Here is a 138,135-nt window from a genome sequence, read left to right as displayed (position 1 = left end):
CAAATACATACATGTTTATAGTTGATATTTTGCATGCGTTTACCATAATTTATCTACCAAAATGTACGGGGCTTCTTGACTAATTTGAATCCTTGTGTTGGTGGGTTGGGCTGCCAAACAAACTGGTGTTTCGTTTCGTTTCGTTTCGTTTATTAGGAAAAAGATAAAATCTGACTAAACTTTTGTAAATGATTGTATTTAGGCTATCCGTTGTCTTATACTTAGGATTGTCTGTTTGCTTTTTATATAATTTATTCAATTTTAAAAACTTGACATATCATAAAACTAGGTGTTTCTCAAGATCATGATTAAACAAAATTAAAGAGGACCATAAATAAATAAAAAAAAGTTTTCTAATTAACCCGAAATTAAATTCCTAATTAAACCGAAATTAATGATCAACTCTGTATCATTTTTAAAGTTTATAATTATAATGAGAGGAAATGTCAACTGCAATATGAATCACACATTGTCAGCGTCTTTCCTGTCCAATACGGTTGACCTCAATTCTTGAGCTTTGTGTGAGTCTTGAGACACACTCCACCTTTTTCTATTGTCACCAGTCAACGCGTTCCTATATAACGTGTTATTACATTTACTGCAAGATATAATATATATACATTTTTATATATTGTAAATTAGTTAATTTAGAGTGTAAATTAATCTAAAACATGACAAAAATTGAAAAACACGCAAATTATATGATTAAAAATATAATTTTGTTTTTAGTAAATATATTTCTAGCTTTACATTTTTTTGAAAAAATATTTTTGCTGTATTTGTAAGGTGGTATTTGGCAAAGACAAAAGCTTATTTGAGACGGTCTCACAGGTCGTATTTTGTGAGACATATATCTTACTTGGGCAATCAATGAAAAACTATTACTTTTCATGATAAGAGTATTACTTTTTATTGTGAATATCGGTAAGATTGATCCGTCTCACAAATAAAGATTCGTGAGACCGTCTCACAAGATGCCTATTTATTTGTAAATGCTTAAAAATGATTACATGAACATATATTTTGGTTTCGGTAATCACATCAACATATAAGTAAGGTGGTATTTGTAAATGCTTAAAAAGGATTATGTATTGTATTTTCCTTCACAAAGTTTTGGAAATTTGTAAAACAAAAGTTCATAATTATTTTTTTAACCAGTTGAAAACGCTACCTAAACGCTCAAAATTCCTCATCGACTAACATGGTTTGCTGGTTATGTTTAAACCGTAGTTTACTCAGTGTATATCGTAGAGTGATGGTTGAAAGTTCTCAGGTCAACAAAAAATTAAGCCTTCGTTCCAAATTCTTATCATATATTATTATTTTCGTGGATTTGTATTTTATTAATTAGTAATTTTTTTGGGAAAGAATTTTCCTACACCAAAGACAAATAAACTTGAAATATAATATGTGATAATCTAAAAAAATGTAAATTGTTACTTTGAGCATATATTATCTATAGATTGTTAAAATTTGAAACATAAATTTGTTTTTCCATGATAAATTTAAGTCTCATTTGGCTAATACAGATATGTTATTTATTTTTTCAAAAATATTTTGAAATTGAAATTTTTATTGGATATATACATAAATTTATTCAAATTATAATTTTAATAAATTTGACTTCTAATTAATAATTCTAAAAATACTTTCAAATTTTGAAATTATTAAATAAATTCAGATTCTTATATTATGTACTTCAATTTCAAACTATTTGATAACATTTCAATACAAATAGTCCCCGGTCAATTTCTGAACACGTAATCCCATAGGTTGCAAAAACACATAAGATACGGGTCAATTAAGTTTATATATATATATACATGTTTTCCTGTTAATTTTTATTTTGAATATAATATTTATAGGAAATTTGATAAAATATTGTTTTATGTGTCACATTTTCAAACTTTAGTATTTGATGTATAATTTAAATTTTCAACTCCAATAAAAAAATTATTGTTCAAATATTTGCCAATTCCATAGATATTTCACCCTTCAATTACGTGTGTAATATGCTTGAAAATTTGGCGTTTACCATATATTATATGTTGTTCAAAAATAATTATTTAATATTTATTGTGATAAAACACGTTTAAGTTTGATCAATTAATATTTTTCGAAATTTTATATAAATAACAGTCAAAGATAAATGATGATGCCTAACAATTTGTAAACAAATTACAACCAAAAGACAATTTATATTTTCTAAATCATTTTTTTTCTTGTGCTTAAAAATAAAAAATTCGTCTTGGCATTAATTGGATTTTAATAATATAATTACTCGAGAATAGTTCTCATGATTGCAGCAACTTGGTTTCTTTCGTATTCTAGTTTTTTTTTACCTAGTGCAATGGTCCGCACGATATTGTCGGCGTTCCTTAAAAAACAAAAATAAAAACAAAAACAAAGACGACATAAACAAGTTATTGCATTACTTCAAATTTGATAAGTTATATAATCAAAATCTTATTTACGGACTGTTTACAAGAGCTTTTACTTATCTTCGAGTGCTTTTTAAAAAAGTGATAAAAAAATTGGTGAGAAGTATCAATCACAGAAGTCGAAGTAAGAACAATTCTTCACAAACATCGTAAAACACTTCCACCCAACTAAATATCCCCACACTCCCATAAGCCGAATCACATAAAAACTATGCAACTTTATTTTTATCCACTTTTCTTGTGTTTGAAATTAGTCATTCAAAAATCCGCAGTCATCCTCAGCTTAAACGAGACCCTTTCAAGTTTCTGTGTGTATTTCCCATTCAACGGTCAAACAAACATGCTTTCCATCAAATATTATAATAACGTCGTAGATTAAAATTTCAAAGTTACAACACTATATATACACAACCACCATACGCCATAAAATTAACACTAATTTATATATATATTATATCATCTCAGAGTATCAGCCCGGCTTTATTTATTTGTACTTTCAAAAGATTAAGATGAGGCTTTCTGCAAAAATTATCTTATTTATGATGGGATTAATCTTCGTACTCAGCGTGAAATCACACGAAGCTGCCCGAATTCTTGGCGAGGAACAGGAGAAATGGATCATTAAGGGACAAAATCTTTTACCACAATCCTTGGAGCGCCGCCATCTAGCTCGAACACCGTCGCCTAATGGCTGCACATGGATACCCGGAGGTAACGGCCCACCATGCAAGGCGTCGATCAGTGGTCAAAACTTTGCCGGCAGAGTAGCTGCTGCTCCACCTCCGCCACTGGCAAACGATGCTTATCCTGGGCAAAATATGATGCAGTTTGGTGTGGCTAAGTAGAGTAAATGAGCCCGAAATTTTCGACAACAGAAGGAATAAACTGAGATCATGAACATATATTTGGCAATTAATATTTCACACTGACTTTCGAGAATATTGTATTTTTACTATATTTTTTGTTTGGTGCAAGAACCAAATTTTTTTAACCCTTTTTTCATTCTTTTGTTTTATGTTAAAGGAAAGGGAAATGACATTTGTTTAAGTTTTTTAGCATATTTAGAACCTTGAATTTGTTGGCATTTTTTTTCAATGTCCCATTTTGTAGATGTGGCGAAAAGTGGAAAAAAATTCTCGAGCAACGTTCCTTGTTATTTAAAATTAACTGATTGTCACGTACAGCAAATTGTAATTATTTTTCTAACATGGTCTTATTTATAAATTTGTACGTTATACCCATAAGAATCATACATGTGACAATCATTTGTCAATCGACAAAAAAAAAAAAAAAAACTCAATCGCATGCCAAACAATTCAGAATCTTGAATATATAGAAAAGACGTTATGAAAGGCCAAATCTATCATGTATTCGGTAAAAATATAAAACATATCTCATGCAACATAATCATTCATTATACATATCATATTAAATAGGACCACTATATATTATATTATATAATGAATTAAATAAAATTCATCAAATAATGCATGTAGCATAATTAAATTTAACAAAAACTTGTAATACACAGGGTAGAATATTTGTATTTATTATTATATTTAAAAAAAAATTAATTAAAGAGGATTGTTGTTGGAGGCTTTGAAGACAGTTTGAAATGTTCAAAATTCAATTCAGGCTGAGATTTTTCTGAAGAAAGACAGATTTTCTATTAACAGTCAATAAAAGAAAAATTTTGGTCCATATTATTTAGTTTCCTTACTTGGTTAGCGGAGCAAGTTTACTGCATTTGTATCAAATCTCACGCGTCTGATTGGTTTGAATCCATGCAAGAAAACCAATATAAAACAAAATTAAATAGTAATTAGCGGTCATTAAATATCTCATAGGACATTTCATGAAATTCATTCCTAGCTCCTTACTTGGAAAAGTTCACGCTTGTTACTTAGACCCATTCAAATTTTTATAATTCCCGTTCAACATTTGATAAAATTAAACTTGGTTCCATAAACTATTACGGTAATGAGGAAAATAATAAGATTCAAAAGTCACCGGCCACTACTATATATACACGACAAGCACACCATAATATGAACATCAATTTACATTGTATTCATTTATCTTGTTTGTAGAAAAATTAAGATGAGGGTTACTGCAAAAAGAATCTTATTTATAATGGGATTGATCTTCCTACTCTGCGTGACATCGTACGAAGCTGCTCGAATTCTTGTTGAAGAAGATCTGAATGGACAAAATCTTACATTGCAATCCTTGAACAGCCGGCGTCTAACTCGAACACCGTCGCCTAACGGCTGCACATGGATACCCAGGGGCCCACCATGCAGACTCAAACGGTGAACAGAAGTCCTGGGAGACTAGCTAGTCGCTGCTCTGTATCCGCCGTGGGTAATAAATGATGTTTGTCCGGGTCAGAACATGACTATATATGTGACAAATAGTTTACATTGAATTCCAAGAGTATTGTCATTTTCCTTATCTTGTTTGGTTCAGGAACAGTTTTTTACCCTTCTTTAGTTTATCTAGGAGCGAATTACGTATTTCTTGCTAGCTATAAGTTAGCTTATTTCCTCTTTTGATATTGTAAATCATCATAGCTCGATCTTAGTCGTTTTCGTTTTCACTCATAATATAAATGTAACCAAAACTTATACAGAGTCCGAAGATAAAGTGCGAGAGGGTTTGGCCAAGAGGTCAGATCCAACAGAGGCCGTTCATGTTAATACGAGGGTAAACCGACTTTTATCCTCATGAGTCATGAAGAATACATCTTGTTAAAAATATGGTTGTCTGTACAAAGAAAAATTTCAAGTATTTTGAGCTAAAACTCCAGTTGATTCTTACACCTTTGTATAAAATAAAAAGCATATCAGAACTACTATCTGCACTATAACCAACAAGACATACTCATCTATGCACATGGAAGGGATTGCTAAATTGAAAAGAACTAAAAATCAACTCCCGATCTATGCTCATTTCAAATTCTAAAGAACCAAAAAAATCAATCAAGAAAATGGAATCAAAGATACAGAAAATTTGATTCTGTATGTTTCATCCCTTCAAGCGCTCTTTCTTCCTCTTCTGGAAAAACTACACATGGCGCAAACCCGAATATCGTAAATCACAGTCACATTAGGAAGACACCTAAGATTCATCTTCACCACCGTCTCCCTGTTTGGATTATGCGGATTGCTCCCCTCCCCTCCGTTACTCTGTTTTCATCCCATGTATTCAAGATTTTGAAAACTGGAATGTACAAAAAGATCCGTGTAATTTATATCTCAATATCCCTGTCATTTACAGCTACGCCATTTTGCAGTGTTTCACACTTCACAGAATATGCAGAACGATTTTGAGTAGAATGCAGCTCATTCAAGAACACATTTTTCATGGAGTAACAATAATTTTCCAAATAATGGGATTGAAATATATAAGATCCAAAAAACAGTCATGGTTAGGAAGATGTTACTCTGCAAATGAGAGAGATGCAGGCTCAGAGTATTAAAAGTCATCTTTTAGTATTGTATTCAACTTTTCTCAACTCTTATAGCTGGTGAGATATTTCCTGAATTAGATTCAATCCATCCTTTCCATTATGAAGCAAGTCAGACACGTGCTTGAGGAAATTTTGGTCAGTCTCAAGTGCATCCAACCTCTGGTGAAGTTCTGCAATTTCCTTCTCAAAAGCGGAAGGACCATTTTCTAACAGTGTCTCTCTTTTCCCTGAAACAAAATTATTTTCCCTGTCATGATCTGGGTTCCCATTTGAAGGATACACATTCTTTTGCTCAAATGAACCATTATCTTCATTTTCTTGACTTATTGACATCTCTCCGGTACGATGAATATTCTCAACCTTGTTTTTCATCTTTTCGTCATTCTGAGCTTGATGGATCTTCTTCTCCAACTTCTTCAAACATTGCAAGATGTAGAGTTTTTCATCCACAAATTTCGAGGCTGGACCATCCATGGCTGGGTTACAGGTTCCATTGGTTTTTTTAATATTATAAGATCTCGAAACACTAGAAGTGCCGGGATTATTTTCTTTATCGTCTCCTAATGATTCATCACCAAAGTTGTTTCTGTAGAACTCTAACTCCGCTTCCAAGTCCTGCAATTCCTTCTCCTTTTCAGCAATAACATCATTGGCTCTTTCCAGTGCCTCCACATCATACTCTGCTTGTTCCTCCATCATTCTTAAGTATTGCAATGCCTCCATGTGAAGCGACGCTTTCTCCTCCTGTAGTCTCGTAATCATGGCCATGGTTTCATTTGCTGCAACTGCAGCAGCGTTTCTTTCTTCCTCTAACTCCTTGTATAAAGAATCCATGTAGACTTTATCCTGCTCAACCTGTTCTTTTAGTCGATCAAGCATGCTTTTACCTTCAATATCGGCATGACCAGTTCCCTCCATATATTCGTATAGGCTGGTCTCATTTGCCTGATAAGAGTAATCCTCGGGTTTTCTAAATTCAATGTGTTCATTATGAGCTCTAGGACTGTTATCTTTCGGAGACAAGCCTGCATCAGATGTAGAATCTTGTGGCAGGGAATTTGTATCTTCTTCTTCGTTTTTAGCAGAGTCACAAGCTTTGATTGGCTCAACTGGTAGTAAGCTTGACAATTCTCTGTTTTCCATTATCTGCGTAGAAGCATCTGTCATATTCTTTTTATTTGACTCTGATGAATGAGCATCTTCTGAAGAAATTCCAGCAACGGCTTCTATATGATTCACCGTAGATGTATTTCCTTTTTCCCTTCTTCCCTTGTCATTTAGTTCTGCAAATTCAAATTCAGCTTGTTAAATCAATCACAAATGCTATAACGATCATGTTTGTTATCTCTCGACTCCTTTCTTGCACAGATAGATGATATGTATGCTTGTAAAATACGTTAAGATTGAGAGCTTACGCTTCTTGAGAAATGACGAGGTATTATAAGTCTCTTCAGGCAAATCTAAAGAACCTTTCCCAACACCAAGTGGTTGGGAACTGTGGTCTAATGAAGCTAGCTCCGGTGTCACAAATGTGCTTGGTTTATTATAAGCTTCTGCCCAGTTGAGCTCTCTAAGACCGTGCTCTATGAACGTATCTACTGATAAAGAAATGAAAATCTTATCATCACTCAAATCAAGCAGATTTGGTAGATCAAGAACCGAAGGTTTCACTTTCTCATCCTGTGTTATAGGTGGACCTTTTAAGCTAGACTGAACATTATAGTCTGGTTTACTTTCAATTTTACAGCGACAGCTCGCATTTCCTTCTTCATCATTCTCCGAGCATAGGACCTCGGACTCGGAATCAGAGGAGATTTTCAGCTTCGTATAACCCACATGAGACAGTGTATCAACACTATTTCCTAAAGCAGAACGGTGTGCCATCGGCCCTGAGAATCTCTCTCTCAACCTCTTCAAGCTATCCCTACGACTAAAACGACTCCGGCCTGCCACACGAGGCAAAGGAGGCTTCAGATTGGCTTTAGAAGCCCCAAGACTAACTGGAGAAAGCCCGAGTAATCTTTCAGCATTAGATTTAGCTCTCCATATCTTGTTGCAGCAAGAACACGTCCTACGCCCCAAAGAACCAAATCGTATATTCTTATTCAGCATTAAGTTTTGGAGAATGGATCGTTCTACATCAACCCACAGCTTACCAACTAACAACCTATATGATCCAGAATTCGATTTATGCTGCATAATAATTGGCATAAAACATTCTTCACACATCCCATTAACATCGGCAAGATTATTGTGTATAGAACAAGGCACTAGAGATGACATCTCTTCTCTGTGGCTTCTGCATAATAAACTCCAATAGTTTTCTGGTTTCTTTTTCCCGGAAACAAGATCGAGCCTCGAGCATAATGGGCAAGGAGTTTTGATCTCACAGTATTGAGCAAATTTTGTGAGCAAATACGAAAACGCCGCGTCCACAAATAGCAAAAATATCAAAAACCATTCACAAGCTGCGGATGACAATAGAGTCATGAATCCAGGGGATTTCCCCTTTTTCACAGATAGAAACTCAGCAGCCATTAATTGCAAGAGTATGATCCCCAACATTCACATAAATCAAATCCCAAATTACTTCTCACTCTTCCTTAACTTAGAAAATATTAGAGACCCTTCCACAGGAAACCATCAAACATTGACAGCAATCTGTGGCATTAAAAACAAAGCAGCAATCAGAAAGCAAAAAAATCAATTAGATGCAAACCATAAAAACTTTTGGTATCAGGCCAAATCAAGAAAATTGCAACCCATTCGTCCAAAAGGCATAAGAATCAAAGAACACTCAAACCCATGATTCATACATTCACAAAAAGATTCACGATCCCGATTTCAATCAAAAAGAAAAAGAACCCTCAATTTTGATCGACCCATCATGTAAAAACCCATTTATTGAATCAAACAAACATCAACAAAAACGCACATTGCAAACGTGAATAATAACGATAATCTGAATCACGAGATGCGTAGATACCAGTGTTTGTTGATGCAAGAGTGATGAAGGGAAAAGAGAGAAGCATGAAAAGGAGATGAAAATGGGTATGATTACTAATTTTAATAATCTTCCATGAAAATGATTATGCAATCATTAATTATGCAAGAAAATGATTTTTTTAAAAGGGAAAATCGTAATCCCGGAAATAACTGACCGGTGAAACCAACCGAATTTCAGATTTCGCAGGCTCTGACCTTGTACAGCAAATAATCCTTGTATACGTCATCCCATGCTTCCACAGTGTTCATTTCAGTTAAAATTTTATTCACTTATAAAATATAAAAATTAAGATATTATCTCTGCAAATCATGTATAAAATATAATTACATTATATTTATAAAAATAATAATAAAAAACTGTAACAAACATTTCGATCTATTATGTAGATCCTTAGCTAGTAAAATGTGGACCATGCACATTATTTAATACCCATTAATTGGTCATATTTTTGATAAATTCTAAAACTTTATAATAACAATTAATAGTGACATCCAAGTGATTGTCATCATAAGCATACGACTATCAGTTTACCAAAATAATAATAATAAATGGATTTTGGTTAATATATATTGTTAAAAGCTAAATTTAATCCGTGAAGAGTAAGTCTTTTAACAGCCTCACGAATATTTATTTATGAGATGATTTAACTATATTCATATTTTGCAATAAAAACTAATATTTTTGTATAAAATTTAATATTTTTTCATTTGTGACTCTAACAAAATCGACCCATAAACTATCTCACATGAATTTTTATATTGAAATATTATACTACATATTATTTAATTAATTTGGTATTAATAAAATCATGAACACGTTGATTAGATGTGGGAGTACATGTGATCATGATTTGGAAAGGGTCGATGTCCCCCATAAGTGTAATTATTGCTTCACATATTTGATTTTATATATATATATATATATATATATATATATTTTGCTAAGCAAGTTTTTAGTCTCATGATGTATCCTACTCGAGTTTTGAATTTTAAAAAAAATATTATATTCTTGTAACTCGAAATCATTCAAGTCTAAGCTCGAAGTTTTTTTCAAGCATCAATCAAGTATGTAGCTAGATATTTATTAAATTGTACTGAATTTTAAAATATAAAGAAACATTGATCGAATTCGAATTAGTTAAGTACTAGAATTCGAATAAAAATATGATATTTAGACTTGGTGAATTTTTTTAATTTTGAAAAATAATCTTACCTAATGTATTTCAAATTTTCAATGTTCGTAAAAGTTGATCAAATCTAAATAACTAAATATAAGTATTAAAAAAAACACTAGCTTGATTGGATAAAGCAATCAATTATTTGGGCTCAAAAAGGTGGCCCATTAGTATTATCAAAGGCAATTTTGTCAACGGTTGGGCTGATATGGTAACAATATCTTATGGAGCTTTTCTCATCTTCAAACAGAGCTTTGCGATCAATAGCCCAACAACATTTGAACCATTTCTTGCACTACCGACGAGCTTAGCCCACCACTTCTAAAGATAGGGGCATGGTTGCTGATTCTGCTGGGCGTCTCGTGATTTTATTACAGGAAATTTATCAAAACCCATGAGCCGATCACCAAGAAACTTTACTGTGCGTGATGTTCACTGTTTGAATCCCATTTCTTGTATTCAAAACTGATTTGCATTCGGTGTTGTCTTAATTTTCAAGCTCGTGGGGCACCAGGGGTTTTGCTGTTCTTGGTGCGAAAGGATCCCATTTACGAAGTCCGAAGATTGAAGGGATTAAATACGTTATTAAAGGGATGCCCACCCAATTTGACTCTGTCCAAATCTTGTTTCCAAAACGAGCGTGTGCTTTATATAATGAATTTATTGGGAAACGATAATATTTGTACTTGTTTTTGTTTCTTGTTCCTCTTAATTTAGAGTTAATTTTGTTTTTGTTAGAAATAGTAAAAAAATACTAACATTTTTTCAATAACAAAATATATGATCCATGTTATGTTATTATTATTGTTAAAGGAAATTAAAACAAATAGTGGATAAACCAACACATTTTGTTGGGGATGGAATTGATTAGCCATTATTGTGTGGAGGGGGCGGCTGATATTGGGTTTTTTTAAAAAATTAATTTAAAAATACAAAAAATATTTCAAAAATAATTCAGAATAAAATAATTTTATAAAATTACTCTAATCCGTGTTTCGTAACTACGGATTAGAGTGAGGTGGAGTATTAAGCACGGATACTCCACGTGGACGAGCATCCGTGCTTACAAAGCACAGATTCTCCACGTGGATGAGCATCATTGCTTACAAAGCGTGGATGTTCCACCTCACACAGTATATTATTATTATTATTATTATTATTATTATTATTATTATTATAATTTTTAATAATTAATTTAATTTATATGAAAAATATAAATATTTATAATATATTATTAAATATTTTGTATTATTTGGTAGAGTGATTGAAAAATTAGAGATATGAGAGTGATACTCACGGGAAATTTAGGGTCCGATCCACGCAAGCGTCACTAATCCAGACACGGGCTCCAAAATTACCCTGGGCCTGAAATCACAAATAAGACCGTTAGGAGGGGGCCAGGAGGGTATCCTGGCGTAGCCCCTCCGACGCTCAAGTCAGAGACTGAGGATATATGGGGGAGCAGCTAAGGGCGATGCTGAAAATAATATAGTGAATGACATATCGTACGCTCAAACCTGGTATTTATAGGAGAATACCTGGGCTTGTCATGGGCCCTTCACCTGTGGGCTACCTGTGGGCCTTAGATATGGGCCGGGGGTTTGGGCCAGATCTTGATGGGCTCATCCATGGGGTATCACCAGTCTCCCCCTCCCGAGTCGAACTGAATCGTAGGTTCAAAGTTCGATTAATGGTGTTGTCCTTGGTTCATCTGCGATGAGGATGTATCGTACCAGAAAAAATTAATTTCGTTTGCCGTTAACGAACGATGTTCACCGCTGCAAAAATTACGGGGATCGACCTGCCCGGTCAGGTCGCGGGGATCGACCTGCCCGGTCAGGTCGTGGGGGTGTGGGGGCAACGCCCCCATAATTTTTTCAGAAATAAGCACTCGCAAGGGTGAGGCCTTGCGTTTTTCCTGCCGTTCTCCAGTCTCCCAAGATTAGGAAACAAATCAAATCGCAATCTTAATCTGGAGGGAAATATATCAAATCAAAACACAATCTCCTCCTAAATGGTAAGGTATGGGCTGAGCTCCCCTATAAATAGAGGCCACCTTCTCATTTCATTCTTACTTCTCTCACAAAAATTTCCGCTGAAATTCATTCACCAACTCCTCCCTGCCCACGCTTTACCTGCGCGTTAACCCTAGCGCCGCCCCACCACCACTCCACCGTCACTTTAGTCCGCCGCCCCGGCCACCACTGTGCGCCGTCCCACTCTCGCTCGAGCCATCGCACGCCTCGTCTTAGCCAGCGCGCGCCTCGCCCGAGCCCTGCAGCGCGCCTCGCCCGAGCCCAAGCCTCCCCTCGTCGAGCCTGCCGAGCGCCCCTGCACGAGCGCACGCCCTCACCCCTACACGCTCCACGCTCGCCGCTCGCCCCTGCCAGCTCCAAGCTCGCCCTAGCCCGAGCATCCAGCTCGCCCTCGCCCGAACGCACAAGTGCACGCTCCCCACATCGTAAGCTCGCCGCCGAGACGCTCTCCCAGGGCGCACACTCGCTCGCCGAGCCGCTCGCCTCTGCGCGCATACTCGCCCAGCAACACGCTCGCCCGGTGCGCTCCTCGCCCCGCACGAGTGCACGCTCGCCCCCTGCCGCTGCGTGCTAGCCCAGCGCGCACACTCGCCCGTCGAGCCGCACGCCCCCGCGCGCCTACTCGTCCAGCAGCACGCTCGCCCGGTGCGCTCGCCGCCCCGCACGAGTGCACGCTCGCCCGAGCGCCTCGCCCCTTCCGCGCACATACCCTGCTACGAGCTCGCCCGGCCACACGCTCGCCCCTGCCACGAGCTCGTCCCGCCGTGCCACACTCGCTCGAGCGCCAAGCGTCCCACGCTCGCCCAGTATCCGAGCACCAGCTCGCCCCTCGCCCTTGCACGCCAGCCCTCACGTGCCTTAACGCACCTTACTCGGCCATTCTTGGGATTTTATTGCTTTGAGTATTTTCCCCTGCCTCATCCGGGTCAGTTCTCTCCTCTTCCTGTTTGATTATCCTTAGCACTTATGTCTTCTTCCGATTCCGATTCCGAGTCTAGTTCTTTGGGTGGTACTGAGGGGTTTAGCGAGTCTAGCGAGTCCAGCAGGTCTAGCAGGTCCAGCGAGTCTAGCCAGAGTAAGATTTCCCTATCCGATCCTGATTTTACCGTTGATCCTCCTGAGGAGGAAGTCACCACTCATAGTCGTCCGGGTAAGGAAGTTCGTCACGTGACCCAACAAATGAACATATCTAACGCAGACAACTTGTGGTATGGTCATTTGTCATCCCACATCCCTTCCGGTAGCGAGCCAAAACTTAGAACTTTATGGCACATTCCTTCCTCCCACCAGATTATCATTCCTAGCCCAGAGGACCGGCCCTATCTAGCCCCTAAGGGCTATTATACCTTCTTTCAGCATCACTTTGATGCAGGTCTCCGTTTCCCTTTGTGCGATTTCTTCCAAGAATTAAGCAAGTACTACCAGGTGCATTTAGGTTTACTCACGCCCAATGCTTTCCGTTTGATAAGCTGTTTCGCTGTGTTATTCAGAGCTTTAGGCCTCCCTTTGAATTGCACCACTTTTTCCTACTTCTTAGTTTTGTCCAGGTCAAAAGATGGACCTTTCTACGTAACCTCCCGGTCTGGCCACAAACTGTTCGATGGGGCCCCCAGTCATGTGAAGGACTGGAAAAAATACTTCTTCTTTGTACAGCCACCCAAAGAATTGACTTGCTTTACCGATTGGTACCCTGTCTTCACTAAACCCAAACTTTCCAAGAGTTATAAGAAAGATGAGGAGTACCTACAGATAATGAGTGTACTAGGAGATCGATGCTTTAACATTCCCAAACTTCTATCTGAGGATCTCCTATGTCATGCCGGGTTAAGTCCCGTTAAAATTAAGCTGAAGGAGAATGCTGGTAGATATTCTCATCTGTCCATACTTCTTGTTTTTCTTTTATTTATTATGTTACTTGATAACATTCTCATTTGGTTCCTTGTCTCTGCTTGCAGGTACTAGAGTCATGAACGCCCTATTTCTCCGTGAACTTTCCAAGACAAAGGCCGGGGGTTCTTCATCAGTTTCCCAGAAATTCATTACCCCGGTAGTCACGATGGGCCCAAAGGGAGATTGTTCTGCTGCTGAGAAAAAGAAAACAGGTTCCTGTTCTACCACCGCGAAGAAGCCTGCTAGCTCCCCTAGCTCCCCTACTGCTGCGAAGAAGAAGAAGGCAGGCTCCTCCTCCTCCGCCTCAGAGCGAGCCTCCTCGCCACCTCCTCGCGCCAAGTCCCCTCCTCTGTCTGGTAAGCAAAATGCATCCACTGATCTTAGCCCGTCAGCCCCTCAGCATGGCAAACGCAAGATTTCTGAGATTTCTGTCGTATCGGTCTCTTCTCCAGAGGGGTCCGAGCCCGATGAGGAGCCTCCCCTCGCATCGGCGGTGCATCCTCTATACACTTCGGATTCGGCCATCGTGGGGCGGGGTCCTACTCCTCTAGCTCAGAAGATAATGTATCAGCTTCCTTCCGACGCCGATGCAGCGTTCATGGGTTCACTGGGGTGGTCAGACCTCCTCCGCCGGACATGCAGCAGTGTCACCGAGGTATACTTCTCCTTATAACCTTTAGATTGATGTTTAATATACATTTGATCTTCTTATCGTCTTTTCACCCTTATCTACTTATGCAGGGCATGATGTACGTTGGGGAGTTGGCCGAGCGTGCTCACGCCGCTCGATCTGACTCTTGTCAAGAATTACGCGAGGTTCAGGCTCTCCGCGAACAGCTCCAGGCTACTATTGATGAGATGAAAGTGTCGCATGCCATGGAGCTTTCGGAGTCCCAAGCTCAATTGTCGGAGTCCCAGATCCAGTGCGGCGAGCTCTCAAAACAGAAGCAGGAGTCTCAGCGGCTGATAGAGGATCAAGCTAAAGAGATCAAGAAGCTGAAGAAAGAATTAAAGAACTCACAGGCTGAGCTTAAAGACGCCAAGGCACGACATGTTGCAGAAGCCTCCTCTTTCAAAGAGGAATTTCTCAAATCCGAAGAATTTGTCGAGATCTGTGGCCCGAAAGCTTTTCACTACCTGGGGGTGGGTTTCGAGGGTGCAGTCGGCCTTTTCCACGCTCAGGGCTATCCTCCGCCAGGCGCCCCTACTGACTTTATCGACTTCGAGGGCTTCATATCGAGTCTCCTCCCTGATTCCTAGATTGAGCCCCTTTATTTATGTTATTTTCTGCATTGTTTTATTTTCCATAGGATTATGCGACTTTTGGGACGTTTACATTTGGTTCTTTCCTTTGCGCACTTTTGACATGTACGAACTCGTTTTATTTATGCAACCTTGAGTATTTTGCATTTGAATTTACTGCTTCTCACGAGTTTGTCTCTGATACTATTAACCTGTTAGGGCAAATAAAATCATCACCCTCTAACTCCTCTGCTAGGTGATACCTTAGCAGGAAAATAAAAATCAATCATCTCCACCCTCTAACTCCTCTGCTAGGTGACACCTTAGCAGGAAAATAGAAATTCACCATCTCCACCCTCTAACTCCTCTGCTAGGTGACACCTTAGCAGGAAAATAGAAATCAACACCATCACCCTCTAACTCCTCTGCCGGGTCATACCTTAGCAGGAAAATAGAAATTCACCATCTCCACCCTCTAACTCCTCTGCTAGGTGACACCTTAGCAGGAAAATAGAAATCAACACCATCTCCACCCTCTAACTCCTCTGCCAGGTGACACCTTAGCAGAAAAATAGAAATTCATCATCTCCACCCTCTAACTCCTCTGCTAAGCCGGGCCTTAGCAGGAAAATAGAAATTCACCATCTCCACCCTCTAACTCCTCTGCTAAGCCGGGCCTTAGCAGGAAAATAAAAATCAACCATCTCCACCCTCTAACTCCTCTGCTAGATGACACCTTAGCAGGAAAATAGAAATTCACCATCTCCACCCTCTAACTCCTCTGCTAGGTGACACCTTAGCAGGAAAATAGAAATCAACACCATCACCCTCTAACTCCTCTGCCGGGTCATACCTTAGCAGGAAAATAGAAATTCACCATCTCCACCCTCTAACTCCTCTGCTAAGCCGGGCCCTAGCAGGAAAATAGAAATTCACCATCTCCACCCTCTAACTCCTCTGCTAAGCCGGGCCTTAGCAGGAAAATAAAAATCAACCATCTCCATCCTCTAACTCCTCTGCCAGGTGACACCTTAGCAGGAAAATAGAAATTCACCATCTCCACCCTCTAACTCCTCTGCTAAGCCGGGCCTTAGCAGGAAAATAAAAATCAACCATCTCCACCCTCTAACTCCTCTGCTAGGTGACACCTTAGCAGGAAAATAGAAATTCACCATCTCCACCCTCTAACTCCTCTGCTAAGCCGGGCCTTAGCAGGAAAATAAAATCAACCATCTCCACCCTCTAACTCCTCTGCTAGGTGACACCTTAGCAGGAAAATAGAAATTCACCATCTCCACCCTCTAACTCCTCTGCTAGGTGACACCTTAGCAGGAAAATAGAAATCAACACCATCACCCTCTAACTCCTCTGCCGGGTCATACCTTAGCAGGAAAATAGAAATTCACCATCTCCACCCTCTAACTCCTCTGCTAAGCCGGGCCCTAGCAGGAAAATAGAAATTCACCATCTCCACCCTCTAACTCCTCTGCTAAGCCGGGCCTTAGCAGGAAAATAAAAATCAACCATCTCCATCCTCTAACTCCTCTGCCAGGTGACACCTTAGCAGGAAAATAGAAATTCACCATCTCCACCCTCTAACTCCTCTGCTAAGCCGGGCCTTAGCAGGAAAATAAAAATCAACCATCTCCACCCTCTAACTCCTCTGCTAGGTGACACCTTAGCAGGAAAATAGAAATTCACCATCTCCACCCTCTAACTCCTCTGCTAAGCCGGGCCTTAGCAGGAAAATAAAAATCAACCATCTCCACCCTCTAACTCCGCTCCTCTGCTAGGCGATGCCTTAGCAGGAAAATTTAATTTTTCTCACTTTCATAATACACCACCATTCATGAACTGAAAAGAAGAACTTGATTTTATTGAATTCCAATGGATTACAAAAGAAAGTTTAGAAAGTAAAATACATCGACGACAGAATCAAGAATAATACTTCCTAAGGTGATAAGCATTCCAAGGCCTCTTCAAAGCTTTGTCTTGCGCATTCTCTAAGTAATAGGCTCCAGAGCTCAACCTCTCGACCACCTTGAAGGGACCCTCCCACTTTGGGTCCAATTTTCCCCTCTGCTCTTCTGGCACCTTCCTCAGGACCAAATCACCCACCTGAAAGTTTTTTTGCACGACTCTCCGATTATAAGACTGTGCAATGCGATTCTTATAAGCTTCCAATTGAATGCTGGCAGCCTCCCTCTTTCCTTCCAAAAGATCAAGGTCAGTAGCGCGTCTTGCCCCATTGTCCTCGTCATAAAACATCACCCTTGCCGATTCCAACCCGATCTCAGCCGGGAGCACTGCTTCATTACCGTAGACCAAACTGAAAGGAGTTTCTTTGGTTCCCTCTTTCGGAGTGGTTCGGTATGCCCATAAGACACTTGGTAGCTCATCCACCCAATTGCCTTTGGCCTTGCACAGTCGAACTTTCAGACCCTGTACCAGCGTCCGATTAGTCACCTCCACCTGGCCATTACTCTGCGGGTAAGCTACAGAGGTAAAGACTTGTTGGATCTTCATCTCTTTACACCAAGCTTCGATTTTGGCCCCTTGGAACTGTCTCCCATTATCGGATATCAGCCTCCTAGGTACCCCGTACCTGCATACTATACTCTTCCACAAGAATTTCAGGACGTCGTTCTCAGTGATTCTGGCCAAAGGCTCTGCTTCCACCCACTTTGAAAAATAATCAACTGCTACCAGTAGGAATTTTTTCTGAGCAGGAGCCATAGGAAAAGGTCCCACGATATCCATTCCCCACTGGTCAAAGGGACAGGCAGCCGTGACAGCCTTCATCATCGCGGCCGGCCGGTGATTCAACCGCGCATGACGTTGACAACTATCACAAGACATTACCAACTCTTGAGCATCATGCAGCACTGAGGGCCAAGAATAACCGGCGAGCAGTACTTTTCTTGCTAATGCATAAGCCCCTAAATGATTTCCACAACACCCCTCGTGAACTTCTCGGAGCACATAATCAGCCTCTTTGTAACTTAAGCACCGAAGAAGTGGCCCTGCAAAGGACGTTCTAAACAACACGTCCCCAACCATTACATAGCATGAACATTTTATCTTCAATTTATGAGCTTCGCGAGGGTTATCAGGAAGCTTTCCCTCTTTCAGGTAATCAATTATGTCAGCCCTCCAATCCTCTTCTTCTTGCTCAGCTGCAGGTGAACTCGTGTGAGGTGTGAGTTCGATTTGAAATACCACATCTCTATTCTTCCAACTTCCCATCGTTCCAGCCATTTTGGCTAGAGTGTCTGCCTTTTCATTTTCTTTCCTGGGAATCTGTTCAAATGTAATCTCTGTGAATTTCTCTCTGATTCTGTTCACTTCTCGAGCATACTCAATAAGCTTCTCATCTTTCACATCATACATCCCCTTCATCTGTTGCGCTACCAACTGTGAGTCAGAAAAAATAAGTACCCGGGTAGCTCCCACATTTATGGCTGCTCGAAGTCCTGCCAACACAGCCTCATACTCTGCCTCATTATTGGATGCTCGAAAGTCCAACCTTACAGCCAACTTCACTTCTTCCCCAGCTGGTGAAATCAGTACTACTCCCACCCCACTTCCGTCCTTCGACGAGGAACCATCCACATACACCTTCCAAGGGTCCTCATTCTCCTGATGTACAGTCTCAGCCAGAAAATCGGCTAACGCTTGTGCTTTAATAGCTGTTCTCGGCTCATACTGGATGTCGTATTCTCCCAACTCCGTAGTCCACTTAACCAGGCGGCCGGACATATCAGAATGAGTGAGAATCCTGCCTAATGGACTGTTAGTGAGCACCACAATCGGATGAGATAAGAAGTAAGGCCTCAAGCGTCTGGCTGTCATTACCAACGCCAAAGCCAATTTTTCCAAACCCGAGTATCGGATCTCTGCCCCCTTGAGTGCATGCGAAACATAGTACACCGGCTGTTGAACTGATCCATCAAGCTTGACAAGGACCGAACTCACGGCCCCTTCAGTGGCAGATAAATATACCCACAAAGGCTCCCCCGCTGTCGGTTTGGCTAGAACAGGAAGCTCGGCAAGGTACTCCTTCAGTTCTGTGAAAGCCTTTTCGCAATCCGGCCCCCACTCAAATTTTTTCGCCTTTCGCAGGGTCCGGAAAAAGGGTAAACTTCTATGGGCGGATCTCGAGATAAAACGTGCCAGCGCAGCAATCCTCCCTGCCAACTGCTGAACATCTTTGGGCCCCTGAGGAGAGACCATATTTTGGATAGCTTGAACTTTCTCAGGGTTAGCCTCAATTCCCCTCTCCGTCACCATATAACCCAGAAATTTCCCACTCTTCACCCCAAATATACACTTCTGAGGGTTCAACTTCAGCCCATAGGACCTGAGGGTGGAAAAGGTCTCCACTAAGTCAGGTATGAGCAGGGCTGAATCCTTAGACTTTACCATGATGTCATCCACATATACTTCCACATTCCTCCCCACCTGCTTAGAAAAGACTTTATCCATCAACCGCTGATACGTGGCTCCGGCATTTTTTAGTCCGAAGGGCATGACCACGTAACAGAAAGTTCCTTCAGAGGTGATGAAACTTACTTTATCTTGATCCTCCACGGCCAAGGGGATTTGATGGTACCCCTGATAAGCGTCCAACATGCACAAATACTGGTGTCCGGCTGTGGAGTCCACCAACTGATCTATCCGCGGCAAGGGATAACAATCTTTAGGACATGCCTTGTTGAGATCTCTGAAGTCCACACACATCCTCCATTTTCCCGAACTTTTCGGAACAAGAACGACATTCGAGAGCCAAGTAGGAAATTGTACCTCTCGAATGTGCCCGGCACTGAGCAACTCTCCCACCTCCTTTTTTATAACTATATCTTTCTCGGGCCCGAAGTGTCTTTTCTTCTGCTTCACGGGACGAGAATTCGGCAAGATGTTTAACCGATGTTCTGCTACATCTGGACTCGTCCATGTGAGCTCTTGGGCTGACCAAGCGAACCTGTTGAGATTAGCTTGTAAACAAGTAATAAGTTTTTCCCTTACCTCTGGGTCAAGGTCAGGGGCTATTCTTAGAGTTTTCTTGTCAGGCCCCAATGTCACGATCTCCGGCCTCTCATCCATCACCTCATGAACCTCTCTCCTTACCACGGGCAACCCGCTTCGCCCCCTTCTAATCATATTGACCTCCACACGTGCCCTCTTCCCCTCTTCTTTCACTATCCCCTCATAACACCGACGAGCGACTTTCTGGTCCCCACATAAGACTCCAACCTCCCTCCCCACAGGAAACTTCAACTTCTGATGATACGTGGACGCTACAGCTCTGAAATCTTTTAGGGCTGGTCGCCCCAGAATTCCATTGTAAGCGGATGGGGTGTCCACCACAGTAAATGTCGTCATCTTGGTCACCCGCCGAGGCTCATGTCCCAAAGATAAAGGAAGGACAATTTGACCCAGCGGCGGGATGGCATGTCCTGCGAACCCATATAGAGGAGTGGAGATTGGTTCAAACTCAAATCCTTCCACCTTCATCTGATCCAGAGTACTCTTGAACAGGATATTAACAGAGCTTCCATTATCAATAAAGATTCGTGCCACATCGTAATTGGCAACGGTGGTCGTCACCACCAAGGCATCGTTATGAGGAGCCACAATGCCTCGGAGATCCTCTGGCCCAAAACTGATGACAGGATCATGGGGTAAGTTCGCACTCCTCGATATTTCAAAATTCTCCAACCTCCTCCCATGCGCCTTCCGCGCTCGCCCGGAATCCCCATCAGTAGCACCCCCCGAGATCATATGAATCATTCCTCTCGTCGGGTGATTATCCTCATTCGTCTCCTCCTCGGTTCAGCGGGCTCCCGAGGGACATCCTGACCTCGACCCTCTCTCCTCAGCTCTTCGATCCTCGGATGTATCCATGGAGGGCCTCGACCCCGCCTAGAAGACGGGCGAGATCTCAGCTCACTCCCAGACGAGGACCCTTCTTGTCTACCCCGTGGCGGAGGTCGAGCACTGCTCTCGACCCTCTGCGACTTCTCCCCCCTCTCCCCCGACTCCCTCACCTCCATCACCTTATCCCGACTCCTATTCAGCGGAACATGTGATGAGAATTGTCTTCTATCTTTGGTTCTGTCCTCATCTCTTTCCCCTGCACCCCTCTTCTTTCCACCTCTCTCGGCTCCCTCCACCCTACTTCCTCCGGGCCGGTTTTCCATCCTCCTATATCGTTGAGCATCCTCCAGGTTGACATATTTCTCAGCTCGAGCCAACAAATCATCATAGCTCGACGGAGGCTTCTTGACCAACGACTTAAAAAACTCTCCTCCCCTTAGTCCTTGTGTAAAGGCACTTATCATGATGTCAGGGGTAGCCGATGGTATTTCTAGTGCTGCAGTGTTGAAGCGCTGGACAAACTCCCGCAACGTTTCAGCCTCTTGCTGTTTCATCACAAACAAACTCAAATAGTTCTTTTGATGCCTCTTGCTGCTGGCAAATCGGTGCAAGAAGGCTGCAGAGAAATCCTCGAACGATTGTATGGAGTTGGGCTGCAGGGTATTAAACCATTGCTGGGCTGACCTCACCAACGTGCCTAGAAACACCCTGCACCTGACTCCGTCCGAATATTGGTGCAACAGAGCCGCATTCTCAAATCTCCCCAAGTGTTCCTCAGGGTCTGTATGTCCGTCATACTCTCCAACGTTTGATTGTCGGAAATTCGGAGGAAGCCCTTCCTCCAAGATGGCTAGTGAAAAAGGGCTTCCTCTCTTGGGTACCGGCGCCCTGCTTCCCACCTGCTCCCTCAACCTCCTTATCTCTTTCCACATCTCTCCCATCTCACTAATCTCCCCACTCTGGAGGGGTTGCGTCTCTTCAACCCTGCTATGATGGACCTCAACATTTTCCTCCCGCTCCTGATGGGCGGCTTGTTCCTCTACAAACATAGACTCTTGATTCCTCTTCATGGCCTCATCCACTGTTCGGGTGATAAATTGGCCCAGCTGTTCCAGGGTCAAGTTTCCCACATTCTCATTGGGACGGGTTTGCTCGGCCCTCGTCTCGTGGATGAGCTGCTCAGTTCTGGCCTCTTGACGAGGTTGTTCTTGTCTCGTCTCAAGATGCGGTTGTTCCTGTCCCGCCTCAGCGCGAGATGGTTCGGGTCCCCTCCGAGGACGCGATGATGCTGAGGTGGCTCTTCCACTCCCTCTCCTCCCTACCATCTCTACGTCTTAACTCAAAAGTTCCCACAGACGGCGCCAAGTGATACTCACGGGAAATTTAGGGTCCGATCCACGCAAGCGTCACTAATCCAGACACGGGCTCCAAAATTACCCTGGGCCTGAAATCACAAATAAGACCGTTAGGAGGGGGCCAGGAGGGTATCCTGGCGTAGCCCCTCCGACGCTCAAGTCAGAGACTGAGGATATATGGGGGAGCAGCTAAGGGCGATGCTGAAAATAATATAGTGAATGTCATATCGTACGCTCAAACCTGGTATTTATAGGAGAATACCTGGGCTTGTCATGGGCCCTTCACCTGTGGGCTACCTGTGGGCCTTAGATATGGGCCGGGGGTTTGGGCCAGATCTTGATGGGCTCATCCATGGGGTATCAGAAAGGATTGAATGGAGAAAATTGAGGAGATATGAGAGAATTGAAGGGATAAAATTAAGGAGGATAAAAATATTAGTCTTCCACCAATAGCATGTAGTATTGATAAAAATTACGCTAAATTATAATATTTTCATCATATTCTTAAATTTACATTGTTTATTTTCTATCTAGAGTAGGTCTCTTGTGATACGGTCTCATGAATATTTATCTGTGAGACGGGTCAACCCTACCGATATTCATAATAAAAAGTAATATTTTTAACATAAAAAGTAATACTTTTTCATGGATGACTCAAATAAGAGATCTGTCTCACAAAATACGACCCGTGAGATCGTCTCACACAAGTTTTTGCCTTCTATTTAAGCTAGTATTATTAATTGAATTTCAGTCACAACATAAAAACTCACATGGCGTGAAAGTATATTTATAAATATTATTATTTATAATTTTTAATTAATTTAATTCGAATGAAAAATATTTATAATATATGGTAATTATTAAATATTTTGTATTATTTGGTTGGGCGATTGTAAAATTAGAGATATGGGAAGATTGGAGAGAGAAAATTAAGGAGAATAAAAATAGTAGTCTTTCGTCAATACACCAATAAGAGTTTTTACTTTAACATATAGTATCGATAAGACTTACACTAAATTATAATATTTTCATTTTATCCCATCTCACACACTTGAGCTTGCAGGGTCTGAGGACAAGGCCAGGGCCTTACAGTTTCAAAAAATACGACCTGTGAGATCATCTCACACGAAATACGACTGTGAGTAAGTGGGAGACTTACTCTCCGAAATGGATTTGAATCGTATTCAATAGAATTGAGTGGTGTCCTTATTTTTATAGTTAAGAAGTGACAATTAATGCTAATGATTGACAATTTGGGCAGAGGATGTGTGTAAACACTTAGTGAGACGAGTAAGCCAGTGAAGGCACGAGGAATCGGAGACTTGAGATAGTCATACTCAAACTTATTATTCTTATTATTATTAGAGTAGGACGATCTCTCAAATCTTTATCTGTGAGACAAGTCAACCGTACCGATATTCACAATAAAAAGTAATATTTTTTCATGGATGACTCAAATAAGAGATCCGTCTTATAAAATACGACATGTTAAACTGTCTCACACAAGTTTTTGCTTTATTAATATAGTTGAATATGAACACACTCTATTTGATTACAATTGGTTGGTCCCTTTTGATTCACATGTTATGACACGTGAATCTGAATTTTTTTAAATAAAAAAAATATCTAATGAAAGATTAGTTGAACATTTTATGTTAAAATCAACATATATGCGAGTGTTACTCGAGATATAGCATAAATTCAACTGTATGTTACATAAACATAGAGAATAGCTCACATGTTAATTAGGGAAAAAAAGTATGCTTCGTAATTTAATAATTCAAACTATTTTTATAGTCCGAACCTAAAATAAAAATATATAATATCTATTGAAAGAGTAATTGAACATAAAATCCAAAGGATGAACATAACGTGTCTATTCTATTTTAATGATAATTCATATCATGTAGTATAAATCCAAAGGTTTAAATTTGATTACGTGAGAAATTACTCTGATCCAGATATTGTATTAAAAAAATGTCCAAATAAATAATACTTTGATTAAACTAGTTTTAGGTAGCATGAGGTATTAATTACAAAATTTTAATTTTATTTTAAAGAAACAAATGTTTAATTTTATAATTAAGTTAATTAGCAAAAGTATGGCCAATAACTTAAAAAAAAACTGAGAAAAGATTGGGATTAAACTCATTCTAAACTTGAAAGCTAACGATGACAATGGATACATGTACTAAAAAAATGGTTATTAGATAGTGAAAATTCATGTGACGCGTTATATGTGAAAAAAATGTATAAAATTTTTTGTGAAAGTGTCTCGCGGTTAATTTTATAAGGTAAATATGAGTTGAATTGACTTATTTCAAATATGGTAAAAATTTATGTGAGACGGTATCACGAGTTGTATTTTGTGAGATAGATATCTTATTTGAGTTATCCATGAAAAAATATTACTTTTTATGCTAAGAGTATTATTTTTATTGTGAATATTGATAGGATAAATCTGTCTCACAGATAAAAATTCATGAGATCGTCTTTTGCTTTTCAAAGATATAGTTTAGAAAATTATTTTAAAAAAATATTACTCAAAAATTATGTGACACGCTTGCATTTAACGCGTCTCTCCCATTTCGCATTTAAAATAATATTTTACTATTATTAACAATTCATTGTTACACACACAAACATGGAACGTGTCGGCCACGCAGAAGTAGCTATAAAATCCCAACTTCGAAGCCAAAGCACTCAGTGAAGTCAATAAAAATGGTCGCGGAGAGCATTGAGAACGTCGCCATACCGCCGCGATTCTATGTAAAGAAGGGGCCTCAGTTCCGCGGCGTAAGGAAGCGTCCATGGGGAAAGTACGCCGCCGAGATTCGGGACCCGTGGAAGAAGACGAGGAAGTGGCTAGGCACCTTCGATACCGCCGAGGAGGCGGCGCTGGCCTACGATGAGGCGGCGAGAAGGCTTCGCGGTGTGAAGGCGAAGACGAACTTCACGTACAGTGGAGTTTCCTCGGCAACGCCGCCGCTAAGAGCCAGCGGCGAGGCTGCGGCATACACCGGGTACAAGATAGAGGAGGTAGGCGCGGTGGTGATGAATGAGCGGGTGAAGAGAATGAAGAGCGAGAAGAAACCGTTTCTGTTCGACCTGAATCTTCCGGCGCCGCTATTTTGACTTAGCCGGCTGGGCGGCGGCGGCGGGTGAAGTATTTTTAATCCGTTTTCCACTTTTGCCACTATTCTGATAATTATGAAAATATGACGATGCCATTTTTGTCTATAAATATTTGCAATTCCTTCCACGAGAAGCGTACTGGATATTGACTTATTTGTCATGATTAGTCTGTATTTATATGAATTTGGTGGCCAAATATTGGATTGTGATGTATCGAAAATTTATAAATTTTTTCGACGTCCTAATTTGAAACAAAATTGTCATATTTGTTAGTGGGTCGATTTAATTTTTCTTTTAAAGCTATGTTATATAGAAAGAATAGGTCTTTTGTTAGACTGCGATATTCACACTAACAAATAATACTCTTAGCACTCTTAGCATAAAAAGTAATATTTTTTCATGGATGACTCAAATAAGAAATTCGATCTACGAAATTGATCTGTGAGATCGTCTCATAAGAATTTTTGTGATATATTAACGGGGATATAATAAAGTGTGATACGTCACCAAAAATCGGCATGAGTCACGCAAATGTAATGTTGATAATTAATGAATTTACTGTCAAGATTCATAGAATCAGATTTTATATAACTTTTCCTACTTGGAAATTTCTATATTCAATTAATCATATCTTATAGTCAAGAAATATGCAAATGAGAAAACAAAGGAAACTTCAACATATCTATCTATACGAGATGTTATTGGCACAGATATTTTGTAAGTTTTTACGCAATTATTATAACTAATAACAAGATAAATTACTTTTCCACTCTCCATAGCAGGCATTCAACATTGCTAGTTTTAATTTTAAATTTTAGAAGTGACTCATCTCTTATGCTTGTTTATCTCATTTATTTTCTGTAAAATTATTTACTAAATGAAGAAACAAAAAAAAAAAGAAAAAATAGAAATTCAAAAGCAAATGCTATAAATAAAGAGCAATATCAGAATGTTCTGCATTCTTTAAAAACAAAAAGTTAGTTCGGATTCAGATTCTTTCTTGCTAGCACATCTTCCTAGTTTTGATGTCCTCTAAGCAACGTTTGTCACCAGAAAGCCCCTCACAAACCAAAGATATCAACACAAAACAACATCTGGGATACACCTCCAGTTCCTCCCTGAAAAGTATGTACACGAACCATGTCACAATGCATCATTCATGAGTTAGCCGATTGTGAAGGCAATATCGGGTGGTTATGTTCCCCTTCGTACGTCACAATGAGCATAGTAGGATCCTCCAAGCTTCTTTCCACATGTTTACGGGCTGGACAGCCTCTCATGCTACTACATTTGTAATATCCCCTACAACGATTCATAACAAGATTAAAACACCAATAAATGCAAATCCTCAACCTGTATTTGAGGCAACTTCAAGTTTCTCATAATGCAAAACAATTATTTTTATAGAACCCAAAAGAATTTAAAATTCTCCTGGGCGACAATAAGTCAGAGCAAAATTACTCCTCAGTGGACAAAATGAGATACACAGGTCTGCAGATATACCAAGAAATAAACACATGAACAGTAAGAATTTACTTGATTTTTGTGGATAAATAAAATTCCCTCACAGACGAACATATCTCTACTTTCTTAGCTTTCGACATGCCAAAGAGAAGAATGAAAACACTACCTTTCATGTAAATCAAATTCACTTTCTGAGTATGAAACGAGTATCAAACAGAGTTTCAGACAACACTAGCTATGAAACTAAGCATGAGTGCATGATAACAAATCGAATTAATCAAGATATTCCAATCTCAAATAGCAGCAGCAGTTTACAACTCCAGTAAGACAATATTAAGATATTTACACAAGACAACATATGGCGAAACTATAGTATTGCGTGCAATCAGTTTAGCCATACCGGGGGTAAGGAGAGCCTTTGATTGGTTTCTGACCATATTTCCTCCAAGAGTACTCATCAGGGGGAATATCAGCCAACTTGTTACTAATAGCAGGTACTTTGATTGACCTCTTTACCCTATGCTTCCTACTCAACATACATAAAAAAATTTAAAAAACAGAACTATTCCAGGAAATAAATGGCGATTACAAGGGATAATCAATCATTTCAGTCGCAGATAAGTTCATTTCTCAAGCCTAAAAATCCCGAGCTCGAGTGACAGTTCTGATTCTAAACATGCCATATAAAGGAAAAAGATAAGTAAAAGTCAAGAAACCAAAACAGCTACCTCTTCTTAGAACAATGGCATCTACCACTACCACCACATTTCGAGCTTCCGCCTTCTCCCCTTCCAGAGCACCTTTTCTTGTGATGGAAGAAGCTCTGATCCGCAGACCGAGAAGCACCAATCAAACCGAAGGAGCTTCCATTCGCATTAGCTACACTCCCATCCATACTCAGTGAAGAGATAAATGACCTGGTTGATGACATGGAGGGAGTGCATGTAGAGCTATCAAAATTCAAGCTGACACCACTATTGCTAAGCTTATACATCATTTCAGCCTGATGTTTCAATTGCTGCTGCTGCTGAAGTTGAAACCTTTGCTGCTGCTGCTGCTGCTGTTGCTGTTGCTGGAGAAAATGGTAGCTCGGTAATTTTGTTTGTTGGACTAATGTAAGTGAACTTTTGCCATTTGAACTCAGTTCAAGAGAAGGGATTCCTAGAGCGAGGGCATTTTTCACGTCGGGCAGGATTTCTTGAACAGAATTGTTGATTTGAAGAGGCCTGGTCTGCTTCTCATCTGATCTACAGATGGGATTTTCCAAGAAAATATTGAGGGGTAAAGGAGCTTGAATATTCTTGAGTTTCCTCACTCTAGCATGACCACAAGTAGAATCAAGAAGAGAGCAACTTTCTTGAATTTACACACAGCATCTCCAGTTTGTTCAACTAAATTTCTAGTATATATTATGATCTTGCGGCTGAGATGACAGATTAATCACTCTATGGCTACTTTCAACTGCTGCACTATTTGCCCTCTCTATCTCCATCTCTCTCTCCTCAAATCAACCGCAGAAACAAATAAGTTAATAAAAAAAAAACCCTAATTCCCAAGGCAGACACACCAGATTCTAGTCAACAAAAGAAGAGAAAAGATTGGAATTTCAATGGGGGAAGAAGGTCCAAATCTAGTGATTCAACAGATCTTCAACCACCCCATATGAGACAATCAAAACCTAACCCATTTTTGGCAAGCACTAAATACGTCCTTTTCTAATAGCAATCGCGAGATTATCAAATACATACACACAAAAAGATTCGTTTTGGATCACACAAGCCTAAAATAAATCAATAACAACAGAACCCAGATAAAACTCAAATGCCAAAACAAGAAAGCAGAAGGGTCAAAGATAAGGGATCAAAAGCAATTAAAAAATGGCACTTTGATTGGAATTTTGAAGAAAATGCAGACAAGCATAGGTTCTTTCAATGCCATAAAGAAAGTTTATGCTTATATGCCCAAGGAGGAAAGAGCAAACGAATTGAAAGGTGTGAGAGAAGACTGCGCTTTACTCAGCCTGAAAATTGACAGGACCAATAAAAAATAGTACAAAATGCAAACTTTTCTTTAAGAACATAGAATTATTTATTAGATAATCATAAGAAACATAGGTAGAATTCTAGATAGAGAAAGTGGTGTAGTGGTACTACGAGGAGGCGCATTATAAATGATCCTGCGCACCAGTGGGCAGGCAGGAGCTAAATTGCCGTGTGTTACAAAAGTGGGGCCCACTTGGGAGATATACTATATTTATATAAGTACTTTGTCAAACAAATATTTTTCAGGAATTATTTAAAATATTTATAATTAAATATTTATTGGTTTATTTAAAAACCCTTTTTGGTATATATTTGTAATTTGTTGTCAAATTTGCTACTTCCACAATGCAACAATTTGTCCTTTTTCTTGGTCTTTCTGGCCCAGCTGCCTAATAAATGTTAATTTTGCTTGCTTTTTTCTTCAATCAAATTAACTCCTTTAGACCTTAAACAAATAAATCATTTTTTTAAGAAAGAAACGTAATCTACTTACTTTGTGTATAATAATCCTGTCAATCTCACTTGTTTTGTAGAGAATGGGCGGAATTAAGAATATGATTTGAAAGTAAAACTTTCAATTACTCATTTTTTTCATTTTCCGACATATAATAAATGTTTCACTTAAAATGTTCTAAATATCACAAATTTACTCTAAATACGTGGAATATGCATTACTAGTATTAGTTTTAAATAAACCAAAGAGCACGACAACTTTATATAATTCTGCATATAACAAATCAAATCAAGCCGAGAATATAATAAAAAATTAAGGCTTTAATTTAGCTTGAACTAAAATTAAATCAATAAATTATTTTAACAAATATTACCCCAAAAAAATGTAGCTGAAAAAAACGAAAATCAACCAAATATCTTTTACATCCTCCACGTTCGCGATTTTAGCTAGCAGGCCTTATTATCAAACAGCACAAGAATCACAACACAACACATGGAAAAATAAATAGTACAAAATGGCAAAATCCACAAGAGTTTCTTACCATCCCACATTAGGTTCTTTCCTTACCAACCAATTTCTCCCTCTCAGGCTCAAATAAATATCTACATTCTCGGCTCCACAACGCTTACCTACCGATGAAGCTGCATTTCATAGAGAACATATTGGAATATCCAGAGATGTTATCGAACTAGAGTTATTGACAATATAAGTCAAGTGTTCTGACCTTCCAGCGAAACAAGCTTTGCCTCAGGTTATAAACAACGTTAGTTTACACTGAACGAAAGGTCAAACCATTTTCTAGTTTCACATGGATGTATCCAACCTTATGTCGCTCAGTTTCTGGATTACAAGTTTGGCACATGCCAAAGACTTGTCAATGTATAGATAATTTACATTGAATGCGATTCAAATTAAAATCATTTTAAGTTTTTTGCATTATTAGTCCCCATATTACGAATTTTCCTTCCAAAATTACATCAAGTCGGCCCCCATAAAAGTCATGGTCCTCCCATGCAGAAGAATGCCCCAAATACGCAAACCATGCATACAAGACAAATAACAATCGCAAACAATGATTTCAGCAGTGATACCGAGGATATGAAATAATTCCTATGAGGATGATTGTAACACATCAAGTTACACACACGTTATGAGTTCCAAATCAAGTGGTTGGTTACCTATACTGTTCAAAGACCATTCTGAAGTGGCTGACAAGCAACAAATTCCTTTCCCAGATGAGGCACATATCATTTGCTTCTTTTGTTCTTCGGATCTTTAGAGCATAAAAGATTTAAACATAAAAATAACCAAAGATTAAGATAGGTTTTCAAAATAAGCAAGAAACACTATCATTTTGTATTCTTTAATGACTGAATCAGAAAACAGGGCACCGCATCTTTTACACAGTTTAAAGTCAACAGTTACTGATATCAATGCATGCATAATGGAAATCATGGGTTTGCATGGGTAGGGAAAAAGAATTTATAGATCGATCCTAACTAGTAAAAATAATCATACGGATTCCAATATTTAATACCAGGGAGTAGCCAAAAATTGATGCATCTGTTTGGAAGCATATGACATATCATCCAATAGGATATGCCAAGAGAACACTGGCAAATCCAGGTATGATCTTTAAACCTTTTGAAGTAAATGATCATGCCTCCAACAGTGGCCCTGGAGAATGCAGGGGATTGAAGATTGATCAATTACATCCTTAAACAGAAATTTACATGCTGCCAAAGGTGCATGGAGAAAACTCTTACATAGTTACATCACTCCAACAGATGACCAATAAAGAGTGCTAAACAGCAGTATACCAGTCAAACTCAACATAAATTGATATGTCAAAACAGTTGGCTTCCCATTGTCAAGATTTGGTAAATTCAATGAACAATCAAGACGCAGATGCCAAGATGACTGGAACTAGAGAATTTTTAGTATGCTCAGTGCACTTCGTAATTGTTTATGGAATATGAATTTACATGATGGAGTTCATAAGAATGCACAATGCAGATACGAAAAGGGGTTTATAAGACATCTTGAATCCAAATAAAAGGTTACATTTATCACTCAGACAACTATTTCATGGAACACATAACCAATTTTTGGGTGGCGGCAAGAAATTTAGACTATGTGTTACCTATTCTCAGAGAACTGAAATGAATAAACAATGAATCACGACTGAAACATAACAAAAGAAATACACTTATTTCATTGGAAGAGTATATACATCGAATAGAGGAATAAAAGTTTGATATATATCCATTAATTAATTACAATGAGCCCACTGCCTAAGCTGAAAAATATATAATAACCAAGACTGTAAAATGCAGAAGGTAGCATTCTTATGACTTACAATTTTAAAATAGAGAAGGAAAGGCGTAAATTCATCTGTGAAAGAAAGATATGAAAACAGCATTTTCTGAAATATCATCTGACATGGACATCAGTTTTAGCGGAAATTAAGTGTTTCAGCTCCATCAAATGTTCATCATTCGAAATTTTAAGCATGGAGCGGAGATTTGTCAATAATGCTTCTCGTTCCCAACTTAAGGGACCAGAAGCATATAAAGCTTCCAGAGTGTTTCTATAAGCTTGCAACTCAAACCTATGGATACTGACTTCTAGTTCCTCTTTTGTAGGAAGTGGACAACTTTCTCTCACAGAATCTGAGCCACAACGTGATTCTGCATCACTACAAAGGGTATCTGTCACTTGGCAAGACAGTGGTATAAAATGACTAAACATGTTGTTTGCCTTCTGATTAGTCACATTACAACCACCTACAGAAGAGGCGACACTCTGAGAACTATCTGACTTGGAGATCCTGACCCCAGAACATCCAAGATCATGATTTTGTTTTGCTCTCTCGGCTTGATTAGATCTATACGATATATTTTTAACGGAAGCATGCATGTTTTTTTTACCCAAAATCTCTCTTGGGTAAGCAGCAGCATCTACCTTTCCGAGTATCAGGGCAGCAGTTGTTCTCTGCACTCGTCCATCCTTCTCAACTGCTCTGAATTTACAGAATGGTCCATTATACGCTTCAGACATCAAGTCATCGTTGGGGGATATCCTCTTCAAAGACCTTGCAGAGAATGCAGGAGACTTCCTAACGTCAACATCATTGCGAACAAAATCCTTTTGGGTTGTAGGACATGCATTGGATAATGGCACCTGAAAGTTCATCTTCTGATAACAATTTGAAGTCGATGGCTTGCTAGCTCTTGTGTCCTCACACCTTTGGGAATTCTGAAGCAGAAAAAAACAGAGATTAGGTATTACAAATCTGAAAACCGATCAGATATATCAATGCACTATCAGAAAAGAATGATCAAAGTATAAAATTATTCAAATTGGAATTCATTGCTAGACACAATTTCAGACTAAATACTTCTACAAAACTTAAATAATGTGGACTTTGGTGTGAAATATAAGTTATCCACAATTTCAGTAGTTGCATTCCAAATTTCATTCAAATGGGTAGCACTTACTCCTTGGGACGCCAAAGCAGAAATCTTGAAAGCCCAGGAAGATAGAAAGATCAAGTTTTAGCATTCAGCAACAAGACAATTTAAAAAGGAACCATACATATGCATAAAAATTAATAGTCAAAAAAATCAGTAACAAAAAGAATTTTATGTCGTAGCATGAGCCCATCCACCGAATCAAGATTGATACTCAGAAGAAAAAATAATAATAGCACCAATCGCGTTAAATTAAAATGAGAAAAAAGGTATATACCATTCCAATTAAAACCCATTTGCCATGATGCCATGTTTGTCTCAACCTTATTTTTGATTGGTCAATAATTAACTCCTTTGAAGACCCAATTATCCTAACTAAATATTTATTTTGAAATGAGGCAGCCGGGCGGTAGATCTTGTTGCTCATATTTTCTCGTTTGGAACCCATATACTTCACGATAGCAGCGATATTCCAGGAAAGCTGATAGAACACCTCCACAATGTCACCAGATATGCAGTTCTCTAAACCTTGGACCAGAGGAGGGTCTGGTCTCACAAACTCCCTTGAAACAGTCTCCACCATCAGTTCCTTTTCCCCACCAGGAAATGGATCATATCGAAGGCATAAAGAGTGGCCTTTGCATGATAACACCTCAGCCAAACGCCATGAAACTGGTCCCTCTTTTTTACTCATAACCTCTACTTTATCTCCTTTTCTGAATCTCATTATAACTGATGTAAGATATATATGAATGTCCTGTATTAAGAAAAGAAATAATTTTATGCCTACTTATCAAACTGAATAAATATTAACATCTATTGGAAATAGATTAAAAACAAACTGGCATCTAAAAACATGGAATAATTACACATCAAGGACAACCATAACAGCTAGATTTTATAAGCAAGTTTAAATAACCTCACAGCTATATACTGATATAGATTTTTAAAGTTAAAAAGGTTTTTTTTTATGATCTGCCACTATAGGTTCTTAAAAAAATTCTTAAGTCACCAAGTATATCAACCATAGTTTTTTTAAAGCATTTCAAATCAGTTTGAAAAGTATTAATTGACTGAAAAAATTTCAACAAAAGAGAACAAAATCACATAAAAATAGTAGATATTCATCAGGTCATCGATAGACAGATAGATATAATAACGCAAAAATTACTATTAATTTAATATCTTAAAACTCAATTCAATTTAAAAAAAAACAATTTAAATGGCTGCAAAAATTATCGATATCTTCTCCCAAAAAAAATCGATAAAACTACACTTCTTCTACAGAGGAAAAAAAACGTAAAATAAAATAGAAACTACGGAAAACACAGACTTTTATCAAAATGCCCAAATCAAAACAAATAAATTTCGATCAACTTACTGGATTGAGATAATCGAAACTGAAACCCTAAAACTGAAAATTACTCGCCTATTCTTCAAATTAAACCCGAATTCTGATCCGGTGATCGTATTACGATAGCTTTGATTCCTCTAATACTCTTAGAAACACAATTGCAGAATTTCACCAATCATATTCTAGGGTTTTTATTTTCTTGTAGAATTGTAATTGGGGCCAAAGTAAAAATAAATTAAATTGGGAAATGGATTGAGGGTATTATGGGAATATGGGAAGATATTGTATTGTATCACGGTTTGTTGGATACGTAGGTGCTCTCCTTTGTTTTTTCGTTTTTTTGTTTTTTTTTTTTTAACTGAACAAGTGCTCCGATTTTTAATTTCTTATTTTGCAAATAATAAAGCATTACAAATTATATATTATCGATAAATTACATTACTATTTAGAGGGAAAGTTATTTTAGGAAATTAAAAATCAAAATATAAATGATAGTAACATGATTCTTCCTAAATAATAATAATTTTTTTTATTGAACGAGGCTTTTTTTATAATACATGCTTATCATTTCTTAATAAAATTAAAAGTATTATTTAAATGCAACTTATTCTAAACTAGCCAATGAAACTATAATATTTAAATAGTATGAATTTTGTGAGTTTAGTTAACCTGATCCAGACATGCAGTTAAAAAATATTATTTATGACATATAACTTAATATTTTTCATAGATTGAGTTTGATCAATCTCACAAATTTATCCGTAAGACAATATCATAATTTTTTTTTTGTGTATTTAAAAATGATGTATTTTGCTACAAAATTATACAACAATTTATTTAAAATAAATATGGTAAAGTAAAACAGTGTTATTTTAAAAATTGGATGGAACTACACACTGCAGAATCTAGATTATACACGTAAAACTGAGTATACAACGAACAATTGGAAAAAAGTGTACATATTGGACATATTTACTTGATTTCTGAACTTGCTTGTACAAATATTTCCAATCGTTAAACCCCATATAAGAAACGTATAATGGAGCAAAACACCATTGATATTCTGAAGTATCAATTTGTGCCCTCAGTTTTGGAAGGAAGTCTTCAACATTCCATACATTGGTTCCTAAAAGGACCAAGGGCCACTCAGACTAATAGTGCAGAGTGGGTCGTTGTTCAAAGGGGACTCGAGCCTTACGACGTGACTCCAGCTTACGTAAAACTGAGTATACAACGAACAATTGGAAAAAAAGTGTACATATTGGACATATTTACTTGATTTCTGAACTTGCTTGTACAAATATTTCCAACTGTTAAACCACATATAAGAAACGTATAATGAAGCAAAACACCATTGATATTCTGAAGTATCAATTTGTGCCCTCAGTTTTGGAAGGAAGTCTTCAACATTCCATACATTGGTTCCCAAAAGGACCAAGGGCCACTCAGACTAATAGTGCAGAGTGGGTCGTTGTTCAAAGGGGACTCGAGCCTTACGACGTGACTCCAGCTTCTGGTGCTTGTAGATGCTCGTTAGTCGTGAGTATATTCTAAATTCAGAAGAGTACAACTTCTTGTAATTTTTGAAGATGGGAAAGTGTTGGTCCCACGTGCGAAATTTGAGATAATAAAACCCGAAAATAAAGAATAAATTGGACACCGAGATTTACGTGGAAAACCCCTAAAAATTATTAGGGTAAAAACCACGGGCAAGATGAAAAGAATTCCACTATAATATTTTGTGGTTTACAACTCACTCACTGTGTTTCCAAAGAGAACACACACACTCTTAATACAGGAGAACAAAACACCTCACAAATATTATAGAAATAAGCACTCAAATGCTTATAAGATGAGAGAAAACTCGAAGAAGGGATGATTTCAGAATGAAGGGGGGAGCTCTATTTATAGAGCCTCTTGACCGTGTGAACACGCGTTAAAAACGCGTTATCTGAAATTCCACGAAATTTCCTTGCCAACCCACGTTTTGCTTCATCTTCACATTATTCTGTCAATAATGCACCTATGGCCCCATTTGACTATTCTGCAGACATTTCTCCCACTTGGAGATTTGATTGAGAATCAAACACATCTCCACACATCCTTTCAATCTTGTCATTCCCTGCTGCTTACGTTTCTGCTAGGCCACTTGAGAATCTACATCACTCAAACTTTTCAATGTTTACTGGCTTTGTCAGAAAATCAGCTATGTTATCCTTTGTATGGATCTTCTGCATATCCACACTTCCTTCTTCTACTACTTCCCGCACAAAATAAAATTGGACTCCAATGTGTTTAGTCCTGGAATGAAAGACTGGATGCCTTGCGATGTGCAAGGCACTCTGACTGTCACAAAACAAATGAACACTCTCTTGTTTGTGCCCGATCTCCTCCAATAACCTTTTAGTCCATATTGCCTCCTTGCAAATGTATTCTGCCTCTGTTGTAGATAACGCCACAACTGTCTGCAGTTTTGAAACCCAGCTTACTGCTCTCCCTGCAAGTGTAAACACATAACCAGTAGTATATTTTCTCTTATCAGGATCACCTGCATAATTTGAATCGACAAAACCCCTGAGTGTAAAATCCGATCCTCCATAACATAATGCAGCATTCGAGGTACCCTTAATGTATCTAAGGATCCTCTTAACAGTGCTCCAATGCTCTCGTCCAGGATTCGCCATATACCGACTAACTGCTCCCACTGCTTGAGTAATGTCCGGTCTTGTACAGATCATAGCGAACATCAAACTTCCCACTGCTGATGCATACGGTACTCGAGACATCTCCATCCTCTCTGCTTCACTGCTAGGACTCATCTCGGAGGATAACTTGAAGTTAACAGGAAGAGGGGTCGAGATTGGCTTACTATCTTGCATGTTGAAGCGTTGCAAGACTTTCTTCAAATAATTTCTCTGTGAAAGCCAAATCTTTCTGTTACTTCTATCTCGGTGAACTTGCATCCCTAGAATCTTGTTTGCTGGTCCCAAGTCCTTCATATCAAATTCCCTAGCCAACTGTGCCTTCAATCTTTGGACCTGATCTTTGTTGGGGCCTGCTACCAACATGTCGTCCGCATACAACAACAAAATAATATAATCATCACCAGACCTCTTGAAATACGTACAAGGATCTGCACTCAGTCTGTTGTATCCAAGGCTCATGATATAGGAATCAAATCTCTTGTACCAACACCTCGGCGCCTGTTTGAGATCGTACAGAGATTTCTTCAACCTGTAAACCAAGTTCTCTTTGCCTATTTCCGCAAAACCTTCTGGCTGGAGCATATAGATTTCTTCTTCAAGATCTCCATGAAAAAATGTCGTTTTCACATACACTGCACACAATGCCAACACTATTCTGACTGTTGTCAGTCGAACCACAGGAGAAAATATCTCATTGAAGTCAATGCCTTCTTTCTGAGCATACCCTTTTACCACCAATCTAGCACGATACCGCTCCACTTGATTATTGCCATCACGCTTGATCTTATAGATCCATCTGTTTCCAATGGCTTTCCTTCCTCGTGGTAGTGTAACAAGATCCCAAGTTTTATTTCTGTCTAATGCCTCCAACTCTTCTTGCATTGCTATCATCCATAAGGATACATCCGAGCTTTGAGTAGCCTCGTGGAAACTCGATGGCTCACCATCATCTGATAATAGACAATATGCAATATTGTTTTCAGTGACATAATCTGAAAGCCAACCTGGTGGTCTTCTGTCTCGAGTTGACTGTCTCACATTGGAAACCTCAGACTCAACATGTTCTTGTTCTTCGTGCTCTGGTACTGCTTCACAAGAAACTTGACTTTCGTCCGTCTTATTTTCCACCTGAAAAATAATAGTTTCTGAATTCAGTGTGCTTTTATCTCCCTTTACTTTATCTTCCTCGAAGATAACATCTCTGCTGATGACAAGCTTGTGAACAGTAGGATCCCACAAGCGAAACCCCTTTACTCCATCAGCATAACCCAAGAAGATACATTTTCTGGATTTCGAATCCAACTTCGATCTTTCTTGCTCATTGTACAGAACGTACACATGACTTCCAAATGTATGCAAATGAGAATAATCTGTCGGCTTCCCGGTCCACATCTCCATCGGAGTCTTCAGATCAATCGCCACTGAAGGAGAACGATTGATAATATAACAAGCGGTTTTGACTGCTTCTGCCCAAAATGACTTTTCTAGACCTGCAGTCCTCAACATAGCTCTTGTTCTGTCCAACAAGGTCCTGTTCATCCGCTCCGCCACTCCATTCTGTTGATGTGTGTAAGCCGTCGTGAACTGTCTCTTGATGCCCTCATGTTGACAATATGCATCAAATTCGTCACTAGTATATTCTCCTCCATTGTCAGTCCTCAGACACTTGATTTTCTTTTCTGAATCAAGTTCAACCCGCGCTTTGAAATCTTTGAAGACTTGGAAAACATCTGATTTCTTCTTGATTGGATACACGCAACATCTCCTAGAGAAATCATCAATGCTCCTCCTAGGGATACAACCGGTGCTTGCCAAACATCCGAATGAATCAGCTCCAATATGCTTTTGCTCCTGGCAGTAGAAGTGCCAAACTTTAATCTGTGTTGTTTACTGGTAACACAGTGCTCACAAAAAGGTAGTGACACTTTTGTAAGTCCCGGCAGCAGCTTCCGTTCTGACAAAATTTTCAACCCTCGTTCTGACATATGCCCGAGCTTTCTATGCCATAACACCGTTAATTCTTATCCTGAACCAATTGATGCAACAGCTAGTTCTGCCTCTTTGTGTGTTTTTCCCAAAAGTACATACAGATTTGCAGCAACTTTTTCCGCCTTCATAACCACAAGCGCTCCCTTCACAATTTTCATGATCCCGTTCTCGATCCGAGTTTTGCACCCGATATCATCCAATTGCCCCAAGGACAAAAGATTTTTCGTCAGTCCTTTCACATGTCGTACCTCCTGTATGGTGCGAATGGTGCCATCAAACATTTTAATTTTGATAGTACCGACCCCAGCGATTTCCAAGGCATGATCATTTCCCATGAATACAGATCCTCCTGAGACTGGTTCATAATGATCAAACCATTCTCTCCGAGACGTCATGTGCCACGTCGCTCCTGAATCCATAATCCATGTGTCACAAAATTTGTGTCTGTCTTGCGCAACAGTTGCCGCTTCGCTGAATAATATTTCACCACTGCCTGAAGTACTGGCCACATTTCCTTGCGAGCTTTTATCGATACTCGTACACTCTTTCTTGAAGTGCCCTTTACCGCCACATTTAAAGCAGTAAATATTTTTCTTCTTACTTCTCGACTTTGATCTACCTCGCCTTTGGCTCCCACTGGAGTCACGGTCCATAAATCTTCCTCTTATCATCGGCAAAGCCTCTGCCTACTTCGAGGTTACCAACCTATCTTCCTTATACTTGCGCCGGCTTTCTTCTCTGAGAACCGCAGTTAAGACATCGTCGAATCTTAGAAAGCCCATAAGAATATTGTTGGTAATGTTGATGATAAGTTGATCATATGAATCTGGTAGACTTTGAAGTAAAAGCTCCGCACGTTCATTTTCCCCTATTTTATGCCCCATGGAAGTGAGTTGGGCAAATAGAGTATTTAGTGTATTGATATGGTCGGTCATCGATGAAGATTCCGCCATCCGAAGAGTATAAAGCTTTCTCTTTAGGAAAATCATGTTGTGTAGCGACTTGACCTCGTACATCTTTGTTAGAGTATCCCAGATAACTTTGAGTGTTTTTATCTCAGAGATACTTGACAAAACTTCGTCAGCTATAGCCAAGTGTAAATTGGCAACAGCATTATCATTCATCTTGTTCCACTTTCCATCATCTGTAATCTCCAATAGCCGCCAAATAATTTTTTTTTCTTAAAACTGCTTGTATCTTTATTTTTCACAGCATAAAATTGCTTCCATTGAACTTTGCTATCTCGGATTGATCTTCGCTCATGTGATTTTCACCTTTATTTGAACATCAGGGGAACTATAGGAGAAAAATGCAGTTTTTCTCTCTTCCTTCAGGCCTGCAAGGAAAAGCATTCCACAACAAAGTTTACTTGTATGTTTCCTAATACCAATAAACAGGATATTGACGTAAATCACAGGCATATCGAGCAAAATCTAAGGAACAATCATCAAGCCAAAAAAAAAATGTAATACCAACAATTTTTAACTAAAAATTTAGGAGCCTAATGCCTTAAATCAAAACCTTTCTAGCTAAATAACAAGGTCTAAAAGAAACAAAATAATTCCAGGGACATTGTACATGAAGGTTTCACAGGGACATTGTTCTGTTCCAACTTTCCACCCACAGGAAGATCATAAGTTGCATCATCATGAGTAAGACCCCTATCAAGCATTTCATCATGCAATGTAAAGCCCTCCATCAAATTCACATCCCTAAAATATCCAGCAATTAATGTGCTGTAATTAAGTACGCTGTGGTGACTGGTGTGACATTATTTTTTTTCATCTCCTGGAGCATCTTGGCAGAATTTTCCAATCGTCCTTTGTTACAAAGGCCTTGTACTAGAACTGAGAATATGACAACATCCAGCACTATATATTTGGCAAGCATTGCTCGATACAAATCTGTGGTGAGAACTATATTTCTCTCCTTACGAAGGTTTTTGAAGCCACTGATCATCGTGTTGTAAATAACACCATATGGAGATAATCCCACTTGTAGGATTTCATAGAAAAGTTCGGATGCACTATTCATATCATTTCTTTTGCGAAATGTGTCAATAAGGGCACCAATGCGGTTATATCCATCTTGACACCTTTTGCAGGCATCTCATTAAGCATTTTCAAAGAACTGTCCACTTTTTAATTTTTGCAAAACACATCAATCAAAGTGGTATGTACAAGTGACAACATCGGAACTGTTCCAGTTTCCGACATCTCCTGATAAACATCAAATTCAGAATTTATGTGACCTTACTTTACAAACCCATCGATGATGATATTGTAAGTCATGCATATGGGATTAAAACCGACTCCACAAACTTCTGCATTTTAGCTTTTGCTTCCGGCCAGCTTTGCATAAGCCACTAGCAAATGTGTCGCAAGTGAAATTGTTGGGTGTGATTCCCAAGCTCCTCATGCGGTCAAGCGTTCCAAGAGCCTTTTCAGTTTCGCCATTCTTGAAATACCCGTCGACCAATATGCTGTATGTGACAACATTTGTTTTCAAATTCATTTCCCCCATTTCGGAGAGTAAGTCTACCGCTCCCATCGTGTTCCCCCTTTCGCAATTTCCAAGAATCATATTGTTATATGAAAAGACGGTTCGACTCCCTGATCAATCATCTTGTCCCATATTTTCCGAGCTTCATCTACCCTCGCTCCTTTCCAAAAGCAGGATAGTAGAATATTGTAAGTGAAGCATTGGCAATTCGAGCCTCTATAGCTTCATCAAATAGCTCGAGTGCTTCCCCAAGTAACTGAGCTCTCACATATCCTTTAATCAAAGAATTTACAATGTAACGGTGGGTAAAATGCCTTTCAAATTCATTTGGGAATATAGATCTCGTGCTTTTCCTATATTCCCATTTATACAGCATCCTTCTTTACTTAAAGGCCTCTATCAAATTTTTTTTGCTTCACGCATGTACAAATTACGTTCATAAATATGCCCACGGAAGGAACCCGACCCTTTTCCTTCTTCTCATTCAACAAGCCACGTGCTACGGAAGAATCTAATTTCATACAAGCAGCTTTAATTGCAGCAGAATAGACACGTTTGTTATGTTTAATACCTCTATCCTTTGCCTCCAAAAAGTATTTATCAGCCTCGTCTGCTTTAACCTCTTTCGGACACCCACATATCACCACATTCACAGTGCCACAATCATAACTAACATTCTTCACCCCCATGTCATCAAACATTTCCCGTGCTGAATCAATCATACTTTCCATGACCAGTGCACTCAAAAAGTTATTCAAAACAAAGACATCGGGCGTCATACCATTAGAAATCAATACATTGTAACAACCCATCACATCTTTCAGGGGAGTCGCTCGGCTCCAACATATCCATCCAACAAGTAATTAAAAACACACGGGTTCAGTTCAAAACTAAACCTCTTGGCACAATTAATCAATCAATCCACAAGCGCATCGGATGAGGTGGGAGAATCGTCAGATAAATAACGATTCAGCGAAGTCCTGGCTACAACATAACGTCCCCGGGAACTCACAAGTATATGAAGCAAGATACAGAAAGGGTCGGGTATCCCACGCATGAAACCCCGCTGCTTCTCGGCCCATTTGAAATAACTGAGAGCATAAACGGGCTCTTTTTCTGAAATGGGGGCTTGAAAAGTTGGGATTTTGATCATGTTCTGGGACGTTAATGGTACCATACTTCCATTAAGAGGTGAACTTAAATTATGTGTGGTAGAATATTTTAATCAGGGCTTGATAATCTATGTACCTTTGACAGATTCATCAAAATATTTGACAAGAAATGTAAGATTTGATCTTGACAAATATAACCATCCCAGTAATTGTTTGGATTGAATTTTTCATCTAAATCTTCAAATAAAATAAATAATTGACTCGAGAAAATTGATCGAAACTATAATTTACTAAAAACCAATCCAAATCATATTGGTCGATTTGTGAAAGAGGCGGAGATTAAATTCCCACGGCCACAATCATCTAATACGCACAACACGCGTATCTATATTTTTTACACACGACTTCCAACTACACATCGCTAAATCGTGTCCCTTAAGTCTTTATTTTTCTAGATTCCCTACGTATATTTATTTATAGAAAGCTGAAGTTTAAACCCTCCGGCCCCGTTTCCTACTCCGCCTTCATCAGGTGTCGACCGCCGCGTCATCGACGCTCAATTCTCCTCGAAACGACTGCGTATAAACACTCAACGAGCCTCATTTCTCATTATTAGCATTTCCATTCTCTTCTAGGGTTCATCCACTAATTCCAATAAACAAAGAAATGTCGGCCTACGTTGGCGGGGAATCCGGGGCCTTCTCCCGGTACAAGTCCCGCACCCAATCTCTCTTCGCCACGCGCCGCCCATGGCGCGAGCTCCTCGCTCACCCGGCCTCCTACTCCATACCCTTCAGCTTCGGGGAATTCTCCTCCCGCCTAAAGCGCAACCTCAATCACTTCCGCGTCAATTACTCCATGATTGTGCTTTTCATTCTCTTCCTTAGCTTATTGTACCACCCCGTTTCGATGATTGTCTTTATAGTGATCTTCGCATTCTGGTTCCTCCTTTATTTCTTTCGCGACGAGCCGATCGTGGTGTTCGGTCGGATGGTGGGTGACCGCGTGGTGTTGATTGCGCTCGGAATCGTGACGATTGTGGGTTTGGTTCTCACGCACGTTTGGTTGAATGTTTTGGTGTCGGGTTTGATCGGAGCAGCTGTCATAGTCTTGCACGGGACTTTCCGTGTTACAGAGGATTTGTTTTTGGATGAAGATGAAGCTGCTGACGGTGGATTGCACTCCGTAGTAGGAGCAAGCTACGCTAGGTTTTGATTTTTTTTCAGAACTACTTTGGGAATAGCTTTCTAGATTGAAAGCGAACAGTTTTGCTCAAAAAAATCATATCAAAAGTTTAATATCATCCCATATCAATTTTAATAATTTTTTTGTGTTTTCCACATTTGATGAGTTTTTGTTACGTCTCAGATTTGGGAGTCGACTCTTTTTAGGTGAGAATGGTTGTATGGTTGTCATATCATTGTGCAGAATGTAATTGGCAATTTAGAAAAAAAGACGAGATTTGCGTGTTTCACTTTTCATTGGCATTGAAGTACGAACTTCTTCTGAGTGGTTTCTTTAATTTTTTTTCAAGTTTTTGGGTCAAGAAATAATGGTGATTGCCGATATATTGAGCAAGAGTATCCATGAAAAATTACTCCAAAGGATATGGCTTACGATACCAATCTTGACGTAATGACTGCAAATTGTAATAAAAACTCGATCTTGATGTAATAATAGGAAGAAGTCCGAAGGCAAGGCGATAAGAACTTTAAGCTGAAAATCAATCCTCCAAGGAGTTACATCGCCGAGTACAATTAACTGTAAATTCTTCAAATATAATGACTACAGCGCAAATAACTAACGAAGTTGCCATAGCAGCAGGTGTAAAGAAAACACAGGCTAACGAGAAACGGGCGAAGGAACTCAATAACATGAAGATTATCGGGAAAATGGGGCATTCAAGGATCAGGAATTTTGCGAGCGTAGCCCAATACCATCACGAAATCCTTTGCAGACGAACCAATAGTGGCTGATACTCTCTCTGTGGAAGTAGCTTGAAGCCATAGATCAACAAGATTGTTCAGTGTCAATGTGGGGATGATTGCGTGCCCCATGAATTTGATTTCAACCTACAATAATGATGCAATATCATTGCTGCAAAGATAACTATGGCACCTTAAAGACTCCATCTTCTTCACACTAAATGTGCAATGAATATGATTTATCATTACACGTGAACTTTAAAAATTGTTCATCGATTCTTTGCAACCATACGCACTTAAAATATGAATTTTCACCTCTCTCTCTCTCTCTCTCTCTCTCTCTCTACACACACAAAAAACTCTTCTCTCTCTCTCTCTACACACACAAACACACACATGTATATATGAATTTTCACTGAATTGAGAGTTCTTTGACTGAGACATGCTCACAGACTAGGTAAACCTTATATAAGCTAGATTTGTATCAAGATTAATTAACAGTGAATGAAGTTACCTCGTCTTCTCCAGCAAGATCTAACTTCCTCGTTAGATACTTCTGAATAAAAGAAACGGGAATATTCCCATCCCTGCACAAATTGGAAATAGGTAAAAGACAGTCACTTGCACAATAAATAGATCTTTTTTTTAACATCAGCATGAGTGCTCTACTAGAGTAATCCAGCTGAAACAGGAAAACTATACGAGATGTGAAATTATCGAAGTATACATCATGGAAATTTTATAAATTTTATGTATTTGTTTGTCAAGAAAAACAAATGAACCTCTAAAGGCAGCAAATGAACCTCTAAGGGCAGTGAATTTTACTCGGACAAATCCCAGAAGGCATCAATATAATAAATCTTAAACCAAGAGTCAAAATTCACGGGATTGCCCGAGTAATCTACAGACGTCCAACAAACACTAAAATCCTAAGACCTCAGACTTGTTCCAACATTTTTAAAAAGCGATGGTTTTTACCTTCTCAGATTCGTGAATACAACCATTTACAATTATTTATGCAAAGACTTTAAAAAAAATGGCCACTGACTCAGAGGATAATAAAGACCAAAAGGTAGTTGACAGAAAAGCAAGAAGAAAACAAATGGTTTACATCATTCACCCATAACGAGCACATAATAACACAAGCGACAGATATACAATAGGATGGATGGGTGTATGCAAGTTGATTGCTGTCGCCCATTATACTGTGTCATATTTGAGACATTATTGGGTGAATCGATTGAAAGCACAAGCTTGGTACACTACAGAGGAGAAATTTATTGATTCAGCTCTACGGTTCATCCTATTGTCACTAATCAGAGTTATTCAACACACGCAACACCAAATTGTCCAGCAGTAACTTCGAACCAGTCATTGTCAATTGCCGCTAATTTTATATAACAAGAGAGTTGCTGAAACTGACAGTTTGTATCAATGTAACCTATAAATGATGATGTGTGAGCTGTAGAGAGGTTGGATGTAAAACATGTAAAACAATATTTCCTGAGAACAATACAAGAAACTATCGTACTATAGGTACTTATGGATAATGGATGCAAGTATGGATGCAAAGAGACCCATATCTGATACCAGTAACAAAGTCAAATGCATAAAACAGATGCCCAGTTACTTTGTTACCAAGTAATTATATGAACTCCAACAAAACCTGCAGGTGATGACATGCTGGATTTCAAGAGAAGAATTAAATTGTGGACACTCTATTTTTGTAAAACAGAGTGCCAGATTGCTCCAAATCCATCACCCAAATCAGAACTCTATAAACCATCCGCACAAAATTTTGCATATTTAGTTTATCAAACAACATTTGAGGCCAAAGAACCTTTGAATCAAGAAGCATATCGGATATAATACCTCTAGTATTATAGCCCCTTCAAATTATTTTTTTTGTTGACCTTTCATTTTGCATCAACTGAGTAAGTAATGTCCTAAGTAACTAACGCATGCCTCTGGCAGATGCAAGAAGACAGCAATAGAAAAGAGTCAAAAGACACTGTTAAATTCAAAGTTCAATTATTTTATAAAGGTGTAACAAATGAAGCTTTTGAGAACTCACTTAATTCTCAAATAACCTGCAGAAATCTGAGGCAAGGGTGTTGCATCTCCTTCCCTAAACATATATATCACAAATAATTAGAGAAATATAGAATTAATCAATGTTAATAATTTTAGCATGATCATTCAGAAGATTACACAAAAACTGCTTACTGTTCATCAGCTGCCACTAATGAGAACCAAATCGGGTGATTTTTTCTCTCAAATCTAGAGCTTATAGCGTCGATCAGAGCCTGGGGAGGAATCCTACATTCTCCAAAATTTGGTGCCTTTTTCTGCCGAATTCTGCGCAGCTTTTTAGGCTTTTCTGACTCTGGAGGGATATAGTCATTCTCATCTCGATCTTTTGATTTCTGCCTGTGTTCCTTGTTCTTGACTTTATTAAGAAGTCCATCACTGTCATGGGATTGCAAAGCTGATGATTTGGCAACTGAACCTTGGGTTCCATACTTTGAAGATTTACTCCTGTTTGCTGCCTCCACCAAACAAGTTAAAGGCTTCCAAATATCAGATTTCCCTTCCCAAGGCGACGAACCATTTTCTCTTCCCTTATCAGAAATATGGTTAGTTGATGACTCCACAGCAGCATTGTTCTGCAACAATAATATCAGTAAGCATGAAGAGCAACATCTGTCAATAAAAAACAGGGGATTTGAGGCCCCCAATGCGGGAAAGATGTACTGATGTTCATAAGCTTCAGAACTTTATCCCATACCTGCCTCGTATTTTGAGTAAGTTTGTTCAATGTCTCTGGTGAGCCAGAGCTTTCATGATGGTCCTCGGTGGAGTCATCATCTTTCTTAATTGGTTTCTCAATACTAAAACTAGAACCTCGTGATGCTTTTCTTACCGTGGATTTTGACCTTCTTCCAGTCATTCCACTCTGTGCTGATACTCTGGGAGTGCTAACCACCAGAGATGAGAGAGACCTTTCCTTTCTCTTTGCAGGTAATGCAATAGGAGTTGCAATTTCAGGGGACTTCAATTTTATCCTCTTGTAAGGAAATATTTTTGCCCTTACATCTTGCAAATTATGATCCGGCCTGTCAGTGTTAAAAGAAAATATTGAGATGCTTGAGGAAAAACGAAGTTCCTTGTACAAAACATGCAAAATCCTGTTAATGTTAAAAAAAATTATACAGTAACAACACATCCACATATTCAAAATAAGCACAGAAATGAGGCCGTTATCGAAGTGTACAAACAATACCATTCACACTCAATGATGTGAAGTTCTCACGATATGTGCAAACATGCAAACATTCCTCAACATAGAACTTATCATGTTTTGGTTTCTTTGTTCCTATTTCATTTGACACAGACTCTCTATTATTTCACCACAAATAAGTGCACAACAATGAACATTCAATTCCTCTGTGCTTTTGGCAGGGACTGCCGTTGAGCAGCTAATCATTCCAGGTCAATAAAATTTATGATCATCAGAAGCACATCGTACACAAGAAAACAAGAAGCACAACATTTTTTTCCAAATACCAGATTTCAATGACTTCCACGCAGAAAACAAAGCCCATGTGTCCCTAAAATTACAACTGCCAATGAATTCTAAACTGTCAAGACATTGAGGTGGGAACAAAGTGAAATAAAATGTAGGAGTTGAACTTGTGAAGGAATGCAATTGTGAAGGAATGCAATGTTCTGCATAATTCTTCACTAAAATGGTTAGGGAAAAATGAGAAATTAAAGCAATGACTGCTTTCACTTTACATAAAATTCTGTGTTACTAGTCGAGAAAGGATTATAATAAACCAACTGACTTCTTGTGAGTGTTGTGGGTGCTTAAGCATGTTTATGTTTGCACCAATGTGTAGTTGAGAGAGAGAGAGAGAGAGATGGCAATAATGCACAACTGGACAAAGAAATGATGAATTTGAAGACCTCACCTCAACTTTTCCAAGGGAACACAACCCAAATCTATGTTGCATACGGGGCAGCATTCCATTTCTTCGTCAGACAGCTTCTTGTATATACATTTCTGGCAAACTATGTGGTATTCATGAAAAAGAACATCAAGTTCACATCAAAAGAAAAAGAATAAAACTACACCATGAAAACTTATAAAACATTTATTCAAGCTCAAAAGGTCCAAATGAGCAAAGATTAAAAGATGTCTTTCAGAGTCTGAGACACAAAAAACGAATTACATTAAATGCAATTTTTTAATCTTTCCCCAAACACAGCAAACTGCTTGCCACAGAAAAAAGAATTACATTAATTGCTTGATAACCAATAGTAAATATCACCCAAATTTTTATCAAGATCTCGAGTCCCAATGATTCAAGACTTCAATCAAATTAAGTGGGGTAGACAAAGGACCGTTGAAAGCCATGTGCCCCCAATCAGATACTATGTTGGTTCGCTAATACATCAAAACCAAAGCAGATAAACGTCCCCATTTAGTAGATTAAAAATATTCCTATATCCAAGAGTATCACCGTTAAAATGTTTTACGACACATGAATCAAACCATTATAACAGGAAACCCGTCAAGAAATTCAGCTCACGTGAAAGCTCGACAAGCATATGAATTTCCCCACTGACATAAAATCAATCAAACGTTAACATAACGCGACAATTCAGACAAGAGAGAAACTCGCAAGGAACCACTAAACCATAAAAACAAGCTCAATTTACCCACGAAAAAATCTAAATAACGTAATAATTAACACGCAATCTGAACGACAAACCGAGGTGCTAGCGAAACCCAGATCACCAAGAAACTCGAAAACGCTAAAAAGCAAGGCAAAATTGGAATACTCTCCCACGAATACAAGAAAAATCATGATTCAAAAAAGACCATCGAGCAGCACTCACACGTGTGGAGACATTCTACAATGGTTGTGGCGTCGCGGAAGAGCTTGTGGCAGAGGGGGCATGTCATGCATGGCACCACCGCCTCCCGTCTCACCTTCACGACCTGATGCGACATCGTATAACCCAATTCAGCTAAATAAACGATCTAAAACCACAGCTCTCGAACCCAAGTATCTTATGCGGTGCATGCTGGCGCCATCTCATGAAATGATGAGATTTACGTCCACTACATGTTGCTACACCTGCATCTCCATTAAACCCACATACCAAACGCACAATTAACACCACGAACGCTTTAAACCGCGACCAGCCGGATGATAAAACACACATAAAAGTGAGGAGGAACACACGGTCACTCACAGATGTGAAAGGGATTATAGTGAAATGGACCTATAAATCTGAGGAAAGGGGAATTGGTGAGATGAGATTTGGGGATAAATAGAACGTGGGCTAGGGCCGATGGCGTGTCGTCGACGATCTCTCCCTCTGCGTGTATGAGTTGTGTCCGTGTGTGGGGGTTTGGAGTCAAAATCGAGAGAGAGAGGTGGGAGCTGGGACAAGGCTTCATATATCTTCAATTTAGCTGGAACCAAATTTTCTTTATTAGTTTCCAAGTAATATTAATTAATTGATTATCACTAATTTACTAACAATTCTTTTGTCTATGAAATAAGTTTTTTAAACAATTTATTATTTACAAAATATAATAAAATTGTACATAATTATAATAAAATAAAATTATACGTAATTAAAACATAAAATTTATGTGTCATTTTAAACAAAATTCGGACGAGATTTGCAATGGTCGATTAACTGAAACGCATGCTTTATCAAACATGCTCTTAGATGACCCAATTGAGCCATTGTTATTTGGTGGAGTCGTTTTCATATTTCCTTGCGCCTCCGTTTTCTATCCTCCCCCAACCATTAACGGTGTCCACCAAATCATCTTTCATTATTTTTCTATATTTCATCAATCAACCGCAACAAAATATTCTAGCAAATCCAATTCTTCTCGTCTGAATTCAAAATTAAAAAAAAAAATGAACGTGTCGATTACGTAACCCAAATCAATATTTTAGAGCAAATTATACAACGTGATTTCGTGTATGTTTATAAAATGAATATGATTTAAGGTTGAGCATACCAAGATATCAACTAAGGTGTTGTTGTTTTATATAATAATAGTATATCGATGCACGTAATATTTTTTTATAATTCATTTGATTTATATTTAAAGAGAATCAAAATGTATTTATAAGAACAGTATGTCTCTTGTGAGACGGTCTCACAAATATTTATCTGTGAGACGGGTCAATCCTACCGATATTCACAATAAAAATTAGTACTCTTAGCTAAAAAAATAATATTTTTTCATGGATGATTCAAATAAAATATCTGTCTCATAAAATACAACACGTGAGACCGTCTCACGCGAGTTTTTGCCTTATAAAAACAGTGAATGATTACGCTGCAATTTTGATAGAAAACAGTTTTTGTTAATCTGTCCATAATGGAGGGGGCAAAAATGGATATACATGTTTTGATGTCCTTTACAGTTTCTACCATGTCTTCAACTTTAATAAAATAAAATAGATAGATAGATAGATATTAACTTTCATTCTTTAGCATTTTTTTTTATTTTAAACCGTCAATTAGTTTCGGGCAACGACATAATTATGTACTTGAAATTTAAGATTTATGTAATAATAATAAGTCATAATATATATATCTAAACAAATTTAACCTCACGAGTAAATAGTTTTATGAAAAATCATGGCAAGGTTATACATGAACACCGTTATTTTCTATCTTCCTACACACGTGGAATATTTATATTTCAATAAATAATTGTTTTTACATATATAACTTCTCAAAAATAATGTTCAAATTTCGAATAACAAAATTGAATTATATTTCACTATATTTAGTGTTCAAATATAAAATAAAAAAAAGTGATAGCTCAAAGAAAATTAAATAACAGTACTACGTACATTATGGCCCCTTAAGATTGGTGGTCCAGCTTCAGATCATAATAATAAAATAACATTTGACAACATTTCTAATGTTAAAGAAAATAAAATAAAAGCCACATATGTACAAATACATGTTTGCTATTGTTACCATATTATGTGTGTGTCTAATTGCACAGTAAATATGAACAAATTAACCAAACTATCGTTCAATTTGTATTATTACCCAATTCACACACTAACAAATCATTTGTCATCACGCGTTTCATTATTCATGTCAACACATTTTCAAACGAATATGTCACACATGACTTGCTTAATACAATATATTTGACTAACATAATGTATAGACTATTGTGTTAGTCTGAAATTTTATCAAATATGCAACAAAAGATAGCGGATGAAGCTCATCAATAAAATAAAATTATTATTCAACTTATACGCTGCATGATTTATACCACTAATAAATAATTTAAAACAAGGGATCCTCGCACACGGTTCACATGTTCACGGGATTTAATCAATAGAAATATATATATATATATATATTTTTTTTTGAAGGAAAAAAAAAAACTTACAGGGGAGACTGGAGACAAAGACAGTGCGAGCATCGAAAGAAACTGAAGAAATAGAAAAAAATCTTTTGTGAGACGGTCTCGCGAATCTTTATCTGTGAGACGAGTCAATCCTACCGATATTCACAATAAAAAGTAACACTCCAAGCATAAAAAGTAATATTTTTTTATAGATGACCCAAATAAGAGATTCGTCTCACAAAATACTACCCGTGAGATCTACTCTTTAAAGTCGTTTTGAGAATAAATATATAATTGAACAACTATTTTATAAAAAACGTTTTTAGATTCGAAAATATATTTGGACCATTATCTTATAAGAACATTTTAATTATCGTTCAACTCACGTTTTTATATTCTAAAAACATTGCAAGTTGTCCTAAATTAAAAAATTAAGTATCTAAATTATATTAGAAATATAAAATTTAGAAAATTTTATACCTTTTATCATCCAAATATTATTTGTCTAATGATTGCGACACCTCTTGACTCGTGGTCTTTAAAGAAGAAAAATTATATATGAACGGAAGGTAGACAGATAATAACCAATCATAAGTACATTAAATAGGGATGAAAATAACATTTCACAAGGTATGTGGTCCAAACCCAAGACGATCCAATGGCATGACTGCAGTCGTTATTGATTTCGGGCCCTTACCTAACTAGACAAAATTGAACCTATATATTTCCATATATAATTATATATTTAGTAAGATATAAATTATGTTTTATTAAATAGTGTTTATAGAAAAAATGGTCCGTCTATACACATATCAATTAATTCTTTTCTAGCAATGGCTTGGTTGCCCGATATTAATTATAGGTATATATAATTTAAGAGGAGATCTCTTGTGAGACGGTCTCACGAATCTTTATCTGTGAGACGAGTCAACTATATCGATATTCACAATAAAAAGTAACACTCTTAGCATAAAAGGTAATATTTTTTCATTGATGACCCAAATAAGAGATCCATCTCACAAAATACGAGTGTGAGACCGTCTCACACAAGTTTTTGCCATAATTTTATATATATTTTGTTTATTTTAACAACAAAAATACTTTTGCATAATGTTAAAAAAATCATAGTTTTTATATCACTCATATTTTATTTTAGAGAAAAATGATTGAGCTGTGGGCCAAATGCCACCCATACCTTTTTATATTGAAATTAAATATTTAATTCCACGAGATATAATTAAAAAAAACATAGTTCAACATATATTAATTCATTCCTTCTCTTGATATGAACGTGACACCTCCAAGTTCCAACCCTACCCGCCTTGGTCGCTCAACGCAATATTTATCTCCGATTCCCATTTGATTTGAATTGACAGTACACACAAGTGCTCTCCGTAGACGACCTTGTTTTTTTCTCAAATAAACGAGGAAAACCCCTAATTTCGTCGGATTGTTTTTCAGCTTCGGTGATTGTTGTTTTTGGAAATCTGATAAATAAATGTGCAGAACGAATTTTTCCGGTTTCTGATGAGCCCGATTGTGTGGATGAAATTGATGAGGGAATTTCGTAGATGTACGAGGATTTTGATCCTCTCCTTGCTTGGTCTTTCTGTTGTTGTTCCCGTTTTTTTACTGTCTCATAGGCTCAAGCATATTAATTACGAAGGTAAGAATTTTTTGGCACTTGAGTTGTGTGTTTTTTATAATTTTTTTCTGTGGTGGGTTTATTCTGATTTGTGTTTTTCCCTGTTGTTCTTCTCTTGTCGCAGTGTCCAAAGAATTCGTGGAAGATTTGTCAATCATTGTATGAATCTCTCTTCTTTGGAGCTTGATTGATTGATTATATTACTTGTTTAGCTGATATCTCTGTGGTGCTTTAGTATTTTTCGTGTAGTTGGTGAACTGATATTGCATTTATTTGCTTTGCTATTGATTGTGTTATTTGATTCCATCTGTAGAACGCATAGTTCCTAGTCTTTGAGTTTGTGCTCTCTCTTTCTTCCAGCAGCTGACGAAGGTTGTGCAAGTATTAAGAATTACGAATCAAGATATCACTTTTTTCAAATGCCTTGGTGTTTGGATTTGGTTGACTTTCATTTTCCTCATCAATCAAATGCAGTGTCAATTGATACACTAGTCTCAAACTTCGAAGATTTTAGCATCCGAATGTGAGAATTTTTTTATAGAAAATGAAGTAACATATGCTGCATAATTATCTTGTGCAGAAACGCCGAGCTGAGGCCCAAACTCTTAACGTAATAGAGCAGGTAATCAACTAGATGCATCATTTGTTTGACAGATGTCATGTATTGGTTTATTCTGGTTTTTGTATTCCTGAATGTGATTATGTTGTTCAGGAGGATGGCGAAGGATTGAAGGAACCACTCCTAGTGGTGTACAAAGATAATACCTCAAATTCTGAAGTTAGTTTTAGTTCTGATGAGGATAAAAGATCTGATGAATCTAGAGTTTCTGCTGATGGTGCTGTCTTGTCAGTAAATAATGGTTGGTCTTGTTCACATATCCTTTTTCAAGATTTAATGTTGGTTTTTTTCATAGAATTTTGAATGACATTTAACTCTGTTCTTATTGCAACTTCAGCTGCTGGATCTGATACAAAGGACGGTACACAGAAAAGGCAGCAGGAGGATTTGCAGGGGACAAAGGTACAGTAATCTGGTTGATATAAATGACTTATTATTCAGAGTATTTATTTCATCATTCTACTTAACCTTATTGATGGTGAAAATTTTCATATACCCTCGACGCATATATGATCAATCGTTACAGTTCACATGGTATATGCATTAAGTTTCTGGATTTTTGTTTTTAAGTTGGATGCATAACATAACTTAACTGGCTGTATTTTCAGTTTATTTGAATGACACTGGCGAATCATCACTTGTAAGACAGCCAATATTTTGTAGTTCGCCTCTGGGAAACACCTTCACATGTTTTGTTCAGACGAAATAGATACAATTGAAGTTACGGTTTACACAAGACCATCAATCTCACAACTCATGATTGCATTAATTGGTCCCTTGAAACTCCCCTACGGTTTTTAAGTGATAATTTATTCAGGGAGCTGGCATATTTGTTCATGAGATGCTAGAGATCATGCTCCATTTATTTTTCCCTTTTCGTCCTTCCTGTGATCTGACCATTTCCACTTATTTTGACTATCTAATATATGGTATCATGAGAGGTCAGCGAATCATCATACCACTAGGATATAAGAAGCACCAATTATCTGCCCAAGGTGCCATGAGTTCAAGGATGATATTAGGCTGTTTTATTTGTTTTTGTTCTTCGATACTTTCATCACAATGCATATTTCTGTTTGTTGGAGGGTTCTAGTTTACAGAACGTCTTTTCATTACTCTGTGAAATGATGAATAACTTTTCATTGCATTTTTTTGGGGGGGTGTCTCTTTTCCTTCTCTCTCTTTACGTTTTAGCTTCATTGTGTTTCCCAAATAATGCTTTGTTCTTTTGTTTAATAAAGGAAGTGTCCCATGTAGATACAGTTCTGAACAACGCGGATGTACCTAACATGCCAAGGAGGACACTAGATGATAAGTTAAAGGAGATGAAAGACCAGGTGATTAGGGCCAAAGCATACTTAAATTTTTTACCGGCAAATAGCAGTTCTCATTTTGTGAAAGGATTGAAACTTCGAATTAAAGATATTCAGCGAGCCATGAGTCAATCCATTAAAGATTCTCGTGTATCTCGAGGGTATGCCATTTTCCTCAGTTCTTTACATTTCATCTATGCTAAATTTGAACTTATTGGAGAACCAAAAGAGCTTTTCACAGTTGGGTGAAATCGTTTTGATTTGCGATACTACTGAGTAACATTCTTTTTTATATATGATAGCCACTGTACTATTGTTTACAAAAACTTCTAAATGATGTTTGATGGCTTGGTAACCATCTTGTAGTTGTAATATACCAAGCAAAATATTGCCTTTCTTATTCCAAGAATTGGATGTTTGTTGTAGTTGTAGAATGGTTGTTTTCTGGCAATCCATTTGTAGTCAGTTGGTCATGTATGAAACTAGTTTCAAGATCTTAAACCTCATATTAAAGGTTAGTACTATTTTTCCCTTCTCTCTCCAGATCTCCATGGAATTGACTCTTGGTGATTTGATCTCCCTTATTTCTCCTGGAATTTTTTTTAAACTTCTAGTCGATTATTATTAACATTTGGTGTGTTAGTACTTTCTTTCGAGGCTCTCCCGTAAAAGCTGTGTGATACCTATCCCACATGGATAAAAATGGAATGTTTAAACAGATTAATGATATATGATGAACTCTTATAACAACTTGGGTTAACAATTTTTGTAAAGTGATGATGAATACGAAATAGTTGGTATAAGAGTGCAGTCATGCTTGTGCTGCCCAGACCGGGGGCGTGACCAACTAAACAACAACTTCAATAGTGATAAATAAACCAATTAATATGTTAGTTTTATTATGATTTTTCACTCAACGGAAGTATGTACATGTCAGGTTTTATCTTGATGGAAGCTACTGTTCTATGAAAATTCATTATGGTTGTTTAAAAAAAATCATTAAGGTCAAAGATAAATCAACACTGCTTCTTCAGTGCTTTACAGAAAATGAAAGCCATGGATTCTACTTTGTTGAAAGCCAGTCGTATATACCCTGATTGCACTGCTATGGTGAAAAAACTTCGTGCTATGACCTATAATGCTGAAGAGCAGGTCAGGACACACCGGACTCAAGAAACTTTTCTTAAAGAGCTTGGTGGAAGAACCATCCCTAAAGGTCTTCACTGCCTTTCTATGAGATTGACTGCTGAATATTATGCTTTGGAGCCTGAGGAGCGGGAGTTCCCTAACAAACCTAAACGACAGGATCCTGATCTTTATCACTTCGCTGTTTTCTCTGACAATATATTGGCTTGTTCAGTTGTTGTAAACTCAACTGTTTCGACAGCTAGGGTAAGCGGTCTACTTTGCTTCCCTTCTTCCTGGTGATATCTTTTTGCATTTTCTCTCCTATTATTCATTCAAAACTTCAAGCAATATTAAATTGGAAAACTTTGAGAATGTTCTGGTTTTGAAGAAAATTTCGAATTAAGGGACGTGTTTCATTGGACGATCTAATAGTTTTGGGCATGCTTCTCAGTTTTGATTTTTAATTTTTTTGCTACATTACTTGAATCTTTATTGGAATGTATATAACTTTCAATCTATGAATTGAAGGATATATTTTTTCTATTTTTTCAATGTCCTTATATTTTCTTTATTTATTTTAAAAAGATAACTACTAACCATATTTATATTATGCCTTTGCCTAACTACGGAAAATTTTGTGAAATAAATTTGGTCAAATTTTGTTTTTGAGAAATAACCATATTCAAGTGTATATGACTGTATTCAAATACACACACTTGGGTGAGTTGTTTTCCAAAAAATAAAAAAATTAATCAATGTTATTTTGTTAACTATTCCGCCTAATTACTTCATTGGTGAAGGATTCCTAAGTTGAAGCTGAGATATGTGGCTAGCATGATGATAGTTTTGATCGTTCTCTTTTTTTCTCGAGAAAATTGGAGGTTTTGATGCTATTTTGATTAAAAATATATTGTTGAAAAAAAACTACATATAAAGTATTTATCTTTTGTTTATGCACTATACTTTAAAGACAATTTGGGTGTTCTGCAAAACCTTATTGTCACAAAAACAACTGATGGTGACAGCATATTAGTTCAATGATTATTGGTGACTGGGTTATTGGTAATGGCTTGATGTTGCTTCTCAGTCATGCATGTGAATCTAATACTATGATGTAACCACATTTTCTTTACTCGACAGGAACCCGGACGAATAGTATTTCATATAGTGACAGATTCGCTCAACTTTCCATCTATGTCAAAGTGGTTCTTATCAAAACCTCCTGGCAAAGCTACAATTCATGTTTCGACCACAGACAGTTATGGATGGTTATCAACCAAATACAATGTGACCATGAAGAAGGAAGCTTCTGTTGATCCACGATACACTTCTGAGCTGAACCACCTTCGATTTTATTTGCCAGATTTATTTCCTCATTTGAATAAGATAATCCTTCTTGATCACGACGTGGTGGTGAGAAAAGATTTAACAAGACTCTGGAGCATGAAAATGCGAGGCAGGGTAAATGGTGCTGTTCAGACATGTGATGAAGGGGAGCCTTCATTCCGCCGTATGGATATGTTCATCAATTTCACAGATCCGATACTTGCAAACAGATTTGATGACAACATGTGCACGTGGGCCTTTGGGATGAACTTGTTCGATCTACAACAATGGAGACGACGAAGTTTAACCCAAGTTTATCACAAGTACCTTCAATTGGTGAGTAAATAATACTTATTACCAGAGGCATATATCACAGAAAGTCGACCGAACAGAAAATTTGAAATTTTGTGTGCACTTTTTCTAAAACTGCTAGTGTCACCCCTCCAAAATCTATTCACCTACCGCATTCATCCCATCTTATGGAAATTTGGTTTCGCACCTGGAAGCTTGCTTCCCTTCTATATCCTTAATACAATGGTGTTGACAAATTTTAACAAATTAACATCGTCTCACAGGGCAATAACCGGTCATTGTGGAAAGCAGGAAGCTTGCCCATTGGATGGATCACGTTTCATGGACATACAGTTCCTTTAAATAAGAAATGGCACTTGCTCGGCCTGGGTTACGACTCCAATGTGAGGCAGGAGGACATAGAGCAAGCTGCTGTCATACACTACGATGGACACTTGAAGCCATGGTTAGATATTGGGATTGAGAAGTACAAGCTGTTCTGGAAAAAACATGTAGACTATGAGCATCCTTTCCTTCAAAGTTGCAATATCCATGGATAACTAGGTCCCAAATAAGAAGTTTCATATATGAATCACATTTGTAAGCGTCACATTTTTTTTTATAATCTATTCTTTCTCAATTTTCCAAGCAATTTTTAATGTAAATTTCCACTCTTTGTTTGACCATATATTTACTCGGCTGTAACATATTTTCTTTAACGTTGAGTGTATTTTATAGCCATAACATGCCAAAATTTGGTGAGAATTTTCTCCCCCGAGATTGTGTACGTACATGCTACGACTAGTGAAAAATTACTGATGTCCAATCGGTGTGGCATATACAACAATAATCACAAGCCACGGTTTCTATTATTTGTACGTTTGCGTTGATTGAGGGGAGGGACCACATTAAAAATTAAAATATCGCGTGACTTACAAATTGATGCGTCGAGGTTGAATTTATAACTTCTAAAAAAATATTAGTTACAATTATTAATTTCATGAACTTCGATACGAACAAATTAAAGATAATGTTATATTTATCATTTTTTTTTCTATTTATTAAAAAAATCCATTAAACTTTGTAAAATTATAGAGAGCTTTTAAAAGTTATTATAATACCCTGAAACTATTTTTAGATATAAAAAGATATCAGAAAATAATTATTTGTATAGCTTTCATGATTTCATGTTCTTTTTAATAATTATCATAATTAAAACTTTTTATATCTTATAATGCCAAACATATCATTTCAGCTCAATCTTACTTCATCCAAGCATCTAAACAACTGATTTTTTAAAATAAGATGCACTGTTTATGTCTAAAACAACTAATCATGCATATATAAAGAATTTGGCCTATTTCCAAAATAAAAAAATAATAAAAATAAAAAAAAAAGAATTTGGCCATTCGGGCCAAGCTTCCTACCCTCGCTATCGAGAATCTGGAGGTCAAGACTTCTCTTCTGATTCTTTTTAACGTCCAAATCAAGTTCTTGACCACATTCAACCCTTTCTTCCTCTGTTTCAGCAAGCGTAACCACCTCATTTTTATTCCTCTTCTCCTTTTTCTTGGTTGACTCCTTGGGAATAGTGTTTGAGAAATCAAACTCGTCATAAAAAATGTGACTACAGATCCAAGCCAACTAAGCCAAATAAAAACATCAAACGTTAAGTTACTAAAGCAAACAGAATGAAATAAATTCAATAAATATACTTCGATGTGATATTAAATAAGAAATTTATTATTATTATTATTATTGCCAGTTACCGGAAGTAGTTTTTTTAATGTAATACAATGAGAATAATAATACAAATAAACATTTTTCAACATATATTGAGATTTGTGCCATTTTGGATGATATATGAGAAAATATAATCTAATTTTTGGGGGATATTTTTGATATTTTAAAATATTATTTATGTATATTCTTTTGAGAAATATAATTTGTGGGGGGATATTTTTTTCAATTTTTTTTTTTTATAAAAGAACCTGCAATGTATATTCTTTTGAGAAATAGAGAAATATTTTTAAAAACAAAACAAAGAATTTTTACTTTTTATGTATTTGATTTATTATTTTAAATTAAACAGAATTTGAACCGTTACCATAAATTTGACCTCGACTATGGAGTTTTCGCTTCCAACCAGCTCCAGATCACTGCAGCAGTCTCCATCTGCTTCCAATATTTCTTTAACCTAACACATCGCACTACTGCTAGGGTTTATTGTCAGGAAATTACATTTCTGATTAGGTTTTCGACCTCGTGCATCCTGATCTCGTTCAACGTTGATTGCCGGAATCCATTTCCATGCGCGATTCTGTTTTACAAATTAACGATTACATCTCTGGTTAGTTTGTGATGGTTTTGACTGTATTTACTTGTGGCGGTCAAATGCATGACGCTTGACACCAACCTGCTCTTGCATTTCCAGATCAACTTCAGAGTCCTTATTGATTGATTTACATATTTGCATATGCCCATACTCATGAATTCGGTTTGTATTTCTGTGCATATAAGAGATGGGTGATGGATATAAGGCTAAAACGTGAAGGTAGTTCAGGTTGAACTAAACAGTACTTAGGACTTAGGAGCTGAGTGTCAACTAATACTAGAAATCTTTCAGCATTGATCAGACTTTTTCCTTGAGTTGTGCTGCTCAAATCTGTCTGGTAAGACGCTTCTCACTGTTTAGAATTTAAGAAAGAAGTGTAAGCTCAGTGGTATTTGATCGCATTTCATTTTAGGATCACATTGACATTGTTAAATTATACACAGTAAAATTTGTTCTTAATTATTGAACAGTTCCAACATGTGATGAGTTTGGTTTTTCATTGATAATGTTGTTGATGTGCCTGCAAAGCTAATGTGAAGACATGTGGTGTTTGGCTCATTTGATGAGAAACCGAGTGCATAAATGACATAAGAGGAAAACGAGTAGAATTAATTCTGCTTCTTAAACTATCTTGATTGTCCAAATCGATGCAAGAACTTTTGAAACTTAACCAGTTGGTATGATTTTCGTTGAAATTGAATCAATATATACATTGATTGTAAGCGATGAACTGTGCGTTAAATGCTAAATTGGTGTAAGTGCTCTTGAAAAAGTTCAATCGGTGTGTTTTTTCATTCGAAATCAGTTAAATTCTACTTTATAAATCAGTTTGACCACACTTACAAATTGTAACTGGGATCTCTAACTTTTATATAATTAAATTTAAAACAAATAAAACAAATTTGACGTGCTTGGTTCTCTTTGATAATGCTGTTGTCTGGTCCTGGCAAAGAACGTGCAAGGCGAGTTCATGTGGTGTTTGGTTCATGAATTTGGATGATAAACTTTGAGATAACATTAAATTGACATGGGAAAAACTCGAAGCCACAACTGAAGTTAGGTTATGGATCTAGGCTTCTCATCCCAATAACTCCGTCTCCGTGCAAATTAATCAGCAAACCAACCAATCATACTGTAGTAGAGAGAATGATATATTAATTAGCACCTCACAACGCTTCTATCCTGTTTCTTTATTCTTACCCCTCTTACAAATTTAAGTATGTATTATAACTACATGCAATTTCATAATGAGAAAAACAAACTGACAAGTGGATGAATGGAAAATACACACTTTAATATACCACAAGATAGGTATCTGATATGACATTATTGGGCACATTATTGAGATTTTAACAGCCCACACAAGAAGACTTAATGGGACAGGGGTACTTGTTTATGTTCAAAACAATGAATACTTAACAATTCTTCACACTTAATATTACAACCAACCAAACATGTAGTAGTACAGACACAATCCAGCATCCTGCTCCATCCATCTCGTGCATTTGTCCTTTTTTTCTCCTTGTTGGACCGCACAAACACAAAGATCAAACTGAGCAAGTTGTGGTTGAATTTATCGAGTCTTAGTTTCTGTTCTTGCATTTCTCCACGGCTCTAGGCGCTGAAGCACAAAAATCAATTTGGTCAAACTACTGATTTGGTACAAATGTACTAAATGGTATTGTACCGAGTGTGTGACAATAACAGGAAATGGCCTATTGGGGGATATAATAAAATCATAACTAGTAGTTCGAGTGGATTTGTTCTTCTTTCTATTGTTGTCAGCTATTTTTAACTAAAGAAACAACGACCCTTTTGCTTTTGCATTTTTGATGCGTTTTACATGTGCACTTAGTCTGAAAGTTCTCTACAAAACAAATCTTACATTTGTCATAGAAATAGTAAAGATCACAAATAGCGTTTTATTAAGAAGTTTTGTGAGTATGGTTTATTTTCAAGTATTTTTATATGTGATCATATGACAGGCAATGGCATCAGAATATATTTTGTACCAAGATACAAAGTTAGAGACTTACTGACCGGCTGAGGTTGATGATAGTTTGCATTTAAGATAATGTTCTAGCTCAGTGATGTGTGAAGCACAGCCCCACAATATATTGTAGTTTTGAAGTTTACTTAGAAGTTTTGTGAGTGCTAAGTTTCAAAACTGGTAAAATCATGATAAAAAAAAAAAAAACAGAACAGCTTCGAAGAAACCAACCGAGTCCTATAGCCTCTGTTCCTTCCATAATGCGAAGACGCTTGCATGATCCAACGAACATCCTAGTTGACATGCATGAAATCAGGCTTTGTCTGGATTTTTGCGATAATTATGAAATGAAGCTGTGGTTTTATTTTCTAGTTAGTAAGATTTGGATGACTTACTCCCAAGGGACGTCGCCAATAAGCATCCAATCCCCATCCTTGTCTTCATAAGTTGGAACGTAATCAGAACCATTTAAAAGATCCATGAGCTTGCTCTCCTTCATGAAGTCCATCATTCCTTGAGAATCACATTTGCCTACTATGAAAATGGAGTTAAAATTTATAGCAAATCCCCAAGTGAGTCATTTTTCAAGTTTCCCGTGTTTTGCCTGAAAAGGTTCGGATTAGAAGTTTTTCATGTGAGATTGAACTCTAGCAGAAGTCTTCATGTAGAAGGGACCATCCCGTCTTGAGCAATTTCATGCTTTTTATCTCTAGATCAAAATGAGACGGCGATATTTTTTTGAACATGACCGACACTAGTTTCTGAAGTGTGATATCGGATAATTAAATTTATTTATTATGTGTGAATAGTACTAACTAAATAACCAAGATTTGAATGTTCCATTATGCCAAAAACTTTCAAAAAATCGATGCTGTAAACTCATAAAAATAAAACCCGAGTCTATGAAACAGCGCATGGTATTAATTTGTTTTTCTGAGACGTAGGAGTTAACTTACCCGTGGTGAAGGAACTGAACATTTTGCACAATGCCTCAGAGAGCTCTTGATACGCCTTGTACATCTTCAAGTCAACTTTGCGGAGGTACGGTGCACCGTCCATGCTTACTTTGACAAACACCGCTGCTCCGCCAGCAACAGTGGTTCCCTTATCGCTGACCTCTGAGTTGTTCTTTTGTACAGCCATAATATTTTTCCGGAATGATCGAACTGGCGGCCATCCCACAACCCGGGCCCTAGAAGATTCACATCGGGTGAGTACATATATACTTGAGTCCTGACAATTAATCTTGTCGGGTTTAGCTTTTAATTGATTCCGATTTCTGATTTTCTCTCGCTGAATATCTAGTATTTCTTCCTTTCTTGTCGAAAAGGAGTCATCTTTAGAAATAAACAGAACTAAAATGAGTAAATGAAGAAGAAACACCGCTGAGCATAACACAAAAATGTGAACGACAAATTTTTAGAAAAAATCCCAAGTATAATACACTATTAGAGGAAAAAGGTTTAACAATTTCAAAAAAACACATGTTTTGACTTGAGAAGGATCGCCCTTTCACACAAACACAAGTAAAACATATAATAAGAATAGCTTACTTAGCAGGAGGCTTCACTGGATCATTAGACCCGGGTAGCAGATTCTTTTCCTTCCCATGCGACAGATCAATCTCCTTGGAGGAGAGATTAAGCTTCAAATCCACAGTTTCTCCATATCCTCTTTTCCCATAATTAACACTATTTTTCTCTTCTCCACCAGGCAATCCTAGCCTCAGCTCAGTTTCTTTAAAATCCATACTTTGGCTCTTTCCCTCCTCATAACATAGCATACTGTCAACCGTTTTTTTCCTATCACCGACAATTTCTTTATTTTTTTTATATTTCACTCCACTTTTCTTCGCATTATCTCTTCTTGATTTTGCTTTTTGTGACAAGTTTTTATTGGATGTGAAAAAGTTAATGGAGCTAACACTAATAGAGAATGAGTAATAATGGAGAAGTAGAAGAGTTGGGGGAAGAGCGTGCCTGGGCGAAATGGGGTATTAATATTGGCAAATGGGTTGGAGTGCATGATTGATTGTAGCAATTGTGAAGATTGAAATTTAGATTTAACTCGTTTAAGAGGAAAAATTGTTCAAGCTCGTATATGCAGCTCCCAAAGATTTTTATCTAATTCTGGGACAACTAACACACTCTCCTCACGTCCAAGAATGAACATCTGGAGCGTGAAGTTTATGTTTAATTATAGGTCGTCTAACACATAATGGTAGAACCTAAGCTCTAATACCATGTTAAGATTGAAATTTTAACCTAACTCAACTTAAAAATTTGCAGGATTATCCAAGTTCATATATGCAATTCCAGATATTTTATCTAACTGGACAACTAACAATGATGACACGTGGATCAATCAGGCATCTGGATATCTAATCTTCCTGGAATGGGAATTGGACATGGTGTACCACAGTAGCCTACTTTTCTCATTGTTACTGCCTGGAATCTGCAGGCCGCCGTTCCTTTTCTAAGTTATTTTATGCTAAATCAGAGAAATACTATCCACATAGCATATAATATCATTAGATCAAAATCACATATTTCACTTAAAACCTCATACATCCAATGCCATGAAACGCTGTGTAGGGAGTATTTTTCATGCTGACTACACTCGATGATTCTCCCTTTACTTAGAATTAGTGTGTAAACTCAACAAGTACGTACTATAAAACACTTTAGAACCTTAACACAACAATAATGGTACGTACACCACAGAGGAGGAGATTTAATTTAATGGGTTAGATACGATTAGTAATTAGATTGAATCAGTACAGGGATGCTGATATGTATCATTGAGGGTCTCAAATTTAGTATAATTATAAAAAGTGAGTTTAAGCATGAAGTGTGAGTAAAAGGTAACGATTAGGTCAAAAGCAAAGTTGACCATATTAAAAGAGCTTTATATGTAAAAAGACGCAAGCTTTTTGTTTCTATTTCAATATTAAGAAATTTGATGTTTTTAATAAAAGAAAGTGTCGGATCCTTTAGATTAGGTTTTAAATAATTGGAAATTCATCAACTGGAAATAACTTGCACTCGTTAATTTCTCCCAATATAATTTGACTTGAAATTATATTTAAAATTAAGTATGTCTTTTACAGTTGAGCTTGTAATGTTTGATGCTTTGTCATGTTTTGTGCTTTGTAGAAACTTTGGAATATTTAGTAATGGAAAACAAGTTCGTTATACATGTTCAAAGTTAATTCATATATATTTTTTATAGATAAAGTTTAAAAAATGGCAGCTAGTGCCAAAGTTATTTCATTGAGCGGTAGATTTTGTGCACCGACTTGTATCGAACCGTACCTGGTGGCATATAGACTTCGAATTCTAGTGGCTTCACTAGGCTGAGCCAATACTCTCCCGAAAGATTAGTTATCACGAATACCTTTAAACCCTTTCACTAGTAGAATTTCTATGATTTACTTCGCATATTCAATGAAGTAATAGATATATAATTGCCGAAGTAGATGCACGTGAAGTAATAGGTAATCATTTTACTTCGCATTATCACCGAAGTCGTATCCAAGAAATTAGCGAAGTTTTTGGTCGAAATTAGATTGATGCTAAAGTAAAACGTCTTCTACCTCGTCGATTTCGTAAAGTGCATAAGTAATAGCTTATATATAACTGCATAGTGTACATTGAATGACGAAGTAAATGTGTTGTATAACTTCACAGGTTTGTATTTTGTGAAGTAATTGATGCGAATGACTTAGCTATTATGGAACTACATTCTAATTAGCGACGGTTTTTGTGGGATAGACCGATAGACCGTCGCTAATTTGCGACGGTTATACATACCGTCGCTAATTCTCCACGTTTTCAAAACAGCCGTCGCTAATAGCGAAACCTAGTTAATTTACCGGTTAAAACCAAAACTGTCGCATACTAGCGACGGCCTAAAACAAAACCTTGTGCTACCAATTAGCGACGGATATTTCAAATCGTGCTAATATGTGCGACAGTATCTAAAAAACAGGCGCAAATTATAATTATTTTAATATTTATAAAAAAGATTTAATTTGAATAATTTCTTGACATATTTTTAAATAATCTCTTCAACTAATCTATCTAATAATATATTTTAAATAATATATAAAATGATTTAACGTGCAATGAAAATAAAACGAAAACAAAATTAAATTTTTGATCACAATTTAAAAAATAAAATAAACGAACAACAAAATTAAATTTCTTGATCATCAATTAAAAATTGAAGCTAAAAAATTTATCTAGAGTGAAAATAAAATCGTTCAAGAGAAAAAAATAGACCGAAAATGTGAAGCGGTCTGAGGAAAATGACAGAGGACGGGGATATTTAAAGGCAATTTGTGAAGGTGTAGAAACCGTCGCTATGAGCGACGGTTATATTTAAACTGTCGCTAATAGCGACAGTATTTGCAGCTGTCGCCGATTCATTGAGCGACGGATTTATTAACCGTCGCTATTGAAAGACGGTTAATTAATACCGTCGCTATAGCAGCAATCTGCGACGGTATAAAAACTGTCGCTACGAGCGACAGTTATAAAAAAGCCGTCGCTAGTGAGCGACGATTTTGCCGAAACCGTCGCTGATACACCAACATTCATGTTTCAAATTTTTAAATGGCTTTGTTTTTTGTTTGTAAATATTTGATCTTTTCTTATTTCATAATTTATATTTAATTACGAAGTAGTAGATTTAAAAGACTTCATTTTTTGTATTGTAGTTAAGTAATTAATAGAGAACGACTTCGCAATTATAGAGTTGTGGTGGAGTAAATAATAGAGATCAACTTCGCAATTATTGAGTTGTTGTGAAGTAATTCTTTCTTTAACTTCGACACAATTTTAATCTGACGAGTTATTTTATATTTTATTACTTAATCAGTTAAGGTAAATTAATTAAAATATGGTTTATTTTTTTACTTCACTAAATTTAAGTTTCAAAATTTTTTTAACTTTTCACTTCAATAAAACTATTCTGTCGAAGTAAAATGATACAAAAAATTAGAAGTGAAGCCCGTGTTTTTTAAATTGTGAAGTAAAAAACAATGTTTTACTTCGCCGCTTCTCGCAAAAGAAATGCTGCCTCTTTCACATGATCGCTGGGGTTTATTTAAATTATTTCAACACATAAAACAGTAAAAAGACATGTTAACAATCACAGCAGTGAGCTAAACATTTCACAAGATTTTCAGTGTTTTTTGAAATAATTTCGGCATTGCTTTCTTTTACGTGGCAACTAGATGTATTTTTATTCATTTCTGACAAGTTGAAGAGAGGAATTTCGTGCAAATATGGAGTAATTTTCTTTTGGGCTCCATTCATGTGTACTATATATATATTTTTAACGTTGGCATTGCATTTAATCCATGCCTCCAAATGTATCATCACCCCGTACATTACAGCACATCAATGCATGAACAATTGTTTCCGTGGGTCAATTGATGTTCCTCGCATCAGCTATGACACAATCAATTAGTCTGTCTAAAAAGTAAAAACCCTCTCTTCTTTAACTCTCAAGATTGTTTGATTGAATCCATTTTTGTCTTTGGAAAACGTATCTACATGTCTGATCATGTTCCAAAATACAGTTGAAAAGAAATGGGTCCCAAAACATGTGCTAAGATTAATCGGTGGCCCTAAATGAGTCAAACCAATTTTTCCATGTGCGATCTGCATGCATTTTCCCATCCTTTATTTCATATAAATATCGATGTTATAGATTTAGATCTTCCTCTTCAAGATTCAATCTAATAGTAGTTCATTGGTATTTTTTTGTTAGGAAGTAAATTCAATGGCAATCTCCCATGCATTGAGATGTTTTGGGTTTGAATTCAGGAATATTAATTTATTAACCAACTACTTGTGGTGGAGGAGTTAAAATTTCGAGGCATCGTGGTAAAACAAAATATCATATGTTATTATATAAAATTATATGAAGAACAGGACATGTGTATTTGAGAAATTGAGCCACTATGTACCGTGACCATCCCCCAGTTGCTAATTATATGGCACTTGTGTGACATATAGTACCAAAAAAGTGAGGGAAATCATGAAATTGACTTTCTAGGCGGTGATATTATATAAATTTTTAGTGTACGTTGTCTAGTTTCCTCAACTATACCTTAACCCTTGTTCATGGAACAATCTGATGACGCTATTGGATCCAGCTCTCACATGTGAAGTTGGCTCTCATTTTTGTAAAGTCAAAATTATAGGTTATTTAAAGGAGTCAGGGCTCATGATAGACCAATGATAAATATAACAGAAATTATTGATGTTTCAGGAGGCTTTCGGTATTTGATTAGGCGGTCGCTTTAAATTATTGGCTCTGGGAAATTGTCAAATGGTAAAAAAAAATGGTTTGAAACAATCATTAATTTATTCGATGGCAATAATACTTATATTTTCGTTCGGGAGTCTAAGCACAAAAATATATACAGAAATGACTTCGATTTCCTGCATAGCGGCTGATTGTCTTTCTATTGTCGAGGAAAAATAATGTCAACATCTTTAGGGCGGGTTGTATTATAGATTAAAAAATTCCCTTGGTCTAACAATGGAGGTTCCGGACGCTTGGTCAGTTGACAATAACAATTTCTTTCTCCAACTAAAAAAACATAATAATTTAGGATGAGGTTATTGAGTTCGGGTTTTTTCAGCTGCATAGTCGAAAAATCAGGTAACATTTTTTTAATTATTTGCAAAAAAATTGTCGGTTAGTCTTGTCATTAATTTATGAATTTTAAAAAAGTCACCAAAACTTTGAATCGAATATATCCCATTTAATCTTCTTTATTGTTTTTGGGAATTCCAACTTTGCATAGTTATTCTTTAAAAAGTGTTTCTCTGGCCTTATTCCCCCAGCAGGCCCAGTCTTTACTCTTTGATGAAAATACTCTGTGCCCCACAACCATGTGACATATGTAGATGTTAGTATAAGGTGAAGACGTTAAAATGAATTATTATAAGGTTACTTTGTAGAGTAAAATTAATTTTTAAATTTTAATATGTAATACACCCAAATATCACTGTTACATGGTTTTATTTACTACATGAAGTATAGAATAAATGGGTACTTTATGTAATTACTACTTGAATTTTTTTATTTTATTTTTTATAATCTAACATGTTTAATATGTTGAATGTTATTGACGTTGATGTGTTGCATGATGAGGGTCTAATTCCCTGTCCTAGATTGGATCGAAAGCTGTTTGCTGTGAATGTGGAGGTTTAAGAAGTGACAATTTTACTCACGTAATTGAAAAGCTGTTTTAGTAAAAACACTGACTTGTTAACAAGAGTTTCGTTCACATTCTAAATCATCCCCCCTTGTGACAAGTAATAAAATCGAAGAACAGTGTCTCTGAGGAGGCAGCCGAGGTCTGAGTTGGTTGACTTGACTTCGAGTTCATCGTCACAAAAAAAACATTACAGTTCACTTATTATAGCTACATCTTCATTAGGAAATATATGTAAATAAAATTAAAAAGGTGCCAGGATAGCACCCTCTAGTCAAAGAGTGGATTTCTTGTTATGGTGGAGGGTTGGGTAGGGTCTCATTCTAGTTGGGATGGGTCATAGTTGAACCCCAAAAGTGCAAGTTGAGGCTCGTGCCTCTTTATCACCATTTAATACCTCACACGTGCCTCGCAAATTACTGTGATGTTTCCAATTCCTTGAACCTAGGATACACACAATATCGTGCTATGTATATCCTTCTTTTTGCGCATTAAATATTTTGTTTCTCATCCTCCGTCAGCCGTAAAATTTTGACTTTGTTTCTGAGGGTTCAAATAATTATTAGAGTTAGTAGAAATATCAACACAACTGTGGAAGCAAAGGTAAAATAGATATAAATCCGGCCAAATTCTTTACGCAAGTTTTTTGAGGGACGTTTGTTGGGTAGGATAGGACAGCATTTCATGGCCGGGCGAACACCATGTACGCCATTAGAACAACGTTGTTGTTTTCCTCTCAGTTCATTGCAAAAGATCGAAAACGATTCTGGAAAACAAAAAAAAAAAAAAAAACCCAGGACATAGGGCTTCCAAACTTTGGCGAGTATATCTTTCTACTTTAACAAATCCATAGGGTTTACAATTTGTCATAAAGCGATCACTAAGTCATCTAAACCAACGTTGCTAAAGTTCAAGTTGCAGGCCTACTACTACATCGAGTCTACTTTGAGTTTATATATCGAACCATTATACGTTTTTTCAACTTTTTATTTTTTATTTTTAAAAAAATTTAATCAATATAGAATCCATGACATTTGAGATAAAATAAATCATCTAATGTGGATCATGATGGGTGATTTTTTTTATTTAGGAGAGGGGTTTGTTGTGATTATTGAATCTCAAACCCGATACTTAATCTCAAACCTCGGATCTTGACAGCATAATGACTTATATTTCAATGCAATTTTATTGAAGTTAATGGACCAAATTAAATCAATGAGTTCTTCACACAATTTAAATCGTGATTTTTGAATCTGTTATCCTAGTATTTATTTTGTTACCATAGCTGGTGAATACACACATGTATCGAATCAATTTTTTTTGCCACCAAACCTGTGAAACTGTTGGTTATTTATTTTTAAGATTGATGGAAATATGGGATGAATAGCTTTTTTAATTTGTGGCTAATAATGATATAGCTTAAAGATGATAAAGGATGCATTGTTGGATTATTGCAACTCGGACTCGGACTCGGACTCGGACTCGATACTCCATCACAGGCTTAAGATCTTGGTGGTTGAGGTGCGTAAAACGATTGTCCACTGTTTTTAAAATGATGGATTTGGAAATTTATGAGAGAGATAATAGAGCCGTGAAGGTAGGAGGGAATGGGGGAGGAAGATTCAATCCACAATGTGGAATTTAATCAAATATAAGACACTTGGGCCCACTAATGAATACCGACAAGGACTGGACCCACCTCACATGCCCTGCTCTTTCCGTCTCGTGATTCATCGTTCAAGCTGGCCAGTCAAATCAAATGTTTCCTTCTAATTTATTATTATTCAATATCTAATATAAATACATTTTTGTACAATGAGTGATTTAGTAATAAATAAGATAAATTAATAAAATTGATAAAATAATATATATAGGTTTCTTGCGAGAAGATTTCACGAATCTTTATATGTGAGATGAGTTAACTCTACCGATATTTACAATAAAAAAGTAATACTCTTAGCATAAAAAGTAATATTTTTTCATGGATAACCCAAATAAGAGATCTGTTTCACAAAATACGACCCGTGAGACCGTCTCAAACAAGTTTTTACCATTAAAAAATTATTTTCGATATCTCGTTATGGTTCTTATAGTTTTCAAAAGTCAAAACTACCACTCAATCCAGTAATTGCATTAGATGAAGTTTTTTTTTTTTTTTTATATATTATGTCAATATTTTAAAATCTTTTGATTTGTTTTCTAAATTCAAATTTTAAAATTATTTATTTCAGCAAGCATACATTAAATAACGACATGAATCAAAATACAACCATTTTATCTATTTATTATTACTATTTGCAATGGCGGCCGATCAATAATAACTCTGTTGGTAGAGTGACTACATGATGTTAATTTTATTATGTAGTTTAAAGTATGTGCCCAAGATGCAATTTTATCAACAATCACGATTTTTGGTAAAGTAGCTCACTTAAGAATCAGTATGCGATTAGCTACAGTCATAACCTAAACTAATATTAAATGAGTAGGTCTCTTGTGAGACTGTCTCACGAATCTTTATCTGTGAGACGCGTTAACCCTACTGATATTCACAATAAAAAGTAATACTTTTAGCATAAAAAATAATACTTTTTCATGGATGACTCAAATAAGAGATCTGTATCACAAAATACGACCCATGATTTTTGCTATATTAAATTTGTAAAATAATATATTGTGTTTGGATCGAAAGATTTCAATCGTTTTGATTTTAAACTCACACCTTAAATCTATTATATATCATTTAGTTCAAAATTAAATCTAAAAATTAACATGTATATATTTTTAATTTCAGATACACTGTTGAAGCCTAATAATTTCAAATCTATTTAAAATTCATAATACAAACGCCAAACTACTTTAAAAATCAAAACTTTTGAATTATATTATTATATGGTGGGTGTCATGTCATGCCACTTCAACCAGCAAATGTGGTCCAACGTGGTTAAATTCCCCAAACTACATAAGCCCATCTACACCGTTGGATCATGGACAAGAGCTTTGAAATTCAGCGGTTGTGGGGCCGCCTGTCCCAGCCTTGTCTTCTATTCCACAAACTTGGACTAAATTTTGCCTGTCCTCCAAGCAACACGTGTATCTGTACATTTATTCATGTCCCCACAACCATACGCTCTCGCACACGCGCCTTTGCTCGCTTTCAAAAGCTCGTGCTCGTCCAAGCGAGTCGGCCCACTAATTTAATCCATGCAAACGGAGAATAGGTAAGCCAGATGCGACTGTTTCCACTCTATAAAACTTTGTGTTCATTTTCCACGTTAGAACGCATCCCCATTCACATCTTTCAACAACAACTCAAAAACACGAAAGATTCGCTCAAATTTTGCAAAAAAATCAGTGCCCACCACTATTTCTTCAGGTTTTTCTCCCAGTAATCTGATACATACACGTATGTTCAAGAAAGAAGACCAAGAAGCGACCAGAATTTGTTTAGAAATGGAGGGTTTTTTGGAAAATGATCATGATCTGAATCTCCAGGCTACCGAGCTAAGATTGGGTCTTCCTGGAAGTGACGGATCTGAGAAGCAATCGTCATCTGATGTTAAGAACAATAACAACAAGAGATCTTCATCAGAAATGGAGGATCCACGTGGTGAATCAGAACGAGAATCTCATCATTCCCCGGCTCATAAGTAACTCTTACATCCATATTTTATAAAGAAGAATAGATGTTAATTATATACATATATTGTCATGGTGCTGATCTGTGGGTGTTTTACAATTTCAGAGCACAAGTTGTCGGCTGGCCGCCGGTTCAGTCATACCGGAAAAATGTCCTCATGAAGAAGCTCGAATCTGAGGCTTCCGGGATGTTTGTGAAGGTTAGCATGGATGGGGCTCCTTATTTAAGGAAAATCGACCTCAAATCTTACAAGAATTACTTTGATCTACTCAAGGCTTTAGAGAACATGTTCAAGTGCACCATAGGTACATATATCATCAATTCATCCAAACTAATATCCTTTTTTTTAAAAAAAAAAAAAAAAAAACCATTTGGGACTTTCGGTACACAACATGATATAAAATATTGATGGGTTCTTGGTGAATATTTTCAGGAGGATACTCAGAGAGGGAAGGATACAATGGATCTGAATGTGCACCAACTTATGAAGACAAAGATGGTGATTGGATGCTGGTCGGAGATGTTCCATGGGATATGTTCATTACTTCATGCAAAAGGATGAGGATTATGAGAGGATCTGAAGCTAAAGGCTTGAGTTGCATGTAGATTAATTTTTAGAAATAAATGATAAAATAGACAATTAAGGATCAATTGGCTGATAGTATAAGAGTTTTTTTTTCAAGAAATCGAGTTAGGTTTCATGGAAAAGGATTATAGGGAAGTTTATGTACAAATATTGATAGATAACTTTATGTTTTTCTTAATTTCTCACTTTTTTCTTTCAAGAAACAATATATACCGTGTTCTGGAAGACACAATACAATATGTATATATATACTTTTACATATAAATGACTAGTATTTGGTGATAGATATTGTAGGGAAATTTCCCATGCTTATAAATGTATACGGAAAACTAGCACTATACCTATCATGAGCAAATCGGCTTGATGACAATTTGTTTTGAGTTTGGTTTTGATTGATGTCATGTAGCTCAATTAGGGGTAAAATCCAACAAACAAACACTTAAGTGCTACGTAACCCTTGCTCGAACTTGACTTGAGTGTAAAACATAATTTAAGTAATGTTTTACTCTCACCTGTTTGATTTGTAAGTTACATTAATTGGTTAAAATCACAACTAAGTTGGTAAAAACATAAATTGAATACGATCTATTTGATAGCAATACAGATTTCATCCATCCATTCATGAAGGTTCACGGCCTTATAAGAGTGCGATGCATGCTTTAATTTGGATAAATATATACATACGATCCATTCGTTTGCAATCTCACTAGCTCCCTTACAATGCACTCTTTCCCCACCTTTTTTTAAAAGTAGTTGTTTGTGGAAGAGTTGAGCTATCTCATGTTTGTTTGTAAAAGAGACGACTACTTGTTTCTTGGCTCAAATTTTCTGCATAGGTAATTGCTAGCTAGGTCGTCCTACATTCATTCAGACCCTAAAACGTTGGATTTTTCTGTACAGTTCCTTCTGATTTTCATTTTATATTTCTCCCTGAAATTTGACCAAAGTAACCTATTATTGATTCGGCTCTCTATATGAAAAGTTCGTATCGGTTCAATTTGGTTTATTCTGATCGGAAACTAAATTGACCCAAAACCCTGTGAGGGAGTTGTATACTTTAAACAGACATGAATTGTATACAAAATATATAACATGATTTTGTTGCTAAAAAAAAGAAGAATATAGAACATTTTATTTTTCCCGAAGAATTTTGGATCCAGTGAAACGACACTTAGCCCAATTTATTTGGCCCAACAGAGGCCACATCTGATCAATTTCTATTAGCTACCAAGCCCCAACCCAACCTTGAGCCCTAATCCCCATTTGGTGTTTTCGCAGATGATTCAGTAATCGAATTTTTGCCGAGTCTTTGCGAAGTGTTGTATTCAATTTTCCATTGCCAGTTTGGAGCGTTTATGGGGTGGTTTACCAAGAGATAGTAGTGCCTTGTGTTCTTATATGTATGTTCAGGTAATTTAATTATTCTTTTTTTACTTGTGAATGTGTGATCAATTAGTAATTAAAATAGTGTAGAGATAAATTTGGCCTGCACTTGATGAGGAGTTATAGATGCCGTCAAAGATAAAATCCCTCATTCTCGCTTCCTTTAAACCAGCCCTGAATCGCATATTGGGATTGTGGAGCAACGGTAATGTAAGAATGAATCATATTGCGGGTCATTATTTAGAAAAATCCGGAGCTTACAGGCTCTCTTTTGTTTCTTGGATATATATATATTTATATATATAGACTCGCAGTTTTGAAACTTTTATTAGATAAAGCTTCTGAATCATTATTTTCGATTATAATTGCATTTTAGTATCTGTATATCGAGTTTTCCCAACATTTCTCGCTCAGATTGCAGGTCACCTGCATAGTTGGCGCATCTTGAGATTCCGCTTGTCATTCTCAACTTGTAACTTTCAGCATTCACATAGTGTGAGCAGCATCAGCTTTTCATCATATGGCACCGACAAAAAGAATAGGGAGATTGATTTTGAACTTTTATTCAAAAATTGCACTGAACCTAATATTGCCAAGCGCCTTCATGCTCTTCTTTTTGTGTCCGGAAAAACCCAAAGCATATTTGTTGCCACTAGAATGGTCAACATCTACGCCCATCTTGGTGACATTTTCTCGTCTATACAGATTTTTAACCAAGTTTCAGGAAAAGATGCCTATACTTGGAACTCAATGATATCTGCGTATGTTCGCAATGGTTATTATAGTGAAGCTGTAAAATGTGCGTATGAGATGCTTGTCCACCCCTGAGGTTAGGCCAGATTTTCATACTTTCCCTCCAATTTTGAAAGCTTGTCACTCTACATGGGATGGTGCAAGGTTACATTGTTGGGTTTTAAAAATGGGTTTTGAATGGGATGTGTATGTGGCTGCTTCGTTAGTGCATATGTATTGCCGCTTTGGTTTATTGGATATCGCTCATAATATTTTCAAGAATATGCCACTTCGTGATGTGGGTTGTTGGAATTCTGTTATTTCTGGGTTTTGCCAAAATGGGAATGCTAATGAGGCTTTTAGCATTTTGGATGAGATGAGATTGGAGGGTGTAGAGATGGACACGGTGACTGTAGCAACAATTCTTCCAATTTGTGCGGAAATGAATGATTTTTTATGTGGGGCTATGATTCATTTGTATTGCATAAAACACGGACTGGAATTTGATGTTTTTGTTTCTAATGCTTTGATTAATATGTATGCCAAATTTTGTAAGTTGGAATGTGCACACAATGTCTTTAACCACATGGTGATCAGAGATTTGGTTTCATGGAACTCCATTATTGCTGCTTATGAGCAGAATGATTGTCCACATGATGCAATTAAGTTCTTCAATCAAATGCTAGAGCACAAATTGTCTCCAGATTTGCTGACGTTAGTCAGCTTATCTTCAAGTATGGCTCAGACCAATGATTTGTTGTGCAGCAAATCTATCCATGGATATATAACACGAAGATGCTGGATTCATAAAGACATTGTGATTGGTAATGCTGTTGTTGACATGTATGGAAAATTGGGTGTCATTGATTGTGCACGCAAGGTCTTTGAAATGCTTTCTTGTAAAGATATAATTTCATGGAACACAATGATCACATGTTATGCTCAAAACGGTCTTGCAACTGAAGCTATTGAAGTGTATAGAATGGTGAAAGAGAGTGATTTGAAACCAAATGAAGCGACATGGGTCAGCATTTTATCGGCTTATGCACATCTGGGAGCCTTGAGGGATGGAATGAGATCTCATGGTCAAGTGATCAAATTAGGTTTGCACTTGGATGTGTTCGTATGTACCTGCCTAATGGATCTGTATGGAAAATGTGGGAGGCTGGGCGAAGCCATGTCTTTATTCTATGAGGTGTCCAAGACGACATCTGTCCCTTGGAATGCCATGATATCGTGTCATGGACTCCATGGACTTGGTGAGACATCTTTAAAGCTTTATAATGATATGATAAACGAGGGGGTGAAGCCAGAACATGTGACATTTTTGTCATTGTTGACCGCTTGTAGCCATTCGGGTTTGGTTGATCAAGGCAAAATATGCTTCGATGTTATGCGAAAAACTTATGGAATCGAACCTACTTTGAAGCACTATGGTTGCATGGTGGACTTGTATGGTAGGGCTGGGCTACTGGAAACAGCATATAAGTTCATTAGTGACATGCCTTTGAGACCCGATGCTTCAATATGGGGAGCGCTTCTCGGTGCTTGTCGAATCCATGGAAACATTGAAATGGGTAAAAAGGCCTCGTCCCACTTGTTTGGTACTAATTCTGGTGACATTGGGTATTATGTTTTGATGTCCAATCTTTATGCAAATTTTGGGAAATGGAAAGGTGTGGACGAAGTGAGAGAATTGGCTAGGGACAGGGGATTGAGAAAGACTCCCGGGTGGAGCTCAATTGAACTAAATAATAGAATTGAAATCTTTTATACGGGCAACCGATCTCACCCTCAATATGAGGAGATATACAACGAATTAGCAACTTTGAATGGTAAAATGAAACGCCTCGGCTATACACCAGACTACAGTTTTGTTCTGCAAGACTGTTGAGGATGACGAGAAAGAGAACATACTTGCTAGCCACAGCGAGAGGTTGGCAATTATGTATGCGATTCTGAACACGCCCTCACAGACTTGTATTAGAATATACAAGAACTTGAGGGTTTGTGGAGATTGTCACAATGTAACAAAGTTCATTTCTAAGATTACTGAGAGGGAGATAATAGTTAGGGATTCTAATCGGTTTCATCACTTCAAAGATGGGTTATGTTCTTGTAGAGATTATTGGTAAATTTTTTTGAGCCGTTTCTTGATTGAGAAGGTGAATCATCTCTTATTCGGGTTCTCTTCGTGTTTTACATAAATCATCTCAACCGCAACTCTAGTGTCATTTATTTTATTTATTTAACTACTTGTGGGTTTTGAACCATGTGCTTTTATCATATACATATATATATTATATATTATGTAACAGGCGATCATATTACCAAAAGGATTTGGTAATACGTCTTTTATGCTTTTTATATACGTCTTTTATACGTCCTCGCTGGTTTTCCATCAAACAGTTTGATTGTACAGTGGGAAATTTAACCTCACTGATTGAATTTGATTTGACTTGGTGTTCGAATTAAAGCTCGAATAATTTGATTCAAACTTAATTAGTAAGTTCTTAGATGAGGCGTGATGGATGGATTCATTGAAATGACAGAAATCCAAAAATGTGAAAATTCATCTCTTAACTATGATATAGCGCTTCACTCTGTTAAATTTTATCGTACACAGACTGTATTTTTTTTTCTCGAGTGGAGCATCTATGCTGAACGGTTAGCTAGCATTTTTTTTTTTTAAAAAAAATTTGTATGTGACTTTTGAATGATTATTCGGTATTATGGTGCAACAAGAAGCTAGATTTACGCTAATTTCATATTACAAAGACATTTTACACTCTTTTATCTTACCAATATTTCCCATCAACATGATATCCACCATTTTCGATTAACTATTGAAAACACATTCATCGGATGGTGATATTTAGTTAAAGATGCAGATTCCCCGGTCTCTCAATTGCTGGACTTATGAGAGAACACCAAAATATACTTATTTCAGATACAGATGTGCATACCGTGGCTTGTCTTGCAATCATATTTCCAGCTAAAAACCACTTTGCAAAAAACAAAGAGGAAAGGAAAAAAGGAAAAGTTTCTGGAATGATTGAAATGAAAATCGAATTTTTGTCACAGCTTAAAACACGAAAACACGTGCAATGGCTGATGCAGTAGCACGGACTTGTATATTTCACGAGACTTTTAGTACCTAGAGGAGGCCACTGATTCTGCAGAGAAGAGGTACTTCACTCTTGAAAGAACAGAGTCATGTGTAGGATCATATGGATGGTCCTTGGAAGGGATCTCGAGTATTGCTGGAATTGGATTGTTGTAGCTGTCTACCAAAAACCTTATCATATTTGCAACCTGAAACGTAGCACCAAAGATTTTCGAATGTCACAATGCAAAAATGTCTGAAAGTAGAATTTTAAGGTTGCGAATTAATCGTTCTCTACTGATTTGAAACCCAAAATGATTTAATATACAATTTTAACTGAAAATGGGTGCAAATATTGAATAAATGCAACCTAGAGTTACACTCCGAATTTCCAATCAAACCATACACGCAGATGATATGGTACTTTGTCTTTCAGCCAAGGGGTGTGAGAAGATGTTTGTTGTAGAACTTACTTCAGAAACTAAAATATAGAAAACAACTAACAAAAGTAAAAGGCTTACATATTGGCTGATCAATACTATTGCAACGTCTTCTCTTGTCGTGTATTCCTTGAATGCATCTTCAATTTGTTTCACTGTTGTTTCTGCAACCAGTGGTGGGGAACAACAATGAGCAAATACACACACAGACGAATCCAAAGATAAAAATAATACCATTCCTTTTTCGTAAGATGAGTACATTCAGATGTCGATACATCAAGACACTTGATTGTTTGTACTAGTCAAATAAATTTTAGTAAACTTGTTTACCTTATAATCTTCTTGGAAGGAAACAATCAAAATAATTCTCATTATTACCCACAGTTATCTAGCATGTTGAAAAAAGAGCAAAAATTTGATATAAGGGTAAGCAATCACACTGGACAAGACTAATCTGTGTACCTAGAAACACAAGAAGCTACTTCCATTAAAAAAAAGCCTTGAATTTTTTTTAAAAAAAGAAAACGAAAATAAACAAAGAGAAACTACTTTTTGAACATTATCGGTTCCACAAGCTTTAAATCTTCAACAGCTCAGCAAAATATTTCAGCCTTACTTAAAATATATATACACTGAGCCAACTTTTGTTGTAATCATTTATCGAATCTCAAACAATTTGACAAGATAGGGGAAAGGACAGAGTAAACTGATTGCATCAATTGTAGAACTTTGATGATAAAGAAAGTAGGAGAATGGGAATCAGGCTTACTTGAATCCACTATGAGGTAATTTGTCTTCCGCCTTAAATCCACATTGCCAACTCCAGCAAGTAAAAATCCAGTAATTGTGTCCTACATCCAAATCTGTAAAATTAACGAAGAGACTAGCAAGACAAATCCACCACTGTGACCAAGCTATATAACTGACCTGGGTAGAAGTATTTACTAATTATGCAAATGAACACCTATACCTATCCGTAAAATGTATTAATGGTATAAAGGAACTCAGGCGAAAAGGAAGAGCGATTAACAATTATCAGAGGGATAATCCGCAAAACACATCCATATTAGGCTCAGTAAACTCAGAAGACCACCCGATAATTCAGGTTGACAAACTGAAAAGATTGAAAATTTGAATTGAAACTCTAAACCATTTTTATCATTCACGCAACTGATTTAGTTTAGTAAACCAACGAGGACTAAATAAAAAGAATGGGAAAATTCACAAGTTGGGTAACAAATAACTCGTTATACATGTTACCATTGCGTCCAATTTAATTGAGCAACTCAATTTACAACACGCGATAAAATATAAGTGGTTCAGCGAAAGCAAACTGGAAAAAATACCTCGTCAGCGATCATAGCAATGAGCGCTGAGCTGCTGGTGCGGATCTGAGGTTTGTTAGCCATTTATACGCGACAAATTCTTCAAACTTCAATCACTAAAGCATTCAAATGAAAAGTATCAGGTGAATTAAACAGCCCAAAATATATTCAATACAAGGAAATCGAAAGACTTGTTGAAAATTTTACACTATCAATCGAAGAGATTGAATCCAAATCTAAAACGACTCTGGAGAAAAACATCAGTTTGAGTTCGCGAATCTCACCTTTGGGAACCGAGTTTGGATCGCGTTAAATTAGCTTGCAAATAGTTGAGGATGAAGACGAAGCAGAATAGGATATAAGCTCATGCATTTACCATTCTACCCCTGTCAGTAATGGGCTATAATTTGACACAAATGATTGGGTTACGGCCCAATTATGACATGACTTCCCATCACACACATTTTTTTCATTGATCTGTTTGTTTTGACTTGATGATTGTCAAAACAAAAGTAGAACCCAGCAATCAGCATTACCCAGAAAATATTGCGTTAAGAAATCTAGTTCTGCTTCTGTGTTACTTTTGTATTGTTTTTGTATATCGGCAATCAATTAGTAGTCATCTTGGAGATAATACATCAGGTACTATGTTCTGTTTTTGATGCTTGAGTTTCTGGTCATATTTGATCCACTCTGCAAAAAGAAGAATAAATGTCATCGAATAATGAATGTTTACCTTATTATGTGTTGTTTTTTCGAAGGTTTACTGGCTTGCAGCGCACATGACTGATTTATTTGAGAAGTGTCTGCTCTTATGATGTAACTGGCTGCTGAATGTTGCTTCTTTTTGATGGAGACTTGGAGGTGAAACAAGGGCTCAGCCATGGTGAACTTTCTTGTGGGTATAATTTGACATTGTGTTTTTGTTTAATTTTACTCTTTTAATGTCTGAATGGTTGAAGTTGATTCTCATTTTTTCTAGAATTTTGCATGCTTCTAAATACCTTCTTTTCCAGTGGGAAAGAATAGATTGTCATAAAATCTGTCCAATTTAATTATTACGTGGTTTTTAATTCTTGCGGCTGTTAAGGTTCAATCTTTATGAATGCTCAAGTTACCAATTAAAATTGGCCCATCAGAAAAAGAAAACCGTTTTCAGTCTTTCTGAAATTCTTTGAAAAAATAATGGCATTTATGTCTATATAGTTAATGTGTAAACGTTTCTCAATATGCGTTCTTTGCCCGTGTACCTTTTCAAAGGAAAGGGAATGGAATGAAAATTTGATTACAGTGGAAAATCTAAAAGCTTGGCCCCGTTGCTGAATGCCTTTCTATAGTGCAGCCATACTTACTAGATATTGACTGTCTAGTCACGACGGACATTATCAATGGCATTTCAAAGATTCCATTATTAGTGAGAGTATATAATCAAAATTTACATTATGTTATACCATCTTACATGAATAGAGTAACGAAATTGAGGAAGGATTTCTTTATTCATTTAGGTTTGGAAGATTAATGACTGGAGTAAAATACAATCATATTGTATGCATTATAAGTTGAATGAAAATGATATTTTGGCTGTCCCTTCTCTTCTATGTGTCCTTCCTTTTTCATTTTTAGGAGTCTAAACTTGCTCGAGAAAGTGTTACGTCATATGAATTTGGATCTTATCAAAACGATTAACACATCAGATGAGGGTAAGTGGCTGTTGCAGCAGCGTAGTAGTGAGGAAGAAGGTGGGGTTAGGAGTTATGGGTGTTAAAGCTAGGTTTTGGGTAAGAAAAATGCGGAAGAATGAGAAAAAAATCAGCCATAAACTTTTGAAAGAATATAATTTATGTGGAGGCAAAATAAAGTTTTTAGACCCAAGTATGAACCTTTTGAAAACTTAGACAACACTTCTTGTCAGAAGCTTGTTCTGTAATGACATCCAATTCTAATACCATTTATAGTCTAACAGCTTAGTTATCTAAACAAACTGAGACAACATAGAATAGTGAAGCAGAGAGATGCTTTTGCCTCTTGCAGACTGCAGTTTTTTGCAGACCATAATCATATGGTCATTGCTAATAACCAAGTCAAAGAAAGGAAATACTTAATTCTAAACAATCTATAACTCTTGAATACTTTCAAGATGTAGTTTAAGTAATAAATTGAAGCAGATATGGCATATCAATCCACTGTTGCTGGTCTTCATATCACTTTTTTGTGTTGGCTTGGTTGGTTTTCCTTCTTTTGGCCTTGGTTTCACGTTCCACATCTGGGTGGTTATCCGCCCTCATTCGTAAAGCCCTATACCCTTGTCTCCTTTGGTCTGCTGGATTTGCACTTGTTGTTTCTTCCTGTGCTGGGAGGGAAGGGTTCGTTGAAGAATCTGCTGTCTTCTTATTTGCATTATCGTCTTTGTTCCCATCAATCCTTGATTTACAAATATGTGGAATGAATATATAATGGTAAATAGCAACATCATAAACATTTCGGAAGCTATGGTAAACTGCATAATTAACATAGTTGGGAAATGTGCCTTATTTGAATGTTTAAATGTCAGAAGCCATAGGAAATAACATTTCTAGATTTGAATCTACTAAGCTTAAGTTAGTAGGAATAATTCATTGTTAATTCAGGCAAAAAAGTAGGGCAATATCCACGAGATCAGTAGTGATGATTTAAAGAATACAGCTTGTGTTGTTGGATACAACAACATGAATGCTGCGTAATTATATTTGGGAATAGTAAATTATAGTAAAAGATTTGGTGATTGGGATGTAGACTCACACATATTTGTGCATTTGGGAATAGTAAATTATAGTAACATATTTGGTGGTTGGGATGTAGAATCACACATATTCGTGCATTTTTATTGATTCGATATTTAACTTGAGTATGGAAGAAAAGTTGCACGCTAAAAGTTGGCCCTTTTGACTGAAAACCTGTCCCTGAAGTCCTTAGACCCTGTATATTTTCTATGATTTATGAGGTAGTGAGGTACATAAGAAATTCGAATCAAAAAACTTTGTTCTTTTTATTCAGCTTAAAGTCTGAGTAGTTGACGTGATTCAAAATATAATAATACTGCTTCTTACCATGGGGGTTGACCATGAGCAGATGCTTGCTCATCGAGAATGACATGATGAACTGTCAAATCATTGTTTTGCTCAGGATCTTCATTTTTCTCCTAGAATTCAAAATTTTGGTCAGTTTCCGTTAAGCGTTGTGACAAATAAATCTTTTGACTAAAGTCATTTGTGACTTCATTGCCAAAATATCACTAAAGTCAGAAAATACCTGATTATCAGCAGTCGCTTGATTCAGTTTGGTAGGTGACAAGGTCTCTGTATGTGTGTTATATTTGGGAAATATGACCCAAAACTTAATAAGCAAATATTATTAATATGGGGAAGGGGATAAACAGAGAACATATCATGCAAATATTGAAAGTCAACTAATTTTTTTCATAGATAAGTATCATTTTCTCACTCGATGTAATATATTAGTACTAAAAGCCCAAACCCATTCCTGTAATTTTGAGTTGGAAAGTTTTGCAAGTTAAGACCTTTTGAATAAGCTACTGCTACGGGTGCTACGGACTCAATGGACTTGGATACTAAGAGCCCAAACCCATTCATGTAATTTTGAGTTGGAAAGTTTTGCAAGTTAAGAGCCATTTTTCTCATTTGATCTACCTTCATGAAAGTTTCACACAAGTCTTAAAATTCCTAGACACATTAACTTGAATTAAACATAGCTTTTGCACTTTTGGCAATTAGTTTTTTCTCTGTAAATGCACAAAAAATTACTGAAGCACCTTCACCATGATGCAACTATTGTTAAATTGTGTTCTAATGGATCTAGGAAAGAAATTTAGAAGAGGGTACCTGTTAAATAGTTCTAATCTAGTTATGCTTCATTAAAATCTTAAATGACTTGAAGGATTCGGGACCTAATATAATCTTTGAGTATTTCTAACAGATCAAAAAAAAAAATCAGGACAACCTTAATAGACATGGAAGATTGATATCATCTCTATCCTTGTTGTGAAACCATGAATTATGACTTTTGTGTGCATGCATGTACATACGATAGAACACAAAAAACCTTAACAAAATTCATAGACTTCTGTGGGGCACGTAGACTATTAAGAGATTTCTTTAATATGGAAAAACTATCATGTCAACGGGGATACACGTGTTGAAACTAATGCTTGGAGTGCATGAAATTCCCAATCTTAAAGTCCCTAGTACGCATACAATTGAAGTATTAAATAAAGCTTGTTCTCTTTTGGTAATTATTTATTTTCACCATAAATGGAATTCTTTTTATCAAAGCACCTTCGCCATGATGCGACTAGTGTTAAATTTATATTCTAATGAACCTAGGAAGAAAATTCACTAGACGGTATATGTTAAATAGTTTCTAATCCAGTTATTATTCAATAGCATCTTAATGATTTGAAGGATCTAAGACCTAATCTAAACTTGAGTATTTCTAACAGATCAAAGAAAATTCATAGTGAGTTTCGGCGGACAACTTCATTAAATTTCAAAAGATTGATGAGCAGCTCAATCCATGTTATGAAACCATAAATTATGACTTTGTTGTGTATGGTATATACACCTGAAAACATAAAAAATCATAAAACAATTCACAGGCATATATGGGCATGGAGATTACTAATCAAGTAGGACTAAGAAAATGGCAGATTCATTTCACCAATGGTAGTCAAAATACTTGCCTTCCACTTCTTTTTCACTCATCTTCTGGCTGCAAATATGAAAGAAAAATAAAAAACAAACAAATATTTATGTACCATGATAATTGGAACGTTACCTTGTAAATAATCAATTGTGAACCTTGTCAAGAATTTAAATAACTTTCATGGCACCTACCAGGTTTGATGGAAAAGGTTGTAAAACCTAGTGGGAGAAGGAAATCTTGTGGTGGCTGTTGAATTCATGGGTCTGTGTGTGTACATAGCTGTTACATTTATTACATTGAAGCCTTGAGAATTCTGTTTTCTCCATTTTGGTAACAATTCTGTATTCTCCATTTTGGTAACAATTATAATTGTACATCATTCTGACCTGTCAAATAAAAATATTAATTTTAAGTGTGGAAAAATATTGCTGTGATCTGTAAAACAGTGATAAGAATCATGATCAACATTTCATTTTATTATTTCCACTCGAAATCAAGGATTGTTGCTTTGCGACAAAAAATGAAATTGTAGAACATTTTGTAACACGAGGACTTGGCAAAAGTACGTTCCGTTATTATTTTTTTCCTTCTCTCTCATGTATAAACATGGGTATTGAAATTTTATTCTTCTAAAATGCACTACACAAAGTGTGAAACGCCAAAATTCTGAAGTTAGCCTGTTATATATGAAGTTACTGGTGGTACAATATTTATAAGTTATTAGTGACATTTTTGGAACATTTGATTCAATAGAAGCTTGACAATTTTAGGACCAGATTATCTGTATGTGAGAATTATGGATACCAGATACTACACATTCAGAAAAAATGCTTCATTGTTATAATTTATAACGACAAATCAGATGTACTTGGTGAAGTCTACGAGAGTCCTTTGAATCATAGGATTGACTTTGATTATAGCCTTTACGCATGATCCAAATTCAAGTTTGGTTCCATAACGGTTTTTCCTGATAAAATGTTCAATGTAGTTTCTTTCCTAGCGGCTAAGATGTGTCCCAGATGAATAATATACTATTGAAGCAAGGGAGGAAATATATGAATAACCTAACCAATAAATTTAAAAGGAAATGTAGGCGTTGTGATACACATATTTGTCTTATTTCTACGAGCTATACATGGTAACTGTTTCCACACCGTTTCTATTATAGTTCATCAGTTCGTGTAGCATCTCAATAATCCTTGCCTTATTTACGGTGGGTTGTTTTGTCAACTTTAGGAAACTCAAAGTGATCATTAAGAGTCGGTGGAAACGGCTTGGCACGACATGAACATTGTCCACGAGTATAATCCATCTGTATCGATTAAATTAATCGTTACTTGATTGACATGAATATTTTCCATGAGTATCATCCATCTGTATTAAATTAGTCGTTACTTGATCGTAGTAATATTTTATTGTTTTTCATTAATCAATGGTTAGTTCACACATTACGTCAAGTACAGTTGTCTACATTTGTTTCATCAATACTTTTTAGTCGATTTGTTTTTCTTGACTGATTATACATCTATCTACCAGTGCTTTGTTTTTATGGTCCGCTAAAGTTAATTGAAATCTGTTTTAAGCCAGAAGATATCTAATAAGAAAGAAATGTGCTGCTCATACTGCAATCATACTACAAATCTTCTTTTTTATTACGTTATTTGTTCTTTCTCAAGCCATTTTTTGGGCATATTCTATTGTCTACTATCAAAAGAAAGACTTTGTGTTGGGATGCCAGTTGTAATTGGCTGCCACCTCAAAATTCGTGATGGATTATGCTCCTTTTTTCAGCCATACCATTACACATTACTTTCTTAGCTTTTATGCAATAAATTTGAAATTCAGGTGCGAAAGAAGGAATTTTAGCAGCAAATCAGGGTGTAAAAATACTGAAGAAACTTGTGGTATGATGTTCTTAAACATGTTTAAATTGCTCCTGATTCATCGTCCAATCTAAAGTTTTGCCTTCATGAGCGACTCGATACAAGGTAAATAGAATGCAGCAGGTGATTTGTCACGTCCTACCTTCATTTCTTTGTTTGATATCAAACCTCTAAAGCAATTAAATGGATATGCACATGCTTTCATTCTAGTATTAACTGCAACATGGGATATTTTTCTTGTACAGTGAATAAATATGTCGAATTTGTTTCTCATTCATCATCATTATTAGTTCTTCACAATCTCAATTTAGATGAGGAATCTACGTGTTTACCAATCCATTTCAAAATTTCTTATAGGAAGACGTGTGTCATGATGAGAAACCCCAATTGAGACGAAGATTTACCCACTTGAGGTGTTTCAACTGCACTTGCTTCATCTACGGAAATGAGAAAACAAGCATGTGCTTTTCCTCTCAAAGTTCTAATATAATATTCGACGGTTCTTCTGATTGTCAACATCCATGGTGAACCGTGCTTTCTCCTCATCTTACTTCTCATATAAAGCAGCAAAAATGTGCCATGAAATCAAGAGGATTGCCGACCTTTTGCACGACGCAACCATTGTCAGCTCAGGAGAGTGGCTAATTGTCAATGTTGCTCAGTTTTCTTGGTTCTTTCTTCTTTCCCTCATCATGTTGTTTTGGAAAATCTCATGCATCTAAATTGCATCAGCCTCCACGTTGAAACACATTAAAAGGTAGTTCTCTGAATGGGTCAATTTTCATTTTGATGATTGTCAAGTTAATTTGCAGTCTTTACTAAAACCAAGCAACAAAATTGCTTGAAAAGGATGATTATTAGCTTTATTTCACGTTAAACCTGTTTTATACCCTTACAAGGATATGTGGAATTGGGGAAAATAATTACGGAATTTCATACATGAAAAGATATGGACTAATATGATGAAATAGTATTGTTTATAATATAAATATAGATTAAGGGTATGCAGATTGAAAATAAGCTTTTTTTTGGTAACTACCATTGTCAGAATATATATTTGTTACTAAAAGAGTGGTCTTTATTGAAAAAAAACACAAAATCATTGTTATTTATGAAATATGAAGATCAAATAATTTTCCTGAACTCTATGGGTTAAATGTGCATGAACAATTAATGTAGGGGCCATGTCTCAGAATCTTCATATGTTCATCCCACAGCGAAATCTTCTATTTGAATGCAAAAAATCGCAGGTTGACATTTGGATTTGGCTTTTAGGACTATCGAATTTCTGAGGTAATCGTGTTCATCCTAGGTTTTAAGCCTTCATGACTTTTATAATGCCGCAGATTTAATTTTTGTGGATTTGATTTATAGAATTCGAATCTGTGGTGTATAATTGAATTCTCTTGTTCCTTTGCAACTGCCAACTCTGCGAGCCTAATTTATACTGTGACATTGATAGGATGAAAAATAGTGTATAGTGGATAAGTTTGAATTTAAATGGGACTTCTGCGGAAGGCAAACACCTTGAAATTTTCATTCCAGAAGTAACATTGTTTATTATCCTTTTGTAAAAGATAAAGCAGAGTTGATTGAATGAACTTTTTCTTATAAAATCTATAATACGTGTCCTTTAAATAAACTTTTTATTTTAATTAACTTATTGGATATGATTGTAAAGCGATTGTTTTTTGCTATTTATTTCTCCATATTATTCGTATTAAATTTTCCTACTTTCATCTGTGTGCTATTGGGACCTTCCTTTACCATTTTTTGCATTTTGGGGCCTACCATTTCAAGTAAAGATCAGTACTGTTGATTGGAAATTATGTTAATGATTGATTGCCTTATCTTATCGTAGTCTTTTCGATGAGATAAACGTTTATGTTTTATGATGGCTGACAAATGCTTTAACTCATGTATCTAGAGAAGCATCAATGCATCGTGAAAACGGTGACGGCAAAGCAATGGAAACTTGTGAAACAGTAAGTTTATGTTAATAAGTGCTTGTGATGCATTCTCACATATGATCATCTCCTTGTTTTTTCTCAGCATGGCTTCATTTATGTGCTGCCTGTCATTACTCAGTCACTTGACACACTTGAATTTGAGAATAAGAGGAAAATATTTTTGTATATGTTCTAGTACTTTTTCGAAGAAGTGGGAAAGTGTTGTGTTAAAAGTGTGAATAGGAAACAAAGGTAGATGACACTTAATATGACAAAGTCCTGAATTGTAACCTCTAACACATATATTAAACACCAGCAACGAGACACAATCGAAACATCGACATTTAATGACCAAATTATTTCTATATTGAACAACAACTGTGAGAGTTTGTAGATCAAAATATGAAACTGGCTCGAGTTTGACTTCAAAATATCTATTTTAAAAGGTATGTGCCCAACCACAAATTGTTTCACAATAGCAATATGTACCTACTTGTATGGATTTTGACAGGCATTTCCAGTTGCAGTTTTAGCTCACATAAAGTGAACCAATCGAGTTAGAGATATTCGGATTCATTTTTCTACATATACTTTGTATCGTGCTGAAAAAAAAACATAAATATCGACCATAAACTATTGCATGGCAATCTTTGAGATTAAAGAGGCCCGAGGGACTTCAATTTATAGGGTTGTAAATCTAAAACTCTACTGATAAAGATGTATTTCGAAGTATATGTATAACCTTCCTTTTGCTGATTTCCTTTTTTATTTAGACTACGCGCCCCCCCCCCCCCCCCCCCCCCCCCCCCCTCTTTCGATTTTAACCTCTGGAGTTCTTGTTTTAGAAAGAACTAGACAACCTATGCACAATTTGAAAGGCCTTCTTTTATTCATTTTGTATCTATGCTAATTGCTAAGGTGCATCATCTTTCTGTATTTGAGAATTGTGTTTCCCTTTTTACTACTTATCATTTTGTAATGTTGGATATAGTTTCCAGTGGGAAAGATTTCCCTCCTCCGCATGAATCGAAAAGATTCTCACTGTTTTGGTTAAGAACCACTTAACCGTCAAACTTTATCAGTGAGAAGTCATGTCTGATGCTCTTGTCGAGGCTGAGGTCATTACAGTGACCCCAGTCATTGTGAATACATGTTTTGCTGCTTTATGTGCTAAATTGCGAGCTATTCATAAGCAAGTCCAGACTTATGCATATCAGTTTTCAACCACCTCCAACCTACACAAGGGACATTGAACTGCCTCTACCCCTCACTGTTGTGATTCTGAACATTGGTGTCTTTACACCTTCAGGTATTGTGCAGAATTACCTTTGCATTCCAGTTTACCCTGAGAATGTCTTGAATAAAGGCCGATCCACCAGATTTGGGAAGCTTGTTGCTATGAAGCGTACGTTCCACAGTTGAAATCAATTGGATTGTATTGAATTGTATCCATTTTTTTTTTAATGAAAATGTTGCATTTTCGTCTTATTTCTCTGTGATTCTTGTTCGGTGTGCTGTATATCTAAATGACATCTTTCGATCACTCAACTTATCATAACGATTTTCTATCGCAAATTAGATATGATTATTGATTCCATCGATAATACTAATAAACAAGTCGAGATTCCCAGTTGCTTAGACCATAAAAAGTAAGAGCTTCGGCAAAACATTCCCCCTTATTAGCTTTTGTTGTGTATACGCTCTAAAATGACACCCCTCCTCTTCTTTCCTATGTCATAACCATTCAATTCACTCTCTCACCGCCCTGCCGCTGCCCAATCATGGAGGCAACGCTCGTTCAACCACATGACAGCCTGTTTATGCCGCCTAGAATCAACCGGAGATTCGCCATGCACTGTCACGTACGTTCTCTTTTCATTCTAACAGTGTGGACACATCGATTACATCCACTCGTGAACCGAAAACTAGTGTATACAATGATAAGTCCTGGTTCGATCGTGTCGCTATTCGCCATCTCTCTCACAGCTTACAATCTTCCACAGGCATTTCTTCCCATGTCTAGTTGGTCCTTGTGAGGTATAGCTAACAACCATCGAATCGTAGATACATGCATTGTCGAAGCAGCGAATTAACACGTCCCGAAACTCAATCGATATGCTATTTTTCAATCTGAAAATTTTCAGCCTAAAAAAAAAACATTATTAATTTCACTCTATGTGTGGGGCACGGAAAATAATTCATTTAACCCCGATCAGTGGGTAGTGGTTGTGCGTACGAATGATACACTTAAGAATACGCAATGGAAAGAAACACAATGCCAAGGGATTTGAGTACAAATCTGTAAACAAAATTAATTGCTATCCGTATCTTAAAAATCAGAAGCATTCAAATGAAAACATGGTGACAGCTGCTGTCATCAGAACTTAAGTGGGATTGTACGCCAAATTAAAAGTCGATCTTGCTCCACGCAACGAAATACAATATCAAATAACCAAGGTTTTAAAAATTTATTACTAGAAAAAATAATTATATGCATCTAAAATAGAGTCGTTCTCTCTCATTTTTCTCCATACATAAAATATTTAATTCCAAGCCGGAAAATGTTTAGCTAGTGATAATTTTTACTATTTTTATCCTCTTTTGCATGTAGTATTAGTTTAAACAGAGAAACACGTACTTCATTATGTGGGCATTCCTAAAACTGTTTTTGAATAGTTTCAACGTTGAATGTCAGCGTTAGCATAAGTTGAAACAATAAATGCATACACAGCTGAGCATCTCCAAAATGTACACATTATCTCCTTCCAAATACTAAAACGTTTCCGAATGTCAATGAGCAATAATTTTCTTTGTTGAAAGAAAAAAACCCGAAATGCGAAACTTAGTACGATCTAATTGATTTGAATTATGACATCATTCTAGTTATGGTGTTTGATTACGAGATAAATAATCAATCCTATAGTTAGATGAACGCGAGATATTTGATTCCATGAGTTGCAATTCAGTGTAATTATTTATGAATGATTGATATGAACGAACATTTGCTTATATTGTAAGAGCTAGCAAGCTAGTGTTCAATGTTTTTGCTGTTTTATTGCTTAAAATTTTTGACACAGGCTATAAATTTTTCAATATAGTGACAAATATTTTATCTTAAAATTTTGTTTAATAAAATTTTTCTTTATTATTTGGTTAGAATTCACAAGTCATTATCTTGAGAACAAATATATATTTTATTATAGAGATTATGTACATAATATTGATGAATATTTAAACATATATTTTCTTGAACCTAGGTCTAAATAATTTTTTAAATAAAGAATATATATTTAATTCCAATAATCCAAAAGATGCTATACTGTAGTCAGAATCTTTTGTCATCTGAGAATCAATCATTACAAAATCTCGATAAGTTTCATCATTCCGGACGACCTGGTCAAAATTACAGTTTGACTACTCGTAGTTTTCAGATCCACTTGGAATTTTGCAACCCATCCAAAAGTGGCAATGTCCTTCGGATCAATGTCAACTACTCCATTTCACATATAATAAAGTAATTCAAGGTAAACTGTTATTTTGACCTTCTGTCATAAAATAAAATAATCGTTCTTTCTCTTCATCTTGTTTTTTACATACAAGATGGCTCGATGTTATTAGGTCAAATGATCGGTACTTCCATAACTCAAAATACTATGTATCTATAAGTTTTAAAACAATATTATTATTAATTTTTATATTTAATTAAAAAATTAAAATATGCCGCAACTCACATGACATGATGATTGTATATTTATTTATAAAAAAATAACCAAATCTATACTTCATTCTTACTTCGATACCCTTTTCAACTTTTCCCTACTTATTTATTTCTTTATAGGATTCTCAGAAAACCAGCTTCCTTCTTGAGCTTCTACATGATGCCAATGAAGCAAGATCTTGGATCATCCCACTGACCAAATCTTTGAATATCAGCCGTTCGATGTCCAGGACTGCCTCTGACATCTCCATAGGATGATCTCCTCCCCATCCGCTCGACTCGTCCTTCGCTAAGTCCTTCCTCAACACACCACAGATGACCTCGAACAAATCTTCAGCGGCATTACGGTTGCGAAGTCTTTGAAATTCGGACCAAACATCGTTGAGGAATGGCTTTGTCACATTGTAATTTGTCCAAGAAACAGTCTTCCATGGAGGCAGTCGTCTGTTTCTTTCGATAATTTCGTTGGTAGCATCGAAGATTAGCTTTCTCCGGAGCCTGGAGGCCTTGGATGTGTCATTTCCTTAAGATATTGCTGCTTTTCTAGCAAAAGAAAGATGTCCGGGTCGTCTGAGAGAGAATCCGATGCCCTCAAGATATCTGAAATGTACATAAAATCCCAGTCATCCCGTGTTTCTTCTTGCCACTTTGATCGAGTTGATGATGCGATTGGGCTCCATATATCTTCTTCCAATTCGCCGGATTCATCTGTGCGCGTAAATTTGACAGCCATCAAAACATGATGCATAACAAAGTCTTTCGATTTTAAAAGACTTGAGATAAAAATAGAATACAAAGAATCAAGTGTGTTCACAAAATCCAACATAAAAAATTCATTTCCCTCATATATTATATGTTTTCCTGAAGTTCGATGATAAACCAAGTACATACCCCTCAGCATGCAAGGACCACATGAATTAGAAAGTGTGGGCACCAGTGTCCCTCCATTGATGAATAATCGGACTATATTCTATTTATCGAGGTCAGATTTGGTTCCACTTCCGAGAAACACTATCCAAATCAGATATTGTAAAGGTTCGGAACAGAAATATTTCACTTATTCGGGCCAGCATTTAGAAGTCGAGCCAAAAAATTTGATCGAAGTGTGGCTAAAATGTAGCACTACACCACACAATAGCAGTACATCTTGCACAATCCAATGCCATAATATTCAAGTATTATAGACCTTCCGGATACTATCACTCGAGCTTCGACATTGACTAATATTTCTTCCAAATTCAAGAATCAAAAATGTGTAAGCAAATCATTGTAATCAGAGTTTCAATATGGTTTTTTATATATTCGTATTCTGATATGAAAATTTCTCCCAAATATTGATTAGATTAACAACATAGATAACAAATACTAAACTATAACCAAATAAATGTATAACAGAAATATCAGGCGCGGGCTAGTGATATAAAATAAGAGAATAAAAATTCAACCTTTGAAATCAAGATTACGTCTGGCCGTGAGAGCTGAAGCGGTGAATGGTTCGTCCTTGTAGAGAGACGAGTCAAGAACTGACACTGGACTCGGCTGCGCATCACTTCCATTCATCTCCGCTATGCTCTGGAGCAGCTTATCACATCTCTCCAATAAATTCCTTCCCTCTTTGTATTCCACAGTCCTCCACCTCTGTATTAAACCAACCATTTATTGCAGTTATATAATTGTATTGATACAGGTAATTAAGTCAAGATTAGTGGCAATTAATGATTTTGATGTTACGTTACCTCGGTATCGGTTGATGTAGTGATACTACTTCCGGAAATGGATGAAGATTCGCCCTCTTCAGTTGTAACGGTCGTGATCTTCTCATTCTCATTGATCTTGGCCGTCGGATCTGGGCTGGTTCTTCTGGTGTTGAGCTTCGGGGAGTTAATGGGAGAGACTCTCCGATTGTCTGCTGAATTCTTCAGTTTCCTCTGGGTTTCAACGCTCGACGGTTTCTGTTTGACTATGGAGTTTGACCGTCGAGGATCCGCATTGCATTCATTTCGAGTCGTTGGACTCGGGGTTTCACCGGCCCGAGTTGCGCTCCGCACGCTGCGGTCCCTACGAGGGCTTACAGACTGATGATTTTCACCGGAGACAGCGTGATTACAGCGAATGCTACGGGCTTGACTTCTACCGTTTCTCCGTGCATTATCACTGACGTTTCTTTTGTTAATAGGCGATGAATTTGAGCTCGACTGTCTCGAAGGTTGCATCACCACGATTGGTGATTCGTCGTATATAAAGATCCGGTGGCTGACTTGATTTGGATTTTTGGAGTGCATAAGCCCTTTCAGTTGCAAAGCTTCGAGGATCTGTTTCAAGGTCTCTAAATCTTTCGACGGCTCTACAATGCCCCTCACCTTAAATCTCTTCTCAAATTCAACGTAGACTGGTACACTCTGTTTAGGTTCTGGGAAAATGTCCGCTGAATCAAAGAAGCTTTTGCGGTGCTGAGCCTTCCATGGAGACGGAGAATTGAAGTTGGCCCTGTTTGATGCTTTAGACAGTTCAGCTTTGCCAGCATTCTTTAATAAATGGTCCCTTGGATCTGCATAATGGGCAGCCATTCGCGCATTGTCGAAAAGGGATATACTTGGCTGCTCGGTGATGAATCGGGAGTGAAACAGATCTCTAGAGGCTCTCGATTCGGAGGCGGATCTCCTCAGCTCAGGCTTCTTTTCAGTTTCAAAGTCGGATGAATTGGGCAATGGCTCCAGACCCATGAGCCTAGCTATGACACTGGGAGACCGGTTCTGGCACCCATCGGACGTATCACTTCCGATGCTGTAGCATCGACCCGCCGTGGACAGAATTGAGGCGGAAGTGCGGATCTTCTTGGGATGGAGGCCTCCCATAGCGTCTGTAGTAGCTCTACTGTCGAGCGAAAGCCTCGGGGCTTCTTTGTTGAACTTCCACGAGGACTTGTTGCCTTCTTTCAAATTGAATATAGGAAGAAGAAGAGGTGATTTAGGGAGCAACTCAACCACCTCCGGTGCCACCACCCGCTCCGCCGGTTCCGGACTTGGCATTCTAATTTCCCTAGAAATGGCCGGCGACTCGGGAAGTGATATCTCAGGATCCGAAACCGTACCAACAGCCTAGAAATGGCTAAAAATTACTATGCATATAACGAAACTTCATTAAAGACAGAAACTTTACAGAAAACAAAATCATACCGGGGAACAAGGGAGGCGCTTGGTGGAAGAGAGACGATTGCGATCAAAGAGCTGGAAGAATCCAGCCATGCAACCCCTTTGCCTCTGCACCTGTTTCTCCAGATTCTGCTCATTCCCGGAGCCCATCATCATTAGCCGATGGTTGATGTCACTTCCCGGCAACACTTGAGCCTCCCAGAAACACCCAACTCTCTTTATCCAGTGAAGTTAACGTCACATTTGGATTCAGATTCAGTCCCTTCTCTGGTTTTTATTTCTGCTTTTGCTTTTTTATCTGTTGAGAATAACTCCCGCTTTCTGCTCTTTTAAAGGTTGGACTGAGTAAATGGGTGGGAGGAGTGACACTGGGTTTTACTAGTGTCACCCGCGGGTAATTGTTTCGAAATGACATCTGTGCTGTCACCTGCAGGTTAACTCGTCTTTAAAAAAAAAATTAAATATCGCCAATCCAATTACAATCGGTCACATTTTATCTATCACATGATCGTTGAGATGTGCTGTGAGTTTTAAAATAAATATGGTGTAAGCACGTTTATTATATATTAGTACTTTTTTTGGAACGCGATATGTGTATTAAAATTAATTTTTCTAAGAAAAAATTAGAGATCCTATTAAAATGTTAAACTATATAGATTTATATAATACTTTTTTTAATAAAAATTTATGGTGTTTTACAATAATTTTTGTATAATAACGGATACGGTTATTTACCGTTATTTAAATCCGGAGATTTATATAGTTTTGTATGCCAATAAATTTATAATAACATGAGTTTCAAGTTGGTTCGAAAAATATTTTGATTTATATTCGAAATTAGTCACAAGATGGTTCAATTATTTGGAACTTGGGAGTGTTTGTGGAAAGAAATAATTTATGGTGTTGCGGTAAATTGTTACATCATACATTACTTATGAAAAATTATTATTTTTACGTCATAATTTTTTACATGCACGAAACGATATGTTTTTTAAAGTGTTTTTTTTTTTACATAATTGAATATTATATTTAAAATAAAATTATCAATATACTATATCGTAGAAACTTTTATCCTTTTTTTCCGAATGAAAAACCAAAATGGTAACAAATTATTTATTGGTTTTAAAAGATTACTTAAGTGCTCAATTTGACAGCTTCAATGGTACATAACATAACCGTGGGTAGCAGCACTAGCAGCTGCCCACATTAATTACTGCTGGCCTCAAATTTCTATTCCAATATAATATTTTAATTTATTAATTAACGCCAACAACTGGCCGAGCTTTGTATACCTAGTTTCCTTAATTTGTGATCACATTAATTATATTTGAAAGCTTAGTTTCAGAATGTTGGTGTATGACATTCGGTTCGGTCGAACCTACCCCTACGGGCACTGTCTGTAAGGGTCGATCCAACGGATCGGATTTTTTCGAGTCAATTTTTTTTTTTTTACAGGGTGGTGGGCCCGGATCACTCATGTGGAGTGATCCGGGCCGTTCATTGCTCGTGCAGACAGTGCCTAAAAGCAACTTTGTTATTTACTTTATTACAATTACGATTACAATTACGATTACATACTTGTATATACATATGTATGTATAGATGACAAAGTGCTTGAGAAATGAGTGTAAGTCCATCAACACAGCTAGAAAAATATTTGAATTCGTTCTTTCAATAAAACACCAAAATTATTACAATACGATCTTGTAATAATTATAATGTTCGAAAGGTGATTTTGATGAACAAAGTCAAGAAAATGAAAGGTGAAAAAAATATAATTTATGGATGACTTTTTTAGATATAAAATCAATCATTTATTTAACCAAATCTATATTATAAGTTGAATATCGATGTTATATAAAACTGAATAAAGGAAGTAGCTTTAAAAAAATTAAATTGCACCGATAATATCAGGAAGCTGAAATATAACATTTTTCCCGAAGTTGTCATAGAACAGGACATGTTCATATGTAAAATTAGATATTTTACACACAAGACAAAGCATAAATTAGTTTGTACTACTCAACCCAAAACTTGGTCATAAATGACACATTTTATTTTCCTATTTGCGTGAAAGAAAGAGTAATAAATGCCAAGTTATTGAACACCATATATATTTCCATAAACTTGGTATGTGACAATGAGCTCTCGGACTTTGAAACGTTGTGTCAATGGAAGTTTGCAACATATCATGCATGAACGAATTTATTGCTATTTATACATATATACAGTCCTTAACTTCCATGTTACATCCACAATTCAATTCTTATTAATTAACTCCATGTACATTTTAAAAGGTATGCAGCAGAAAATATTTCTTTGTATATTTGAAATAGTTAACACGGTGAAATATTTATATGACTATTTCTGTAACAAATGGTCCTACATACATGGAAGATGATAAACACTATCTTATCATTTGTTGTAACAATTTGAGAGATAATCTAGAGAGGATTCTGAGGATGATTCGGTTGAGATTTCTCTAACATCCCCCCGCAAGATGGAGATCCCATTGGAGATACCGATCTTGGAGCGCAAAGTCTGAAACGGAGCAGAGGACAGGGGTTTTGTGAGAGCGTCCGCAAGTTGATCTTTTGAGGAAATGTGAGAGACAGAGAACGAGCTGCGAGCAACATGATCACGAACAAAATGATAATCAATGGCAATGTGTTTCATTCTTGAGTTAAAGACTGGATTAACGGAGAGATAAGTGACACCAACATTATCACAGAAAATTTTCGGAGCAGTAGTACAAGGAACATGCAGCTCTTGTAGCAGGTTTTTGATCCAAAGTACCTCGGAAGCACATGAAGCAAGAGATCGATATTCAGCTTCAGTCGAAGAACGCGCTATAGTCTTTTGCTTCTTTGAGCACCAAGAGATGGCAGTACCTCCAAGATAAATAATGTAGGCAGAAATGGAGCTGAAGTCATCACGGTTACCTGCCCAGTCTGCGTCTGTGAAGGCTGTGAGGGCAAGTTTCTGATTTCGTTTTAGAAATAGCCCGTGATGCATGGTGTTCTTTAGGTAGCGCAAGACACGCTTAGCTGGTGACCAATGATTTTCAGTAGGGGAATGCATGAAGCGAGCTAGTTTATTGACAGCATATGACACATCTGGCCTTGTAAGAGAGAGGTACTGCATAGCTCCTACTGTTTGGCGATATTGTGTAGCATCGGTTGGCTTGGAACCATCATTAAGTTGCAGAATCTGAGATGAGGACATCGGTGTAGAGCACTCCTTAGCACCAGTCATGTTGGTTTTAGCCAGGAGATCCCGAATATACTTATGTTGGGTAAGAAGCAGACCAGATTTGATTGGGAGAACTTCAATACCAAGAAAATAATGGAGGTCCCCAAGATCCTTGATTGAGAATCGAGCAGCCAGAGCCTTTATAAAGTGGTCCAAGCAAGTGGAATTGTTTCCTGTGACTATTAGATCATCTACATAGACTAGGAAATATATTGTAGCAACATGTGTATGATAAATAAACAATGATGTGTCACTGTGTGAATTGGCAAAACCATAAGAGTTCAAGAAACCTTTGAGCTCAGTATACCAGGCACTGGGGCGCTTGTTTGAGGCCGTAAATTGCTTTTCGGAGTTTGCAGACAGAATCAGGTTGAGATTGATCAATGAAACCTGGTGGTTGCTGCATAAACACTTCTTCAGATAAGGTGCCATGGAGAAAGGCATTGTTGACGTCCAACTGACGAAGAGGCCAGCCATTGGATAAAGCAAGGGCGAGAATGAGACGAATGGTTGTCAGTTTCACGACGGGGCTGAATGTGTCATGAAAGTCAATACCAGGCCTTTGATGGAAGCCCTTGGCAACAAGGCGAGCTTTGTACTTGGAGATAGAGCCATCGTGATTTCGTTTAATGCGATAAACCCATTTACAACCAACAACGTTTTGAGAGGCTCTATGAGGAACTAGTTCCCATGTTCCATTTCGAAGAAGGGCCGAAATTTCATCAGACATGGCCTGCCTCCATTCAAAATGTTTGATAGCTTGGGAAACACAAGATGGTTCAAATGAGTCAGGAAGAGGATTGGTGGTATTGGTTTGGTAAAGACGTTTTGGCTTGAAAATGTTATTTTTTGAGCGTGTGATTATGGTGTAGGGAGGGGGATTTGAAGTGGAAGGGGGCTTAGGAGATTATATTTTTGATTGCTCGTTACAGAGAGGAGCGGAAGGAACAATACACATGGTGGAGTCCGGAGAACTTGATAAATTATTGGCATCATTGTTTTGTGGCAAAGTTGGTGATGTAGAGGTGCAAGGGGGACTATTGTAAGGTAAGTGAGGGGCGGATACAGAGTTACCTGAACTTACAGAAGTTAACGGCGCTGAATCCGATGAGTGTTGTGACAGAAATTGAAGAGGAGCCATGACAATACGACCATCTTGGGGCTGTTGTTCAGCAACATGTGACAATGGGCAAGGATAAGTGGTCAACGATTCAAGCCATTTGCTGATGGACATCGGAGAAGATATATTAGAGTAGGGAAATTCAGTTTCAAAGAATCGAACATGACGAGATGTGTAAATTTTATGTGTTTTTAAATCTTGACATAAATAAGCACTTTGATTAAGGGAGTAACCAAGAAAGGCACACGGAGATTATTTGGGTTCTAGTTTGTTATTACTGTAAGGTTTAAGCCAAGGAAAACATAAACATCTAAAGACACGAAGTTTGGTGTAGTTTGGTTTGCGATGAAATAATTTTTCATAAGGAGAAGAAAAATTTAAAATCGGAGTTGGAAGACGATTAATTAGATAAACAGCAGTTTGAAAGGCATAAGACCAATATTTGTTAGAAAATTTAGCTTGATGTAGGAGAGTTAATCCAGTTTCAACAATATGTCGGTGACGTCTCTCAGAAGTGCCATTGTGTTGAGTTGTGTGCGGCGGGGTCTTGAGATGCTGGATTCCAACGGAGGAAAAAAAAATTTTGAGAGCGGTATATTCACCACCACCATCTGAGTAAACTGAAATAATGGATCGATTAAAAAATTTTCTACCACAGCTTTGTATTGGCGAAAAATGGTATAGACATCAGATTTTAAGCGTAAAGGATAGAGCCAAACATATTTAGTGAAATGATCGACAAAAATCACATAATAATTGAACCCATCGACAGATTGAACGGGAGAGGGACCCCAGACATCAGTTTAAATTAAATCCAGAGGGCCACGACTTTCCAGACTTGAATCACCAAATGGAAGTCGTTGACTTTTGTTACATAAACAGGACTGACACAAAGGAGTTGGATTCAAGGAGGAGGATAGCGACACCAAACCAAATTGAACTAGTTTGCTAATTATTTTAAATGAGGGATGACCAAGGCGCCCATGCCAAACTGCTGGAGATGCTTTAACGACAGTACCAGTGGACAGTGCCATGGGAGAGATTTTATTTTCAAAATCTGCAGACGGCCACTCATACAGATCATGCCGATTCTTTCCGTGGAGTAGAGGAGTCCCTGTACGTAAATCCTTGACAACAAAATATGAAGGAAAAAATTCAATTGATGTGTGATTAGACTGACAGAATTTAGAGACAAAAATCAAGTTTTGTTTGATAGAGGGAACACAGAGAACATGTGATAAATTAAATGAGGGAGAAAGAGAGACATCACCAATGTGAGTTATTGGCAAACCTGATCCATCACCAATGTGAATGTCATCGGGACCTTCGTATGGTTGGTGGAGAGATAAGTTGGACATATTTGGAGTGACATGGTGTGATGCACCAGAATCTAAGATCCAAGGATTTTGTGCTGCGGTAAGGGGTGGAAGTGCAATGTGGTTGGCAGTCGGTCGACGCGGACGAAGGTGTGGAAAAAGTTTAAAGCATTTGGTGGCTATATGACCAGGTTTATCACAGTATTGGCAAATGACTTCAGAAGACGATGAAGTTGTGTGAAATGGTTTGGAGAATCTGTTTTGAGGACGAGGGGTTGGAAGAAGACCAGGCGCAGAGGAAGAAGGGTGAGACTTCTATTGTTATAGGTTTGTTTGACCAAATTTGCAGTAGGTGGGGTTAGTTCGACATTGTGTTTGTCTTGATGAAGGAGGAAGGTTTCATGGTCAATGATTTTATCAAACAATTCTTCGAAAGGAACTACAGAATCACGAGTCCTCATAGCTGTAATTAGCTCTTTGTAAGCAGGGCCTAATCCACGAGTTGCATAGACGAGGAGGTCGGCGTCACTAGGAGGGTCACCAAGAGTGGTGAGCTCATCGGCAATTTGTTTGATGGACACAAGGAAATCAGCAACAGAAAGATCACCACGACTAATTGTGCTGATTTTATCTTTGAGATGAATTATATGAGTTGTAGATCTCTTGGCATAAAGACGAGAGAGTCGAGTCCATGCTTCATGACTCGATGTTGCGGAAGAGACCAAAGGGATGATAGATTCACTCAAGGAGGCGAGAATAGCATGAAGGATTAATTGATCTCGACGACGCCATGGAAGGTAGTTTGGGTTTGGAACGATTTTTCCATCGTGAGTTACGTTTTCAACTGGGCATGGTAGACTACCATCAAGGTAGCCAAGAAGATCCAGCCCAAAGAATAGAGCGTTGAACTGAGCACGCCATGAAAAATAATTGACTTTGGTGAGTTTAAGAGGTAGTTGTGCTGCCGCATTAATGGTAATAAGGTTTGGAGTAGTGTTTGGAGACATATTGACAACAACTGAAGAAGATCCAGAGGCCATTTGGAGGAGAGAGAAAAAATGAAGCTCGTAGGAGGAGGACTCTGATACCATAAAAGGTATGCAGCAGAAAATATTCCTTTGTATATTTGAAATAGTTTACACGGTGAAATATTTATATGACTATTTCTGTAACAAATGGTCCTACATACATGGAAGATGATAAACGCTATCTTATCATTTGTTGTAACAATTTGAGAGATAATCTAGAGAGGATTCTGAGGATGATTCGGTTAAGATTTCTCTAACACATGTCACATATATGGTTATGTACTTTAATTTTCTAACAATACATTCAAAAATGTTATATTTTGATTCTAAATTAATGGGTTGATTCACATTTTCGATCCATCGGTTGTTAACCATTGGACATTCATTAAAAAATATTATTTTTTATGCTAAGAGTATTACTTTTTATTGTGAATATCGATAGAGTTGACCAGTCTCACAGATAGAGATTCGTTAGACCGTCTCACAAAAGACCTACTCTTTTTTATTTGCAGTAGAAGATGATGGGATACTATATAATTTGTAAGGTTTAAAATGCACAAATTCTACGGGGCCTATAGCTTCAGTATAACAACAAGCATGTGATCTTAGCCGACATCATATTAAGATCAAAATGGTGGGTTAACTGCACCAACCATCTTTGTGAAAATTCTAAAAAAGCATAAATTAAACTCCCTAAAAAAATATTCATAGGCTAATACATAATTCATTATTTAAAATCAAGTGGATCATCAAATGCAGAGTATGAGATTTCAATCGTAAGACTACATCCTTGGTCTTAACAAAATGTGTGCATTTTCGAGGAATTCCCCGTAACAAAGCCACTCAGTTTTTTTTTTATTTTCAGTAAAGAAATCTTAAAAAAATTGACAACTTTGATTTGAATGCTCAAATTTCTGTAATCTTATTGGAAACATAATTAAATGGCAGTTATATGTTGCTATCATCTCATGTTTTAACAAGATCCGTGAATTTAACCGTTGACTCAATTCATTGATTTTACCAAGTTTTTTTGACTGAGCCATATATATGAATTTAAAAAATTGGATTGGACATTTATTTATTTATTTATATTTATTCATGGTATTTTTTTCTGGAAATTATTATTCTTCAAGTCGTTTTCCTGTATCGTATACGTATACATAGAAGAGTTGCAATTGTTCTATTCTTGAAACATTCGAATCGATGTCGGATAAACGTGAGAGATAGTGAGTTTGGTTTGTACATAGAGTGATACGAGTTCTTAAAAAAAACTGGCTGGAAAATAAAGAAAGCTGTGAGCGAATATTGGATTCCAATGGCATACTGATTGTACAGTTAGTTATTCAAAGAAAGATTGTCAAGACAGAACAATTTTTTCTATTAATTAGCTAGACTTATCATAAATTGACAATGTATTAATGTTAAATAATATTATTAATGTTAAACAATATTAGTTTGGGAAGAGGGGGAAGTGTGCCATTTTATCTTCATACAATGCACCAAATAATATTTTTCGCATGCCTAAGGGAATCCTTTCTGAATTCTAATATAGAATAGAATAGAATATAATAGAATAAATAAAGTCATTGGTTTAAAAATGGGATATTGGATCTCTTCTCTTTGGGTTTCTGTACTTGGACGGTTGGACTGTTTTCAAAGCTGACACCCTGCAGGCTGCAACTTCTAATTATTATTTTGTAAATCCGACTACTTCAGATTTTCTATATTTGATTGTTAAAAACAACTGTTAGGATGATTAATTTTTACCATCGATCTTGAATTGGTTCAGAAGAAGAAGATGAATGGTTGGTTGTTTAAATTAGTACTTGGTGTTTAGGGGCCGTGAAATAGAAATCGTCACTTTTTTTAATTATTATCTATTTGTTATAGTTTATTTAATTTCTTAGACAATCCACTGTGAATTGAAATATATAGCCCCATTGATTATTACAAATTAAAGTACAGTTATGAATCATCTTCGAACACATCGAACTACGTACAACATGAAATCAGAACAAATCCAAAAGAAACGTCACACCTTAATACCATTTCCCCTCCTAAGTCTAAACTCCCTCAAATACTAACCCTCGTGTTCTTACGTTGACCGGAGACATCCTCCGCCCCATTCATCACCGAGTTGTGCACAGATTTCTCAAACTTCTCGCCATCTCCCCACAGCACATACGCTTCCTCTCCATGCACCTGTTCATCCTCGCCGTCTAGCTCTTCTTTGGACATCCCTAATGGCACCGCAAGCCTTATCAACAGACAAAGCAAACTGGTAACCAAAACATTTACTCCCATGACAAACACAACTCCAAGAACCTGAACCCCCATCTGCCAGAATCCTGCGCCAACTCTGCCGCTACTGAACCCGTATGCTAGGCCAGTGTACCTTTCCCTAGTCGGGGACATGTAGAAAAGCCTGCTCAGCTTCGGGTTGGCGAAAAATCTGGTGAGCAAGACGCCTAGCGTCCCTGCAACAACGTGCCTGTGGTATACGGTCATCGTGTTGTTTGCTCGCTTTAGGAGCCATATCTTCTTGTGGAGAACCATCATGGTGAACAAGGGATGAAACCGGAGGGGATGGCCATTATAATGGCGGCCCAGCCTTGCACGACTCCAGCGGCTGGGGTGATGTAGAGTAGGTCGGTGATCATGCCCTGTGTGGCACCGATGACGGAGATTCTCTCGAAGAAAAGTATGTCGATCGAGTTGGAGCCGAGTATAAGCAGGCTTATAACTCGTGAACGCCTGTTCCAACAGAACATGCTGATCCAATGCATCATCGATCTTCCCAAGAAAAGGCAAAAACGAGTTTCCAAATGATAACTGATCATACCCCCAGCCAACCCAGCAAACCAGGAGTACTGCTGCAAAGGCGTAAAGCGCCATGAAAGCTGAGTTTGCGGCCCATTTCTTCTTGACGATGCTGCCGTATGATATCCTGAGCCCCGGAATGCTTTGCAAACCCACCATTGTGGCCTCTGTCTGTTTGGTGGATATTACTCTGGATATGTTGGATGTCTTGATTCACGAACAAAAGCAACTTGAATCTCGAACCAACCGTAGCAACAATAAGATCAAGTCGAGGCAAGGAGGATCCTTTCTCCACAAGACAAAATTGTCCGTATCAAAATGCTATACGTTGCATGCAATCGTCCCCAAGATACAACGACTTCAAGTCAAAACTTTGCAGGCACTACAAAGTCCTGATAGCAGCGAACAATATATATGCAAGAGCTTTCAAATGGCAAACTGAAAATATGCAGCAAGATGGTATGATAATCAGCAGAAAATTACAAGAACAAGTGTAGTGATTCTTCCAGCAATTTTCGAAAATGATGGGAGGAATTATTTATAGATGATCACCGGATGTGTTGAAGAGTTACGTCTTTCCAGATCGGATGCATTGAAGGGCCACAATTCTAGCCAAAAAACACATTGTTTGGTGCAAAAGAAGCCAAGAACAGATGCTTCGAAGCCAAGGGACGCGCATGCTTTTCTGAAACAGCGCAGCGCGCGCAGCCGCGCGACAACACGCGCGGCCGCAAGGTACTGTCCCAGCGCACCACAGTAGGGCGCGCGCGAGAAGCCGCGCGGCCGCGCGCCCTGTTCTGGCCGATGCTCGAATTCCAGCGCAGGCGCGTACCTCTGCCCAAGCACATCAATTTGCGACTGAAAAATTTATTCTCCAAATAAATTTGATCCAAAAAAATTAATACTTGTCAAAGACCGCACCGCACCGCCCCGAGACGAGACGAGCACGCGTGTGTTTCACCGAGACGCAGCCTATTAGTGTCTTTCCCCTTCTAAAAACTTCTGGTACTCCTTCGGGCCCAAACCCCTATTCAAACTTGGAGTTTACAAGGGAGACATCATTTGGCTATTTTCTCAATGTGGGACAACTCCCACTCCCTTTTCTATTCAACAACTCTTCATTATTCATTTATCCAACACTGTCATCTGCCACGCATAATGCATTGTCTCCTTTGTTATCCATTCAGGATTCGCGTCATGAGGCTGGAGATTTGATGGTAGCCAGGAGTATTTTGGACCCATCTTTCCACGCCAGAAACTCAGGAAGTTTTTGAAAAACTACCCCTAACGAAAGAAATGTATGCAAGCTATAAAAAGCATGACACAGACATTATATTTTTTGTGCTCTTGTTGCATGCCCTGGAGATGGGATCGTAGACAGATTGAGTTAATTTGCTGAAAACCCTTTTGTTTTTTAAGGTTCGAGACAATAAGAACGTCGTGGATCGAGGGTAAATGAGTGAATCCAGGTACAAGATTCACAGGAAAACAGATTTGCAATTATTTAAGTGGACGGAGAACGCAAATATGAAATAGAAACAAGATGAATTCATGAAGCAGTGAAAATTGAAATCTTGAGGATATAGGACATGTTTGTCTAATTTCTTGGGCAGCATTCCAACGAATTAATGGAAGCCATTTTTTTTTTCTTTTCTTGTATGTGTGGTCTGTAAATCTAACGTTGATTCGTTAGTCGCTTATATAGTAATATTTACGTTAGAATCGAATGATAAATACATTGAATATACAACATGTCTTTATAGAGTTAATGTCTCATCATCATTAAATCAGTTTCCCTCTTTCATTTATTAAAAATCGATATCACATGTTAATGATTTAATAACTAAAATTTCACAACATTATAAGAAGTTAAATACTTCATATGTAATATAAAAAAAACTCGACTTGGGATGTCTATATCTAATAATCTATATTCATTCTTCCATACGAATACATGATCTTTTTTGTTTGGCCCACATGTGAGGAACATTGAATACAATTTGAGATAATGACTTAATATTAGCATCTAATTAACCGATAAGTACTGACATAATTAATTGATTTGGATGATTTTCAGCCGTTCTTTCATTTTTTTAAAAGGGAATTCCAAGATTATTCTAAAATGAAGGTTTAATTGAATGGATAAGGAGAAAGTGTTTCATATATACGAGTATATTTTTTGTGAGACGGTCTCACGAATCTTTATATGTGAGACGGGTCAACCCTACCGATATTCACAATAAAAAGTAATACTCTTAACATAAAAGTAATATTTTTTCATGGATGACCCAAATAAGAGATCTGTCTTACAAAATATGACCTGTTAAACCGTCCTCACATAAGTTTTTGTATATATATATATGTGTGTGTGTGTGAAAATCTAATAGAAATTATATGGTATATTCTTGAAAAATATGAACATTCTCTAGTATTCTTGCAACAGGGAATCCCATTAATTATGACTTTGGAATTATGGATTTCCCTTTTACCAAGTTAAAAGTAAAATGGCTTCTCCAAAAATCTTATGAAATATGTCTAAAGAAAAAATTTATGAAATGAATCGAATAATTAATCACACAAATATTGATACGAGCTAATATGAGGAAAAAAAAAGGCAATTTTATCGGTTATCAATTTAAACGGTCAATAGTTAAAGCCCACATAGACGACTACTCTGTTCAAGCTACAAATATGGCTTATTTTCTTGTTGGGCTGGGCTATTTTGCTGGTTTGGTTCCGTATTTTCGACCCAAATAATGCAATAACGTTCTTGGTTACACTTGGGCTCGGCTTTATCTTCCTCGTCTGCGCTGTTTCGTTGTCTCATTCTTTGAATCTCTCAAACAAAATTCAAGTATAATTCAGAGACATGACTCACATCGCTCTCATCTCGGCATCTCCGCGAAAAAAATCCGAGCCCTCCAATTATTTAATATAATATATTTAATTTTAGTGGCTAAAGAACCGACCAACTGTACGATACTCGAGGCATTCAGTGTGGTTCTTATCGCCCCTCCTCGCTCAACACTCACCCAGAAAACCACCCCCGTCTCTATAGCAGAATTAGGCAGATTTCGATCTTGGGTCTTGCTTATATGCTTCAAATTTAGTGAGACATCCTCAAAGGTCACTTTTTTGCTCGTGGGTTCTTTCAATTTGGTCATTTAATGGCTTCTGCTTTGCTAAACGGAGCTGAAAATCTTCCCTACATTAGAAATTTCTCCCCGCCCTCGAAAGGGTTAGGTTGTAATGGCTCAGATTTTCATGGCAAGAATTCGCTCAAGTTAAATTCAGTTCCTTGTGGGAAGATTTCAATCGGGGTTAGAAAGAACAGGACAACCCTCGTCCCAAAATGCAGTGCCTCCGCCTCGAGGCCTGCGTCACAGCTGAGATTCATACAGCACAAGAAAGAAGCCTTCTGGTTTTACAGGTTTCTCTCAATTGTGTATGACCATGTGATAAACCCTGGGCACTGGACTGAAGACATGAGAGATGAAGCGTTAGAGCCAGCGGATTTGAATAACAGGAATTTGATTGTGGTTGATGTTGGTGGAGGCACGGGGTTTACGACTTTGGGGATAGTGAAGCATGTGGATGCCAAGAATGTGACTATTCTTGATCAGTCTCCCCACCAGCTTGCGAAGGCTAAGCAGAAGGAGGCCTTGAAGGAATGCAGGATAATTGAAGGAGATGCAGAGGATCTCCCGTTTTTGACTGATTCGGTAGATAGATATGTTTCCGCTGGGAGGTATACTAGCTAATTTTTCACGTTTGTCGTTTATGTTTCGTTGATTACAACTTACAAGGATCTTGGAGATATTAAGCTCTATCGGGTTGAGTATTTGAAACTTCAGTTGCTGATGTTGTTGCTTGAAGTTATCCATGTATTATGTCTGAGCACCAAAAGTTATTTTTTTAATCAAGATGTCCACTCCACTGGTATATTTTAATTTGTTCTCTAGTTCCTAGTTTTGCTATTTGTAAAGGTGTATGCGGAAGGCTCTGTGTACATCTTGGATTAACGGTTATGTTGGATCTTGTGAATTGAAGGCTCTGCGTCGTGTCTTTTAATGAAAAATATTCGGTTGATGGAACATGAATTATGAAAAGCTAGGCAAATATTGGTGTAGTTGCATAACTGTTAAAGTGCATATAAACTCTCAAAATATTTTTCTTTTGAAATCGCGTAGAAGTTCTTTGATTTTGTGAATCTTCTCAGTATCGAGTACTGGCCTGACCCACAGCGTGGAATCAAGGAGGCTTACAGAGTTCTTCGACTTGGGGGGAAGGCTTGCTTAATAGGTCCTGTGTATCCTACATTTTGGTTGTCTCGATTCTTTGCAGATGTTTGGATGCTCTTTCCAAAAGAGGAAGAGTACATTGAGTGGTTTGAAAAGGCAGGATTTAAGGATGTTCGACTGAAGAGGATTGGTCCGAAATGGTATCGTGGGGTTCGCAGGCATGGGCTTATCATGGGATGTTCTGTTACAGGCATTAAACCCGCATCTGGGGATTCTCCTTTGAAGGTAATTTTTCATCTTATGTTTCTCCTTTCAAAACTAGAACTCTGCTTCCTATTTTGAAACAACTTTCTCTGTTACTTTCCTGTGTAGAATTTGTTGACAACTAGCCTGAGTTGTTCGTGGATGCTAGAAATCTATGAACCTTGAATTCATGTAGCAAAATTATTAAGTAATAACATCTGGTATCCAAAAAGTCTGAGTTCTGCAGTTGTCCAAACTATGTATCTAGTATGTTTTAGAGTATCAAACAGCCATTGTTCGGGTCAATTAAACTTCGGCTATGGAACAGAAATTATACTATGTGCGAAGCTTGGAGCTTTGCTTGAAATTTAGGTACTATATATGATATATGTAATAATGCCTACTGATTTACTATTTTTGTTTCTTCCTTGTTATTTTTTAAAGAGATTACAATGATTTTCTAGTGTTGAATCTTGAATCACTTCTCCTTTTGCTTTGTGTGTTTATCTGCAGCTTGGTCCTAAAGCAGAGGACGTGTCAAAACCAGTGAATCCATTTGTATTTATTATGCGCTTCATTCTTGGAGCCATGGCAGCAACTTACTACGTGTTGGTTCCGATTTACATGTGGATCAAAGATCAAATTGTCCCGAAAGATCAACCTATATAGGATGTGTTAAGGAAACATGTTGGTGCAGCTTACCCTTCCTCAATCCATCCTGTGGACCTTTCTTGAAGATGATTGGCAAACCCCAATAAACTAGTTTGTTTCAATTCTCAACTTGCAGATAAGTTTATACATTTTCTTCGTGTTTTTGCAGTCAAGAATTGAGCTTGGTAAACTTAGTTTTTTTTCAAACATGGTATATCGTTGTCTCGTACCTGTGGAGTATTCTGCACAAAAAGAATACTGCACAAAAAGACGTTTAAAAAGTTCATCTGAAGCTTCTATTTGCCATCGTTTTGCAGAGTTTTCATGGCTGTCTTTCTTTGTTGGAATGGTTTTCAGTTTCTACACTTGAGCTCGACCTTTTATTGAAACTGATATAGAATCTTGGGCTGGTTGATGCTCACAAATATCACGATATATCTAGCTAAAAGCTCGCTCGAGCTGACGAACCAGTGTTTTGAATCGGATTTGGAATGTTAAGGTTTGATTTTTTAGCCCAAAAGAACCCGCTAGCCAGTTTGAACTTCAGATTGTTTCTTTCTACACGTTGATTCAAATCCCGAGTTGACTAATTGAAGTCAAGACATGATTTTTAAATATTTGCCATAAGATGACCCGGTCTTGTACAAAATCTAGATTCGTCAGAACATAAATGGCTTCTTCCAAAATAACGGAAGAAATGGTCATAACGAGGAAATGTGCTTAAAGTACATAATTGGTGAAGTTTGGATTTTTAAATAATTTTATTATTTATTATAAACATTTTTCGCTGCATGAATCAAATAGCCTAATCGATACATATTACTCAAATTAATATATTAAATAATAATTTTTAAATTTTTAGTTGCGTATATGCATAAATAAATCAAAAATTATGGATGTGCAACACAAATGTTATTTGTTTCTTTGCCACGCTAGACATGATTCTTTGGAGTATCTCGATAATTAAGGTTTTTATTTATCAAAAAGGAAAGAAAATTGAAAAAGAAAAAAAAAAGTATTCTGGGATTCTGAAAATTACACAAAAACACTATTTTGTCTTTATTATTTGACTTCCTTAATTATATATAGGATTGATATGATATAATATATTAAAATGAAATGAAATCTTAATTTCTTGGTGTCATTCATCCCATTCAAGTCTACCCATTGAATATTAGACTAAAAAAATATAAGGAACTTTATAATTCCAGTCTTTAACATTGAAAATAAATTTTCCACCCTATGGTGTTTGACTTTACTCCTATTTCACTCAAGCAAATCGCCGAGCTCTCTTATATAGTAGGGAAATCTGTACCATATTATTAAAACTCGAACGTTTCCGTAAATTCAGAACTTTCCTCTGTTTTTTTTTTTTTTTATATCATACCAGACTTGAGAGTTCTTTTAAAAAAATGGTTGATTCATTGACACAAGTGGAGATTTCTGAGTTCTGGGAAGCCTTCTGCCTCATCGACAAAGATTCTGATGGTCAGTTTAATTCTTGAAAATGTATTTAGGTTACTTTTATTAATATTTATATTCAAATTTTGGTTTAATTGGTTGCTTTTTTTTAAAAAAAGGGCTGATTACTGTGGGAGAATTGGCATCAGCGATTCAACATTTGAATGAACATCCAACGCATGAAGAGATTCAAGAAATGATGAACGAGGTTGCTGCAGATGGAGACGGCACGGCTGTGGGTTTCGACAAGTTCTTGAGCATTATGGCAAGAAAAATGAAGGTGATTATCAAACTCATAATGTAGATATATACAAAATCTTTGCTTCTAATTTCAAATCACGGGCCTTGATTGATATATTTTTTTCATATATATTATACCTTAAGCACCGGAGGGTTTTTTGTTCGTCTTGAAATATGTAATTTAAACAATCTTGAAAACAACATTATCCCAATAATGAATTGAACTGCAATATTATACTGATGTAAACTTGGAATCGACAAAAGTTTATGAAAATTAGCTGACAGTGTTTGTATAAATAATAAATGGACAGGAAAGTGTGGCGGATGAGCTAGAAGAAGCTTTCAAAGTATTTGATAGAGATCAAGATGGATTCATATCTGCCCTTGAGGTGAACATATAATTTTAATTTCTTCACTAATTAATTATATTATTACACTGTTTAATTAAATTCGTTTTGACCTTTTCTTCATAATTTTTTAAATATATGAGCAGTTGAGAAACGTGATGATAAATTTGGGAGAAAGACTTACAGATGAAGAAGCAGAACAGATGATCAGAGAGGCTGATCTTGATGGAGATGGCCTTGTTAGTTATGAAGAATTTGCTAGGATGATGATACCTTAATTATTATTAATGTATTTTTTTTTATTTTCCCCATAGATTTATTGACTTTGTTTAAAATAACATAATTATTTATGTCTAGGTTTTGTAATTTATTTCCATGTATTGGTATTATCAAGTCCAGATTCCTTTGTAAATTAGGATTGTAGATGTAATTGCATCAACCTTGCTAGCTTCAAATGTCGACATAAATTTTGAAAATACAATTTCCAAAGGATGTCTGCTGTTTTTAAAAATAATATTATCATTTAAAGTTTAAATAATATTAGACATGTATTTATTTAATATAAAATAAAAAAATAAATGGAGAATAAGATCCACAAATAGCAAATATTAATATTAATTAAAATAATATAACCATAACAAAAAAATATTTTATTTTCATAATCTATTGAGAACTAGCAAATCCTCGTTATTATGTTTCATCGAAGCGAGCGATTATGTTCAACGGTTTGATTTTAGATTAGGATAATGAGACCAGGCGAATCCTCGTTATTGTTCATCCTGATTTTAGGGTTTGTGTTCGGCATTGCCGGAGAATCTCCGACGTGCCTGACGGTGTACAGAGAAGGAGGCGCGCCAGCGGTGTTTCAATCCCCAAAATGCCCTCGTTGGAAGCCATCTACTTTCAAGTCCGGCGCCGAGACACAAGCGTCCGGCGCCACGTGCCAGTCCGCGATGCTTAGAGGCCGCCGCAAGACCATGGAGGATCGAACTCTGTGCTCATTCGAACTTCGCATTCCTTTCCCCGGTTGAGTATTGCTGATGACTGGAAGATATATAACTTTCTTCTTTTGCTGCAGTATTATGTAGGCATTTCTTGGTGATTTTCTTCTTGTTGCCGCAGGTCCTAAGGGGGTTAGAGAAATCAATGTTAGAATGATGGCCGTTTTCGATGGGCATAACGGTTCAGAAGCGAGTCAGATGGCCTCGGACTTGCTCTTGGAGTATTTCATGTTGCATACTTATTTTCTTCTCGATACCACTTATTCGATTTTATCACGAAATTTTGTCTGGCTGCTGCCGGGTAAGGGAGAAAATGTTCCCGCTTTCCGCAAGATTGAGTGGAATGATGAAACCAACAGGCAGATATTGGATCTTGGAAGGTCTTTGTTTTTCGAATGCTTTTGAGAAATCAGTTTTATAACTTATAAGTCGTCTACTGAAAAAAATTATTGTATGTCTAATACGTATATGAGGTAGATGGAGAAATTTTTTGTTGACTAGGTCGAGTATCCTAGGACGGTTGGTAAAGTAATCTGAAAAGTATGAATCTATTTTAACTTTTAACATTATTATATATAAACCATATTCAAGGGTCTTGAAATGTTTTTCCTTTTTTCAATTGCTCAAGTATATCGTTTTTGTCTCTTCTTCCTACATCCACTTGTGGCAAAGAGTTTCTGTTGCTGGTGGTTTTTTTCTTATAAATGTGTACATACATACATATATATGTATGTATGTGTACGTAGATATACATACATATACATACATATGTGTGTGTGTGTGTGTGTGTGTGCTGGGTACCATTCATGAATAATATTTTATGGCTTCAGTGGATTTTAAGCTGTGGACATATTATTTGCTTTGTTTTGATTGCACATTCTCTATCCTTAATGATTGATTGCAGTTAGAAGTTTTTTTTTTTGTTTTCTTCCTTGCCTGTTGATTTGTGATGTAAATTAAAATTTATATATAGGTTCCAGGTGACAATATCTGCTATATTAGATGGATCTTTCCCCCTTGAAATATTGAAGGAAGCATTGCTGAGGGCAATTCATGATATAGATGCAACATTTTCCGAGGTGAGTAATTATTATGTGTATATAATAAATTTTCTTAAATAACTAGATTCTCATTATTCCTTATCTTGTCCACTTTATTTTTAAAGGATGCACGTAGGCACAACCTGAATTCTGGCACTACAGCTACTGTGGTACTTCTAGCAGATACTCAAATTCTAGTAGCCAATGTCGGAGACTCAAAGTCATTTTTGTGCTCTGAAGTATACCAGTCTCCTTTTGAGGCTAAAGGTCATACCCTCTTCGGCCTCCTCAATTGAAAAAATCAGTTATTTAATGAATATTGTTCCAAAACAACAGCAAGATCCTAACTCTCATGTCTTTTAAAATTTGGGCCTAGTAGAAAATATAATTTCATTTTCAGACAATAATGTCATCCGTTTTTTATATAAATTAATGGTCAACATCACTGAAAGGATTTTTCTTTAGTTTTTTTACAAGGAGAATTACAAGTTTAGAGAATTTAAAATTTTCAAATTAAATGTTTGTACAAATTGCAGCAACTGTATTCAGGATAGTCAGGCAAAGAAGAGGTACTGATGCTTCTCCATCATTAAAGGATTACCATCGCTTAAAATCAAAAGCTTCTAATGGATGGATGTTTTATATCGCTAAAGAACTGACAAATGATCACCACCCTGACAGAGATGATGAAAGATCCCGAGTGGAATCTGCTGGCGGTCATATTTCGACGTGGGCTGGTGTAGCTCGTGTGAATGGCCAGTTGGCTGTATCCAGAGCAATCGGAGACATAGGCTTTAAAAGGTTAGTTGATTTACATAATTTGTTCTTCTAATAATTTTTTAAGAATCCATCTTGTATATCTAAAACAAAAGAGTTGGAAAATATTTGGCCTTTTATTTAACCATTAGCTTGTGGACAGTTATGGTGTAATTTCCGTTCCTGAGGTGACAGATTGGCAACCTTTGACTGCGAATGACAGCTATGTGGTTGCTGCTTCTGATGGTGTTTTTGAAAAGCTTAGCCCCCAAGATATTTGTGATCTATTATGGGAACCACTTTCTCAGGTCACGGTGCCTCCAGAACCTGTTTCTTCATGTTCTAATTCATTAGCTGATTGTATTGTCAATACCGCATTTGAGAGAGGAAGTATGGATAATTTAGCAGCTACAACCCTTCCTGTCAGAACATTTGATACTTTAGAAACTTTGCGGGGGAATTGGTGTCATAAATCAGTGAAATCTGATTACTCGACTATAGGATATCAAAGACAGCTTGACAAAATTTCAGGTGATTTTATTATTTAGCACTTTAAGAATTGTGTTCTACCCAGAGATAATTATGGTAAAATCAACTATTTTCAATCATATGAGTTAAACCTCCTATAGATTAACGATAGACAAGATATGTATTTCTGAAAATAAGTACTTTTACTGATTTTGATGCTCTAATGCGTAAAAACTTATGTTTATTTACGTTCTTCTGCACATTACGTTTTTGAATCTCAACTGGTGTTCTTTGATCTTTGTTTCAGTCTTTCAGATGTACTAATCTATGCTTTACTCATTTTGTTAGCCAATGATAACACTTCAATACTCATAAAGCCGCAACATCATCCAGTTAGTACCAAGTTTGATAGATTATTGGTAAGCATCATATAGCTAGTAATTTAACTTAAAGTATTCAATTGATCCTCGCTTTCTATTTTGGTCTGCTTCCTATTTGTATTCCAGCATATATATCATCTCAAGTTGAAAAGGCACATTGCTTTATGAATGTACACAATTCATCCGAGGCTTTCATGTTACTGTGTGAGTGCAACGTCCTAGTTATGCAAGTAAACTTCAGCTACCACATGGAGCCTTATTATAGCTACTGTGGGTTAGAATTCACCAAGCCCTGTGTTATGCTCATAGCTCCAACTTTACTGGTGTCGGAATCATCATCACCATGCAATCTTTAGTTCCAAATTGGTTGATTCAGCTACATTTATCTCTGGTTTCCTTTATGATATGTTTGAGATTAAAGCTTTAGTTTCCTCAACACATGCATGATAACTTAAAGTCAGGCTAATTTTGGTCTATTAGTTTCTGACTCTTCTATTTATATCTCCAAATAATGAATTGCGTAGAAAGACAAATTTTTTTTTCTTTCAATTTTTGCATTTGTATGAATTCCTTTATTGTGAGATTTCTGTTCGATGTTTCTTAGCCAAGGGTATCTAGCAAGTTTTTGCCATTCTTATTGGTTTAAGGTATGCAATTTAGCTGGTTGGAAGTTTCATGTAGAGTTTGAACAATAATGTTTAGAGATGAATGTTTTTAATGACAAATGAGAGATTTAATCTATGTATTCTGGATTCTCTATATTTGCGAAGTGACAGATCAGTGTTTTACTCAAATGAAGAATGGTTGTTGAATAATTACTCTTGCTGCAGGTAGAAGGAAAACACAACTTTGGATCCTTTTATCTGTCTGAAAACCTTGACGTAAATGATGATTACACATTTTGGCTTCATAAAGATGACCAAGAATCTATTTATGACTTGGCACATGCTTTACCTGGTGGAGATAATTTTAACTGGAGTACGTTGTATAGTCATTCTTTATGAAAACTCCAGCCCCATGCCCTCAAACATTGTATATGGGCTTGTTAAAATCTTTCATTACATAATATTGTTCGATTCGATGTCATTGATGATTTAATGCCTTCTATTATTACTGGTGCAGGTGGACCTTTAGATTTGTACAATGATCACCATATTTGCGCCCACTTTGGAATGTTTATTGATGAAAATAAAGATCAATGTGTGAATTCTGATAGTTTTTCCAGATTTCTTGGTTTGCTAGAATCTATTCCTTTTCATTATACTGGTCAAAACGAGAACGCGGCATCAGATTCTCGGTATATTTATTTCTTACATTTTGTCCTGTTGCATATATGCCATAAGTGGAGGATAAAAGATTTTTCACTTTTAGTTGCTGCTGTTGATCTTGCATATATGCCTGAGTGGAGGATAAAAGATTTTTCACTTTTAGTTGCCTCAAATAACCGGGACTCAAAGCTGTCAAGAAAGTTGTATTGCATTGGCTCTCTAACATCAGTGGCCTTTCTCGCTGATGCAACCTCATGCTGATTGTTTCTTTTTTTTTAAAATGGACTCATGTTGATTGTTGATATTTGAATATAATATATTTTTTCTTTAGATACATATTAAAGAAGAAGTTTGACCGTGGAGCATATGGAGAAGTTTGGCTTGCCTTCAATTTGAATATATCTCATGTTGGGAAAGATGGAAAATGGAGCCATGGAGATAAAAATAATTTTTCCAGCAAAGATACTTTAGGGGCATGCAATGCAAAGCTACATAGAAATTCACTTGTTGAGGATTGCAACTCCACGCATTCTGATGAAAATATGTTCATTTTGAAGAGGATAATGGTAAAATTTCATAATATCACCCTTATTTGCAGATGGGGTTTTATCACATCATTACAATTTTACTATCTCTTTGTAAAGAATTCCGCTTCTCCTGCATGCTGTCATAGTATGAATAATGTTGTCATTGCTGAGAAATTGCTGGATAATTTTAATATCCTAAAAATCTTTTTATGAAGAGCTATAGTAATGTCTGAAAATTTGATGCAAGAGTTCTTTTTTATTGGTTTTGGACTCAGTTTTACTCGTTCTGGGAAGGTAAACAGTATGCAACTGAAGAGACATCACGTTATTTTCATTGATATTAGATTTTGATTCATGAATTGGTGTAGTGATTGTTGACATCTCTGTTATGTATATGTATTAAGCAAAAATGCAGATATTCATTATGATTTTGTAAGATGAAAATTTTCTTGGTTACGTGGTTCTTGAATTCTTGATTTATGACATTATGTAATTTCCGCCAACAGGTGGAAAGGGGAATTTCCGCTTACTTGAGTGGACTACGAGAGAAATACTTTGGCGAAGTTTTCTTAAATGCCTCTCACTGTATTCGAGGTTCACTAGCTACAGAAGTATCAGATTTTGTCTGGACAAAATCAGTTATACTAGAAATGGAGGATTCTTTAAATCTCGAGGGTATCCCTCTCGAGGAAAAGAGACCACATGGAGTGGTCTATGAAGAAGGATTGAATCATATTGCAAGATATGTTGAGTCTTTTGAGTCACGTTCTAATGAAATATGGCTTGTATTTCGTCATGAAGGTGTGTCATTGTCAAAACTCATTTACACCGCTGAAGAAGTGGTAAACAATGCAGGCAAAGAAAGAAGTGAGGAGGGGAAGCGTGTTCAGGTATTACAGCCATCAAAGTGGTGGCATTGGATGAAGACAACGGAAGAAGGCAAAGAGGAATTTCGCAATATAATTTGGCAGTTGGTATGCTAATTGAACGTGCTTAACGTAAATTTAATCACATTATAGTTACGGGGATGTGAACATTTTTTGATAGTACTGAATTTGGCATGTTTTTCAATTGTAAATGTGTTATGCGATACAAGCCACCCTCGGGAAGAGAAAGGAATTTTATAGTGGTATCTTGAAGTTGCCATTTTTTAAGTTAGTGCAAAATTCTTGGGAGAGACTAGATCATAAGTGAAGTCTTTGCAGTTGTTGGCATGTACACCAAAATATAACTTTTATAAAATTGTACTTTCGGGAGGAAATACAACTTAAACAGATATATGAATTTACCTTTTTTTATGTCTATTCATCAAGCCTCTTTACATGCTTCCTTTTGTTTTCAGTTGTTGGCACTGAAGTCCTGCCATGATCGGAATATCACTCATCGGGATATTAAACCTGGTAAGGTATACACTTATCGTTATGCATTAACTATTGGTAGTTTTTATGGTATGATGCTAATGAATGATGTCATTTGATTTACCTTGCAAGAAAACATGGTCATTTGCTTTGAGGATCAGGACTCTGGAAGTTGTTTGCAAGGAAGCCCCAATAGAGATAAGAGCTACACAACAAAAATGTACTGTTGATTATATGCTGACGTTGTGGTTTTTCCTCCTTTTTCTAGTTTATCAGAAATAACGAATTTTAACTTCATGCTATCCAATCTTAATTTATTCTTCATTTTGTCGGTATGCCATAACTTTTATAAATATCTGATGTTTTTTGCCCTGTTGATAAATCTTCAAATAGAACTTGTTTGTTTAGCATTGATATTTGGGCTTGAAATCTTCATGGTTGTTTGACAACATTTCATGTCTTTTTCTATCAATTTTTCAGGCGCATTATTGACTTTGGTAGTGCAGTGGATGATTACACTGTGAAGCATCTTTATGGATCTGTTGGGCCTTCTAGGTATTATATTTACTATATTTACCTGTTTGCTGTTTTGCTTCCAACTTCTGTACAGCAGTATTGTATTATTAATGGCACCCACAAAAAAAAAAGAAAAGCCCACCATGGCCTGAAGAAGAGGCTTCAAATTTAATAAGTTGACACAAAGACGAGGCTCAGGTTTATCCATTTGTGCACGTCACTCATGACTTTCCTTGTCACAATGACTGTTTTGGAAGCATCTTTCTTTATATTTGAGATGGATTTTATGTGTTCTAAATGGTGACCGAGGCGGTCGCCTAGGCGGGTGGCGTTCGTCAAAGGCAGTAAAAGATGAGCATGGGTGGGAGGCGATCAAATTCAATAAAATATTTTAAAAAACCCTAATTATTAATATACTTTCTCTTCTAAAATATAATATCCCCACCAGCCCAATCACCTACAACCCCTGCCTCCTTCTGCCTCGAACCGCCCACTGCCGCAGCCGCAGCCGCAAACTGCCTGCCTGCCTAATTATCAATACACTTGTACATTTTCTCTTCCAAGACCCTAATTGTATTGCATTGTATGAAGCTTATTTATCCATACACATCATTTAATTACATATATTATTACATAATGAATTATGACTATTTGTATTTGCATTGTATGATGATGTGTAATTATATATAAAAATGTAAAAAAAAATTAAACAGCCTAGGCGGCCGAAGCAGTAGGCGGTCACTGACCACCCTGCCACCGCGTACCGCCATTTCCTACTGCCATTTACAACACTGGGAACTTTATACCTCCCGCCACCGCCTCCTGCCATTTACGACACTGAAAAATATTTTTATGTTGCTTTCATTTTGTTAATCTTTGAGGTTCTATTCCCATTTTTCCACACTTTTAGGGAGATATGTTGACATGTCAGCTCATCCTTACCACCTTCCTTGTTCACGTGGTTTGTCTACAAAAGCAATTGTTCTGTTTCGTGCTGAATGATTGACATATGTTTGTTTTCTAACTTTCAGCGCCGAACAAACTGTCGATTATGCTCCACCAGAAGCTTTTCTAAATGTGAGTTGGTACAAATGGCCGTCGAGCATCACAGTGAAGTATGCTTACTTTCTGTGGAATTCAATAAGCTATACTGCATCAGTGAATTTGTTAATTGACTTTTTTTGTTTGGCGTAATTTAATTAACAGTGAATCACCTGACGAGCGGAGTCTCGTTTTTTTTTGAAATTAATGGTTTTCATTCATGACTTGAAATGTTGATGGAAGGTGTTTATTTCAATCTGTTAGCCTGAGTTAGAGTTCCCACTTGCATAAAAAGATACTGATGAACTATGTATAGTTATAATTAGTAGATAAATTAACTTCACCTTTGTGGGAATTGATATGAATTGTTTGAAAGAAAAATGTGGAATCGGAGCCCATACCTCTAAAAATATACAGCCTTTTGAAAGGAATTGGTTTTAAACCTCAGAATTGCATGATTTTTCTTGAACACTATAAGATGATTAAATTTATCTTACTTCCATCAATAAACTGTTTTCTTGGATAGGTATGACATGTGGAGTGTTGGGATTGTGATGTTGGAGTTGATTTTAGGGTCGCCAAATGTGTTTCAGATAAATTCTATAACACGTGTACTTTTAGATCAGCACCTGAAAGGTTGGAATGATAACTTGAAAGAGCTTGCTTACAAGTAAGTCCTGATCATTATTATTAACTTTTTGCGACTATGAATCATGTGAAGTAATATTGTGAACTGCGTCATTTGGCATCTGTTACATGTAATAATCATGACTCAGCTTCCACACTACACATTTGTGACTGAATGATTTCAGATATATTACCTTTAAATTGTCAGGCCTAATTGAATAAGAAAACATCTGTCACAAGGTGCTTTTCCCTATATTTTCAATTTCTTAGTAAATGGCATATGGAATTTTTGGAGACGTGGCTGTTTTGCTATCAGATGATTTACATGGTCATTTTGAAATAACTGACACACGTATATGTATGCATCATAACATGCGCCAATATTGAGGTGAAAAAAGGATACCAATTTGGTATCACAAGTGACAACTGTTGATCTATGCATTTTCTTTGGTCGCTTGTTCGTTTGATTTCATAATTAACTAACATATGTGCACCATACAGTTTTGACAACTGTTGCTTTACACATGGCAAACATTTGTAATGTTATCACTTCCCTCATTGATAGATGGTTATAGCTCTCTCAAGTGATCTGTTTTTTCCTTGATGGCAGACTTAGAGCTCTCATGGAATTGTGCATCTTAATTCCTGGGACTTCTTCAATTCTTCGTCAAGATTTTTATACAAATGATCGAGTGAGTTCCCCTACTATTTTCTCTTGTATTTTTTCCTTAATTTTGTGAAGACGGCGGATAATTTGACCTCTGACCCTTTTGACTCGATAAACTTGCAATTAGTGATGAATCCTCTTATCATGTTGTTGGCTCTACAGGAACCATTAATAATTCAAGAAATACGCTTTGTATGTAATTGTATCTTTTAAAATTTTTACTTGCTAATTCATATCTTTTTGTAATACGTAGCTGTCGGAACCGTATGGCTAAAAGATGACGCCACTAACATATCTATTGTAAACCAATGTCATTTCTCTGGTCATTGGGCTGTTGTGTCATAGCTGAATCAGTCTTTTCCTCGGCTCCATACTCTGACTCTAAGATAAATCCAACAACAAGGATTTTCAGTATGATTCTGTTTCCCCTCTGTAAAAATAACCATCGGGTTGAAAAAAGGTAGCATGCTTCCGTACATCCAAGGGGGCCCATATCTTATGGATCTCGTTACGGGACGATGAACGGTGAAGTCGTTCACGTCGGAAATATTGGCCTTTTGTTTGACCTTTCTTCCTTGCCGATCTCGGAATTTCAGAATTTTTTGTTTGTAAAATATGCAGATCGTTTTATTTATGTACCAAAAATATGTTTAAATACACAGGACTCCAACCAAACTCAATAACCCAAAAGATAAAGCCAAAATCTGAGGATACATCCTCTGACTCCTATCCCAAACCAAGACCCGTAGACTCCAATAAAACTCAAACTAAGAATAACAATTTCAGAGTCCATTAAAACTCAAACTAAGAATAATAAATAAAACAAAATCCTAGTCTATTCAATCTTTAGGACAAATTCCTAAATTACTACCCCTCTATGGCTGCTTCTTGAAACGGCCATTCGTGTATAGCGTATGGACGTGGGGTATGTCCATTACAGATTATTGGTATTAATATATACTGGGAACATTAATTTTAATTCTGTTTAAGTGCTTTGTAATATTGTTCAAGGACGAAAGTTTATTCTTATTAAAGGTATCCTGTTTATATCTAGTCATCGTTGAATGATCTTGTTGTATTCGTCTATTCCAATAATGGATGTTCGATGTGATTTGAATTGGATGCAGGGTTACAATTCACCTGTTCCTTGGAAGTGCTCTGAAGAATTCTTTTCTGATACAATAAAGGGTAGAGATCCTCTTAAAATAGGGTTGGTCTTTAGCTTCTTTTTCCCTCTTAATTTTGCATGTCTTGTTAACCAATGAGTTGACGGTTGTTTTATACCTTCTATTTTCCCTAAAATTTTCTTAGGTTTCCAAATGTCTTGGCATTGCGTTTATTTCGAGATTTGTTGCGTTGGGATCCGGTAAGTTTCGTTCTCAAAAAGCTTAATGTAATGGAATCTCCATCTTTTCTTTTAGGGGATTTTTTTCTTAGAAAATGCTTGTGTGTTGTGTGTTTACTTTTTACCATGTCAGGAGGACAGACTCAATGTTGATGATGCCCTTCGACATCCTTACTTTTCACAAGCTTCCGGAAAATGAGGTAACTTAGAATTCTAGTTTTGTTTCCACTGCTAGTTCTCTATTGTTCGTGGGGAGGTCCTTGTATCTGTGAGTGGAGACAGATTAATCTTTTCATCGAGCCCTTAGATCTCTCGACCTTTCTCGGCCATGCTTCTTGAGTCAGTTGACCCTAGTTGTAAAAAAACAAAATCGATTCTTCAGTTACTATGACCTCTGGCCGCTGCATAAACAGAAAGGTAGTAGGAGAAAGCAGCCCAGCTAGGAGGGGAAAAGAATGGTGGGCTTCTAATGTAGTCTCTAGTAAAGCGACCTGACGTGTAATCTGAAGCCCCTACCCTCATCAGCATCATTCTGCACTTGTTTTAAATCATACAAAATTCCATTTAACCTTTTAATGTAGTATAGATGTGTCATCCCAGTAATAAACATCTGTTCGCGAAAACAATATATTGTATCGATTGTTAACATAAACAGGGAGGGGTATTTCACCCCATCAAAGGTTGAGAATTATCCGAGAGGTATTCTTCTGGTGTAGCATAGTGGCGACAGTGAACTCAGGAGACACAGGAGCTCGTCAAAGGTGGGGGCTTGAGGCTGTAGAAATTAGGTTATGGATTTTTATAATTAATAGTAATTATTATAATATGGGTGTTTTTGCTTTGCATTTTTCTTGAGACAACATTGAAGACGAATGCACTCTTTTTGTGTGTTACAACCTAGTGAATTCATTCTTCTCTATGTTCAAGATGCCAAATTGAAGATATGGTTGAAGCGGAAGGAGCCAAGAAACGACATAATTTATTGTACTTACATAGGAAATTGTGAAACTCCATCTCCACTATCTTGTATTCTTGCACTATTTTTTATATGCATCTCTTACTATTTATTATGTTTCCTCGTAACAGGGTAAAAAAAAAACTTGGTGTGATGGTTGTTTTTTCTTTTTCTAATTCGTTATTTCTAAATTACAGTTTAGTTCTTCAATAATTTTTATAATTATAATATGAATATAAATCAAATTAATTATAAAAAAAATATATACTAAATATATAACGCATAATATATATGGTGGTCTGCTGCAACCTGCTCTTCCACTCGATCTTATCTCTTCTTTACCAATTTTTTTAAAACGAAAATCGAAAATTATCTATGCGCATGTCGTAGGGGTTCTAAAATTGTTGATTTCGATTTCAGCGGAATCATTTTCACACAATGCGAAGCCATTTTCAATTCAAGTTTATGTTTCTAAATTTATTTTGATTGTATACAACAGATGTGGTACAATGTGTATTTTATGTGGTGATAATTGTCTATGTCGTGGTACGTAGAAAATTTTGGAGTGTAGAGCTTGTGATAAGTACGGAATGCATGGTCATCAAATTTAGTTTCAGTCCAAAACAAAGAACACCTCAGTTTCTGAACATCGATGTACTTCATCTGCGTCTCTTTTTGTCCTTTGTTCATTGATTCATACTTATCTGTCCCACGATACTTATATTAAACTTTCTATGGAATTTTATGAATTTCATGCAATAAATTTTAGATTTGTAAGACATTTTGGATAATATTAAATCCCAAAAAAAAAATTGATTGTGACGTTGAATAGCTAGAGTTAAATACGCGGCGATGAGTTTCGCTGTTGTTAAGACACGTAAGTGCGGACAACTGTTATTATGCATGCACGGCATCGTCACTTCCATGCAAAACCACGCATTTCGGGGAACTATAAATCTGAAGTGTACGTGCGATTCAATTCATCTTCATCACTGAGAAATTACGAGGAAAATTAAAGGATGAGTACCAAAGAGAGCTTCTGTTTGGCGGTCTTTGCATTGTTGCTTGTTTCATCTTTCGGGGTTAAAGACCCGGAGCTGAAGCAGTGCAAGCACCAGTGCAAAGTCCAGCAACAATTCGACGAGAAGCAGAGGGAAGCGTGCGTGAGGCGCTGCGAAGAATATAGTAGACAGAAACAGGAAAGGGAGCACGGCGGCGGTGGCCGCGGCTCTTATGGTGAAGAGGATCAGTACTGGAACCGCGAGAGCCCGATCGAGCGGCTGCGTGAGTGTGTGAAGGGCTGCGAAACTCAACGAGGCCAGCAAAGAGAACGCTGCCAGAGTAGCTGCCAGAAAGAATATGAGAAAGAGAGAGAAAGGTACGAAGGAAATGAGAGACAGGAGGAGGAAGGAGAAGAGAAGCAGCAACACGAGGAAAATCCTTACGTGTTCAAGGATCACCATTTTGTCACCGGGCCGCAGACCCAACACGGCCGCGTTCGCATCCTGCAGAAATTCACCGACAGGTCAAAGAAACTCTTCCGAGGCATCGAGAATTATCGTTTGGCGATTTATGAAGCTGATCCTCTTACTTTCGTTGTTCCTAATCATTGGGATGCCGAAGCTCTGGTTTTTGTTGCAAAAGGTATTGTTGTAGTGTCAGCATAACCTCTGTTGTTATTACGTATGTTTGATATAGTTTCAATTGTTTGTATATTTATCTTAATATATCCCTGTAAATTGTAATATATAGGAAAGGGAACAGTAAGCTTAGTGACGAAAGACAGGAGGGAAAGTTTCAATATCAAAGAAGGTGATATACTGAGGATCAAAGCGGGGACTACCGCTTATCTTATCAATAGCGATCAGAATGAAAGACTTGTTCTAGCGAACCTGATGCAGCCAGTTTCGACTCCTGGTAATTTTGAGGTAATTGAGGTGAAGTACTGATTCTTGAATTGATGGATATCATGAAGTTCTGTAATATATTTTAGACTGGTTTTTGACAAATTAAACAGGCTTTTTACGGCGCTGGAGGGGAGAATCCAGAATCATTCTACAGGGTCTTCAGCAATGAAATACTGGAAGCCACATTCAATGTAATTTTTTTTACATAAACCAGTTCCATTTTCTTGCAAAAATGAATATTCTTCCTCGGGATGGTGATCTGATTTTCCGTGTTTCTCATAGGTGAGAAGAGATAGGATAGAAAAGTTATTTGGGCAGCAGAGGCAGGGTGCGATATTGAAGGTTTCCAGGGAGCAAATCCAGGGCATGAGCCACCACGAAGAGGGCGGAATCTGGCCGTTTGGCGGTGGCGAATCGAAGGGCACTTTCAATATATATGAGCAACACCCGACTCATGCCAACCAATTTGGACAGCTCTATGAAGTGGATTCTAGCCATCTCAGGTCTCTGCGAGACCTTGATGTTGCTGTTACTTTAACCAACATCACCAGCGTAAAATCCTGTTTTCTTGTTTTCGATGTTTCTTGATAGTTTCTCATCTTTTTCCCCGCAGATCAAGTAATCTGTTTTTCCCCCTCAAATTGTTAGGGTGCCATGACGGCTCTATACTACAACTCGAGGGCAACAAAGATCTGTGTAGTAAAAGACGGAGCAGGCTTTTACGAAATGGCGTGTCCTCACATGATGTCTCTGCAGTCACAGACCCACCACGAAGGCAGCAGCCAGCGCGAGCAGCCAGGCTCCCGCCGTGAGTCCAGCGACACCCCCAGGTATCAGAAAATCAGCTCCCGCCTGAAACTCGGCACTGTGGTGGTTGTACCAGCAGGTCATCCTTTCGTGGCTGTGGCCTCAAACAATCAGAATCTGCAGCTCATGTGCTTTCTAGTCCACGCCAATGACAACGAAAAACACGCACTCGCAGGTACAGTCTACGACGTCATTTATCACCAAATTCTCCATATACGAATTAAGCTTCGCAGATTTCAATAATATATATGTATCGTACAGGGAAGAGAAACGTGATTAATAAGCTAGAGAGAGAGGCAAAGGAACTGGCTTTTGGGGTTCCAGAAAGAGAAGTAGATCAAGTGTTCAGGAGCCAAGAAGAGGAGTTCTTCTTCAAGGGACCTCGCCAGCAGCACCGGGGCTTTTCTGATATGTAAAGAAAAGATGATGCACTAATCTTGATCCGGTCTCCTGGGAATTTTACATCTGCTGTGTTTGTTTATATGTAAAAACTGTTGAGATGTAAATATCAAATGTATCTTTATCCACAACATAAATAAAACACCGCTGGTCTCCCGACAGTTTTTAGTTCAAATAGATTTCATTTCCCCACTCCCACACACCCATTTTGATTGCTTGTAATCATTAGATTTTTTAACTTAAGTGATTAAAAATATATGTTTTCAACAAAATTTTTAAATATTTCTTATGATAATGAGATTAAATTCAATAAGTCACAGATTATATATATATTTAAATTGTTATCCACAATTTAAAATTTTTTTCACGTTCCATCTGTATTATTTATGATTTTTGTACATGCGTTATTTAAATTATGAAAGTTGAATATATATATATATATATATATATATATAGTACCTGTTTGTTCAGTTTTTTTATATTTAATGCATCGATATATTAGTGTATCGACATATTCATTGTGTGTTGTATGGATTACGGAGTGTGTAACTAATGTGTATATAGCCCAGCCTAATTCAGCCCAGAGGTAGGTGTTCTTTTAATTACTTTGGGTCCACTCAAAGCCCAATGGGCCTCCAATATGATTTGAGGAGGTTATGTTGATAGGCAGCATGGTACTTGTAGCCCCGTCAAACAAGTTTTTTTTACCGTAAATGATTAATAGATAGTGAGATTATAAAATTTAGTCACCAATTGATTATAGTTTTCTTTTAAATTTTTGTCATAAATTGTAATAATCAAATGTTTATTTTTATTTTCTTATATTTGTGGTAACATAAAGTGCACTTATTTGAGTGCTAATAAGTCAGGCTGTTAAGTCCATGAGTCCGGAGAAATGCGTGTCTATATATTAGTCAGCCTCATCATTTCTTTACCGTCAGTCATATCTTCAACAAAAATAATATTACTAGTTAAGATCCGAAGTCATTTTTTTACGTATCATCTAGTTAACCACATCAAGTGAAGCAACAACACCAGCAACTTGACATACGAAAATTTTCCAAGAGGTCACAAATTCCATTATTATCCTTATTCATGCACCCTCAATCCAACATAAATTAAATTGGATCTCCGACATTATTATAAGGAGAATATAAATTCTCGTATGAGATTATTTCACGAATCAATTTTGTGATACATATATCATCTTCCACTCTATTTGATCATGAAAATTATTATTTTTTATTTCAAAAATAAGATTTTTTACTTTAAATATGAACCGAATCAACTTGTGTCGGTAAAGAATTTAGTGTTTTTTGTGGGAATAACTAAATTTATTAATGTGAAATAGAAATAAAGGCAAAGAAATATTAATAAATCATCATTAATGATAATTTAGTATATCAGAGAATACTGCTGCATGTACAATCACGTGCAGTGGTACGCATTATTGTACCTGTAACCTGATAGATACTCCACACTCAGCGTAAGCACTGTAAGAAAAAATTAATGTGTTCACATATATACATATAGACACAACATATATATAGTTTGGAGTCTATATATTATAAAGCGAGTTGTTAAGTCAAAAGATTATGTGTGTGTTGATAAATTGATATAATTATTGTTAATATTTTTTTATCAGTTGTATGTTTTATATTTTTATGATGTTAGAATTGATGCTAGATTTGTGTATGCATTGGGTATGTCTGACGTAATAATACGCAAACTGCGTTAACTAAATAACACATATAATTTTGATATGACCTTCATCAATCATGTTCATCTATACGTTCACTTAGTGGGTATACATCTATATATTTAGTATAAAGTTGACACATGAGTTAACATGACTGATACATAATATTTCAGAACTATATATTTCAACATATATCGATATATATATTTCGAACTGAAGTATCTTATGGAAGATATTTTTGTTAAAAAATACAAATATGACGTTCATATTTTAAAACTTTTTAAAAATCTACTAACAAAACCACAGCTTCCATATTCTAATTTTGTATTTATTCCCAAAATTATAGAAGTTTCCCAAAATTATAGAAGTTGGACGTACCAAACATCAACTTATTTTTTAGTACCAGAAACAAAAGCTTTACCTATAGCAAAATGCGATTTTTTTTAAAAAAAATTATTTTATTTACTTTTTACCTCTGGGTCGGGTAATATACTAATATAACTAATCAACATTTTATTTTTCTAATATTTGACTTTTTTTAATTTAAAAAAAAAAACCGAATTTAATAGATTTTCAGAGATGGGCAGTACGTTGTATATTTACCTCGTGTGCACAAACTGATGTATGCGTATTTATGTTTCATCTGACAGACTTATACAACAAGCAATACCTATTTAATTTTAACACCAAAAGCACACTCATTTTATTCATTACAAAGAAATTACGTGACAATGTTCCAAATTTCTTCGTCGTGTATGTAAAATAACTCAAGTTAGCTTGTGAGTCATTTGCTTGGTTGTTGATTGTTTTCGAGTTCGAGCTTCTTATAAGATCGCTTAATATATGTGTGATCGGACCAAGTACGAGCTTTTTATGACTAATATTATTGGTTTATACAACGCAATTTTAGAAGGTCATTGGAGAATATATTGTATGTAGAATGAAATATCAGCTCTATGCCTTAGATTCTAATTTTTTTAATAAAAAGTTTTATAAAAGTAATTGAGCATTATTTATTTATTTATTTAGATTGACTCTGAAATAATTAAGCAATCACATCTTATTGCAGATTTCATATTTTTACCGAAACTAGATACGACAATAGGGTGAAAAAGGTCCGAATGACGTCACGTGATATGCTGTTCTGACATCTGATTTGATGGAGAGAGACCCAGCCAATACTAAGTTCACACGTGGCATATATTCTGGGACAAAATTAAATGAGACGCATATCCAGTGAAATTAAAGTTTCCTGCGTTTGAAATGTTAACGTGAAGCATTTATATATATATATATATCGAAACTTTATGGGTTTAAACTTCACTAACTATGTATGACGTTTAGTTGGTTAAGTTTAGATAAATCTCTATCTTATATTATAGGCAAAAATTTATGTGAGACTGTCTCACAAGTCGTATTTTGTGAAACAGATATCTTATTTGGGTCATATATGAAAAAGTATCACTTTTTATGCTAATAATATTAGTTTTTTATTGTGAAAATCGGTAGGATTGACCCGTCTCACAGATAAATATTCGTGAGATCGTCTCACAAGAGACCTACTCTGTATTAAAATATGTATATCGATGGTTTTTTTTAACAAAAAATTTAATTGATTTGCAATGCTTAAAATTATATATTTTAAACAATACAATAAGATAAGTTATTATTAGAAAATGGAGATGACGGGTTTCCTAAACTGGACATGCATTGTCTTTATTTAAGGTAATTAACAAATATTTGGGACAGGTTTGGTCGGTGCTTATGTCTTGTCCACAAGAATGTGCAGTGAATATGGGTAGCAACATATTTAAATATATATAGACTGAGAAGAATACAAGTAGTATCATAAATTAAGCATTTATTTATTTATCAATAAATAAATCATTATTTTCAGTTAAAAACTCCATTATTTATTAATTTAAAATATTGATATATACTAAATATGCTCTACGATCAATTATTTTTTGAAAAATTAATATTATTATATTATATATATTTCAAAAAAATTATAATATAGCCCAATTTAACAAGTTTTCTATTTAATAGTTGTAGTTTAATTATTAGTAAAAAATTAATAGGTCATTCTTTTAATAACGAACATAAATTTTATATTTATAGATAAAAAAGAAGAGATTATATTATTATAAGAATAATCGACTTAAAATAAACTTCTGTGTTAAAGTTTATATTACATACAAACAATTGAAAATGTAAGATCTATAATTTGGTTTTTCTATATAATAAATATTTTTCAACCTAACAAAAAAATCGACAAAAGGAAGCAAATGGGTGGAGGACTTGACTGGGCAGTCCCCAGACATACAAAGTGGGATTTCACAGCCATATCCAATGTCACTTGCGGGTTTTTATGCAAAGAGCACACCACAACTTTGTTAGATTCTCACAACACGTGTAGGATCGATCATCATCTCAGAGGGGAATATTTGATAATAAATTATAAATTTTTGTGGGTTGTTTTGTTTTCTCGGGATAAAATAATCTGCTACATCTTATGTTATAATTTGTTACTACACTGATAAAAATTTATTTACCAAACATTCTACACACAGCACAAAGTTTCACAGATTTTCGAAGCTCAGTTCTTTATCGACTTTCACTAGAAGACTAGAAATGAATGAAGCTTCAGTAGCACTATCACAACAAAACTTGCTGTTATTTACAATCTTAATCTGACAAGAATCGAGTATCTACACCAATCAATGTATCGAAGATTCATTCCTCTACTTTACCAGCAAGAAAAAGCCAATGTTGAATGAGAGGATGTGGCCAAAGGATGCAAGCATGTATCTTTTTTGATGAAGAGAGTGCAAATCCATCCTTAAAAGATATTCGGTTGATCATATGGTGCATATTCAAATGAATATGGCAGCAACTCTTCGACCTCAACTCTAGCACTCGAATAACTCGTGCTTTTCTTCATTCGGCACCTGTTGATAGACTCAACTTCTGCTAGAAATATACTGTATACAGGCTTATGATCCGAAAATCTGGATTCTCCACGGACATACGACACTTGTTGGAGGCCACGGCCATGCCACAATATCCTATCACACCTTCATTTTAAATACAATGTCAAGAAAATGTCACCATTTTTAAAAGTCACGTCTTGGGACTGGATTTTTTTAAAAAAATTACCACGCAGGTGTTCTCCGTTTCTCTTTCGGATGCATGTCCTCACCGGCATATCGGTTGGAGTTATTTGAATACTTGTATGTAGGAGGGAAATAAATTTTTCCTTCATTCCATCCGGCAAAAACACGCCCTTGTCTTTGCTCTATGCGCAGCTGTTTTCACAAAAAGGGATTTAACGATGTAGATACACCAGTCAGTACAATAATTAATATCTAACTGATAAAAAGAAACCGAAGTCTATTTTCTTGCCTGGTCGTTTTCTAACAAAGCTCTCCAATTTCGCATCTCTACTAGAGCCTTTGCACATCGGTAAGAAAGAGCGATTCTATAGTTCAAGTCACCGAGCCATATAATTCGACTGGAAAATAAAGAACACGAAACTTTGACCGAGCTTTCAACATTTTATACCACTGGGATATTGGAACAATAGAATGACCAGCACAACAAAACAAAGAGGAAAACATAACGATGTGATAGGGAGGGAAACTTACTCATGCTCAAGAATAGTTTGAGGGGAGTTCTCATTTCCCATTCCATGAACCCGGGGAAACCTTGTTTTCCTCAAAATCTCCATGACATCTGAGTTTCTTCGCTGCTCGTCACCCTCCTTCTCTCCAGAAGTTAAATGGCTACAAATGAAGCAGAAGCTTGTTTGGTGCAATGACATGCTAATTGAAATCGAACCCTGACAAGTTTAGTTCCACGAGATGATGATTTTTTGTGATACATTTAAGTTTCAACTAGAATCATGAAATTAATAAAAATGAATCATACCTTGTTTCCAAGATATCCCATCAATCCTCTGCCCACACAAGACACCTTCAGATTATTAACAGCATCTCTTAGATCACTCCTTATCCACACCGTAAGGAAAATCCCGACCATTTGTTTGCTTGCAGCTAAACAATATCTTGACTGCCCTGAATTTCGATCTCGATATTCTATTGGCTCATAACCACTGTAAGAGAGAGGCGAGTAACAATGAGTACAAGGCAATTCACCAAGATCGTTTTTGTCGTCGTCAGAGGAAACATCACCAACTTTTGGATCATAATAATCACTTGGTCTATGCCCATATATCACATGATCACATACACTGAACCGGCGATCATGTCTAGGTTGTTGCAGCATAATGTCATTTTCCATCATTCTCATACTTCGGTTCAATGATTGGAACGAGCGACGGTGGGAGAAATCGGAACCCTGTTCACCATTTGATCCTTCAAAGTCATCAGATTCAATTATTGGATAAGGAACAGGGGAAGGTGTGCGATAACTGTCACTACTTCCGGGAAGACTGTTCAGAGTTCTTCGAACCAGTGCTAGCCATATTTTAGCAGGGCCATTATCTTCGGCGCCCAAAACATTACCAGCATTTAATGGGACAATTTCTTGAAACCTGAAATAATTAATAAAGAGACTTCATCAACATTTAACCAAAGGTAAAAATAAGGGTAGGTTGAGATTAATTGACTCACCCAAGAACATAGATATCAGCAGGAGGTGAACTATGTAGCCATTCTTCAAGATTCAAATAACTAGGTGGCGATTTTCCAGCCACATTCCATGTTGCCACAAAGATCCTATCCCAATTTAACAAAGGTTACATCGATAAAGGACTCACTTTTATTCACATGAATGACTAGAATTTAGAGTTTTGATTAAAAATTTAAAAGAAGCACGCACCTATAGTTGTGTACATCTGTAATTTGGGAGACATCAAGATCAATCTTATTCCGTTGCAGCCGATCAGTGTTTAGCCTATTCGATTTCTCTGCGGATTCGATAAAGAAATTAGCTGCAATTCCAAGAATGATGGAAAATGGAAGGAAAGACTGTGATAGAAAATGCCAGGAATAGCAAATTATGTTTCAGTGGTCCAAAAGATGAACCAATTGTTTGATTCTGGACCTTTTTTGCTTTTCTTGGTTGTGAATGCCACCCTCTCTGAGAAGTTGTTCCTCCATTCTTCATCAACACCTGAAAAAGCCAAAACTTAAAGCTTTTTAAAGCCGTGTAATTCACTGTCGCAGCAGAATACCCACATTTGCACAGCACAAAACAACAAAATATAATTTCCTTCGGGCACAATTTCTTAAAAAAAAAAAGGAAGTCACCAAAGAAATGAATGCAACAAATACGAGATCTAAGCAGATAATTTAATGCAGAATCAAACAGTTATTGATGCCCATATGATGATATAAGAGAAGAAAAGGACAGAAATGACCTCAAAAACCAATTATACATGATTCAACAATCAATTTTATCCAAAGTCCTAAATCAGATCGAGATGAAAACTACCTCCATTGATGATGTCATCAGCATGAAAATCTTCAGCTCTGCTCTTGATGTTGAACCATTTCTTGACTAGAGTCTTGGGCCATGAAAACTTGATCAAGAAACACAAAAATCAGAAATCTCGACAGCAACAATACAGTAAACTGTTGATTTCACGAAACCTCATTAATGCACTTTTGTTTCTTTCACTAAAACAAACCTTGCTTTTCTTGGAATTTCCATCTCTCATTTTCTCATCAGTCACCACTTCATATAGAAATCAGTTTCTTGACTCATTGAAATTACGGCAAGATGTAAACTTCGTTCTCTTTCTCCAACAAATTATGGTCCCTTCCTCTCCATTAAGAGATTCAAGATAGAAATTGATTCTGACAAAAGAATATGATGCAAAAATCAATTGGATGAACTCGGGTAGCAATATCTTTTGTGAAATAAAGAGACAACAAATCAGACTAAAGAAAAAAAAACCCACAAGTTTCCTGTCACTTTGATTTAGTGACATGCAAAGCCAAGCCGAATTCCAAGAATACTAGATGAAAACCACTCCAAAACAATGTGGGGAAAAGAAGAAAATCAAGAGCGAATTAGGAACATCAAGACAATCAAACTGTGAACGCAGAAACGAGAGTACGGGACAATGCGGAAAATAAGGATCAAAAATACGAAACCGAAGAAATGTAGCCCAGAGATTTATTGGGCTTTAGAGGGGAAGATGGTGATTTGATTCTTCTCAAAGAACTCAGTTTTGAGTACAGGAAGTGTATCGAATTTTGAAGAGAATAAAGAGGGTGGGGAAAAGGAGAACAAATAAGCGTAGCACAGTATCTGTCTCTCTCTCACATCACATACGCTGAATGTGTGTGTTTCTCGAGGCCCTGAACCCATATTAAGGGCAGCATGGCATTACAATATCCAACAGGACCCCAACACAACCTGCCCGACTTCTTATTTTTCTTTTATTTTCAGGACTGCCCGCGGTCAGCCGGGGGAGATATGATGGAAAATGGGCCCGTCTGCAGAAAACATTTGTTATTCTTCTTATTACGCTTACATAAAAGTATATCGGTTTCTTGAGACGATTGGTGTCGAGATTTTGGGAGATGTCTCGTGGAATTATCTTCTTATTGTAAAAATTACTTTTCCCCTCTGATATGTTGGGCAGAGTTGTATCCATAAATATTTTTATTGTTTTTGAAAATGGTATACAGGTTTCAGATGCAGATTTTTCTGGGGTTTCGCATGCATATTTTGGGGGCATACTTCTACGTTTTAGTGTTTTAAAACGTTAGAACAAAATGTTTGTTTATAAAGCAATGCAGAGGTCTTTTTTGGGGTCAAACCAGACTAGTGTCTTGGGACCCCAAGGCAAGAAGTCCCAATTTGAGGACTTTTGTTTGGGATTGCATTTCATTTTCTTCAATCATTTTACCTTATCTATTGGTCAATGCGACTTTTTTATGGTACGGGGAATCCTTCTTTTATATATATTTATATATATATATATATATTCTTTCTTGTGTAAACAAGAACAAGTTTAAACAACTATACCAACCAAAAAAGAGTCCTAGGCATAGATATGATATATACAAACATCCAAGTACATGCTCTATGTATGAGTTTGAAAAGGTTTAGTACATTATGCACAAACCAAATGGAGTATACCGTGTGAGATGACCAATATTCCGAACTAGCAAAATGAGAAGACTATCGAATAACTTTCTTAATTTGACGAAACTTCCGCTAAGGAATTTCACGCCGTGAGACCGAGACGTGGAACATCCGACGTTGTCAATAATCACATGACTATTAACAACAAATCTTGTAGTAATCAAATATCCAAAACCAGTCTATTTCATTAATCATATATATTAATGCCTTTACAAAACTTGAATGAAATGTGGAGTCGTAAGCAAATATAATAAAAACAAAATAACATGACTGATTTAATTACAAATTGACATCTTTGAAACATTCCAGAAATAATTTTGTTCTTCTTCCTCAATTTGTTCTTTGTTTATTATCTGAGGGGCTGAAGTAAGAGGTGAATATTTGGATAAATACTCAGGAAGTAGAGGGTCGATCGATCATAGTTGATAACAAATGCATATATATATATATATCGTATATCATTAGAATACAGAAAGCATGCTCAAATCATATCATATTAAATCGAACAAATGACACTGAAAATCATCTTATTTTACATGGCTAACTGATCTGTTCCCTAATTTATATCCTCTAAGGGGACGAGGTAATAGTATCGGTTATTATATCTCACCGCATCTTGCCAAATCAAATGAAATCAAATGTCGGAATTTCCTAACCATTTCAAATGTGAATCATAACAGTGTCTTCAAAAATATTTTTCTCAAACATGCTTTCAAATATCATTTAGCAAATCGAAGAAATAACATATGCCGATCGAATTTCAAGAAACATACATAATTTATTTTTGTGCAAATGTAGACACACTTACAAAGAACAAATATGTCAATATTTGCGCCTAATTGAACCGTTGGATCGATCTGAATTTTGGATGTGTTGCTCAAAACACATGTAAGTGTATTCTGAACCGTGGAAATCAGATTTGGACATGTAAAACAATGAGCAAAACTTTTTGAAATTGGGCAAATTTTTGGCACTCG

The 138,135-nt window shown here is 36.6% G+C and overlaps 16 protein-coding genes, 2 long non-coding RNA genes and 2 pseudogenes across 53 annotated transcripts; 9 read left to right on the top strand and 11 right to left on the bottom strand.

The window, feature by feature from the left end:
* Positions 1–5,250: 5,250 nt before the first annotated feature.
* On the bottom strand, positions 5,251–9,127 carry LOC142529231 (putative myosin-binding protein 4). 5 transcript variants are annotated; one of them, XR_012815858.1, is made up of 4 exons: positions 8,900–9,045; positions 7,329–8,574; positions 5,887–7,196; positions 5,251–5,663 (listed from the first exon to the last, which is right to left on the bottom strand). XR_012815858.1 is itself a non-coding variant. In XM_075634702.1 (3 exons), the coding sequence occupies exons 2-3, from the start codon at positions 8,476–8,478 to the stop codon at positions 5,962–5,964; spliced, it is 2,385 nt and encodes a 794-aa protein (XP_075490817.1). In that variant the 5' UTR covers positions 8,479–8,574; positions 9,075–9,127; the 3' UTR covers positions 5,251–5,961. The 5 variants fall into 5 exon arrangements, 3 of the variants coding, with proteins under 3 accessions (XP_075490817.1, XP_075490815.1, XP_075490816.1); XR_012815859.1 differs by having other exon boundaries at positions 5,251–5,614; XM_075634702.1 differs by lacking the exon at positions 8,900–9,045 and adding an exon at positions 9,075–9,127 and having other exon boundaries at positions 5,251–7,196.
* Positions 9,128–26,536: 17,409 nt separating this feature from the next.
* LOC142528596 (putative WRKY transcription factor 21) lies at positions 26,537–28,585 on the bottom strand. The gene is given in 5 exon segments (XM_075633646.1): positions 26,537–26,931; positions 27,494–27,619; positions 27,822–28,443; positions 28,446–28,497; positions 28,499–28,585. Coding segments are annotated over 5 exon segments (1,032 nt in total). The 3' UTR covers positions 26,537–26,786.
* A 42-nt stretch (positions 28,586–28,627) lies between these two features.
* Positions 28,628–34,685, bottom strand: LOC142528595 (uncharacterized). Of its 7 annotated transcripts, XR_012815691.1 has the most exons (5): positions 34,444–34,679; positions 33,340–33,819; positions 32,554–32,847; positions 31,127–31,266; positions 28,628–30,862 (listed from the first exon to the last, which is right to left on the bottom strand). XR_012815691.1 is itself a non-coding variant. In XM_075633644.1 (4 exons), exons 2-4 carry the CDS (start codon positions 33,787–33,789, stop codon positions 30,764–30,766), a joined length of 843 nt encoding a protein of 280 aa, XP_075489759.1. In that variant the 5' UTR covers positions 33,790–33,819; positions 34,444–34,681; the 3' UTR covers positions 28,628–30,763. The 7 variants fall into 7 exon arrangements, 3 of the variants coding, with proteins under 3 accessions (XP_075489759.1, XP_075489760.1, XP_075489757.1); XR_012815689.1 differs by having other exon boundaries at positions 28,628–31,266; positions 31,949–32,847; positions 34,440–34,685; XR_012815690.1 differs by having other exon boundaries at positions 28,628–31,266; positions 31,949–32,847; positions 33,340–33,778; positions 34,444–34,685.
* Positions 34,686–40,357: 5,672 nt separating this feature from the next.
* On the bottom strand, positions 40,358–42,836 carry LOC142529256 (pentatricopeptide repeat-containing protein At3g22690-like; annotated as a pseudogene).
* A 336-nt stretch (positions 42,837–43,172) lies between these two features.
* LOC142528670 (PRA1 family protein E-like) lies at positions 43,173–44,198 on the top strand. The gene has a single exon (XM_075633762.1). The coding sequence runs from the start codon at positions 43,391–43,393 to the stop codon at positions 43,937–43,939; it is 549 nt and encodes a 182-aa protein (XP_075489877.1). The 5' UTR covers positions 43,173–43,390; the 3' UTR covers positions 43,940–44,198.
* A 212-nt stretch (positions 44,199–44,410) lies between these two features.
* On the bottom strand, positions 44,411–50,114 carry LOC142528668 (E3 ubiquitin protein ligase DRIP2-like). 3 transcript variants are annotated; one of them, XM_075633760.1, is made up of 8 exons: positions 49,945–50,113; positions 49,555–49,802; positions 48,624–48,723; positions 47,438–47,765; positions 46,876–47,315; positions 46,724–46,777; positions 45,164–45,236; positions 44,411–44,796 (listed from the first exon to the last, which is right to left on the bottom strand). In XM_075633760.1, the coding sequence occupies exons 2-8, from the start codon at positions 49,667–49,669 to the stop codon at positions 44,626–44,628; spliced, it is 1,281 nt and encodes a 426-aa protein (XP_075489875.1). In that variant the 5' UTR covers positions 49,670–49,802; positions 49,945–50,113; the 3' UTR covers positions 44,411–44,625. The 3 variants fall into 3 exon arrangements, with proteins under 3 accessions (XP_075489875.1, XP_075489874.1, XP_075489876.1); XM_075633759.1 differs by having other exon boundaries at positions 49,555–50,113; XM_075633761.1 differs by lacking the exons at positions 44,411–44,796; positions 45,164–45,236 and adding an exon at positions 46,589–46,616 and having other exon boundaries at positions 49,555–50,114.
* Positions 50,115–53,345: 3,231 nt separating this feature from the next.
* LOC142528682 (putative galacturonosyltransferase 6) lies at positions 53,346–59,102 on the top strand. The gene is made up of 9 exons (XM_075633776.1): positions 53,346–53,729; positions 53,833–53,867; positions 54,289–54,330; positions 54,421–54,568; positions 54,665–54,729; positions 55,569–55,801; positions 56,675–57,032; positions 57,909–58,430; positions 58,670–59,102. Exons 1-9 carry the CDS (start codon positions 53,591–53,593, stop codon positions 58,943–58,945), a joined length of 1,818 nt encoding a protein of 605 aa, XP_075489891.1. The 5' UTR covers positions 53,346–53,590; the 3' UTR covers positions 58,946–59,102.
* Positions 59,103–61,993: 2,891 nt separating this feature from the next.
* LOC142528965 (auxin-responsive protein IAA14-like) lies at positions 61,994–64,706 on the bottom strand. Of its 2 annotated transcripts, none has more exons than XM_075634274.1 (5): positions 64,264–64,706; positions 63,667–63,902; positions 63,106–63,244; positions 62,942–63,003; positions 61,994–62,341 (listed from the first exon to the last, which is right to left on the bottom strand). In XM_075634274.1, exons 1-5 carry the CDS (start codon positions 64,491–64,493, stop codon positions 62,304–62,306), a joined length of 705 nt encoding a protein of 234 aa, XP_075490389.1. In that variant the 5' UTR covers positions 64,494–64,706; the 3' UTR covers positions 61,994–62,303. The 2 variants fall into 2 exon arrangements, with proteins under 2 accessions (XP_075490389.1, XP_075490388.1); XM_075634273.1 differs by having other exon boundaries at positions 63,106–63,241; positions 64,264–64,688.
* An 8,490-nt stretch (positions 64,707–73,196) lies between these two features.
* On the top strand, positions 73,197–74,346 carry LOC142530065 (auxin-induced protein 22D-like). Its single transcript, XM_075635830.1, has 3 exons — positions 73,197–73,594; positions 73,690–73,889; positions 74,018–74,346. The coding sequence occupies exons 1-3, from the start codon at positions 73,353–73,355 to the stop codon at positions 74,188–74,190; spliced, it is 615 nt and encodes a 204-aa protein (XP_075491945.1). The 5' UTR covers positions 73,197–73,352; the 3' UTR covers positions 74,191–74,346.
* A 1,072-nt stretch (positions 74,347–75,418) lies between these two features.
* On the top strand, positions 75,419–78,558 carry LOC142529114 (pentatricopeptide repeat-containing protein At4g33990-like). The gene is given in 4 exon segments (XM_075634508.1): positions 75,419–75,580; positions 75,968–76,372; positions 76,374–78,173; positions 78,175–78,558. Coding segments are annotated over 4 exon segments (2,463 nt in total). The 5' UTR covers positions 75,419–75,568; the 3' UTR covers positions 78,421–78,558.
* Positions 78,559–79,142: 584 nt separating this feature from the next.
* LOC142528913 (V-type proton ATPase subunit F-like) lies at positions 79,143–81,467 on the bottom strand. 2 transcript variants are annotated; one of them, XM_075634191.1, is made up of 5 exons: positions 81,441–81,467; positions 81,178–81,272; positions 80,601–80,682; positions 79,913–79,995; positions 79,143–79,600 (listed from the first exon to the last, which is right to left on the bottom strand). In XM_075634191.1, exons 2-5 carry the CDS (start codon positions 81,238–81,240, stop codon positions 79,436–79,438), a joined length of 393 nt encoding a protein of 130 aa, XP_075490306.1. In that variant the 5' UTR covers positions 81,241–81,272; positions 81,441–81,467; the 3' UTR covers positions 79,143–79,435. The 2 variants fall into 2 exon arrangements, with proteins under 2 accessions (XP_075490306.1, XP_075490305.1); XM_075634190.1 differs by lacking the exon at positions 81,441–81,467 and having other exon boundaries at positions 81,178–81,334.
* Positions 81,468–81,551: 84 nt separating this feature from the next.
* LOC142528914 (uncharacterized) lies at positions 81,552–91,247 on the top strand. Of its 13 annotated transcripts, none has more exons than XR_012815800.1 (5): positions 81,612–81,798; positions 81,918–82,020; positions 82,417–82,570; positions 87,700–89,722; positions 90,678–91,245. It is a non-coding gene; the product is annotated as an uncharacterized LOC142528914 (long non-coding RNA). The 13 variants fall into 13 exon arrangements; XR_012815796.1 differs by lacking the exon at positions 82,417–82,570 and having other exon boundaries at positions 81,620–81,798; positions 81,918–82,054; positions 87,700–88,494; positions 88,988–89,722; positions 90,678–91,244; XR_012815790.1 differs by lacking the exon at positions 82,417–82,570 and having other exon boundaries at positions 81,621–81,798; positions 81,918–82,054; positions 87,700–87,842; positions 88,095–89,722; positions 90,678–91,243.
* LOC142528915 (uncharacterized) lies at positions 83,379–86,051 on the bottom strand. Its single transcript, XR_012815802.1, has 2 exons — positions 85,624–86,051; positions 83,379–85,099 (listed from the first exon to the last, which is right to left on the bottom strand). It is a non-coding gene; the product is annotated as an uncharacterized LOC142528915 (long non-coding RNA).
* Positions 91,248–93,423: 2,176 nt separating the features above from the next.
* Positions 93,424–96,973, bottom strand: LOC142529998 (uncharacterized). Its single transcript, XM_075635748.1, is given in 5 exon segments — positions 93,424–93,930; positions 93,933–94,112; positions 94,850–95,042; positions 95,141–96,502; positions 96,581–96,973. Coding segments are annotated over 5 exon segments (2,268 nt in total). The 5' UTR covers positions 96,713–96,973; the 3' UTR covers positions 93,424–93,529.
* Positions 96,974–105,260: 8,287 nt separating this feature from the next.
* LOC142528567 (ammonium transporter 2 member 5-like) lies at positions 105,261–106,251 on the bottom strand (annotated as a pseudogene).
* Positions 106,252–109,017: 2,766 nt separating this feature from the next.
* Positions 109,018–111,560, top strand: LOC142530179 (2-methyl-6-phytyl-1,4-hydroquinone methyltransferase, chloroplastic-like). The gene is made up of 3 exons (XM_075635979.1): positions 109,018–109,840; positions 110,312–110,618; positions 111,090–111,560. Exons 1-3 carry the CDS (start codon positions 109,260–109,262, stop codon positions 111,243–111,245), a joined length of 1,044 nt encoding a protein of 347 aa, XP_075492094.1. The 5' UTR covers positions 109,018–109,259; the 3' UTR covers positions 111,246–111,560.
* Positions 111,561–111,589: 29 nt separating this feature from the next.
* LOC142530180 (calmodulin-like) lies at positions 111,590–113,719 on the top strand. The gene is made up of 5 exons (XM_075635980.1): positions 111,590–111,726; positions 112,618–112,715; positions 112,808–112,968; positions 113,240–113,317; positions 113,422–113,719. The coding sequence occupies exons 1-5, from the start codon at positions 111,719–111,721 to the stop codon at positions 113,551–113,553; spliced, it is 477 nt and encodes a 158-aa protein (XP_075492095.1). The 5' UTR covers positions 111,590–111,718; the 3' UTR covers positions 113,554–113,719.
* Positions 113,720–113,958: 239 nt separating this feature from the next.
* LOC142530177 (putative inactive protein kinase At3g63330) lies at positions 113,959–125,382 on the top strand. Of its 9 annotated transcripts, none has more exons than XM_075635974.1 (21): positions 113,959–114,301; positions 114,398–114,656; positions 115,250–115,355; positions 115,442–115,583; positions 115,853–116,117; positions 116,236–116,603; positions 116,889–116,959; positions 117,751–117,898; positions 118,043–118,217; positions 118,520–118,754; positions 119,222–119,689; positions 120,058–120,115; positions 120,206–120,293; positions 120,554–120,628; positions 121,621–121,704; positions 122,157–122,300; positions 122,868–122,949; positions 124,052–124,134; positions 124,236–124,290; positions 124,403–124,469; positions 125,197–125,382. In XM_075635974.1, the coding sequence occupies exons 1-20, from the start codon at positions 114,022–114,024 to the stop codon at positions 124,466–124,468; spliced, it is 3,252 nt and encodes a 1,083-aa protein (XP_075492089.1). In that variant the 5' UTR covers positions 113,959–114,021; the 3' UTR covers position 124,469; positions 125,197–125,382. The 9 variants fall into 9 exon arrangements, 6 of the variants coding, with proteins under 6 accessions (XP_075492089.1, XP_075492087.1, XP_075492086.1 ...); XM_075635972.1 differs by lacking the exon at positions 125,197–125,382 and adding an exon at positions 124,925–125,190; XM_075635971.1 differs by lacking the exon at positions 125,197–125,382 and having other exon boundaries at positions 124,403–124,876.
* Positions 125,383–125,969: 587 nt separating this feature from the next.
* Positions 125,970–128,574, top strand: LOC142530178 (vicilin Cor a 11.0101-like). The gene is made up of 6 exons (XM_075635978.1): positions 125,970–126,868; positions 126,977–127,152; positions 127,242–127,322; positions 127,414–127,683; positions 127,780–128,113; positions 128,200–128,574. The coding sequence occupies exons 1-6, from the start codon at positions 126,244–126,246 to the stop codon at positions 128,352–128,354; spliced, it is 1,641 nt and encodes a 546-aa protein (XP_075492093.1). The 5' UTR covers positions 125,970–126,243; the 3' UTR covers positions 128,355–128,574.
* A 4,024-nt stretch (positions 128,575–132,598) lies between these two features.
* On the bottom strand, positions 132,599–136,376 carry LOC142530071 (type I inositol polyphosphate 5-phosphatase 4-like). 2 transcript variants are annotated; one of them, XM_075635836.1, is made up of 11 exons: positions 135,963–136,376; positions 135,690–135,858; positions 135,494–135,581; positions 135,104–135,172; positions 134,879–134,966; positions 134,671–134,775; positions 133,967–134,591; positions 133,684–133,877; positions 133,442–133,550; positions 133,196–133,344; positions 132,599–133,113 (listed from the first exon to the last, which is right to left on the bottom strand). In XM_075635836.1, the coding sequence occupies exons 2-11, from the start codon at positions 135,717–135,719 to the stop codon at positions 132,879–132,881; spliced, it is 1,692 nt and encodes a 563-aa protein (XP_075491951.1). In that variant the 5' UTR covers positions 135,720–135,858; positions 135,963–136,376; the 3' UTR covers positions 132,599–132,878. The 2 variants fall into 2 exon arrangements, with proteins under 2 accessions (XP_075491951.1, XP_075491950.1); XM_075635835.1 differs by having other exon boundaries at positions 135,690–136,376.
* Positions 136,377–138,135: the final 1,759 nt, after the last annotated feature.

Source organism: Primulina tabacum, chromosome 16 (genome assembly GCF_025594145.1).
Source record: "Primulina tabacum isolate GXHZ01 chromosome 16, ASM2559414v2, whole genome shotgun sequence".
Lineage (NCBI taxonomy): Eukaryota > Viridiplantae > Streptophyta > Magnoliopsida > Lamiales > Gesneriaceae > Primulina > Primulina tabacum.
The sequence above is the reverse complement of the archived record's forward strand: the minus strand, read 5'-3'. Positions and strand labels throughout refer to the sequence as shown.

Coding starts and splice junctions, on each gene's coding strand:
- LOC142528595 (XM_075633642.1), bottom strand. CDS start 33,789: ATGAGATTCAGAAAAGGAGATAAAGTAGAGGTTATGAGTAAAAAAGAG. Junction 32,848..33,339: donor AATGGGTTTTAATTGGAATG/GTATATACCTTT, acceptor TTTCTGCTTCAG/AATTCCCAAAGGTGTGAGGA.
- LOC142528965 (XM_075634274.1), bottom strand. CDS start 64,493: ATGCTATGTTATGAGGAGGGAAAGAGCCAAAGTATGGATTTTAAAGAA. Junction 63,903..64,263: donor CCAGTGAAGCCTCCTGCTAA/GTAAGCTATTCT, acceptor TGAATCTTCTAG/GGCCCGGGTTGTGGGATGGC. Junction 62,342..62,941: donor AACAGAGGCTATAGGACTCG/GTTGGTTTCTTC, acceptor TTTGTGCTTCAG/CGCCTAGAGCCGTGGAGAAA.
- LOC142529231 (XM_075634702.1), bottom strand. CDS start 8,478: ATGTTGGGGATCATACTCTTGCAATTAATGGCTGCTGAGTTTCTATCT. Junction 7,197..7,328: donor CTCGTCATTTCTCAAGAAGC/GTAAGCTCTCAA, acceptor TTGAATTTGCAG/AACTAAATGACAAGGGAAGA.
- LOC142528682 (XM_075633776.1), top strand. CDS start 53,591: ATGAGCCCGATTGTGTGGATGAAATTGATGAGGGAATTTCGTAGATGT. Junction 54,331..54,420: donor CTCTTAACGTAATAGAGCAG/GTAATCAACTAG, acceptor TATGTTGTTCAG/GAGGATGGCGAAGGATTGAA. Junction 55,802..56,674: donor GATTCTCGTGTATCTCGAGG/GTATGCCATTTT, acceptor CTGCTTCTTCAG/TGCTTTACAGAAAATGAAAG.
- LOC142530065 (XM_075635830.1), top strand. CDS start 73,353: ATGTTCAAGAAAGAAGACCAAGAAGCGACCAGAATTTGTTTAGAAATG. Junction 73,595..73,689: donor CATCATTCCCCGGCTCATAA/GTAACTCTTACA, acceptor TTACAATTTCAG/AGCACAAGTTGTCGGCTGGC. Junction 73,890..74,017: donor CATGTTCAAGTGCACCATAG/GTACATATATCA, acceptor GAATATTTTCAG/GAGGATACTCAGAGAGGGAA.
- LOC142530180 (XM_075635980.1), top strand. Junction 112,716..112,807: donor CATCGACAAAGATTCTGATG/GTCAGTTTAATT, acceptor TTTTAAAAAAAG/GGCTGATTACTGTGGGAGAA. Junction 113,318..113,421: donor GATTCATATCTGCCCTTGAG/GTGAACATATAA, acceptor ATATATGAGCAG/TTGAGAAACGTGATGATAAA.
- LOC142528668 (XM_075633759.1), bottom strand. CDS start 49,669: ATGTCGCATCAGGTCGTGAAGGTGAGACGGGAGGCGGTGGTGCCATGC. Junction 46,778..46,875: donor TTAGTGGCAGCTGATGAACA/GTAAGCAGTTTT, acceptor ATATATGTTTAG/GGAAGGAGATGCAACACCCT. Junction 45,237..46,723: donor GCAGGTTATTTGAGAATTAA/GTGAGTTCTCAA, acceptor CAATTTGTGCAG/GGATGGGAATATTCCCGTTT.
- LOC142530179 (XM_075635979.1), top strand. CDS start 109,260: ATGGCTTCTGCTTTGCTAAACGGAGCTGAAAATCTTCCCTACATTAGA. Junction 109,841..110,311: donor AGATATGTTTCCGCTGGGAG/GTATACTAGCTA, acceptor GAATCTTCTCAG/TATCGAGTACTGGCCTGACC. Junction 110,619..111,089: donor CTGGGGATTCTCCTTTGAAG/GTAATTTTTCAT, acceptor GTTTATCTGCAG/CTTGGTCCTAAAGCAGAGGA.
- LOC142530178 (XM_075635978.1), top strand. CDS start 126,244: ATGAGTACCAAAGAGAGCTTCTGTTTGGCGGTCTTTGCATTGTTGCTT. Junction 126,869..126,976: donor TCTGGTTTTTGTTGCAAAAG/GTATTGTTGTAG, acceptor TGTAATATATAG/GAAAGGGAACAGTAAGCTTA. Junction 127,323..127,413: donor TACTGGAAGCCACATTCAAT/GTAATTTTTTTT, acceptor TGTTTCTCATAG/GTGAGAAGAGATAGGATAGA.
- LOC142528670 (XM_075633762.1), top strand. CDS start 43,391: ATGTCGGCCTACGTTGGCGGGGAATCCGGGGCCTTCTCCCGGTACAAG.
- LOC142528913 (XM_075634191.1), bottom strand. CDS start 81,240: ATGGCTAACAAACCTCAGATCCGCACCAGCAGCTCAGCGCTCATTGCT. Junction 79,996..80,600: donor TTACCTCATAGTGGATTCAA/GTAAGCCTGATT, acceptor CACTGGTTGCAG/AAACAACAGTGAAACAAATT. Junction 79,601..79,912: donor TAGTATTGATCAGCCAATAT/GTAAGCCTTTTA, acceptor GCTACGTTTCAG/GTTGCAAATATGATAAGGTT.
- LOC142530177 (XM_075635974.1), top strand. CDS start 114,022: ATGAGACCAGGCGAATCCTCGTTATTGTTCATCCTGATTTTAGGGTTT. Junction 115,356..115,441: donor TAGATGCAACATTTTCCGAG/GTGAGTAATTAT, acceptor TTATTTTTAAAG/GATGCACGTAGGCACAACCT. Junction 116,604..116,888: donor ACAGCTTGACAAAATTTCAG/GTGATTTTATTA, acceptor TCATTTTGTTAG/CCAATGATAACACTTCAATA.
- LOC142530071 (XM_075635835.1), bottom strand. CDS start 135,719: ATGAGAGATGGAAATTCCAAGAAAAGCAAG. Junction 134,776..134,878: donor ACAGATGTACACAACTATAG/GTGCGTGCTTCT, acceptor AAATTGGGATAG/GATCTTTGTGGCAACATGGA. Junction 133,345..133,441: donor CTTTGTTAGAAAACGACCAG/GCAAGAAAATAG, acceptor TTGTGAAAACAG/CTGCGCATAGAGCAAAGACA.